The 128,338-nt window shown below is 39.8% G+C and overlaps 1 protein-coding gene across 2 annotated transcripts; it reads left to right on the top strand.

The window, feature by feature from the left end:
• The first annotated feature begins 27,495 nt into the window (after positions 1 to 27,495).
• Positions 27,496 to 97,517, top strand: LOC149286663 (vacuolar protein sorting-associated protein 41 homolog). 2 transcript variants are annotated; one of them, XM_089493823.1, is made up of 28 exons: positions 27,496 to 27,528; positions 30,423 to 30,530; positions 41,939 to 42,016; positions 43,083 to 43,157; positions 49,036 to 49,098; positions 52,377 to 52,442; positions 53,872 to 53,991; positions 55,117 to 55,263; positions 55,622 to 55,688; positions 56,845 to 56,942; positions 57,783 to 57,912; positions 58,360 to 58,475; positions 59,744 to 59,800; positions 60,646 to 60,707; positions 61,978 to 62,059; positions 64,175 to 64,267; positions 65,427 to 65,554; positions 66,149 to 66,293; positions 67,797 to 67,838; positions 72,154 to 72,204; positions 76,231 to 76,368; positions 76,782 to 76,836; positions 78,580 to 78,720; positions 79,982 to 80,118; positions 87,792 to 87,891; positions 94,229 to 94,273; positions 95,789 to 95,868; positions 97,437 to 97,517. In XM_089493823.1, the coding sequence occupies exons 1-28, from the start codon at positions 27,496 to 27,498 to the stop codon at positions 97,515 to 97,517; spliced, it is 2,538 nt and encodes an 845-aa protein (XP_089349949.1). The 2 variants fall into 2 exon arrangements, with proteins under 2 accessions (XP_089349949.1, XP_089349950.1); XM_089493824.1 differs by having other exon boundaries at positions 27,511 to 27,528; positions 30,426 to 30,530.
• The last annotated feature ends 30,821 nt before the right edge of the window (positions 97,518 to 128,338 follow it).

The raw sequence follows: 128,338 nt of genomic DNA, 5'->3' as shown, positions 1-128,338 counted from the left end.
TGATATTCTGGCATCCACGCCTCACATGTCTTCTCTTCAGAACTGATGGAAAGGAATGATGCAGAATGTACAGCGGATTCTCCATGGTTATTGTGATAGTGTAGTATGTTAACCCCTTAACCACCCTTCCAGGACAGCAGAGGTTGACTTTAATGTAACAGTATTGCACCCTGTTATGTGCAATGTACACTAAGTTTAAAATATAAGTAAAATGGTTAAACCTGGGAAAGTTTTCTGGGTCAGAAATTGTTTGCAGGGAAATTAGTTACATATGTAAAAAGAAATTGAAAGAATTAACCCAGTGGGGTTAGTGTGAGTTTGAGTGTGCATAAAGTTATGAGCACATTTATTACAGATGGCTGAATCTGACTCTAACACCCCTATGCAATTTAAGTCACATATGGAATATTTGGTTTGCTCCTTGTCCACTTTGCCAACTACATATACTATACATGGTTAGCTCAGAAACTTCTAAATTAAGAGTACTGAACTGAAAACTGTGTTAAGACAGAGAACTTAAAGTTGTTATAAACAAATTCCATGTGATATTGCTGCAGGTGAAAGTGGGGTGTCAGGGCAAATTGCTTCTTTAAATATGTGTATTAATGATAACATTATTTGTGGATAACACCAAATTTTAAGTGTGCATATTTTACAATTGCATTACATTGGTAGAACGGTCAGAGAAATGCCAAATAAGAGCAGCTAACAAGAAGCCACAGTTCCATCTTAAATGGAGAAGGGCATTTCTACACAGTAAAGGCTGTCAAAAGACCTCCTGGGGAGATGGTTAATGCAAGTGCTATTTTTTAATATTAAACTGAATTGCATTTTTTTCTCCCTGTTGAACAAAAGTGGTATACGCACTAAAGGATTTTTTGCTTTCCTTTGGAACAATGCTATTAGGTTTACCATTGAAAAGGTAACCTATTTATATAGTGTTGAGATATTCACATTTAGAGTTACCAGATGTGACAATTCTGTTGTACTTAAAGAAAAAAAAGACACAGGCAAAACATTCCTCTAAATTTCCTACAATCCCTCTGCGAAAGATGGCCTACCATCAGCCAAATAATAACATAACATAAGCCTCTACATAGAAATTTATAATTTGACAGCAGATAAAAACTATTCAGGCCATCTTGTCTGCCCATTTTAACTGATGTAAAGATCTGTACCTTAATCACTCCTTGGAGTTGTCGTATAGTCATGATAGCTAAGACACACACACAGCTGAAACACCTGTAAATGAGCTCCAAACTACCCAGTATCTGTACTAGGTACAGAGTGTGTGGTCCTGTCCCCTTTGTTCCAGGATATATTTGTTTTGTAAATAGTTGAAATAATTATGTTTGGGTATACATTTACATTTCTGCTGACTTTTGTCAGGTGTCGAGAGCGGGTGCCCCCCAGGCGATTGATGTACCATCTGAAGGAGACATTGTCCATCTGAAGGAGAAGACAGCAATCCAATCTGTCCTTCACTAGGCTATTGATTGTGAAGGATCCCACAATCAGCTCCAAACAATTTATGTGAAGGGAACGCTCCATCAGCCTCCAGTCGCCTCCGTGAGGGATGCCACTCCCCAGCCCAGCATGCTGGCATCGGGCTCCAGAACGAAAACTGGTTGGGAACCGAAGATTGCGTGACCGTTCCAAGCTTCCATCTGACAAAGCCACCACCCAAGCTTTTGATGCACTTCTGGGGTAAGATGGACCGGTTGATTATACCACGGCAACCTGCGGAGATGCTGAGCCTTGAGGCGTTGAAGCACACGGTAGTGTAGATGCCGAATGGGGGGTGACAGATGCTCCCATAGAATAATGGGGCTCGGCATGGTGGAGCTCATCCACCAAACACTCACGAACAAAGCGTGAGTCCATGGTCCTGGATGAAGTCAGGTTAGTAGAGGCCTCTGACTCATCAGCAGAGTCTGCCTGCCACTTATCCGCTATAGACAGTGGGAGTTGAAAAGGACCCTCATCAACAGCCAGGTAGTATCCAGAGGGCAGGGAAGTGGCAGAAGGTTTAAAGCGCTTCACTGGGGCCTTGCCTTTACCAGCGGACGCACTACTACCCTTCCAAGGGCGTTTAGAGTTGGATGCCTCCTGTAACGTTCACCCTTCGCTGTATGGACTTGTTTAAACTTGGTGCTACTCATTTTACGTTTCCAGCCACTAGTGGCCGCCCTTGCCACTCAGAACCACTCAGACTGATTATCAGGTCCAGCTGCAGTTGATTACCTGATCAAGACAGCCTTTATAAACCTGCCCAGACCTGCAGTCTGGGCCTTGACATTGACGTTATAGGACTGCCTGTTTGAGTCCTGATCTGTTCCTGCTTTGGTTCCTGCTTTGGTTCCTGATCTGTTCCTGCTTTGGTTCCTGCTTTGGTTCCTGCTTTGGTTCCTGCTTTGGTTCCTGATCTGTTCCTGCTTTGGTTCCTGATCTGTTCCTGCTTTGGTTCCTGATCTGTTCCTGCTTTGGTTCCTGATCTGTTCCTGAGTTGCGGCCAGCGCCCCACTAAGTGGACTCCCAAGTCGAGTGCCCTGCAAGTGGGCAACCTGCCGTGTGCCCTGCAAGTGGGCAACCTGCCGTGTGCCCTGCAAGTGGGCAACTTGCCGTGTGCCCTGCAAGAGGGCTTCTAGCCGTGCCGTGTGCCCTGGAAGAGGGCTTCTAGTCGTGTGCCCTGGAAGAGGGCTTCTAGTCGTGTGCCCTGGAAGAGGGCTTCTAGTCGTGTGCCCTGCAAGAGGGCTTCTAGCCGTGCCGTGTGCCCCATCCCGAGGGCTTCCTGCCGTGTGTGCCCCATCCCGAGGGCTTCCTGCCGTGTGTGCCCCATCCCGAGGGCTTCCTGCCGTGTGTGCCCCATCCCGAGGGCTTCTAGTCGTGTGCCCCATCCCGAGGGCTTCCTGCCGTGTGTGCCCCATCCCGAGGGCTTCCTGCCGTGTGTGCCCCATCCCGAGGGCTTCCTGCCGTGTGTGCCCCATCCCGAGGGCTTCCTGCCGTGTGAGCCCCATACAGAGGGCTTTCAGCCAAGAGACTTTCCTTGTTGATATATTGTTGTACCATCATCTACAATACAACTCTAAATCCGCATCTTCTGTCTGTGGTTTATTTCCGGCGCCTGTCTGTACCAACCCCAAGCCATCATGCATCGTGGGGTACAGACAGAGCCCTCTTGTATCCCCTGCACCTGGGCTCCTATCAGACCTGCTCCCCCGGTTCGTGACACCTCCTCAGACTTCTCGGAGTCAGAGTCTGAAGGAATAGTGGCCGGAGCCGCAGGTACAGGAGAAAGAGTCTGGTCAGACTCAGGCATAGAGGCAGGCATTTTTGATATAAAAGTCTCCGGACATAACTAGAAAACTTGGACTCCAGCCATGCCATAAAGGCATCCTGGTTGGGAATGCTGTCCTGCGACATAATATGTAAAATAATGGAAGCCAGGAAAAAATTTAACAAATATATAATAGGGGCTCACCCTAAAAGTCACCCAAAGCACACAGGGGCTCACCCTGGAGAGAAGCGAAACAGAAGACTCACCTCCAAATAAACAAACACCCTGGGCACAGGGAATATAGGCGCACCTCAAAGACAGGGGCTCAACCTGTAACACACAACCTCCAAGGTTGTAACAGCGGAACTGACAAGAAATAATCTCCTGCAGCAACTTGCTATATGGTTGAAGACACGGAGCAATAATGAAGAGGGGGGGGGATGTCGCCGAAATCTCAAAACGTGAGATTTCTGTGCCCCAAGCAAGATGGCTGCCGTTAGGAGAGAGTTTTCTAACAAAGGACACCAAGATGGCGGAAAACAAAGAAAAATAGAGAACAAAGATGGCGGCGAGCTCTCGTAATACACAAGCTCACCGTCCAACCAATATGACAAAAAATGGCGGTGAACTCTCAGGAAATGCGAGAGTTCGACTGGAAACAAAATGACCCAGCGCAGAGGAAACACTGGCGGCGGAGGAAAGAAACTAAGCATCCTGTCAGAGAGGAACAAGGATAAGGAACAGACAAATATATTGACTTGAACAAAACCAAGCAGATGAGAATCATAGACAAATGATCTGACCTGCAGCTATGGTGAGCAGCAAAGAAAGATAGGGGATGTCTGAGGGTTGTTTTACCACTGGATCTCGTTTTTTTATTGGTTGCTACCAGTTTGATGTTAACTCTTTCTTTGTTGCTGCCGGTGAGAGTAAAGGAAGATATGAAAAATAGAAAGCCTCCTGTCTTGCCTTTAAATTCCAAAGACAAGGCTTTTTTTCTGTGTTGATCATTATAGAACGAGCATGTGATTTTCCATGTACATGTGCAACATAATTAGGCAGCTGATTCAAAATAGGCATGTAGCGTATGTAGCAGTATTTCCTATACTTGGATGTTTACTTCATACCTGGATTTGAATTGGGTTTTGCTGCACTGCTCAATTGTCATTACTGACCCATGCTGGGAGAAAATATTTTTTGTTGTGCTTGCCAGAACAATCACTCACTAAATGTTTTCTTGTTTCTCCTTTACAAGCTTCCTATACATATTAGTCACCCTCAAATTGGAACATAGAATTTCACTGCACACAATTTAGTCCATCTAGTCTGCCCCTGTACTCCCAAATAGTTTAATAAATGAATAAGCTTGCGAGCTGGCCCTTTTTATCTAAACTATCGGTTTGTATTAGTTTGTCAAATCCCTTGGATATATTGTAAGAAATTCTGTGTAAATTGTTGGTGCTATATAAATAAACGATGGATTAATAAAATAATAAAATAAATCTGCTTTCTCTTAAGGGCTGTATTTTTCATTTGGCAAACCAGGAAAAAGCTCAGTGGGCCAGTGGCAGATTACGTTGCACACATGGAATTTTCGTTTAACCCCTTAAGGACAATGGGCGGTTCCTAAACCCATTGAAAACAATGCATTTTGAGCCCGTACATGTACGAGCTTTGTCATTAAGGGGTTAATTTTTGCTGTGTACTTTTTCATATACCAAATTTTGTTTTTCAAACATTTGGTTCTGACAAAGTTTGGATACCTTTTTTAATCAGGATACAACATTTCGTTGGCGTTCCCAAAGGTGGTGGTCCCTGACACCTTCTGGACTCACCTTTAACCTACAGCATCATCAACACCACCATCGTGAGGATTAGGAAGACATCCAGACCCGACTTTCCACTGTACGACCACCAGCAACAGCAGCACTGGATACATACATGCAGCAGCATGCTATGGGGCTGAATTTCTCCTGAAAATTGGACTATTTTAATTAACTGACCCCTCAGAGTAAGGAGCTGACAGTGGCAACAGTATTTGTAAGGCACTGAGATAAACAGTACAGTACACTGAATTTCCCCCCAAATTAGAAAAATATTTAAAGAATTGATTCCTTACAGTAAGAAAGGATATTGAGTCCCAGCAGAGGTAGCGCAGGTTTCTCCTGGAAACCTCATGAGTGAGCCAGCTTAAACAAAAAATGGCTGCCGCTGAACTGATAAGCAAATATGGCGGCCCGCTAAAAAAACAACAACTTAATAAGCGATCACAGAAGCTTAATAAGCGATCACAGATCTGGAGAGCGACACCATCAGTGATAGATATTCTGCCACTCACAAGATGGCCCATCGCCCACTAAAAAGCAAACAAGCTCCTAGAGGGTCTGTCTAGACCCTCCTGAGAACTCTGACTCTGGCACTGTTTTCAACTATGCAAGTTGAGGGAGCCCAAGGGAAAAAATATAAAAATAGCAAAAATTTAGTATAATGTGAAAATAATTATCTAGTTATGTCACCATCAGGGGAATCATCCAGTTCAAACAAAATGTCAAAAAACTAAAAAAAAATAATAGTACATCCTAAAATTGGTGCTGTATCTTCCCACAAATCAGGACATGGAAAAGAGTTTAAATACCAACATTTGAAGTACCGTGGAGCAGGGCTGGCCTTAGGTGTTCAGGAGCCCTGTGCGGACTACTCCTCTGGCGCAAACAACTTGTAACAAACAACTAGTTTTAATTAAAGATTACTTATGTGCAAGTTCAAACAAGCACAATAATATATAACTGGAAACATTAAATACAAGAAAAAAAACAGCTAATATAAAATATTATTAAATATTAAATATTGAATAAAATTGGACCCCAGAAAGCATTTCCTTGAGCCCCGCTCTACGCTCCCTAGCATGCAATCACTCCCTCTGCTCCCGCACAAAAAAAAAATATATATATATTTGCCACACTGACTGCACATTAGGGGTTGACTGTGAGAGTCAGTGCAGTCTTCCCTCTTTCTGACCCTACCGTTAGTGGTCCTCTCCCCATAATCATTCCTAGAGCCCCTTTGTCCCCTCATTCGCTAAGCCATACCTCTCCCTTCCTTTCTCCCTGTGAACTATAGATCAAATAAACAACACATGTAAACAGCACTTGCATCACCTGAATAAACATACAAACCCTATATTTGCAGGTACACATAAATAATGTAGGGAAACATAGCATAGCAGATACAGATCAATAGAATAACACATAAACCCAGCTTTGCAGGTATAAATCAATTGGAAATCACATATAAACTCGGCATTAAAGGTATAGATAAAAAAAAACCCTAAATTACAGGCATAGATCACAGTTTGTACACCCCAAAGGCCAGCCTTGGCGTCCACATAGAACTTGACCAGCACCCAGATAACACACACAAATTACAGGCCAGCCTGAGCCATCTTTGTCCCCAAACAGCCCAGCATAAAACATCTTTGTCCCCAAACAGCCCAACCCGTCATCTTTGTCCCATAAACACCCTGCATGTGCCAGCTTTGCCTTTCCCCAAATCACTTAAACATCCATGATACACACAAACACTTATACAGTCACTCACTCTTTCATTCACACAATCATTCATTCTCTCACTCATTCACACCAATCATTTACACATATTCATTAATGCATTCACACCAATCATTCAAGCAATTCATCCACATATTAATTCATTCCGTCACTCATTCTCATTCTTTATTTATTTCAATATTCTGACGAACCCCTTTCTCACTTCTCACCCTTCTCAGTCTACCCCCTCTCACTTTGTACCCACTCTCCCCTTCTCACTATCTACCTCCCTCTCACCCTTCTCACTATCTACTCCCTCTCCCCACTTCTTACTATCTACCCCCCCCTTTGTAGTTCACTTACCTTGATGAAGTCTTGTGGTGGGAGCGCAGGGCCTCGGTCTTGCTGCTCTGCCGTTGGCTTCACTTCAATGGCGCCCCTCTCTCGCCTCCGCTCCCTGCTGCCTGGGTGCACACCGTGCATCCAGCTCAGCACGGCCCTGGCCTTGGTGATAGGATTGGGCCTGGTGCCTAGGGTGACCACATTTTATTTCAGGGACACACTATGAAGCACATGAGATCACACACAGGTGTATATAGATATATATATATATATATATATATATATATATATATATATACACGTCAAACATGCATTTTTAACTACATAATATATACTTATCTCTTTGAAGTAAAGACCGTGATTGAAATATGAGTTCAAAATAATAGCTGAACTGGCAGTTTCTTTAAAAGTAGCCCCTGCTGCCAATATATATATAAATATTAGACCCTGCTGCCAATATATATTTATAAATATTAGCCCCTGCTGATGATATATATTAATATTAGCCCCTGCTGCCGATATATATATATATATATATATATATATAAATATTAGCCCCTGCTGCCTATATATATATAAATATTAGACCCTGCTGCCGATATATATTCTCTCAATCATTCACACAATTCATCCACACACTAATTCATTCATCCTTTCACTCATTCTCACTCTATTTATTTCAATATTCTTACTACCCTCCTCACTATCTACCTGCCCCACCCCTTTCTGACTATCTACTCCCTCTCCCCCTTTCTGACCTCTCTCACCCCTATGTAGTCCTGCGGTGGAATTGCCTCTGTCTCTCTGCTCTGCCGAGCTAGATGCCTCACAGAGGAGACGGAGGGGCAATGAGCAGTTCTTAAAAACTACATGAGCGACCGTTAGGCGCCCCTCTCTCTCCTCCACGTCAAAAAAAACAAAACCTAGTGGTGCCCCTGCTGCCATGGCGCCCTGTGCGGCCGCACAGCTCGCAGACCCCAAAGGCCTGGCCCTGCCCTGGGGTGTCTAGTTTTCAGAAACATATGGGTTGATGGGGTAAACTGAATTTGATAGGGCCGGCCCTGGTTGTGCCACTACAACTGCCACTGATGCCATTACTACCGCAAGCACTGCCATGACTGTAATGTTTCTAACTCCCCAGATTAAAAATGGGCAGATACTGTAAGATGATAGCAGATCTACAGTATGTTTGGGCCAAAAGAAGTGAGGAAGAAGAAGGAAGGTCAACCCTTGCACAAGTGGAAAAGTACCGTATTGGCTCGAGAAAGAAAAAATGTAATTTAAAGTGTAATAGATAGACATGCTGCCACTCTGTGTGTCCCAACGAGACATGCTGCCTCTCTGTGTGTGTACCCCTCGAGATATGCTGCCACTCTGTGTCCCCCCCGAGATATGCTGCCACCCTGTGTCCCCCCCGAGATGTGCCCCCCTCCCCTAGACTTACCAGTGCAGACTCCCGGAGTCTTGCGGGACCGGCGGGGGACATCTATTCTACGCAGAACGGTATACAACTTCCGGTGCAAGACACCGGGGACTCCGGGAGTCTGCACTGGTAAGGAGGATTGTTAAAGCTTACCATGCAGACGTTCACCGGCAAGCGTAAACAACCTCCGCTGCCAGCACGTCTGCACAATGTGCTTTAACAATCTCCCTTGCCAGGACTCCCCCCGTGGGAATTCCCGGGAAGGGAGATTGTTAAAACACACCGAGCAGACGTGCCGGCAGCGGAGGTTGTTTACGCGCATCGCCGCCGACGGTGAACGTCTGCGCGATGCGCTTAGACAACCTTCCGTGCCGGCACTCCCCCTGTGGAAAGTGCCAGCAGGGGAGGCTGTCTGAGCGTATCGGAGATTAGAGGATGCAGGTCCCCTGCATGTCCCGGGCGTCGGCCGCTAGACCCCGAATATAGGCCGCACCCCAACTTTAAAGACTTAAAGTGTGGGGGGAAAAGTGCGGCCTATATTCGGGCAAATACGGTATACCTTCATTTACAGAGCTGGAGGAGGAGTCAAGTAACACATCTACCAGTAATCTCTCTGTTAGATGTGTTGATCCCTCAACTTTCAGAATAAATCAGGGGACACCGCTTTAATTTGATGCTGGGCTGAGTGCTTAGCATCTCCCATAGATTATTAGCTGCTCGAAAGCTTCACCGTTTACTTGCAGTGGAAAAAAAACCTTCATTAGAAGAGCAACAAAATTGAGGTTGTGTTTCAAAAGTGACCCTATTACCATAGCAAACATTGGAATGTTCCAATCATCAGGAATATCGCATTGGTACTGTAGTGCTAAGACCACTTTTCAGACATTTGCACTAGAATGTCTCAGTCGGTGTCAGAGGTACAACAGGTCCTGTCTTTTGTGACCTGTTTGGCTCAAGTCTTTACTATCTCTTTAGGCATCTTTTCTGGAACAGTTATATATTGTTTAGAATACATATTAGCAACCAAGGTCAGATTCTAGGATATACATGTGTCTGATTCCTCTGTGCTATCTTATGCATTAAACAGTGATATATAAGAGATGCAACCAGATATAAACTTAAATTGTAGACAGTGGGATCCACTTAAAAGCAATAAATTGCATAGCTCCAGGCTGTGCAGTACCCAGCATGATGCATCCTATCCCATCATTAGCACAGTCCAATGATCTTGTACTGTATGGCCACAGAATAAGATTCTTTGTATAAAGGTCAGATGAAAGTGAGCAGTTATCCTAATGTGTAGAAATAGCCAGTCTGAAAACCGATAGTCACAAAGTCATCTCAGTACTTAACATGTTAATCAATCAAAAAGTAATGGCAACTTCTGCTTTAGTGGATAAACACTTAGCAGGGAAGTGTGAGAGAGAGAGATAGATATGTGCAGGAAGACACATAGGGCTCACTTCCCTAAGCCAATCCGAGATGAGTCAAAATAGCAAAATATGTTTCATAGGAATGGATCTGATCGAGGGTGTTAAAAATGGCTAAGCTAAGAAACAAGCAAAAGGAATTATTAAATGCCCAAATACAGGAAATAAAAGTGACACATGCTATTGAAAGACTTAAAATAGCAAATCCCCAGGCTCAGATGGATACACCAGTGAATTTTATAAGATCTTATGGCCACGCCTGACAGGTACACTAACCAAGATAGTTAATAGTGCTTTACTGTGAGAGACTCCTCTCCATACCCTCACCACAGTTAGAATGATCCTGCTTCTGAAGCCTCACAACCTGGCAGATAGCGTAGACTCCTATCAGCTAATCACGTTAATAAATCAAGATGTTACATTGTTGGCAAAAATACTGGCAGACAGGCTGTAGGAAATCCTTCTTCAGCTGAACCCAGCTATGTAGACCCATAGACTACATTTGACTACAGTCTAGCTGCGCTGACCAGATAAGCCATAGATTGGATATGTTCCACCCATACCTACACTGACACTAACTTAGATCAATTAGCAAATAATGTGGTGACCACTGGCTTAATTACAGGGGTCATCTCTCTAGCGGGCCCGGGGAAACCCCTGCAACCCTTATTACTGTCTCATCATACTGGTTGAAAATTGTTTAGAAAGGGCCCTTCCAACCTGGACCTGACCAGTCCTTTCTAAACTATTTTGAACCAGTAGGGGGACACAGGAACGTACTGGGTTCATGTTACGTCACGTGACCCTGTATTGCAATAGTGTGCGTGCAGCCAGACAGAAAGCTGCAGGAGCAGTGAGAGGTTAGCAGGGGTGGGCAGGAGGAAGTAGGTATGTATGTTTGTTTGTTTGTATATATGTATGAACACTCACTGGCCACTTTTTTAGGTACACCTTGCGGGTACTGGGTTGGACTCCCTTTTGCCTTCCGAACTGCCTTCATTCATCATTGCATACTTTCTACAAGGTGCTGGAAACATTCCTCAGAGATTTTGGTCCATATGGACATGATGGCATCAGGCAGTTGTTGCAGTTTTGTCAGGCACACATCCATGATGCGAATCACCTGTTCCACCACATCCCAAAGGTGCTCTATTGGATTGAGATCTGGTGACTGTGGAGGCCACTGGAGTACAGTGAACTCATTGTCATGTTCAAGAAACCATTTAGAGATGATGTGAGCGTTGTGACATGGTGCATTATCCTGCTGGAAGTAGCCATCAGAAGATGGGCACACTGTGGTCTTAAAGGGAAGGATATGGTCAGCAACAATACTCAGGTAGGCCCTCGCATTTAAACGATGCTCAATTGGTACTAAGGGGCCCAAAGTTTGCCAAGAAAATGTCTCCCACACCATTACACCACCATCACCCTGAACCGTTGGTGCAAGGCAGGATGTTTCATGTTGTTTACGCCAACGCCTGACCTTGCTATCTGAATATCGCAGCTGGAATTGAGGATCATCAGACCAGGGAACGTTCTTCCAGTCTTTCTGTCATCTTGAATCAGTCTGCCCATTCTCCTCTGACATCAACAAAGTATTTTTGTCCACGCAACTGCCGCTCTCTGGATATTTTCTCTTTTTCGGACCATTCTCTGTAAACCCTAGAGATGGTTGTGTGTGAAAATCCCAGTAGATCAACAGTTTCTGAACCAACATGCACCAACAAGCATGCCACGTTCAAAGTCACTTAAATCCCCTTTCTTCCCCATTCTGATACTCGGTTTGAACTTCAGCAAGTTGTTTTGACCACCTTTACATGCCTGAATGCATTGAATTGCTGCCATGTAATTGGCTGATTAGCTATTTGTGTTAACAAGCAATTGAACAGGTGTACCTAATAAAGTGGCCAGTGTATAGTCAGCCATTACTGACTGTACATTATTACATTACACTTATTGATATAGCGCCAGCAGATTCTGCAGCACTGTCACAATGGACTCAGTCAAGTAATTTCAAATCACACAGAATAACAAACTGGTACAAAAGGAGACGAGGGCCCTATTCTTGTGAGCTACATTCTGGTCTGTTGGCTACTACTACCGTGGTCACATCATGTTTCCTATTAATGGGTACCTAACATTTGCCTCCCACAAGGAAACCCCTCTCCTGAGCAGGGCCGGGCTGGCCCACCGGGATACCGGGAAATTTCCCGGTGGGCCGGCAGGTCCGTGGGCTAACCCTGAAGACAGCCGCTGAGCGGCTGCAAATGGCATTGAAGGCCTCCCTCGGCGCCAGGGGCGGGCTGGGCAGGGGGGCAATTGCCCCCCAGGCTGCCCGAAATCTAATCAAAGCGGTCGCTGGGTGCTGATGCGGCGGCCGTCTAGTGATGGGAGCCGCGTGAGGGGTGAAAGCTCCGCCCCCTTGCACTGACCTTTCACCCCTCACGCTGCTCCCATCACTATGCGGCCATCAGACTGCTGGGAATGTAATCTAAACGGCCGATGCCATATAGGGGGTTAAAAGGCATATCAAGGGACAGAGTGGCATATAGGGGCACTCTGCCTCCAGAAAAGCCTTATGCCCCCTATATGCCACTCTGCCTCCCCGATATGCTTTATACCCTCCTATATGCTCATCTGCCCCATGATATGCCTTTTAACCCCGTTTATGCCACTCTGCCTCCAGAAATGCCTTATACCCCCCTATATGCCACTCTGTGCCATGATATGCCTTTTAACCCCCTATATGCCAGAGTTGCATATAGGGGTATAAGGCATTTCTGGATGCAGAGTGACATATAGGGGGTCAAAATGCATATCTGGAGGCAGAGTGGCATAAACGGGGTTAAAAGGCATATCATGGGGCAGATGAGCATATAGGAGGGTATAAAGCATATCGGGGAGGCAGAGTGGCATATAGGGGGCATAAGGCTTTTCTGGAGGCAGAGTGCCCCTATATGCCACTCTGTCCCATGATATGCCTTTTAACCCCCTATATGGCAGAGTGGCATATAGGGGGTTAGAAGGCATATCATGGGACAGAGTGGCATATAGGGGTATAAGGCATTTTTGGAGGCAGAGTGGCATATAGGGGGTTAGAAGGCATATCAGGGGGGCAGAGTGGCAAGCCTGGGGGCAGAGGTGCATAACTCGGGGGTAGGTTGTCAAATGAAAGGAAATAAAAACCAAACATGTCTCAATCATAGCTTTTATTAAATATGGAAAAAAATAGTCTACATGAATTAATAAAGAAATAAAAGTTTCTTACCAGAATATCGTGAAGAATAATGTGATCAGTGTTTTGTTCCACTGAATAAAATGGAACTTTTTCATCTAAAAATGTTCGAAGTAGCAAATGTTTTGATCCCATTATGTGTAATGTATTTCATTTATTAGGGCCTTTTAACACTTTTGCTTTCTGGCATTTTAATACAAATAATGAGATAAAAAGAATGGCGAATAGTGTGACACGGGTATGTATAAGGGGTGCGTGTGGGTATAAGAGCTTGACCGTGAGATAAACTGTATGGGGCTGGTCTCCAAATTTTTCCAGGGCTGCTTTTCAGTCCCAGTCCGGCCCTGCTCCTGAGCAAACAAATGTAGATAATGAGGCAAGGAGGTACTGGGGTGAGAGAGGGGAAAGGTGAGGAGGAAACCTGCGGACACCCATGGAAGTACGATAAGTGCAGTGATATAGTAAGCACAGTAGTGCAGACATTCTGATAAGGGTATACTGGGTATGAATACATATAAGAACCTGGGCCCCTAAGGGGTTAATGAAGGGCATGTGCCACATGAGAGATGTTAAGTGTGTTAGAAAAAAATTATGGACATACTTTGATATGTTTAAGTATACATTATATTTTGCATATGCAGCTTTATAAACAATTATAGTTTTAAGTAAAAAATAATTCCAGGTTTTTGATATTGTATTTAATAGCTATAAATTAATTCATGATGTTATCTAACATAAATGAAAACCTGCCCAGTAAATAGAAGGTGCAGTGTGCTGATGTCAGATAACCACTAGATGTCCTTCTAGTCTTTTCAATAAGACTCTATAGAAGGAGGTTTTCCTGTACAGTTTTTATCATGAATGCAAGACTACAACACTTGGCGTTTTTCCTATTTTGTTGATTTAGAACCTGGAGTAGATATGGATTTGTTGGGTTTATATTATTTGATTTACACAACATGGCTACCGCTTTGAAGATGCAAAAGGTTGCTTATTGTGAAATAATCAGGAAATAAGACAAAAAAAATCCAGAAAACTTGAACCTCCATGACTATTCAAATAGCAATCTATGAAATGATCTTGGGTGAATTTTTGAAAAGACAATGAGGTACTCGTTCTGTCTGGCTTCAATTAACAATAAACATATAAAGCAGCCGTCCCATCACCAAGGACAGGGCCCATCACCCAGGCGGCAGGGAGAGGAGGAGAGAGAGGGGTGCCGAGTGGTCGCACATGAAAAAGTTTTCAGCAATCGCTTGGTGCCCTTTATCTCCTCTGCTCCCTACCATGTTTTTGTTAAAAAGTTTGCACTGTTAGCTGTTTTATTCCCCCATATTTAACCGTTTAAGGACAATGGGTGGTCCCTAAACCCATTGAAAACTGCATTTTGAGCCCATACATGTACGGGCTTTGTCATTAAGGGGTTAATGTATTTAAGGTACATTATTGTTACCAGTGTTTCCAGTTATATTTTATTGTACTTCTTTGAACTTGCACATAAATAATCTCTAATGAAAACTAGTTGTTTGTTACAAGATTTTTTCACTTTCTTTTTTGTCGAGGGGGGTGTGTGTGCCAGAGATTTCATTGAATTATAACATTTATTATAGTGTCCACCAGTTTGTGTCAAGGATTCCATACATCTTATATTGTTTGATGCAGCTTGGTGTAGATATGTTTTTACCCAGGCACTAAAGTGTGTTTCTTTACTTGTTTTGGAGAGGTTTACAAAAACAGGGATGAATCTTCTTAGCAAAGTTTAGCATGGTGCAGAACAAAACCTACATTGCTGTTAGTATAGTAATGACATCTCCCTTCTTCCAAGGTTTTTAAATTACATCTATACATTGGCCGGATACTCATGCCAATCATGTGACAGGTTCCTAAAACAGGTGCTCTTAGATGCAGTTATATACATATGTTTATATATATATATTTTTTTATATATATCATTTTATGATGACACATAGGTTGTACATGACCCATAAAGTCATTTGCAGGTTTTGAAGAAACCAAAAATGAACACTGCTTAAACTAAGCCTCAAGAAATAACGAAGAAACAAAAACTAAAAGATGAATGTGCCACGTAAGCCCCAGGTACCCAAGCTTCAGGGCAACATAACATTAATCATTAAGAGTGAATGAGCAGGCAGACAAAAGGCAAATCAAATTCAATACAGACAAATGTACAGTTATGCATTATTGGAAAAATAATAATGCAACATATATTTTAAATGGTATCTCCTTGGAATAAAATACAAGAGAAGGTTTTAGGAATAATTGTAAACAGACTTAGCAACAGTGTGCAACGCCAGTCAAAAGCTGCAAAAGCCAATAATATATTGGCATGTATAAAACGGGGTACGAGGAGGATATCATTTTGCCTCTTTATAGGTCAATGGTAAGACCTCATCTTACCCAATTATGGGCATTGGTCTCCAAAAAACTGTGGAACTGTGCATTGTGTGCAAAGGAGGGCTACAAAATTAATAAGGGTATTGGGAGATCTTAGTTATAAAAAGAGACTTTAAACCTTGCATCTATATACGCTAGAAAAACGGCCTTTTACAGTGGATATTATAACATTGTATAACTATGTGCAGGGCCAATATAAAGACCTCCCCAGTTATCTGTCCTTTAACAGAAATATACAAAGTACATAAGGCCAGAAGAGCGAAGATTTCATACACAACAAAAGGAAGGGATTCTTTACAGCAAGGACAATAAAGATATGGAATTCAAATACAATGGATGCCTTCAAATGCCATTGATATATGTTTTTTTATAAAAGCAAAACAAACAGGGCTATAAATGATAGAATACACATTTTCACTATTTTCAAGCTTCTTGATTTGCCATTTGGAGTCACAGTGACAAGTGCAAGTGACAAAATCTGAAAAATAGCTGTTAGGGACCAGGAACCAGACGGACACAAAACGTAAAATGCAATCACCTTTATTGTAATGACAATAGTGAACAAAGCCAAATCGTGATCCAAAAGCATATACCAAAAGACAAGCCGGGGTCAGGAACCAAGACGGGTACTCAGACAAGCCGGGGTCAGGAATACAGAGATCAGCGAAGTCAGGAACAAGCCAGGAATCAGGAGCTGGGATGGACGTCAGAGAAAGCCAGGTCATACACAGGAATTCAGGAACACAGGAATTCAGGAACACAGGAATTCAGGAACACAGGAATTCAGGAACACAGGAATTCAGGAACACAGGAATTCAGGAACACAGGAATAGCACTTGCAGCCGGAAACAACACAAGGGCCAGGAGGAAGTGAAGTTTAGCTGCTTAAATAGCCAAAAGGGGCCGGCTGTGGGCTGGACAATGGGCTGAGTCACAGGAGTGACAGGAGTGTAGCCATGGCAACCCAGCCAGGCTGTAAGCCTCCAGCAATGCAGCAGAAAAGCAGCTAGACCATAACAATAGCTTGATTGGATTCTTTTGGAACAAAAGCAGAAAGGATAGGTAGACAGGTTGAACTTCATGGGGTTAGGTCTTTTTTCAACATAAGTTATTATGTTAGATGCTCCTTGGCAATAGCTGCACCCAGTCAGGATGGGAGAGAGACACCTCTACTACAAGGTCTTTTCGGGGGCCTTCCTTTGTCTTAGAGGAGCTTTTTTGTGCTAAATGTTGCAAGAAAATTTTATAAAATTGAAAGGCATGCTAATGGGTGGCAAGCAGAAACTATACAAAGCTTGTCTTCCAAAATGTTTAGTTCAATTGTCTTCTAAAATGTTGCAAATTCCTATTTGAGACATACAACAAGCCAACGGAATAAACGCACACCCATCAAATACTGCTTAAATGCAACCGACACATGAATATTGGGGATTCTGAGTCAAACCCATAGATTTCCCAGGTATGGTTATTGGGTAACAATATATTTAGTGTCAGGTAAGAAAACCTTTTTTTCCCATAACAAGCAAACCAGTCCGAATGGACTATAATTGATAAATTCATCAGCACTCATATGAAGTTATTCAAACATCCTGCACTGCAGTGAAGTGAGCTAGGAATTTTAATTGCCATTTACATGAATAAATGATTAATAGTAAAACTTCAGAGCATTTGACCATTTCACCATTGTGATTAGTGAAAAAAACCTGGCTCTATACTTAGGAGAGATGTGCACTAGAGAGGGATTGTTAAGAGGAAAGGGAGATGAAATCTGTTTGAGGAGTAGAAGGTTTGCAGAGAAGAAAAGTAAATACATGTAGAGGGTCATGCTGAGGATTAAGGTGAGTGTGATAATTGATTAAGTGGGCTACCTGCTGATCGCAATTGTAAATGGTATGCGGTTCCTGCAGTTTCACCTCAGTTTAACTCCAATGTAGTGGTTATTTGTCCACTTATGATGAGCCTGCTTGGAATTAGGCCACTGCATCTACATTTCCAAGCAAGCTTGTTTCAAAGTGAGGCCAAGAAATTTATAGGGCTACCTCAGAAGCGGTCAGATAAGATAATTGCATACAGGAAGCCGATGTTTCACAACTAACGCTTTGAAACCAGCAGACTATATAGAGATAGAAAAGAGACATACTAAGAAAAAACAAGGGGTTAAGTGTGAGATGAGGGGTTCACAGTGGCGACTCTAGAAACAATATATAGGGGGGCACACAAGATACCACAGTCAAACTGGGGGGGCATTAATAATTTCCACCATTAAATCATACCACTGAAAAAAAACACACATATATATATATATATATATATATATATATATATATATATATATATATATATATATATATATATATATATATATATATATATATATATATAGCCAAAAGTAATGTGCTATGGAATGATACTTTTGTTATTGGCCAATACAATACTTGTATATTCAACATGGGAAGCCTGAAGCCACAATTTAGTAAGACTAATCCTTGAAATCCTTTAAACAACACAATACCTTAACTTTTGCACTAAATGATTTCAGGGCCTGATATTAGATCCTGCTGCTGATATATATAAATATTAGATCCTGCTGCTGATATATATATAAATATTAGATCCTGCTGCTGATATATATAGCATTAGAAATATTAGCTCCTGCTGCTGCCCATATATATTAATATTAGCCCCAGTTGCCGATATATATATATTAATATTAGTCCCTGCTACTTATATATATATAAATATATATATAAATATTAGACCCTGCTGCCGATAGCAGGTATAGATCAACACATTAACACACAAACCCAGCTTTGCATGTATAGATCAATTGAAATTCACTTGTGATCTCAGCACTGAAGGTATATATCAAATAAACTGAATCAGACATACAAATCCTGTATTTGCAGGTATACAATAATAATATATGAAATGTAGCACTGCAGGTATAGATCAAATAAATACATGGAAACAGCATTGCAGGTATTAATCAACTGAACAAGACATACAAACCCTGTATTTGCAGGTATACAATAATAATATATGAAATGTAGCATTGCAGGTATAGATAAAAAAAAAACATGGAAACAGCATTGCAGGTATTAATCAACTGAACAAGACATACAAAACCTGTATTTGCAGGTATACATAAATAATGTATGGAAACATAGCATAGCAGATATGGATCTACAGAAGAACACATAAACCCAGCTTTGCAGGTACAGATCAATTGGAATTCACATAAAAACACGGCATTAAAGGTATATTTAAAACCCCTAAGTTACAGGGATAGATCACAGGTTGCACACCCCAACCACGCTGCCCACATAGAACCTGGTCAGCACCCAGATAACACACATAAGATTTGCCATCTTTGTCCCATATACACCCTGCCTGTGCCATCTTGGTCCCCAAGGCTCAAACATCCTGCTAGTGCCATCTTTGCCCTTACACAATTATACCTCTATGATACACACAAACACATTAACTCATGCTCTCCCTCATTCAGACAGTTCATCCACATATTAACTCATGCTCTCCCTCATTCAGACAACTCATCCACATATTAACTCATGCTCTCCCTCATTCAGACAATTCATCCACATATTAACTCATGTTCTCCCTCATTCAGGCAATTCATCCATTTTAAGAAACCACCCCTTGGAACTTCAAATGAGGGGCTACATGTATTTCTAGGACAAAAGTTGAGTGCACAAATAATGATGGAATATGTCGCTTTGGCTAGAAAATATGTTTTTTCTAACCATAGCGACATGTTCATTTTTGTCTTGCGCACTCCAGGTTTGTACTAGAAACACATGCAGCCCCTCATTTGATGCGCCAAGGGATGTAATTTTTGCAAATGTGTACTTTTTGTGCCATAATTTAACTTCCTATGTGAGCAGTAATGCCACGTCAAGGCTTTAAGCCTAATTACTGACCATTCACACGCCTTTCATATCTCCATTCACTCGCAGAAGCACACGCCATTCTTTCCCATTACAATCCCAAAGAAATGATGGTAAAGGGAGAAAAATAAATAAGTTTTGCAGTAAAAATGCAAGGCGCTCCAGGGATGATATGGTTACTCACGTACCGCACGGGCTAAATGGCTGATTTTAATAATATTTGCAGTTCATCAGGATTTCAAAAATTGCCTCCCTCTACCGTTGGCTAAATTTAACCCCATGATCAAAGGCATAATAGGATTTAAAATTAGTATCGGCCATTTTTAAAAAGGGAATGTAACTTTTTATAGCTATATGATCACTGTGGTAACATTGGCTACCACAGTGATCATTTAGCTAGAATACTTAAACTTTTTTTTTTTTTTTTAAAGTTAAACTACTTTATGTTTAAATAATTTAATTTGGGGGTCTCTAGGCAATTTTGATCTTTTTTATCTGCCTTTAGAGACCCCCAAATCCATTTTTTTTTAATTTTTATTTTTTTAACTTAATATTTGATGCGATTACCTTTCCAATGGTATATTTTGGGGTATGTAGCATGCCCCCATACCTCTTTAACTGACAATTGTCAGTTGTTAATAAAGTTGCGCGGTGACGTCATCGCGTCATTGCGCGAGACGGCACCGGGCGGATCGGGTGGCCCCGGTGATGCCCTTCAGTTTGAGGTGCAGATCGCCGGGGTAGGTGGTGATGGAGGTCCACAGACCTCCATCAAGGTAAGGTAGTGCTAGTGACGGCAAGGTGCCGTCGTTAGCACCTGACTGGGACTGTCCTGGGTGGTTACAAATTCGGTGGGGGGGCAACAGGGGGGGCAAGGAATAACCTAGGGGGGGCAATTGCCCCCCCTTGCCCCCCTGTTGCGACGCCACTGGGGGTTCAGGGTAGACCAGATGCAGAGATCAAATAAACATCACAGGTCAAAACAAGGGGCTAAGCAGGAGATGAAATGTTCAGGGTGGACCAGAAACAAATATATAAATAAGCATTCTAGTTGAAAACAAGTGGTTAAGCAGGAGGTGATAGGTTCAGGGTGGACAGATGCAAAAAAAGTATACTGGGTGAAAACGAAGGGTTAAGGAGGAGATGAGGGGTTCAGGGTGGACCAGATGCAGAGATCAAATAAGCATACCTGTAAGAGGAAGACCAGGGATGACTAATAAACTTACCCAGTGTAACTTACCTGTCTACTTATGATGAGTCCACTTGGGATAAGGCCACTGCAGCTACATTTCCAAGCAATGTGTGTATATCAAAGGTTGTGGTAGTAATTTTTGTGGGAGTAAAATATTTTTCAAATAAAAACCAGACAAGGTTTTTTAAATTTTTTACCATATTTTTTTTTTTTTTATAGTAAATGAGATGATATGATCAAAATAATGGTATCTAATGAAAGCCCTTCTTGTCTTCAAGAAAACAAAGTAATTTGTGTGGCTACACACAAACACAGCAGAAGCGTTAAAATAATCTTGGTCCCGTAGTGTCAGAAACCGGGTAAGCAGGTTGGACAGGAGCCCAGTCGCAGGGGATACTCGGGGTTCACGTCAGGAAGCCCTCTTGAGGGGCGCATGGCAGGAAGCCCAATGGCAGGGCACACGGCAGGAAGCCCAATGGCGGGGCACACAGCAGGAAGGCCAATGGCGGGGCACACGGCAGGAAGCCCAATGGCGGGAACAATACAAGGTCAGGTACAGGGCCAGAGCAAAGCGGTCCAAACATGTTACCAGGACAGGTTACACACAAGATCTGACATATTGTCACGAACAGCACTTACCTTTGCAGCGGGTAGCCGTGTACCTGCTGCTCGACGTGTCCTCCAGCCGCATGGTCTGCTGCCGTCCTGTCAAGTGCGGCGCGCATGCATACCGGCACTCTTAAAGGGACCGCGTCCCGGAAATTGAATTGTTAATTGAGGGGCTTCTGGACTACTTAAACAACTGATACCTTTGCTAAGGTGCTCAGTTGTTGTTTGGAGTCTCAGAGAGCAACTCAGCGTCTGTTTCCTTGAGTTTCCCAGTAATTTGCCTGATTTAACCCCTTCCTGCCTGCTCCGTTCCCATACCCGTCCTGTCCCGTCCAACCTTGACCCGTGCCTTTCCGTCCCATCCCAATCCTCCGGATTGCCTTATCGGTTCTGACCTGGATTTGGACTTTGACCCCGACTTCTGTTTGAACCCTTTATCTGCTGTGACATACCAGGTATCTGCTATCCTGCTCAGTGTCTGCGGTTTAACCCTACGTCTGCTGTGGCGCACCTATCATCTGCTGTCCTGCTCAGAGTCTGCGGTTTAACCCTACGTCTGCTGTGGCACACCTATCATCTGCTGTCCTGCTCAGAGTCTGCGGTTTAACCCTACGTCTGCTGTGGCACACCTATCATGTGCTGTCCTGCTCAGAGTCTGCGGTTTAACCCTACGTCTGCTGTGGCACACCTATCATCTGCTGTCCTGCTCAGAGTCTGCGGTTTAACCCTACGTCTGCTGCGGCACACCTATCATCTTCTGTCCTGCTCAGAGTCTGCGGTTTAACTCTACGTCTGCTGTGGCATACCTATCCTCTGCTGTCCTGCTCAGAGTCTGCGGTTTTACCCTACGTCTGCTGTGGCGCTCCAGTCATCTGCCGTCCTCTGCTCAGTCTCCTACTAGCAGCCTCCACCTCTCTGCTAGATAGAGGACAGTCCATGGTGCGGCCATCCTGCAAAGTATTCCACCTCTCCCGGACCAAGTAGGCCTAACACATATATAGGACAGGACAACAGAGTACAGGGCTGACAAGGCTACACAGGACCAAACAGGACTAGCCTAGGACTATAAGATAAGAATTGGAGATTCCGTCACATCATACGGCCATAGTATGCTTAACCCACCAGTACTCCAATATACGGTGGGTGCTACCGCTAAACCCTGCCTACAGAAGTACTAAACAAACTAAACATTGAATCTAAACACATCAGAGAGACATACCTGTAGACTGCAGACTGAGACGAACATAACGGGTGGGGCACAACTTATAAAGAAAACAGAAGAGCATAAGGAAATCTAGGAATGGATTGTAGCAAAACAGGTAAAAAACAGAGATATGTAGCTCCGCAGCCTGGATGGGGCATATACCACATAGGGTACAAAATGTAAAAAACAGCCCGGTCCTTAAAAGGTTACAGTGGAACAATCATGTACAATTATGTTGGTTTGTAATTGTAAATGAGACACTTGAGGGCTTGTTGAAAATGAAAAAAAATAAAATAAACAGAAAACAACGATCATTTATTATAATCCAAACTGGGAAATGTGTTTAATTGCATTTCACATAAGGATCTAGGTGGTTGCACTGCCTATATCGGCTTTTACCAAAGAGCCTCTCAAATTAAGCAAATAGAGGTAAATTTTGAAATACTTAAGATAAATTCTGATCTGTTTGTAGAATATGCCAGGGCAAAATTATTTTGTTAATTTTTAGACGATATGTGAAAATAAATTGATTGCGAGCGTCACACCACTGGGACTCACTACCGGCACGAGGTGCGCACTTACCCAAGGGTAATGTCACGTACTGGGTCTATACAGACAACTGTAATGACCCACAGCACCCAATGATGGATTTTCAGCAGTCACCGTGCAGGAGCAGAGACACAGGACCAGATGCAGGGTAACCGCACTTCCCTGAGTGTTGGGCCATCAGGATTGTGGGGCCACATACCAGGATGCTGAAATAGCAGCGGGAGGTATCCAGTACAGATAACAGGATATAGAGATCTCTGGCAGCTATGGCCATAAAAGACAGGACAGAGCCAAAAGAGTAGAAACAGGACTACAGGTTACAGGGACAGGCTACACATAAATAGGACAGGACACCCCTCTGCCGAGGCTTCAGGACAGGACACCCCTCTGCCAGGGCTTCAGGACAGGACACCCCCTCTGCTGGGGCTTCAGGACAGGACACCCCTCTGCCGAGGCTCAAGACAGGACAACAGACTACAGGGCTGACAAGATTGACCAGGTTACACATGACAAGACTATACATAAATAACAGGACTAAACAGAATAGACTAGACAAGGACATGAATAGAACCCCTTTCTAAGATAACAAGATTGGAGATTCCATCACATATTATGGCCATAGCATGCTTAGCCCACTAAAAGTACTCCAATATATCGGTGGGTCCTAACACTAAACCCTGCCTACTGAATTACTAATCAACAAACTAAACATTGAATCTATGCACATATCAGAGAAAGACATCCCTGCAGACTGAGACAAACATAATGGGTGGGGCACACCTTATAAAGGGAACAGAAGCTGAAGCTAAGGGCAGGACTGGAATCTAAGAATCAGATTGTCCAGAATTCTGGACAGAGCATAAGGAAATCCAGGAATGGATTGTAGCGAGACAAGGGAACTGTAGCTAAACAGGGGAAACCAGAGATATGCAGCTCTGCAGCGTGGATGGGGCGTGCAGGTAAGTCTTGTTGGGAAAATAATTCTGGAGGCACAGCTGTGAGGCAAAGCAGAGGGAACACCCGTGACGCGCAGCAAGGAGAGGGGCATGCTAGGAGTCGGACTGTAACTGCTATGCAGGGGCACCCCAGTGTTGTCCTGTGTATCCTATCTGGTGTACTGATTCCTGAACAAAACACTGTAAGTCCTGGTTGTTTTTGACCAGTCTCTGCATAGTAATTTTGTACCTAACTTTTCTGATCTGTGTACTATACCTGGTTTGTCCGGCTACCGGTTCCTTGTACCGACCTTGGCTTGCCTGACTACCTGCATAGTGGACCAAACCAGGCTTTGGCTGGTTATCCGTTCCTACCTGGCATCCTGTATTTCCTGCTTCAGGGATCTTCCTGAAATATTACCTATACAGGTATCCAGCTATTCCTACAGTGCTTTGTCACCTATACTCAGTGCCTATTTATACCGGCCTATACTTAAGCCTCTACACTGTTGGGATCATCAAAGTCCCTGTTATCTTATCTTGGGGCTCAACCCTTTGTTAGGTGTTTCAGGGTGAAGAACTTCCACTGTGTTTGCTCCTGAGTGATGGCAGACGTGACAAGACATTTTCTCATCTCTATTCTTAGGAGAAAGCAGATCAGATCTTGGGATGGAAGATAACCTTTCCCTTTGTGAATCCAACTACTTACTATCATATCCCTGCTGTGTAGGAGAACTCACTATTGTCTTGGTCTGGAGGAACTGGTTATAGGGCACCCCCCCCCTTGGAATGTTTAGAGTGAAAACCGTTGCATAGGTAAATACTGTTTTTGTCAGTTGGTTTAGTGTAACTGTTTCCAATCTATCCGCTTTGACAGACACAATCTTATCTAAAGAAGAAACTTAATCCAATTTACTGGTAAACGAGGTATGGCTTTTTGGCCGCAAGTCTTCCATGAAGACTTCTCCAGACGGTAGATGGGTGTACCAGGGTCCCACTGTTTTCTGTCAATTCTGAGCAGATGACACTGCTGGACAGCTTCAGATTGTGAAGGTACCTAAATTGTTGTATCACTCAAAAAAATGCTTTGTCCTTGGAGGGTTACACAACTACTCACAGTGTGCCCGAAAACAATAAAACCTCTGATTAATTATTTTAGTAATTATTAATATGTATGAGACAAATAAATACAGATATAATGAAACCTAGAGAACAGATTTATTTTTAGCAACACCCTAAACAGCAACAAAAACAGCCATAATATACAGTCTGTGGATGGTGAATAACTACAATCACATAAAACACTAAATCTATTAATTTAGCATTAGGGCAAAACAAATAATAAATATTTCCAAAAACAATAATTAAAAAGCAAACTCTGCTGATCTGGGTTTCTTTTTATTTATTTGTTTATTTGTTATTCGGGTGCTATCAAACTGTGGCCAAGACCGTTATCACAAATCTATACAAAACAACATCTTCGGTCTCCCGCTCAGTTGATTTGTCAGGAGACAGCATTTAAGTTCAAAGCGACTAGAGCCAGAGTCACGTGACTTCCCCGTGTACGCTGCCTGACAGCAATTTTACTAACGAAAGGTTTTCTCCCGGCTGCATCCGGCGCATGCGTGGAGCTGTGTCGTATTTAACTAAAGCGTCAGCTGCCGGAAGTCGGAAGAACCTCAGTGGATGCAGGACGCTCCTCAGTAATAGGTAAAGCATAGGATAAATGGTATACTATCTTATCTGTGCGTCTTACTTTCCGGGTTATTTATTATTTACACCATTGGCAAGGAGTAAGAAAAAACAAAACGATTGTATTGCCGCCTGCTTCTTTAGCATATTGTGTTATTGGCTTTCTGTTGGCATAATCACTAGACACTTAATGCAACATACTTGGTTTGGTAACAGGCGAAAAGGATGTTGTTTTTGATAAAAACACCTTTATTTGTGATTTTATATATATATATATGTATGTATTTCTTATAAGGTGCTCAGCATTTAAATAAGTAATGCCATTTTCAAGTATTTGATTATTATCCACATTTAAAATGTAGAATAAATAGTAATGTTATTTGATCCTTTAATTCTGAAAAGTAACTCAGTATTGAGTGTCTAATTTGTTTATTCTGTCCAGAAAGATGACTGCAAAGAGGGGCCCAATCTGAAGTGTGAAAGATTCTCCATTGGTGTGAACGCGATGTTACAGGAAGATGCTGCACAAAGTTGCACGGCTGTGCATGAGAAGGTATAGCTTATTTAGGGTTTGTTCCAAATTTGTGGCTTTTGTACTTATGTGTTATATGATGCACAAATTATGTTGTTTGTTGTTCTTTTATGGGTACATCATACAAAATTAAAGACCTTCAGCAATTGATTTGTTAAATAAGTGATGCGCCCTGCTCTTTTAGATGCTTGTTTCTGAGAATGTCATTGTATTATTATGTATACATAGTCTTAGCAAGCAGATCTTCACTTAATTCTTATTAACACGTCTTCAAGGAGAACACATTGTTTACTTAAAATGGGCACCGTACATTGGTCTGTTTATATACCTCAATCCATATAGATTTTGTCTTATTGGTCAAGACTCCAAATCAACGCATCTCTTTCTCCATAGGCTTGCAACAGCAAACGCTGTTATGTATCTTGCTTAGGGTACTTGGTGACTTTAATATACAGAGGCTGTCATCCCTACTTCGCTGCTGATCTGACTTAGTCTGTGAAATAACTACCTATCTCACTTAATGTCTGTTAGAAGACAGAGAGCGCAGTGGGTGGAGTTTGGTTTTGACCTCTGTGGACATGCACAACAAGCACTCTTGATTTTAATGAGTGCTTTCCTGCCATTGATAGTTTTTGTGAGGCCACAGAGGAGGAGGGCAGCTGCATAATCCCTTCCTACATACATAATAGCGTGTGTCGGTCTGTTTTGGAAACCCCTGGCAGTCCCCCTAAACAATTCTGTCTCGTTGTATAAACAGTGTTCTTTAAGGGAAGTGCATAGATGCTACTGCCTTAAAAACTTATCTTCACACCTCTGCGCAATGTAGTTTCTGTCGGGTCACTGTACAGAGAGGGCTGATTAAGTGTTATTTGGGGTCCTGATTGATTACAAGTCATGTAATTGCTGGGCATAGTGAATCATACCTCACATGACCAGACCAAAATACACAAAGACTGGCTTTGTCTGTATCTATCTATTTATTTATTTCTCCCTGCTACACACATAATGAAATGATACAAATTGGTGACATGTTTCCAAAACGCTGAATAAAGATTTAACTTCTTGAGCCGGAAGCAGAAACTTTACTATAAAGATTCGGCTTAGTGTGGTGCTTAAGCAGGGAAAGTCACCCACAATATCACCATAGGGATGTCGTTACGACTTGAATGGTACATTTATCCCTATTTTTTTCTTTTTTCTTCAGGCGGAAATGTCCCCCGAAGACTCGACTGAGGAATCTGAGGTGAGCTTGAGATCACAGAAAGAAGGCAATATTTCTCAATGAGTGTTGGGACATTGGTGTATTAATGGCCAGTAGTCTGTCCCCTCCCTCAGAAAAGAGGAGGGTAGTGCAATGGATGTAATTAAAAGGAAGGGCAGTTTCAAGCGGCGCACATTGATGAGTGAGTTGGGCTACATTGAAAAGCGAAACGTTATGGCCTGGCAGTTCCAGGTCCTATGAGGCAAAATTGTAGAATTTCCTGGTGTATGAAGTATAGTCTAGGTATGGGAATATATAAAACGTCAGATATCGCATAACTGGCAGCCTCCAGGTAGATAAAGGAAGTTTAGCGGAGCAAAATGAAATAACTTGCATTACTGTGTGTGTGTGTACGAAAACATTTCAAACTGGTGTGCACGATCATGCTGAAAAGGGTCAATATACTTAGACCCAATAAAAATAAAATTGTATTTCTGATAAACAAGTGAACTGGTGTTGCAGTTTTTCTTATTGTGATTGGACCACCGCTACACGCTATTGCATAACATTAACCCACCTGGGTAGGAAGACTTATTGCTCATTGTTTGAGAAAAATCCTTAAAGTGCATGTTGGCTGCTAATTGCAAAATTTTTACAGCCGTCAACAATTTACTACCTTATTTGGAGACTAGATGCAGGCAGTGTTTTAAAAGTACATTTCTTTTTTTTCTTCTTCCCCCAGTATTAAGTAGTCTGGTATAACATACCCAAGGTTTTATGGTATGTATAGTGGTACTGGGCCAGGGGACTAGAATTCCTTTTTTCACGTTGCTGCACATTTAAATGTGGGGATCGTCGTTAAAAAGACTCCGTGAGGGGGAATTTCTTTTGGCCGTACGAAATCATTTTCATGTTTGTACAAAACTACACATTGCAGCTTTGTAAGTGTTGCTTTTATGCAAGCTCAAGAAAAGGATTGGCTTTTGTGTTTTTGGTGATTAGAAGTTTAATAGTTAACTAAAAAGAAAAACCAAGGGCATAGTCTGTTCACTGTATAGAAAATATATTTAAATAAGCACCATGGCCAGTTTTCTTTGGCACCAATAAAGTTATTAAAATAAATCCTAATACTGCTTAAATTGAGTTACATATTTTTTTCCTAATTGTTTGTTTTATGTATTATGTACAGGTAAGCATGTCAGATTGCAGTATACTGTATACAGTATATCCAGTGTGGATGCTATAGGGAAAGGGGCGGGGCCAATCAGTGTGATTGCAGGGAGGGACTGGGAGGTAGCAACTGCTATAAGCGATAGGTCGGTTTATAAAACAAGGGGTATTTTTCAGCACATTTGCTCTGGAAAAACCCTCATCTAATCGATTCAACTAATGACATTCATTGGCAACGATTTTCATTATCGGTTTTATCGATTAGATGTTGCAGCCCTAACAGTGATCTCTAGTTAGAATATAACCATGAACCTTTATATATTGCCCTTGAGGCAGCACTCCTGGACATTGACGCAAAGAAGAAAAAAAGTTGCTCATTGCCTTTTAACTGTGAATAACGTGACAGAGTCTGCATAAAGACATCAGCATGAAGAGAGCTTGAGCTCATGTTAACGTGAACCGTTCACTATAGATTCTAATTAGAAAACATCCTTCTTGATTTCCATCAGTGGTAGGTAAATATTACCAAGGTAATAAGGCTCTATACATATTTGCAAACACAGTATGGGATTATCTGAACAGAGTTTTTAATTATTTCTGTCACCTTCTTCTCCATTACAGAATACATGATCATACCGGTTTCCCAACAAATAACAGAGGGCTTTGTAAGACTGAATACGTTTTAGGGAGGCAATGCTGCTATAACAATACATTTGTTTAAATTAATTTCAACTAAATAACTCTGCTATTCTACATCCACAACACTGGGACCTGTGGTTCAACAGTCAATACCACATGGTTATTCTGTGAGGATGCTTAATTCCACCATAATGCAGATCTCATTCAAAACAAGTTTGAGATGCTCACCAAGAACACACAGCTGCTTTATAGTCTGCCCCCTCTTTGGAGCTTCTCAAGCTCTGGCAACATATTAGTCCGACATTTAAGTGCAGTCCATAACTGAAATGTGAGTCAAATTTACCCGGCACGAGGGAACCAACAACCCCAGACGTATATTTCATATGCTTCCATGGACCTTCTCAGTGGGGTCCAGTTGGTATCCCTCTAGGCACAAAAGAGCGAGTAGGTCCACATGTGAACTTGCCTTTCACTTGAAAAGCCTCCTTCTCTTTTGCCTAGAGGGATATAATGATTTACCGTCCTAATGTTGTCTACCGTCTCCTCGCAGAACACTTAAAACCTAAATAATCAAAACAATCCCCAATTTAGCAATAGGGGAGCTATAACTTAATGGGAATAAATAATCTTACCGGTTGTGACAAAAGTTGAGATATTTGCTCCTATGGTATACCTGTGATACCTTTACATAATGTGGTTTAGTGGAGAAGTGTGAAAAGTAACAGTTTCAACATGGATTTACCCAAGACTTTCTCTTTAGAAGAATAGCAATTCACCTATGCACAACATATCTTCACCTTGAAAGCCTTCTTTATTCACTATATAAATACATGCACAGCTCATACACCCAATGGCCACACTCTAAAAGAACACTTTCAATGACGTTAACGTTGATGGAGGCACATTGCCCAGAATTTATCTAATGCTTTGACCATGTATGTCTCGGTTTCCGGCTGTAATTGTCAAGAAACCTTACTTCTTTGACAATACTGCTATATGTTTATATACTTTATTCTACTGGAACTAAAATAATATGGCCTGATTTGTATTACCGTCCATCAACAATTCTATTAGCATATATTTTTATATATATAATATTAAGGGGCTAATCTTTTTATTCTACTCAGGAGGATGACAGTGAAGAGGAACCAAAGCTGAAGTATGAAAGACTCTCCAATGGAGTGAGTGACATCTTGCAGGAAGATGCTGCAAGTTGCATGACTGTGCATGAGAAGGTATGGCTCTTTTTGTAAGGGTTTGTTAAAAAAAATCATGGCTTTTATACAATATTATACAATATTATATATTTTTCTGCTACTAGCTGAATCGATGAGTGTGTCAAACCTTCTTCATCCAGATAGATGGGTAACTTTTCACTAATAAAGCCTAAACCGCCAGTTTTTGGCAGGAATAGATTAGTGATTTATCATTCTAGCAGGTTTTGGTTTTATTTTAACATCATGTGTACTGCATTTTAGAAATAGGCATCGATATATCTCCATGATCTGCCTGCCAGCAGAAAAAGTTACTCACCAAAAGTCACTCATACTAGAATGCATATTAAAGTACTCTATTTTTCAAGTTGAGCAAATTGTTTACGTAAAATGGAGGCACTAAGCATTAATATACTTCACGCATTGCATTTAATAGCATTTATCTATATAAACACAGTCTGGATTGTGTCTTGTTGGTCCAAGGCTATATTTAACAGCTGTTCCTCTAAAGAAGTGCAACCCAGAGATGCAACCCAGTTATCTCCCGCCTGTGAAGAAAAGCCCCAAAATGTTTGTGTAATGCTGGAAAAATGTCTATAGTTAAGTCTGAAATATTGTAATGCATTGTTTCTTACAGTGTTTCACATGATAGGCATTGTTTAACTCCTTGACAATTGCCGGTCCGGGCACGTCACGGAAAATCAAGTTAACGACAATTGACGTGCCAGGACCGGCACGTCTTTAACCCCTTCGTGACAAAGGCTTATTTTACTTTTTGTACCCTTCCGTTTTAACATTTCCGCGCTGCTCGTGTTTAGCTGTAATTTTCTTCTTTCCCGTTTACTGAACCCACACACATTAGATATTGTTTTTTTCAGGACAAGAAGGGCTTTCTAGATGACATTTGTTTTGATTGTATCATATTATTTACTATTAAAAAAAGTATAAAATATGGTGAAAAATTTTGAAAAAAATGACTTTCTAACTTTTAGTTGAAAAATCTTTTACTCATCTATAAAAGGTAATAAAAAAACCTGCTTAATAGATTTTACTATTTGTCCTGAGTTTAGAAATACCCAATGTTTTTATGTTTTTTTGCTTTTTTTCCCGCACGTTATGGAGCAATAAGTACAGGTAGCGTTTTGCTATTTCAAAGCCATTTTTTCCAAATCTGGTAATTCTTCCCCCCATGTGCCATTTCGGGTATCTTTGAACCCGGCCAATGCAATTTACCCCATCAAATCATATATTTTTGAAAACTAGACAGCCCAGGGTATTCCAAATGCTGGTATTTTAACCCTTTCCAAGCACTTATTCTACCATCAGCCTTTGTCAAACTTTATGGTAGTAATTTTTTTGCATTTGTTTTTTCACACACATTTTACTTTAGGTATGAATAAACAGGTTCTGGTATATGTCACTATCATAAAACATGTGTTTAGCAACACAAATATGTGTTTAGCAACATCTCCTGAGTACAGCGATACCTCACATGAATGATTTTGCCTGGCTGTTTGGGGGCAAAAGGGCCACATTTGGGGCATGCACATTTTTCAATGTTGAACTTTGGCATTTGGGGATCCACTGCCCATGCCCTATTTGGTACATCTTTGAGCCGGGCCATTTCAGTGTGCCCAATAAAGCCATATATTTTTGAAAACTAGACACCCCAGGGTATTTCAAATGCTAGTATTTTAACTCTTTCCATGCACCATATCTACCACCAGTCTTTGTCAAACTTTGTGGTAGTCATTTTTTTGCATTTGTTTTGTCACACACATTTTACTTCAGGTATGAATTAAAAATTTCTCGTATATGTCACTATCACAAAACACCCCAATATGTGTTCAGCAACATCTCCTGAGCGCAGTGATACCCCACATGAATGATTTTGCCTGGCTGTTCGGGGGCAAAAGGGCCACATTTGGGGCATGCACATTTTTTCAATGTTGAACTTTGGCATTTGGGGATTCACTGCCCATCCCCTATTTGGTACATCTTTGAGCTGGGCCATTTCAGTGTGCCCAACAAAAACAATACCACAGGGTATTTTAAATGCTGGTATTTTAACTCTTTGCATGCACACATTTTACCACCAGCATTTTTTCAAAGTTTGCAGTAGTATTTTTGTGTGTGTATTTTTCCCACACACACCTACTTTATGTATGAATTTACAGCTCCTGGTATATGCCGCTGTCACACGACACCCCAATATGTGTTCAGCAACATCTCCTGAGTACAGTGATACCCCACATGCATGGGTTTGTCATTTTTGGGGGGAACTAAAAGGCCACATTTGGTACGTGTGCATTTTTCTAATTGGAAATTAGATGTGTGGCCATCCTTCCCCCCCGTGTTAATTGGGACCTTGTTGAACCCGGCCAATTCAATTTACCCCATCAAATCATACATTTTTTAAAAGGAGACACCCCGTGGGCATTTAATATGCCAGTATTTTAACTCTTTCCATGCGAGAATTGTTTTAAGCTAATATGCTAATTTTAGGACTTGCTCACAAAAATATATTTTTTATATATATATATTTTTTTTTGCCTTTTTTTTTAATTTTTTTAACATTTTTTTTCAACTTGAAGGTTCCCCTGATAGTGACATCAGTGGGAAATTATTTTTGCATTTTACTGGTTTTTTACTATTTTTTTTCGAATTATTATTAATTTTATTTTATTTTTAATTTATTTTTTCTAATCACAGTGTGATTAGAAAGCTGAGCTCCGTTGACTTGCATGGTTGAATGCAGTACCTATATTCAACCTGCAAGTGGAGCCAGAGTTCTCTAGAGGGTCTGGAGACTGTCTAGCGAACTTTTTAGTCTTTGTTGTTTTTTTTTTTCCCGGGCTTGCTGATGGCGAAGGTCACCAGCAGCTGCGGCTGTGACCGCTCTCCGGAGCGGTCACAGTCCATCCCCAGGTAAGTGTTTGGTGTCGCTGGATGCCTCCTGATCGAGGCATTCCAGCGACACCATTTAAGCTTTTAAAACGGGCGTCCGCCGCCATGCAAAGTATGGCGGATGTTGACGCCCCGGGAAGGGGCCAGAGATGGCCCCTTTGTGCCAATAATGGCGTTGCTGAATGCCTCGAGGTCGAGGCATTACAGCAACGCCGTTTCGGTGAAGAAAGCGAAAATAGATCGCTTTCTGCACCCGTTTAAAGACGTGCCGGTCCTGGCACGTCATTTGTCGTTATCGACTTGAATTTCCGTGACGTGCCCGGACCGGCAATTGTCATCAAGGGGTTAAACGGGTGCAGAAAGCGATCTACTTTCGCTTTCTGCACCCAAACGGCGTTGCTGTAATGCCTCGACCTCGAGGCATTCAGCAACGCCACGATCGGCACTAGGGGCCATCTCTGGCCCCTCCCCGGGGTGTCAACATCCGCCATACATCAACGATCACCTCCTAAACTTAAATGGTGTTGCTTGTATGCCTCGATCAGGAGGCATCCAGCGACACCAAACACTTACCTCTGGATGGACTGTGACTGCCCGGGAAAAAAAACAATAAAGACGAAAAAGTTCGCTAGATGGTCTCCAGACCCTCTAGAGAACTCTGGCTCCACTTGCAGGTTGAATACAGGTACTGCATTCAACCATGCAAGTCAATGGAGCCCAGTAAAAATAAATTAAAAAATAACATTAATAATAAGTAGAAAAAAATAGTAAAAAAAACAGTAAAATGTAAAAATAATTTCCCACTGATGTCACTATCAGGGGAACCTTCAAGTTGAAAGAAAATGCTAATTTTTTTTAAAAAAAAGGCAAAAAATAAAATAAAATATATATATATATATATAAAAAATATATTTTTGTGAGCAAGTCCTCAAATTAGCATATTAGCTTAAAACAATTCTCGCATGGAAATAGTTAAAATACTGGCATATTAAATGCCCATGGGGTGTCTACTTTAAAAAAAAATTATGATTTGATGGGGTAAAATGAATTGGCCGGGTTCAACAATGTCCCAAATAACACGGGGGGAAGGATGGCCACACATCTAATTTCCAATTAGAAAAATCCACATGTACCAAATGTGACCTTTTTAGTTCCCCCAAAAAATGACAAACCCATGCATGTGGGATATCACTGTACTCAGGAGATGTTGCTGAACACATATTGGGGTGTCGTGTGACAGCGGCATAAACCAGGAGCTGTAAATTCATACATAAAGTAGGTGTGTGGGGGAAAAATACACACAAAAAAATACTACTGCAGACTTTGAAAAAATTCTTGTGGTAAAATGTGTGCATGCAAAGAGTTAAAATACCAGCATTTAAAATACCCTGGGGTGTCTAGTTTTCAAAAATATATGGTTTTGTTGGGCACACTGAAATGGTCCGGCTCAAAGATGTACCAAATAGGGCATGGGCAGTGGATCCCCAAATGCCAAAGTTCAACATTGAAAAATGCGCATGCCCCAAATGTGGCCCTTTTGCCCCCAAACAGCCAGGCAAAATCATTCATGTGAGGAGATGTTGCTAAACACATATTGGGGTGTTTTATGAGTGTGACATACCGTATTGGCTCGCATATAGGCCGCACCCTAAAAATTTGGTGCTTTTTTAAAGAAAAAAACATACTGCCACTCTATCTCCCCCCCCTGAGATATGCTGCCACTGTCCTCTTCCCCCCCCCGAGATATGCTGCCACTGTCCTCCTCCCCCCCGAGATATGCTGCCACTGCCCCCCCCAAGATATGCTGCCACTGTCCTCCCCCCCCCCGAGATATGCTGCCACTGCCCCCCCCCAAGATATGCTGCCACTCTGCCCCCCCCCCCCCCCCGACTTACCAGAGCAGACTCCCGGGTGTCTTGCGGGGCCGGCGGGGGACATCTACGCAATACGTACGTACGTACGTACGTTATACAACTTCTGGTGCCGGCACTCAGCGGATGTGCCGGCACCGGAAGTTGTATACGCGTATTGCGTAGATGTCCCCCGCCGGCCCCGCAAGACACCTGGGAGTCTGCTCTGGTAAGTCTTGGGGGCAGAGGTAAAACGCATCGTGCGGACAGTCACCGGCTGCGGCGATGCGGGTAAACAACCTCCGCAGCCGGTGACCGTCCGCACGATGCGCTTAGACAACCTCCCGTGCCGGAACCCCCCCCCCCCCCCGTGTGGAAAGTGCTGGCAGTGGAGGCTGTCTGAGCGTATCCAAGAGTAGGATACGGACGGGTCCCCTGCACCGCTGCGGGGGATCTGTATCCCAACCCCGCTGCCTTCCCGGCGCCTGGGACTGCATGTCCTCGAATATAGGCCGCACCCCCACTTTAAAGACTTAAAGTGGGGGGGGAAAGTGCGGCCTATATTCGAGCCAATACGGTATACCAGAACCTGTTTATTTATACCTAAAGTAAAATGTGTGTGAAAAAACAAATGCAAAAAAAATTACTACCATAAAGTTTGTCAAAGGCTGATGGTAGAATTAGTGCTTGGAAAGGGTTAAAATACTAGCATTTGGAATACCCTGGGCTGTCTAGTTTTCAAAAATATATGATTTGATGGGGTAAATTGCGTGGGCCGGCTTCAAATATACCCGAAATGGCACATGGGGGGGAAGAATTACCAGATTTGGAAAAAATGGCTTTGAAATAGCAAAACGCTACCTGTACTTATTGCCCCATAATGTGTAGAAAAAAACATAAAAACATTGGGTATTTCTAAACTCAGGACAAATAGAATCTATTTAGCAGGTTTTTTCATTACCTTTTATAGATGAGTAAAAGATTTTTCAACTAAAAGTTAGAAACTCATTTTTTTCTAAATTTTTCACCATATTTTATACTTTTTTTAATAGTAAATAATATGATACAATCAAAACAATGTCATCTAAAGAAAGCCCTTCTTGTCCTGAAAAAAACAATATCTAATGTGTGTGGGTTCAGTAAACGGGAAAGAGGAAAATTACAGCTAAACACGAGCAGCACAGAAATGTTAAAACGGCACAAGGGTACAAAAAGTAAAATCAGCCTTTGTCACGAAGGGGTTAAAGTAGTGTTCATGGCTTGTAAATACAGAGGACACATCCCACTCCATTGCTGGTCTTGCTATGGCTTGGTGATTGATACCTCGGGTAATGCAAAGACTTACTGGCTTTAAATGAACAGATGCTGCCACAGATATCAGCATAATTAAGGTAGTGTATTAAACCTGCCCTTCGCTTGTGAATTTGGTTAATTGGTATGTATAATTATTTTGTAGATCGTTTAAAAAGTTCTCAGGAAAGCTAAAATCTATTTCAGTACAAAGCAGCATTAGCTAGTTTCTTATTGTGAATTGAGCCTCCCTCTCCACACCCCACCATTAACAAGTTGCCTGAACCAATTGACAATTAGCAATTTAGCAGTAGAGGAGAGGCACTTCAATTGAGTTTTGATTTCAACTGCTGTTCTCCAGCCAGCTCCCATTTTAGATAATAAAACCCAATGGGGAATAATTATCATGCAAATTATAAGAAACTTTCTACATTAGATCACAAAATGTATGTGGCCACCCCTCCTAATGTTGAGTTGTATAAAATAAAGCTGGCAGTAGAATGGGTTTAGAAAGGATCTCATCTTTGCCACTAATCAGTTTGAGAAATATTTGCCCTGTTAGATCTGCCCCGGTCCAGTGTTAGTGCTGTTATTGGGAACTGGAAGCATCTAAGATTAACAAAAGCTCAGCCACATGCACTAACAGAGTCGGATGCTGAAGTGTGTAGCACATTAAACTTGCCTGTCCTGTAGCATCGCTCAATACAGAGCTCAAAATTACCTCTGGAACCAGCATCTGCACAAACCCTGTGGCATCCCATGAAATGGGTTTCTGTGGCTGAGTAGCCGCACACAAGCTGAAGAACAAGAGCAACACCAAGTGTCGGATGGAGTAATGTTAAACGAATCACCACTGGACACTGAAGCTGTGGAAACATTGTCCCTTGAGTGATTACTCACACTAAACTCACAAATCTGGGTTTGGTGGATGCCAGGAGAATGCTACCTACCAGAATGCATGCTGCCTAGTGTAAAGTTTGATGCAGAAGGGAGAATGGTCTGGTCAGGGTTTGCGAACAGTCCTTTAGTTCCAGTGAAAGATAATGTTAATGCTACAGCATACAAATACAATTGTATTTTTCCAACTTTATGAGATCAGTTTTAAGGAAGGCCTTTTGCTGATTCAGCATGACTGTGCCTCTGTGCACAAAGGAAGGTCAGGACATCATTAGTCAAGTTTGGTGTTGAGGAACACGTGGTTAGCACAGAGCCCTGATCTTAACCCCTTTGAACAGATTTGGGATAAACTGAAGCGCCAATTGCGAGCCTGGCCTTTTTCTCCAACGTCAATGCCTGACCTTCCAAATTCGTCTGAGCTCTAATTCCAATACACACGCTCCAAAATCTTGTGGAAGGCCCTTTCTTTATAAGGAACCATCACTCCTGTGTTCCAATAGCCCATTGTGTTTGCTAATACAAGTTTGAATTGCTAGTTGATCATTAAAAAACCCTTTTACAATTATGATATTTCATATATATATATATATATATATATATATATATATATTGTGACAGGGAACAGGGCATTGTGGTGGATAACATGTACATTTCCCACAAAATACTGCAGTGCAATGTATTCGATAACCCCAGGGAGAATGTTTTGTTACCAGCAAAGTAATGGTAATGTTGTAGTTATGTTTGGGTCCCTGGGGTGGAGCATTTGGAGAGAAGGGAGGGCCAGTGCTCCACTCCACAGTTTACTTGCAGGAGGTGATGCAGCCAGTCCAGGAGTTCTGGTTCAGAGATTTACTCACCTGTTACCAATGAGCAGCAGGGGGCTGCTACAAAAAGGAGCCCTGTAAGTTAGTCAGATGAGAAGCATACAAGCAGTGAGTGAGACTGCATTTTCTCCTAAACAAATCTGCTGAACGGTTCCTAAACGAAAAAGGTCTGTGCTAAATGTTTTTTGTTGGTAGCGGGTAAGCCGTCCAACGATAGTTAGTTTGTTTGTCAGTAAGTGCTCAGAGAGCAAGGCTTTTCTTTTTGTTTGTTTTATTTATGTTTGTTTACAGACCTTTTAATAAAAAGGACTACAATTCTAAAAATAATTCAGCCTTATGTGGTATTTCAAACCTTAAGACTGTGTGGTTACATGATCCCAGCTCACAATATATATGTGCAGCTCTCGTGGGGTTACTGGTCTGCAGTGGTCAAAAATCGCCCAGCGAAGGAAAAGTGGGGAACCGGCAACAGGGTTATGGGTGGCCATTGGTGCACATGGGGGGCGAAGGCTGGCCTCTGTGGTCAAATCCAACTATAGCTCAAATTGCTGAAAAAATTAATGCCGGTTCTGAACACACAGTGCATTGCAGTTTGTTGCGTATGGGGCTGGATAGCCACAGACCAGTAAGGGTGCCCATACTTACCCCTGTCCGCTGCCAAAAGCACCTACAGTGGGCAGGTGAGTATAAGAACTGGATCATGGAGCAATGGAAGAAGGTGGCCTGGTCTGACGAATCACATTTTCTTTTGTATCATGTGAATAGCGGGTACATGGGCGTTGCTTACCTGTGGAACACATGGCACCAGGATGCATCCATTGAGACCCTACCTTGCAACCCTACCTTGTGTTAGATACCACAGCACACTTTCAGAGCTCTAGTGGAGTCCATGCCTCGACGGGTCAGGGCTGTTTTGGTGCCAAAAAGGGGCGTTTACACAATATTAGGCAAGAGAGAGAGAATGCAGTAATACAACTACACTGGCAAACATCAGAACTTTACCAAGAGTGCCTTGGAAAAGTTTGATGGATATTGTTTAATAGACGAGAAAGAATGTTACAGTACTGGGCCACTTGCTGTTATATTTTATTAGATAAGAGTATAAGGGAGATAAAATGCCTTTCACAGAAGTAGAAGGAAACTCTAAATCTCTACTCACCAAAAAAAAAAATAGTTCAATACGTTCACATTTATCCCATCTACTTTCCTCTTTCTTTGTCATTTTCTTTGTAAAATTAATTTTATTCTTTTCTTGTCTAGCTTTTTTATTATTATTTTTTGTCATGTCGGCTGTATTCCAACACACTTATTCACCTTGAAGTCAACCTCCACAACTTTCATTTGTACTTTTTTGTTGACTGATAGAAAAGCTTTTTATTTTGAAGGAAACTGTTTTTCTCTAAAAAGGGATGTTCCTACCTTAAAAAAAAATCGTGTTTAGGTTTGACAGAGAAGCATCTGGTATATTTAGCACAGTCTATTAATTGCCACTATGGGTGTTTGTGCCAAAAGTATTTTCCTTTTTAACTTTTAAAACCTAGTATGCACAACTAAAGTTAAAAAATCTTAAATTATTTTTTTACCATATACCAATGATTTCTCACTAATAGCACTATGCAAACCCATCAAATATGTGGATTTTTAAAATAACATTTAGACACAGAAATGGCAATGTCATTTAACTTTTATTCTTTCTGCATTTTTAACCTCTTCACGTTCAAGGGTTTATGGCACATTTCATCTCAAATGTTGTCATTTTCTTTTGTTAAACAATAAATCCATGCCTCAGTGCTCAGAGTAAGGTCCATAACGACATACTTGGTGTGGAAGAACTTAACTGGCCTGCCCTGATCTCATCCCTAACTGGAACAGGGCCTGTGAGCCAGGCCTTCATCTCTAACATCAGTGCCTGACCTTACAAATTCTCTACTAGATGATTGGGCAAATAATCCCACAGAAACACTCTTAATACTTGTGGGAAGCCTTTCCAGAAGAGTGAAAGCTGTTATAGCTGCCAAAGTAGGGACCAACTACATATTAATGTTTGTATTTAGAATGTGATGTCATAAAAGATAAAAGACCCAGTTGGTATACTGGTCAGGTGTCCTAATACTGTCCTTTTCAACAATGCAAGTCAGTGGAACCCAGTTTACTAGTTACTGTGTGATTAGTAAAACAGATCTAAAATAAAAAAAATAAACATATGTAGTAAAATGTAAAAATAATTATCCAGCAATGCCACAATCATGAGAACTTAATGGTTCTGACAAAATGTGAGGGAAAAAAAGTCCACAAAATGAAAATGTTTATTTTTATGAGCAAGTCCTAAAGTTGCCTATGTGTCTTCCCAAAAATCCTGGTATGCATAAGAGTTTTCAAAAAATATATGATTTCATAGTGTAAACTAAAGTGGAGGCCTTGAAAGGTTCCTAACTAGGACATGGTTGCAGGCTGGCCAGATGTCAATTTAAAAAAAAAAAAATGTTTTAGACAAAAAAAACTATGTATGAGTGGCATCACTTTACTCAGGAGATGTTGCCGAGCAGATATTGGCATGTTGTTTTCAAGTGACATATGCCAGGAGCTGTAAATTCATACCTCAACAATGTACAATGTATGAAGGAAAAAAGACCCCACAAACAATTAATACCACATACTTTGGCAAAGGCTGGTGGTAGAATTAGTGCATGGAAAGTGTTAAAATACCAGCATTTCACATAGCCTGGGGTGTCTTCTGTCTAGTTTTCAAAATATATGGTTTGTAAATTGAATTGGCCAGCTTCAAACAAGTCACAAATTGGAAGAGGGCACCGATTTTGAAACAAATTGTTTTGAAATAGCAAAATGCTAGTTGTACTTATTGCCCTATAACTTGTAAAAAAAACCAAAAACCCTAAAAGACATTGGGTTTTTCTAAACTCAGGGCAAATACTATTTATTTAGTAGTTTCTTTTTCATTAGCTTTTTTAGTTGAGTAAAAGATTTTTTTTTTATTTTTTTTTAAGTATTTAACCCCTTAAGGACAATGGGTGGTCCCTAAACCCATTGAAAACAATGCATTTTGAGCCCATACATGTACGGGCTTTGTTAAGGGGTTAAAAACATTTTTAGTTAGTTTAGTTTTTATTATTGTTCTTATAGTAAATTTATATGATCAAAATAAAGAGAGCCCTTTTTCCTAATAAAAAAAAAACCATAATTGAGAGAAAAAAATTGCTAAACACAAGCACCGCAGAAATGTTAAAACAGACTTGGTCATGAGGGGTACAAAAAAAACCCCAAAAAAACCCCCCAGTCCTTAAGGACTGTATCTTGGCATGATAGATTATTAACAGAAAACCGAAGGGCACAATTCCAAACGTTTGTCTTCAATCAAAGTCTCTGGTGGATAGAAAACCATGGCTACCATCTGTTCAACTTTTACAGACCTTAATTGCTCCTGAAACTGATTTGTTTCCGGGACACTGCATTCACGCTGCATTTTCAGCTAGTTGCCATTGAGCAGTACTTACTAAATGTGACATGCCATGTATTGTCTGCTGAGCGTTATGTTAATATATATTGGCAGCAGCCTATCTGTTCTGTTTCAGGGCACATTGGTGATAGTTCTAGAACTAAGCACCTTTCCAATAATACCTGTTTGTGTTATTTTTCCTTGCAGTTTCTTGCCATGGGAACTCATAATGGAAAGGTGTATTTACTTGACATCCAAGGGAACATGACACAGAAGTTTGATATTGTAAGTATAGAAAAAAAGATGAAGCCTTCTTGTGTAATAAAGAGCTTTAGATGGCTGAGATGTGTTGGAGTGAAGAGGACTTGGTTCTCTGAAGTCAGTCTCTGGGTAACTGAATTAGCAGCATTTCCAAATGAAACCTCTACTGGGATTCTGTGGGGGGAAAATGGCCATCGCTTCCCCTTTAACTTAAAATACCAACTGTCCTTAAAATGTCACAGTATCCCATGACTCATACATATAAACTATATATAAAAAATATAGCTTTGTACAATGAAATTGTTATCATTTGTCCAGTCTCTACACTGCACCACAGCAAAAAATAAAAGGGCTCTTGTTTCAAATATAGTCACAGGGGCATAGTCCTTGGTCATGGATGACCTTCCTCCGAAAGCCCCTGTCAAGTACAATTACTGTGCTTCACTTATTTGATACTTCTTATTGGTTAAAGTTACCAAAATAACATAATTATTGACCAATATAAAGGGCTGGATTTAATAGATATATGTAAATTTAATGATGGTGGTTCTTTTATTATTTATATATTTATTGCCCATGTATATGCTGTTTAGAATCTATGATCCGGAACTTTGATTTTGGATAATACCGATAACGGTGGTAAGAAAATTGCTCTCCTTATTGCACAACCCTGCAGAATCTTGGTGGTTTGCAGAATATTAAATAATAATAATTGCTTTCAAGCAAATTTCTCAGGTGTTTTGCAATAGAATAAGGCGATATGGTTTCCACCAAAGCAGTAACTAAAAATATAAATAAGCTTTCTAGCAACAAGCAAGAGAAGTTATAAACAAAAGCAATCTACAACACTTAGGGCTATGTTTATAGATGGACAGTGATCATAGTGTTGTCCCTTTAGTAAACTCAGTCTGAATGTCTAAATAAACTTTAAACTTCTCCCTGGAGCAATTCCCCCCAGAATCTGCCTGCCAACTTCTGCAGTTGGTAGGGCGCTGTTTATTTTCTTATAATAGATGTTGTCTTGATTAAAAACAATAATAAAGCCAATGTTTTGTGCATGTTCATTTATGCCAGTTTATTTTATTGTCAGAGCTCTGTGAAAATTAATCAGATAAGCCTAGATGAAAGCGGAGAACATGTTGGAATCTGTTCAGAAGATGGCAAGGTATGACCTGATTATCTCTAGGCATGTGTATGAAAGTGGTACCTCATGTTGTTAACACTATATCTTAGTTAAGAGAGTGTATTAACTTAAATATTTAAGTTTGTACTTTTTTCTTATAATAAAACCTCAGGCTTGATGAATGTTCATTTCCAGCAGTGTTCAGGGAGGTTATACAAGCTATCATATTAATAATCATTCTATTTCCCGCTTGTGCACCACCGTAAGATAATTTGATTCTTTACAGATCCGTACAAGATGTTTATCAGGCACTTATAGGCCTCTGTTAAGCTCACCGTTGAAATAATTGTGTGATTCTAAGCGGTAACAAGTCCCTAAAATATGATTTCAACTATTTCACACTTACAAACATTTTCATATCAACATATAATTTAGGTGGGCATGACTCCAACATTTTAAGGCTAGTGTACTTTTTTCATTTGAGTTAATACGCAGAAAAATGTGTATTAAAGCACTTTAGTGTATGTTCTTCCAAAATGAACCAAAAACCCTAAAAATAAAGCACTTGGAATGTAACTGTACATTGTTTCTATATAGTATATAGACACTTCAAAGTACTTGATAGCAGAGAGAGAGTGTGTGGAACCTGGATATGTAGTGGGCAAATCAAGCACTCCTTGGTGAGAAATTAAATGCTACCCCTGAGAACCAACAATCAACTCTGATTTACATATAAGGCCCGTCACAACACTGCTCCTCAATACATTTCTGCCCTCATAAAAAATACTCCCCTACTCAATCTTTACGACCTTCCCTGATTTTAAAAGAGCTTAGGAGCCTTCTAAGCTTAAATGGTGTTGCTGAAATGTCTCAATAGCGAGGCATTAATCTACACTGAAAACCCACCCCAGGACATGCTGTGACTACTCTGGAGAGCAAAGAAGAGAGCAACAAGCGTGACTAGCTGCCTGTTGACTGATCGTTTGTAATGGCGTCGTGCTTGAACGGCAGTTCACCGTTACATAAGGTGTGATCCGGCAGCAGAAGAAAATAATAAAAAATGTAAAAGCCCTTACATCACATTGCCCCTTAGACAGCAAGTATTAAAAAATGACACTAAAGGGTACTATTTAAAGGCTGGATGTGGCCCTCTAGAATATGAAAATTACGTCTGTAATCAGGGGATTTTGCAGAACATAAATTGGGTCATTGGTCATCAGTGGCACCTAATGTGTAGAAGAAATTCTTAGAACATTGTTTTTTTTAATCGTTTTTTTACATACTATCACTCAGTCATTATATTTGCATGTTTCTATAGTTTCAAATGAAAGCCCTGTTTCTGGGGAAAAAGGAGTTGAATTGGTCTACATCTAACCTGTAAAAGGGGAAATCTTAATTAGGCCCACATATGGTTTAAAAAAAAAAAAGTTCCCCAAATGCTGAAGATGACAGAAGAATAAACAAAGAAACAAAATCCTAACTCATACGAAGATGGAAATATATTTATAATGAAGCTACATACACATTTAAGTAAAAAAAAATGTATTTCATATTGGGTGATTTATTTATTTTTAATTATAAGGATACCCTCTATTATTATCAGGTATTCTTTATTTATTTTCACTAAGTGTTTGAGTAACATGGCTATATTAGCTATATTGCTTTTGTCTTGTGGTATTAGCTTTTGACAAAGCACTTGAGGCGCAAAACTCGTTATGCGGTATCTTTTTCTGTGGCTGGTATGATATTTTTTAGTTTGTTTTGTTACTTTTCTTGCATCATTTTGGACACACTGTATTTTTTATACATATGGGGTCGAGCATCCGAATAAAATACTTTTTTTTCATACTACTATCTTCATGGAGTGCCGGTGTTCCTTTATTTGATTGATTTCAGTGTTGGATGCTCCTTCTCGCTAGCACATTCGTGTGGGATAGTTGCTTCCGCCATGCTTTATATTTGTGGTCTGAGCTGGCGTTTTGTTATAAGTAAAAAAAATAAATAGACTTGTTTGTATTTAAATAAATTGTAACACATTTAGCCACTCCTTGTCTCATATCTTTTCTTTTAGTAGCTGTTTCCGGTACTGTATTCACTTTCCCCAACTTTTCTGTATTCAGAAAGCTCCCAAAGAAGTCTCACGTACGCTTTTTATTTCTGTCTCAATTAAAAGTAGCATGTTGTTACTTTTATAAGACTTTCTGTCCCCTACCACGGTCTTCCTAACTTTTTTATGACTTTAAATACCCAGACAACATGTCAGTCTTATATAGTTAACATAGATTTACTGAAATGCTTAATAGTATGCTAAAAAAAACCCAGAAAACTAATAACACGAAAGCATTAACGCACACCTTATGAGTTTCAATATGCACCTAATAGAGGTCTTTCCTGCTGTTAATAAGACATAAGACCAGTAATGAGTAGCATAGCTTACTAATGGGAACCATGTTTGTGATGTTTGTGTGATTTTTTAAAAAAATATTTTTGAGTCATTTATTTGAATGAAATCTTTTCATGTTATGAGTATTGCGTGATTCACATTCCTTTTATTTGAGGGAATGTAACTTATCCCAACTCAGGGGGAATCCTGAAGCATACAGAATGTATTTCTTTGAATTGGCCTTGTAGTTTTCCTCAGTGTTGTGTGAAAGTTCTATGTTGTATTGCACAACAATGCACTGATGTGTCATAAGAGTCGCTCACATATCTAGAAGAGCAGAGTGTGAAAACACTTGCCAGCAGCATGGAGAGGAAGGCAGGCGCTCGCAGAAAAGTATGCTTCGGCAGCTCACAACCAAGGAAATTGTTCCCAGCTCATTGTGCCCCAGACCGCATGGGTATAACTCTACCCCCCATAAGAGGAAACCCACATCTTGGACCAGGGTGCTATTTTAAGGATGATGATGATGATGATGATATCCCCCATAAATCCACCAGCACAAAAAGATATCCTACGATGGGAGCCAGCACGGCAACCCGCTTCCCACCAATTAAACAGGTGCAGACTCCGGGTCCATCAGAATATCAAACATTTTGGACCCAAACACGCAAATCTGTGCCATCCTACGCACCTTTCAATAGTGGTACGAAGCGGTTTCCTGATCGAAAGCTGGATTATTCCTCTAACCCAGCCCCTGGGACCTATAGCAGCAACATCGAGATCGGCAGGAGGGTGCAGTGGCCGGGAAGATTTGGATCCCCAGATTGGTCAGCTGTGCCAAGTCTAAAGAAGAGGTCACTGAGATCGGAGCTTCCTACAGACAAAGAGTTCCGAAAAAATAGGAACCGGGTGGCGTACCTGAAGCTCTATGAAGCAGACAAGAAATAATCTCACGTGTGTTTAGACGTTATTAGCTGTGTAAGAGTAGCAACTAAAATGACATACAATAAAAAAAATTTAAAAAAAATCTGTTATTTTGTTTGATCATGTGAACATGTTCTCTTGCTTCTGTTATTGTGAAATATAGACACACACTTTAGATAATTTCTTTTAAGGAGAGTGTGGATGAGACAACTGTTTATTGCGTCTTTTCATAATTAAAACCCTGCGTATGTCCTTCAGTATTACTGTGTAATTTTAACAGAATTGCAGTCCCTCCTTCCATGAAGATGTTAATGGGCCTCTGGAATAATTTTTAGAGCTCACAAGCAACATGTATTTATATGTATGTATATATATGTATATGTATATGTGTGTATATATATATATATATATATATATATATATATATATATATATATATGTATATATACAAAGTCAAAAAATCAGAGTATTGAAGAGTATGCGGTGATACCTTTTTTATTGGACTAACATAATATTTAAAAGACAAGCTTTTGAGAGTTATCCTCCCTTCATCAGGTCCGAAGCAATACTAATCAACATGATAGAGGTTACAACTTAAAACAAGTGATGGTATAAGAGAATAGATAAGATAGGTCTGGAGGTGAGAAATGCAGATAGGTAGAGATATAACCCTGGGACAGAACAAATAAACTTAGGGAAACCAATAACCACAGTAATACTCTGCAATACTCTGATTTTTTTACATTGTGTCTACTGGACTAATATGGCTTCACCCTTTTACATATATATATATATAACATATAATATACACACACAATGGTTCAAAAGTTTGCTGTCGCTTAGGTGTGTTCATGGAAAGCAAGGGGAGTTCTAGCCATTTAACATAATTGCAAAAAGGATTTTCTAATAACCAGTTAAGCCTTTTAAACTTAAAGCCTTTAAAACGGTCATTTGTAGAGATTTGATCATTTAGAATAGGACAACATTGTGACATCATTTTCTGTAAAGGATGTAATCATCTAATAACAGCAGCACAGTCTGGTGTCATTTTGACTGTAATCATAGCATGTTCCATGGTAATATTTAACCCCCTTTTAAAGGTGGAATGCTACCATTCAGTGGCAGACTTAAATCGCAATGGAAGTAAGCGAATGACCATTGCATCCTTAACATACAAAGAATTAACAGAAAACACCCCAGCATTACCATTAGAGCATCTGCAAACCTCTGGTATGTGATGGAAGAACATGTTAATAAATAGTGACAAGGTAACAGAATATGTACATAAGTATTTAAACTGCAGTTTAAAAGTCCTCTCTGAATTTATCAAAGCATGTGGAATATCAAAGATAACATCTGGATACATTGTTTTGTTTATACTATAGAGGCACCTAAGGAGTGGTGTCACCTTAGCGTATAGATGCATATAAGGTCTCTGTAAGAGACAGATAATAAAGCATATATAATTAGAGGTTCTAGGGACGCTCCAGCCTTCATATGCAGTTTAATGCATATAATAGCGGAGAGGTCCATTTCAATTTCTGTTGTCGCTTTTCTCATGAGCACATCCGCTCATGGGCAACATCCGTTGGTTTCGGGCTAAGAGTTCTGTTGCACAGAGCACTGGTGAGATCCCAATTGGAGTATTGTGTACAGTACTGGAGACCGGATCTCCAGAAGGAGAAAGTTGGAGAAAGTTCAGAAAAGGGCTACTATAAAAGGGTAATCATGGATTACAGGATAAAACTTACCAGGACAGGTTAAAGGATCTTAACATATATAGCCTGAAGGAAAGACATGACAGGGGGGATATGATAGAAACATTTCAATTCTTAATCAACAAGATAAAAGGAAGAGATTTTATTTAAAAGAAGAAATACTACCACCACAAGAGAGGCAAAGGTTTAAAAGTAATATCAGGAAATATTACTTTACTCAAAGGATAGTAGATGCATGGAATAGCCTTCCAGTAGAAGTGGTATAGATTAATACAGTAAAGATGTTGGTGGATGGAGCCATTTACTTGTAACTTTTCCTTATTGGCTATTATGTAAGCCACTACATTATTATTAGTATTAATATTTGAGTTCTGATATTATAGCTACTATTACTACTGTTTTTTTTTTGTCATTTATAAATGTATGAAATTAATACCGCACACTATGCATTTATGACAGAATCAACACAATAATACAAGAGCTGTACTATTAAGCTTAAAATGCAGATGATCTGCATGTGTTATTAGATAATTAGAATAACCACTATAACAATAAAGACGAACCTATATAAATATAATAAAGCATGTCTTAGAGTTACGCATAGCTTACACATAGAATTACGGAACAATCCACTTATGTGTTATTAATTCTGTGTGACCCCCCCCAAAAAAAATATATATTAATAGCTGTCAGTTAAAATGAATATTAACATGTCTTAAAATATCTAGTAGAAAATATTTAGTCTTGTCATATTTAGAAAAAAGTCTGAATTTGTGATAGTTGAAAATGCAATATTTACTGTAATTATACATGTAATGAATGAACATAAAGCTCAGTGATGATATTAATGTTTTAAGACAAATATTCTAAGTAAAATTCACAAATTTTTTAACAGGTGCAAGTATTTGGGTTATACTCAAGAGAAGGATTGCATGAAATATTTGACTGTCCAATTAAAGTGAGTATTTTCTGTGTATGTTTTTGTTATTTGTTACTAGACTTGTGCACATGCTCCAAAAGCGATTTGAATAATTTTTTTCGTTTTTTTTAACCATTCATTTTTGGTTAGCAAATTTTGTTTCCTGTCCTTTCAGTTCGGATGAAATTTAGAGGGCTTTTTCCATTTGGAAATGTAAATTCGTTGTCACTCACCCCACTCACACTCTCCCACACACCCTCTCTCATACTCATTTGCGTTCTCTCACACTTTCTATGTCTACCTTCTACACAGAGCGCTTCTGTGTCCTCATCTCCTTTTTCGCAGCTCTGCTTCTTCTCTTTTGCGGTTCTTCTTTCTTCGTCTATGCCTCCCCGCTACCTGCTCCGTTATCCAGGCCTCTCGGAGCACTTATGTAAAAGGGTGGTGACTCCCCTGCTTTGTGGAAGTTCTACGAGTGACCGGAATAATGAAGACAAGTTTGCAGAGAAAGAAGTGTTTCTGCACCTTTTTCTCAGTGAATCTGTCTGGGTTATTCTGACGTCTCAAAACAGAGCCACAGGGATAGCTTCTCTTCTGTTCCCCTTTGCGGAAGTGCTGTGGGAGGCCAAGTTAACGGCGTAGATAGCGGGGCTCAGCGGACAAGAGAGAAGACATAACAACATCAAGAGGCAAAAGAGAAAGCTGAAAGGAGACAGGGACGCGAAAGCAGTTGACGGAGAGGTTAGGGAGACATTGAAAGAGAGCGTTTGTGAGATAGAGCATGAATAACAGTGAGTGAGAAAAACAACAAAATGGAAGGGACAGTTTTGAGCTCTCTGCTTCGTTGCGTTGGCCCGTTCTAGAATGATGGTCACTGTAACAGAAAATACATACCATACTTACCCTGGTGGCTGTCCCGGCTGCATGACAGGGAAGTCGGAAGCACCGGTAAGTTTGGGGGGGGGGCAGGGGAGTGTTAAATGGGGGGCATAAGGCATTTCTGTAGGCAGAGTGCTCTGTGAAATGCCTTTTAACCGCCTTAATGCCACTCTGCCTCCAGAAATGCCTTTTTAATGCTCTATACGCCACTCTGCCTCCTTAATGCCTTAAACCTCCCTATATGCCACTCTGCCGCATAATATGCCTTTTAACCCCCTTAATGCCAGAGTGGCATATAGGGGTATAAGGCATTTCTGGAGGCAGAGTGGCACATAGGGGGTCAAAAGGCATATCATGGGGCAGAGTGGCATATAGGGTTAAAAGGCATATCATGGGGCACAGTGGCATATAGGGGGTATAAGGCATTTCTGTGGCAGATGTGCATAACTGGGGAGGGCAGGGTGGAAAATAGAAGGAAATAAAACCAACATATTTTTCTCAATCATAGCTTTTATTAAAAAAAATAATTTACATGAATTTAGGGCTGCAACTAACGATTATTTTCATAATCGATTAGTTGGCCGATTATTTTTTCGATTAATCTAATAAAAAAATTTAAATTTTTCCTTTATTTAAAATAATTTAATAAACAAATGATGTTAAACAGCAGAATAAAAAAACTTTGATAAAATGCATTTCTTGTCTTTATTTCCCAACCAGCCCCCAATTTATGCACATTTGAGCTTGCCACGCTGCCTCCCACATATGCCACGCTGCCTCCCACATATGCCACGCTGCCCCCCACATATGCCACTCCACTCTTCCCCCACATATGCCACTCCACTCTACCCCCACATATGTCACTGTGGCCCCTGATATGCCTTATACCCCCTGATACACCACTCCATCCTCCCCAGACATGCCACGCTGCCTCCCAGACATGCCATGCTGCCCTCCCCACATACGCCACTCCATTCTACCCCCAGATATGCCTTATACACCCTGATACACCACTCTGTCCCACCCCAGTCATGCCACACTACCCTCCCCACATATGCCTTATGCCCCCAGATATGTCACTCCGTCCTCCCCAGATATGCCTTATACCCCCCCAGATATCTCATAGTCCCCGTATACAGTCACAGACCCAAGTACTGGGTTAATCTTCACTGACCCCAGGATTTAGATTCCCCTCAGTTTGCCCCCCTTTACCTCTAACTGCACCTTAAGTTAACCTTATTAAATTAATAAAATTGACCCTAAACACCCCATTAACCATAACTACCCCTAAATTAACCCTAAACACCCCATTAACCATAACTGCCGCTAAATTAACCCTAAACACCCCATTAACCACAGCATCCCCTAAATTAACCCTAAAGATCCCATCAACCACAGCATCCCCCAAATTAACCCTAAACACACCATTAACCACAGCTGCCCCTAAATTAACCCTAAACACACCATTAACCACAGCTGCCCCTAAATTAACCTAAACACCCCATTAACTATAGCTGCCCCTAAATTAACCCTAAACACCCCATTAACCAGTTATGCTTAACGGGGTGTTTAGGGGTAATTTAGGGGCAGTTATGCTTAATGGGGTGTTTAGGGTTAATTTTAGGGGCAGTCATGGTTGATGGGGTGTTATGTGTTAATTTAATGCTGAGGGTTAATTTAATTAATTTAATAAAGGTAACTTAAGGTGCGGTTAGAGGTAAAGGGGAATGTAAATCCTGGGGGCAGTGATTATTAATGTATTTATTTATAAAAGTATGGTGATATTGTCTGAATGATTCGAATCTCTGTAAGATTCGGATCCCTGTAAGATCCGGATCCTTGTAAGATATGAATCGTTTGAATCATTTGAGTCATATGAATCATTGAATCATTCGAATCTTTGAACGACTCTCTGACATCGTTCCTCTGTGAATTAATGAGCTGTAACCTGATCCCAGAGACTGTGTCTGAGTGCACTGCAGATGACTCGCTCTAGGATCAGGTTACAACTGCATGATTCACAGACTGAACTGCTACAAATGAATCGTTCAGTCTACTGAACTGATTCATCCGGATCACTAAAAAGATTCGGATCAAATGAACGATTCGTTTATGATCCGGACATCACTAGTTGTCACAGTGATTACAGGGAGGGACTGGTAAGTAGGAACTGCTGCTGTGAGTCACTGAAACGGATTTTATAATTGGTAAAAATCGATTAAACTAATCGATAATGAAATTCGTTGGCAATGATTTTCATTATCGATTATTATCGATTAGTTGTTGCAGCTCTACATGAATTAACATTTACTGGTAAAACTTTTTTCCTATAGGGTCGTCTTATAATAAGGCTTTTTCTTTTTTTCCTAAATTAATATTCAGATTTGGGGGGTCGTCTTATAATCGAGCAAATACGGTATATTTTTTTCTAATTACAGATCGTTGCGGTGCATCCTCAGTTTGGAAAGTCCAACTGTAAGCAGTTTGTAACTGGAGGAAATAAGGTAGGTCCATCGTGTGTTTTAATGCCTTAGTTGTTATATGGTTGTGTCAGTTATTTCAGTCAATCAATTATGCCATCCCAATCTCCTCTAGTTGCTTGGTTGTTATTATTACTATTATTAAGTGTATTATTATTCATTTAAACATGTTTCATGTTTACTCAGCCATTTCTGAGCTTGGTTATGAACTATATTTGCCTTCTGGCGTTTTTCATGTAGAAACTGAAATCTAATAAATGGACAACCTCTGTAGCACATCCACAAACTATTTACACGGATAAAATGAAGCCTTTTCCTTAAAATAAAAACATTGTTAAAATCAAGAGATTTGTGAGAGGCACTGAAGAAATACAACTTTTGTAGAGGCATGGGCCACATCGCAGCTGCAACCACTGCGAACTCTGTAGTTAGACCAGTGCTAAGGGAATTTGTTTTATATGGCAGTGGCTTCCAACCCAGTCTTCATGGCTCACTAAAGGGGCAGAATATATTCCAATTTTCTAAAACCATGCTACTACTAGATAAATGTTGTGGAGGACAAAGGAGAAAAATACACAATGTTAGCCTGGCACGTTAACTTTGTAACTTTGTAACTTTATTCTTGTATTTTGGCACCATCTTGTGCCAGAAGAACAGAATGCGCTTTTTTAACCCATACATTCTTTAGATAAATATTGTGTGCCCTGTTAGCCAACTTGCCAACTATTGGAGCTATATTTTTTCCGTTTAGGTAGGTGAGACTGATTATGGGTGTGTGCAGGGGTTTTATTTTTATTCTTTTATTTCTACAAGCACTGGATAAAGTACAAACAAAGAAAAAATATTAAAAAAAGCATTGAAGGTGATATCAAAAAGATGGATAAATATCGAATTATTATCCTTTATTTATATAGCACCAACAGTTTACGCAGCGCTTAATACAATACATAAATTGAAGGGGTAATACATAAATTCAAAGAAAACATTTAGCCAGCGTTATGAAATTTCCACTAATACCTTACAGTAACACAAACTCTAACATTCTACACTTATGTACACACATGCAGACACCATGCACTAATACACACACTATATGCTCACGTACACACTCATGCTAATGCCATACTGTAACAAACACAATACCATACACGCTAACACCACACTCTTACACACACGCACGCATTATCCAGCAACACAAACTGGCTAACACAATACACATAATGCTCAGGATTTGTCAAACCCTGTTATATATTTCCTAAATTGTACGTACAGTTTTATAAAAGAACAAAATAATCAATATGTCCATCATTTTTCAGTAAAGCATCATTAATTCAAAAATATTCTTACCGATTGAATTCTGTTTTAAAAGATCATATATCTATACAAATATGTGTGAGGACTATGTGAAATGTGCTTTTCTTTGTATCTAATTTTTTCCACTTCTGTTCTATAGCTGCTATTATATGAGAGGACTTGGTTGAATCGTTGGAAAACCACTGTCTTGCATGAAGGGGAAGGGAACATAACTAACATAAAATGGAGAGGGAATCTGATTGCCTGGGCTAATAATATGGTAAGGGGGCTTTACTTATGGGACATACATTTTTGGCTACATATTTTTTACTGTACAATTTAGTTTTTAGCCTCTTATGCAAGCCCAATAAAGGTAAGCTCCAGCCATCATATGCGCTTTAGTGAAAATGAGAGCTCAGTGGTCTCTTTAAAGCTTTGTGTGGTCCCTTTGCAAATTAATAGAGACGATTCTGCGGAATGCTGTCATGTGTATTTTCTTCTTTTCTGAACACGTCTTCTGCGTTTTCCCATGTGAAATACTCACCACCAGTAAGCTCCAAGGCTAGCTTTCAGAGTAGGGATAGGGGGAGGGAGTCCTATTTGCAGAATTTAGTCCCTTTAATTTTGGTGGCCATGCTTTCCTGATGCGGATTGACTGCTTTAAGCATCTTCTTCTAAGATAACTTTTCCTTTTGTATAAAACATGTCTAATGCATATTAAAGTACTTACAAAGCAACGGAATGTTCCTTAATTAGCATAGGTCAGGAAGACAGAATAGTGATCCGACTGTGGTTGAGAGAGGGGTTCATGACATATGCATGTGTACATACCTAGTCCGTTACTGTATAGAAATTCATAAAAAGTGGTATTCTGCAAAAAAACTGAAAATATAGATCCCCTGGCAGGTACAAGGTGAGACTTCTTTTCTTACATCAAGTCACTGTGGCATAACATAACTGAAGCAAGAATATAAAACACTTTAATGCTCACATACCATTTCTTTAAATGGTTCACAACCTGAAGACAGACACCTTCTTAACATCTTGCTGAGATGGAGAATTTACTTTTATGCTCATATCTAAACTCAGATATATCCTAATCTAACAGCTGAGCAGTTAAAATTACCAGTACTTGGTAGCATCATCCGGTACCAGTTTTAGTGAATGATGCCAAGGAACTTTCCACACATCCCTGGTATCTGCAGAAGAAGCTTTGAGAATTATTATGTTTATGGGCGTTTTCGTTGCAGTAAATAACCAATAAAGCTGATCAAACTTAATATAAGAATGAATTGCTAGAGAGAATATCTTAAATCTGTGGTCAACATGGCAGATCATTTATCATAACAACTATTTTGAAAATATAAGGTGATACGTATTGCTATATAATGTCTTCTGTTTTTAGGGGGTCAAGATATATGACATAATGACGCGTCAAAGGATTACTAATGTGCCTAGAGATGACGCAAGTCTCCGTCCCGACATGTATCCCTGCAGCCTGTTCTGGAAGGATAATTTGACCCTTGTTATAGGATGGGGAAAATCTGTCAAGGTATCCGTGCTGATTTGATTTAACAACTTGCTTACAGTGCTCTACTTTGAGGATATCTTTTGTGATTTTAAAACATGGGCTGATATTGACAGTAACCGTCTCTAAATTTAGTGAATAATATCAAGAGTACCATGGCCATTTGCCTAAAAGAGGTTAAATCCACTTATTTGGCGATTTTTAAATGGTTCCAACCAATAGTTATACACGTTCAGTTGGCTCGTATCCAAGTTTTGTGGCGAACATAATCAAGGGTCTTCTCCTTTAAATGCCATCTACTATTACTTTCTATGTAATCCATAACAATTCTTTTTGTCTGTTCTATGGAATGTAAAAGTAACTTTTTGTTTTTCCTTTTCAGATCTGCTCCGTAAAGGAGAGGCATGCCAGTGAACTGAGAGATTTGCCGAGTCGTTATGTTGAGATAGGTATGATTAGGCATCGTTAGGCAATGACAGATTTAATGTTGTTTTTATTGCACTATTGTTATTACATCCAAATAGTGTTTGGCTGGTGAATAGGGCAGCTTGATAATTTCCTTACAGTAGAATTGTAGTTCTTATTTATCGGAACAATCCTAAGAGCTCACAAAATACAGATATGTTAGTACGGCTGGGCTGACACACACTGTCAAGGTTTAATTCAAGGCCTTCATTTTCCCATTCTTTGTAGATCAACCCTTGTTCCAATCCTGTAAGCAATGTCTGAAAACCCAGACATATTTTCAGTTTGCGGAATAATACGTTAGAAAGCTTTCCTGGTAATATTGCCTTTGGATGAATAAAAATTCTGGCATCCACGCCTCACATGTCTTCTCTTCAAAACTAATGGAAAGGAATGGTGCAGAATGTAGAGTGTGTTCTGCATGGTTATTGTGATAGTGTATTATGTTAACCCTCTAACCACCCTTCCAGGACAGCAGAGGTTGACTTTAATCTGACATTATTGCAACCCGTTTAATGCTGTGAACACTGTGCTCAGAATGGAAGTAAAAGGGTTAAACCTGGGTTATTTCTAGGTCGGAACTTATTTGCAGCGTAGTTTGTATATTGTAGTGTTTAACGTTGAGCAAAATGTAAAAGTGGAAAGAATTAATATAGTGTGATTAGTGTACAGAAAATGTACAGTACAGTGTATTCCAATTATGAGACCATTTATAACAGGTAGCAGAATCTGACTCTTAACAGCCACTCACACCATTTTCAAATCATGGTTTCACATTTTTTTTTATCATGTTGTCTCCTACTACACTACAGCAGTGGAATTTACATAATTTTCACAATTGCGGAGAAGAGACCTTACACATATGTCATGTGTTTTGACAACACCTTGTGTGCCCAGGATTTTCATTTTGGCCATTATTGGGCAAATATTGCAAGGTGCGAATTATGGTTTTCAAACTACATTTTTTTCCCCCAAATTTAGCATGGTAGACCAAAAGCTACAATAGTGGTCACAGATATCAGAAGCTGAAATTTCCATAGACTTTTGTCAGATTGTGTATTTTTTTTGGATGATTTATAATTATATTTATATTTTTACTTTAAGGTGATTTGCAATTTGCACTTTTTGTTTTGTCTGCAGTTACTCAATTTGACACAGAATTCTTCATAAGTGGAATCGCCCCGCTCTGTGATCAGTTTGTTATGCTTTTCTTTGTAAAGGAGACTTCTGATAAAGAGGTAATTAATTAATTGTGTTCTTAAATGTATTTGGCTAGAGGAAACAGAAAATTGTTTGCTCACTGGAGCACATAGTAAGAACTTGTGAATTTAGACGAAGATTGGAAGTAAAGTAAAATATTTTATTGTACCATAACTTACTGCTATATATTTATTATACTTATAACAGATTTACTGCCACAGTAAAGCATCAACGGGTTCAACAGTTAATTCCCAACACACAGCCACATTTTTCTGAGTTGACTCTTCTAGAATGATCATGTCATTTTCCATGTCCATATGCAACGTAATTAGATATAATTAGGCATGTGATGTATGCAGCGGGATTTCCTATTCTTGGATGTTTACTTCCGACTTGAGTTTGAATGTTTTGCTGCACTGCATGCCGGGAGAAAATATTGTTGTACTTACCACACACATGTCCTTGTTTCTTCTTTAAACAACTTCCTACAGATATTACCTTCCATCAAATAGGAACATAGAATTTCATTGCGCGTTAGAACCATTGAGTCACATAAAATGCCACATGATCTGGCGGTATTCTGTCTGTCTAGGCCCATACTTGTCATCTGGCTAACCTGTGAAATGCCATGTTGCACAATTGCCTTTACTGGGCCTCAAGAAAAAAATTTCAGTCCTTCAGTGCATAGTCTTCAGTACCAAAACCAGTCCGTCCCTGTTACTGTCTATGTGCGTGTTTATTATCACACTATCCCTAATGCAATAAAATCAGATCTTCATGTATTTATTATTGACCAAATATGTTCTACCATAAATCAGCACAAATGAACATTTATTATGAAAAGCACAGGTTTTGAGTGGCTAATTCATTTTTTGCAGAAAAAAGAGTTTTGTGCTAGACCACGTCTTGATATTATTCAGCCGCACCCAGACTCCTGTGAAGAAGTCTCATCAGATGCCATAACAGTGAGGGGCTTTCAAGAGAATGAGTGCCGGGATTATCGTCTAGGTAATACATTTCATAAAGTTTATGCCTCTGGCATAAACCTAAGCCATTCATATAAAGATGAATTGTCTCTAGTTAACTCTCCTAGGCATCATTGGTGTCACTTCCTATAGGTTGAACTAAATTCTTTAAAAACCGGAACATGTCTCTGTAAATGATTGCCAGTTATTGCCAATATTACTATTATTCCCAATTACAAATTCCCCCTACTGTCGATCTCTGGAGAGCAGTCACAAGCGACATAGCGAGAGATTTTGCCTCTCAGAAGATGGAGGCAGCCATTTAAAAATAAACAAGTTCCCAAGAGGGTCTCTCCAGAGAACTCAGCTACCCTGCAGGTTGAATACAGTACTGCATTCAACTATGCAAGTCAATGGAGCCCAACTTATCACAACATTAACATATACACAATAATATCATAAATTGCTGAAATACATTTATTTTTTGCAGAGTATGCAGAGGGTGAATCATTGTTCTACATAATCAGTCCGAGAGATGTTGTTTTGGCAAAGGAACGGGACCAAGATGATCACATTGATTGGCTTTTGGGGAGAAAGAAATACGAGGTAACCCTAGACACACATTAGATACTCATAAACAGAAGTACAGTGTTTATTCTGAATTTGTCTGTCAGTGTTTTATCCATATAGCTGTGCATACATCACTTGAATTCATATGCAGGCTGTTACAACCTTAGTGGACTTTTTCTGTCAGGCCTTTTCCCAGCAAACATATGTGGTAGTCTTAAGTTGGGTCGGGACCCGGTAGTTTTCTAAAATATTGTGCTGTGTTTTTTGTTTTTTTTTTAGCCATCTGCACATTAGCCATATTAGTTATGTTTACTTTAGCCCAATCTACAAGATATTCATACCATCTCATTATCACACGGCCTTGTGGTAAACAAAACAATGAAAAGTCTTGACTACCCAGCTGCACACTCTGACTAATGAAAGTCTATCGAGGAACCGACTTTGTACCGTTGCCATAAAGAATCGGCTCATTGTGATGTTTGAGCTGAAGAAATCATCCAAAACATCAAGTTACTGACTTTGAAGTTGAGCTTGATTGCTGTTCTCCAAGTGTGTTTTAAGAATCTAAACGTAATCCATTGGCCCAAAGTTCCCAGCCCTCCTCTCTCATCACACAAGTATGGTCATGGTTTTATGTGATATCACTGGACTGGATCACAGAAAAAAAAGTTTGAACAATGCTAGTAGGCATGGAATTTCATATGCTTGCATCAGAGTTTTTTGTGAGACATATCAAGTGATTATTGAGAAAAGGTCTGCAAACCTTTTGACAAAGCCAAATTTAGGATTGCTTTTAATTGGAATGGGGTCCTAGATTAGTCTCATGGAGCCTGCTGTGTTTGTTTAAATCAATGTTATATTGTTTCAGTAGGGTATATCTTGGGTGGCGAAATATTCTAGATGAGTAGTTATGATTGAATGTTGAGCTTCATGTTCTCTGCTGGTAGACAGAGGACAGTGGGGATGCCTAGGAATATAGACAATGTGTAACACAGCGATCACAGACGTTTTTACAGATGGTTGCTGTCTTAACTCTCAAAGCAAACAACTTAATAACAAATTGCTACCTGACATTTCTATTTTTTTTGTATTCAGGATTTTGGGTAATAGATTTGTGTAGGAATAATTCTAACAAGCATAGCCCTTTAAGAAAATATTCAATGACAATGTGACACTTAGACTTATTGCATTGTAACTTACTTTATGCACATTATTTCTGGTCAGCAAATTTCTAATTACCGCACAATCCAATTTTTCGGCATGAAGTTTCTTTAAAGCTATGTTTTTGTATGCCCTACTTTTAGGAAGCTCTAATGGCTGCAGAGATAAGTCAGAAGAACATAAAGCGACATGATGTTCTGGTAAGTGTTTCCATCCGTTAATAAATAATATCTATTATTATCCATAAATAAACATTGGAGACAAGTAAAATGCTAGAGATTATTTTATTTATAGGACACCAGCAGGTCCTGGAGAGTCATTACAAGGAAGTGAGAATACAATTTATCATATGTGTGTGTGTATATATATATATATATATATATATATATATATATATATATATATTTATATATTTATTTATTTAGATTTTCTATTTCCATGGTCTACTGAATCTACTTAATTCCTGTATTCCAATATATCGATATTATTAAGGCCCATATACCATGTTTTCTTACTGGTATTTTTTTTCAATTAAAATAAACCCCTTTGTCTTATATGAATACACATATTTTAAACTTATACATACAGAACTGTAGGAGCATCCTGCCATAATAAATTGGATAATACCTGGTATCCACCAGTTGCATTGCTTTAGAAAAGGAAGAGTTATGCCAACAAAAAGTAACAATTTGGCATAGATTCAGGTTTAATAAATAAGCTCTTGAGTTCCAACTACTGTTCTCATACTCTCACCCTCAACATTTTGATGTCCAAATCAGTACACTTTTTGGGGAATTGTTAGAGAACGGAGAGGGAAGGGCTGAATACTTACCTTACCCGACGAGCCACCTAGCAGCACTCCTCTCCGCATGAGGGAACAGCTGTCTGGGACAGTTATAAGAGATCTGGGATCATCTCCCCAACTATTTTGAGATATGCTCTATTCACTGGAATTAGCCAGGTATTGCATGCCGTAAACATATTTTCCTCATTTGCCTTTTTCAGTTTCTGTCTAAATGTCATGTATTTTTGTTTACATTTTTAGGATATTGGCTTAGCTTATATAACTCACCTAGTGGAAAAGGGAGACTATGACATGGCAGCCAGGTAAGTATATGACTGTTTTGCAAGTATCATGTTCAGCATTTAAATAAATGGTGATGCTCAACAATATATTGCAGACACTGTACATGCAGGTGAAAGTGAACCTGTACGATTATGCATATTTCTAACAAATGAAAACAGATCAGTGATAGATCTTACCCTGTCTTAGTGTCTAGTAAAAAGAGATGATTTTATGAATGGCATCAAAAACTCTTAATAACTCTTTAATTCACTTAAAGCCATTTAGTGTTCATTCACTAAAATTAAACGAGCAAGCTTTAGAATATATTTGACATTTTTGCTGTCTGCCTTTGTATCATGGCATCTTAGAGAAAAAGGACGGATCTTAATAATACGTCCTCTCTTTACTATCTCTTTAGGGATGTTTTGGAAAGTCCTACGTCCGGATTGGTTGCAAATTGTTTTGAAAACCAAATTGATAAAATATTGTTTAAAATAAATATTAGCATCCAGGTACTGGACATGTTTTGAGGATGTACTTGTGTCTATTGATCTAAAAGATATATAACCGCATACAAACTTAAATTGTAGTCACTTAAAAGCGCTTAATTGTGCAATACCCAGCATGATGCATCCTATCCCCTCATTAGCACGGTCCAATGATATTGTACTGTATGGGAACAGAATAAGATGCTTTGTGTAAAGGTCAGATGGAAGTGAACATTTATCCCAATGTGTAGAAAAAGAGCCATTCTGAAACCCCAGTTTCACAAAGTTTTTCGGTACTTAAATAAAAAAGTGATGCAAACTCGTACTTTAGTGGCAAAAACTTAAACACTCTTGTAGAAGAGAGAGAGGGAGATATGTGGAGGAGGACACAGAGCTTACTTTCATATACAAGACAATCATGTATGAGTTGCTTCTGCCTTAGATAAGAAAGTATGCAGAAAAAGAGCTAAATAAATGGATTAGGAACTACGTTGATGTCTATCATTTACTGAGTATTTCTTTTATTTTTGTCTCTAAGAACACCAGATATGGATGAGATATGTGATTGTCAAAAGTGGTTTATCTGTGTTTTGTGGGCACTTAACTGATAAGCAGAGCCTCCATCTATGCCCCTTGGCTGTCTTATGAAGTTTGACAGTACTTAGGTACTAAAGTTTTGTGTGAGCTGCTGAACACCAAGGAGCCATCACAAAGAGAAGAATGCTGGAGTTGCATGAATCAGTATATAACTAACATTAGTGAGAAATGCTGGTTGTACCATTTTTAATATTCTTACTTTTTATTTGTATGTGTCTTGCTGTAGGAAATGTCAGAAAATACTTGGTAAAAATATGAAACTCTGGGAAGACGAAGTCTACCGGTTTAAGAAAATAGGCCAATTAAAGGTAATGCTTAACAGAAGGATCATTTTAGTGGTTAAAGAAAACAACGTAATAGTTTCACAAAATTGAACTTTAGGTATATCCATCAACAGGTATATGTGATCAACAAGCAGGGCTCCATAACTTTGCATTGCTGATAAATATACCAAATAAGAGAAGTGAAATGTGTTATGTGAATGTGCAGGAGGAAAATAATGTATGGCTTGGCTGAAAGATTAAATACAGTCCACTTTTACTGCTTTCAGGCAACAAGCAGCATCTTCCTCCACTCTATGAAGGACCCTGCTCTTTTCATTCCCCAATCGTCTCAGTTGTCTGATTCAGATTTGGATTATCCTGAGCTAGAATATACTTTTCAGAGAAATCTGAAATCATAGAGGAAAGCTCTTTCCTTTTTCCTGTGGAGGAAATTTAAATTCAGCTGTTAAGTTCTCTATGCATATTTCGGAGTATGTCACTCCTCCTGATCAGATGGGAAAGTAGCTATAAAAAAAAAGTCCTTTGAAGCTTCCACCTCAGCTTTCAAACCAGGAATCGCCTCTGCTACGGCGGCTAGAGCTGTCAGGTCGTGGCTGAGCTTGATCGTTGCTAAAGCTTCTAGAGGAGAGATGCTTAAGGACATCACTGCCGTCAAATTAGCAGTGGACTTTTTGTGAAACGCTCGTATACAATCCAGCCAGGGCTTCTGCTCTTTCTGTTGCTACCAGAAGAGCTCTGTGTTTGAAGGCATGGGCCACAGATCATACCTCTATCAACAGGCTATTTAATATTCCTTTCAGGGGTAGATCCCTGTATGGGAAATATCTTGAATCCCTGTTAGAAAGAACTACAGGTGGTAAGCATTGGGGATGCCCCAGAGAAAGGCAGCAGTGGAAAGATTTCAGCCTTTCCCTCAGTACCTTCCTGGTCAGCCCTGGGGATTGGCCAACAGGCACCCAAGATCTTATAGGGACCAGGGTCACAGAGGCCATTCCTTTTGTGAAAGAGGAAGATCGGACAGACTCTCCTTCCCCAAAACGCCTCAGGATCCTAAGAGTTCTGCATGACACTACCACTGTCCCAGTGGGAGGAAGGCTCAAATTTTTCAAAGAACACTGGTTTTCAATGACTCAAAATCTCTAGGTCTGGCGCGTCATTTCAGAAGGCTACTGACTACAGTTTAACACCAGACCATTTTCTGATTTCTCACCCTCCTCAAGCTCAGACAAGGAGTGCCTCCCTTCTGTCAGGTATCAATCAGTTCCTAGATTCTCATGATATTAAACGAATCCCTGCGCAAGAACAGAAGTTGGGAATCTACTCTCTGGTTTTCCAGGTCCTAAAAGCCAATGGCGGTTTCTGTCTTATATTAGACCTCCGTTTTTTGAACAGACACCATAAAGTCTGTTCTGGGCACTTCATGCATCAACAACTTCCTGGTATCCATAGACCTAAAGGATGCTTATCTTCATGTTCCTGTTCCTACAAAGTTTCTTCGTATAGCGCTTCCTTGCGATGTAGGGACCTTTCTAGATTCAGGATTTTCTGGAGCAGAGCTCCGGTCTAGGCAGGAGAATGGTCTCTGAATCCATATATATCCATATAGTCCAGATGCAGTTTTAGACGCTATTCTCGCTTATGTGTTTCAACCCTTTACGCTAATCTCCACGTTTCTGCTAAAGTTATCCCCATAGCTCCAGACTGGCCAAACATGGTCTGGTTTACGGACTTCATCTCCCTCAGTTCCAGACCCCCTCTCCGTCTTCCGGTCCTAAGAAACTTTCTATAAGCTATATTAATACTCCATCATAAAGTACTCTCAGTTGCAGGAATACAATAATGACTACTGGCATAATGAGGAAGACAAGCAAACCTCTCCCTCACCTCCAAATAAAACCTAGGGCATATGACAGTTCTCTATGGGTTTTTATTAAAGATTAGACGTGTTACAACTTTATTGACGCAGTCTGCCGTTAGGAAACAAATGTACAGATTAATAATCAGATTGCTTAACCTAGTACTAAAATGTATGCCAAGAATTAGTATGTGCATGAACGCAGTGGTTCATACATTTTGGAATGTATGGGAATATCTCAGTATATTTACAACCATTTGTATGAAACATTTTTTCTCTTGCAGGCAATAAGCAAATATCTACCAAGAGGAGATCTACGGCTGAGGCCAGCAATCTATGAAATGATCTTGGATGAATTTTTGAAAACAGACTATGAGGTACTCATTCTTTCTGGCTTCAAAGCACAATATAAATGTAAAGTCTTATATCGATATGGTTAAACAATGAATACAACTCTGCTATTATGTGGCATAGAGTATTGATGACTGTTTTAAAAAGATCACAACACATATTCTCATACCTGGGAACGCTTAAGGTTTTGCCCGGACACTCTAGATGAAGCGCTGCTTCTCCTGGTCATTATGGAGAAACACCAGGTTGCAGTTGTGGCCCCACTCCTTGCCCCTCCAAATATGGGGGTTTCTTAAGTGTGGGGCTAGCCCCACATGGGGGCCTCTAGAATATTAACCTAGAAGGTAAAGGAACCTGCAGCCTTAATTGATATCTCTTTTGACCCAATCCCTATGAAGGCATAATCAAAAGGTTCAATGCTATAATCAGAAAATTCAAACCGAGTCTGAACTTGACTCCTGTCTTGCAAAGCATATAATAAATTGAATTCTTCCTTAACTAAAATCAATAGATTCCCAAAAGAAGAATTGAGACAGGAATTCTTTCTGAAGAGAGAGTAAAATTAAACACCACATCTCTACCGATGATCCTGGAACGATAAGGGGTCTCATTATAAGTCTCCTGCTGGAAGGTTTTCCTTTATGTTCTGTTCAAACAGTGTAACACAGCAGGTGGGGTAATTTTATGTTATAAAACACATTTCCAGCTAGATTACAAAGTCGATCCAGCTATAGGGCCTTTGACAACAGACAGTGGGCTGGATTCAACGCAATGCGATTGTTCACAAATAATTTAACTAAATTACAATCCTGCCATGGAATGCAGTGAAAACATTGAACAAAAACATATTTTTTTACCTTACATAACGAATCTGGGCTAGCGCTTATATACCCTAGGAGCGTTTTGACTCCTGCTAGTGTTCAACTTGGAAGGTTTCCCAGGAAATCTGTATCTCCGGCAGAAGGGGTTTGCATAGAAAGAAATGTTATCTGCACTCTAGGTCACCCAGTATAGCAGGAATTGTGTTCAGCCCATAAAAGAATTAGGGGTTGCGTTATTAATTATTATAATGCACCTGTCCAGTAGTTTTAAGGTTTTTTTTCTGAACTGACTTGTTGCATACATGAATAGTTATGTTCTAAACACCAGTAATATATGCGTCAAAAAAATATTTTTTTTTTCCAGGGTTTTGCAACACTAATTAGAGAGTGGCCTGGAGACCTTTACAATAATAAAACCATAGTGAAAGCATTGAAGGGACATCTGAGTCATGATCCAGAAAACAGGATATTACTGGAGGCTCTAGCAGAATTGTAAGTTAATTAATTGTTGATATAACCAGCTGTCTATCTTATTAATAGAAACAGTTCAAGTGATAACTTGATTAGTTTAGTAAACATAATTAGTTTAGTAAATCAAGATGGTTGCGTGTGTATGCGGTAGGTGTGCATCTTGCAGCCAGAAGATTGCCCTTCGGGTAAGTGTGTTGTTGCTAGTGATCACAATTTTTGTGGTTAACTTGTTCACTTTAAAATTGTACCAAGGATCTTACGGATTTTCGTAATTGTCCTGTCTGGATTTGAAATTTGTCATCATTTTTGGTTTGTGTTATGATGACCATCAAAAGCTGTGGCACCGTTAAACAATAGCACTCTGTTCAGCAACATTAACTGGCCAATTATTAAATTATTCCCATTCCAGCATTGGCTAATGTTTAATTAATGTACTACAGATCAGATGATGCTTTCCTATCCCATTTCCAAAATCCAACAGAAAAGGGCTAATCACAACTTTCCCGCCTCCTTTTTAGCTTTACCCTGCTGTCGGCTCAGTTCTGGCTTCTCCCGCAGTCCCAGGTATATATACGGTTTTCATTCATGTAACCATATAAATGTTCTGTTTTCCAGACACACGTATGACCAACGATACGACCAGGCTCTTGAAATATATCTTACCCTGCGGAACAGAGAGGCGTTTGAACTCATACATAAACACAACCTATTCAGCTCTATCAAAGACAAGATTGTTTTACTCATGGATTTTGATACAGAGGTACGTTTTATTTGTTCTGTGAAATTAACTAATAACCTTTAGGCACTGACCAAGCTAAAATCCCTATGCATTATCACTTAGGTAATGCTTTATATTTATATTTCTATAGGTGTACTCCTTACATACATAGACAAAATACCCAAATCATTCTAGGTGGAGTCTGACCAGCCATAGAATAGGATGTGAATAAGTATTTGCCCCATACCAATTTCTTCTGTTTTTGTATGTTTGCCACACTTAAATGTTTCAGAACATCAAACTAATTATAATATTAAATGAGGATAACCCAAGTGAACACAAAATGCAGTTTTCAGTGGTTCATGTAAAGAAGGGACCAAGCTATTCCTGCCCTACTTGGCCCTATGTGGGAAGGGTTGCACATACTGGAGACCACAAAAGAACCCAGACTTAACATGTAAAGAACTGCAGACCTCATTTGCCTCAGTTAAGGTCAGTTTTTATGATATGGGAGCGCTACACGGTGAAAACCATTGTTGACCCAAAAAAAACCAAAACATAAAGGCCTGTCTCAAATGTGCTAAAAAATATTGACTCCCCAAAGTGGTAGTAGTGTGATGGTCTGGGTCTGCTTTGCTGCTTCAGGCCTGGGGCGACTTGCCATAATTGATGGAACCATGAATTCCGCTCTCTACTAAGAGCAACAAACAGGGCCAGGAACCATAGTGCTCTATCTAGGAAGCTAGGAGCATGGCCGAGTTATAAAGAAAGCTCCAGGGAAATGTATTTTGCCTGGAGCTTTCTTTCTCGAGCAAGCCTCACTTTTACCCCAGAGTCACATAACTTTCTTGGTCGGGGTGCTGGGGCAACTGACCGATCATTGATCCGCCCCTGCCACCTTCCGTGTCCCCACTGGGAGCCTGGGTGCCATGCTGTGTGTGTGGTTCTTTTCTGTACACGAATCTACAGTTCATTGCTGTTAGCCTGTACCTTATATGCAAATTAATATGACAGTTTCCGTAAGCAGAATTTGTTAAGTGAGATTATTTTTTATTTATTATGTTTGATCATTTACCCGCTGTTGTGGTCAAGTGATAAGCTCTTCAGTTTTGCTAACATCCCCAGGCTATTTGAAGAGCTACTAGTTTCCCATTTGTAATTAACAGAATAGTGGAATTCAAGCAGTAATACTCATTTTCACAGTGTCTTTGCTTTCATATGTTAGAAAACGGATAACGGTAACGTGACATTGGTGTTGAAAATAAATTTCCCGCACAGATGCCTTCATTTATTCTGGCTGTTGCAAGACATGCCTGCAAGTTCCTGTCCTGATGTTTTAACTCCCAGGCTAACCGCATTAGATTTATGCATATAGCCTGCAGCAACAATCGGAGAGCTATTTTATTGCTACAGTTTGCTAGTAGCTTAAAAGTTATCTAAAATCACATTTGTCTTTCTATTTTTTTGAAGATCTCCAATTTTCTTATATATATGGTAATATTATCCATCCCAATATAAATCCATTCTTTATTTTTGTATTAATAGAAAGCCGTTGACATGCTTTTGGACAACGAGGACAAAATTTCGGTAGGTATCTGAGATTTTTTTCCAAATCCTATTTGTTGATGGCTACAATTTTTATTTGCAGAAGTCAGGTTTTATCTATTTTCATCTTGTTAATAATTAAAGATATTTATTTCAATCATGCTGGTCCGTGTCGGTCTAAGTGAATTGCTGACAGATAATGTTTACCAACTTTGCATGTACAGTGCTTTGGTTAATGGGTGCATGGCTTCCATCAGAGAGGAACAACCAGAACTTATATATATAGGTTCTAGGCAAGTAGAGGGGCCCAGCCTCCCTGATCTGACATGGGACGCCTCATTGGTCCTGAGGCCCTCTACCTACAACTGGACCCTCAAGCCCACTTCTTTAGGAACTAATGACCCCGTTGCCTAATGACCCCATTGCGAGTGTGGGGAGGGGTGGCACGGTAGGGGGGGAACAGATAATGTGGATGCATCTGTAGCTTTCAGTTTCATAGTGAGATGGGTCTCTGTATAGCAACTCCTAGCAGACAGAGGGACTTGGGTCCTGTATTTGGACCTCTGATCCTTACACATGTAGCTTGGTGATAATTTATCTGTGGTCTATTTGATCGAGTTAATGTTATCCTTATAACTCAGGGCTCGACAAATCCCAGGCGCCAATTTTGTCCTGGGATTGTGGATGTAAGTGGCTGAGTCACCACACGGGGGACAGGAGTCTGGGCAGACAGCACAGCCACTCAGAGCCCGCCCCCGAGCCTGATATCACTCCCACGGAGTGATCCTGTAGGCTGAAAACGCGGTTGCTGCAAAACCAGCAATCGTGTTTTCAGCTGCCACAGGCAGCTTCAGGGAAGGGGGTTGTGTGTTGATTGGGTCCCCTCACAAGTGTGGGGACCTGACCCAACACCCCCCAGCTGCCTGATCGCTCCATGAGAGCGACAGTGCAGCGTTAACCCCTTCAATGCCGCGATTGCGGCATTTAGGGGTTAATTCCCGTTTTGTATGGGGCTCTGCTGCTGGTGGTCTGCCTGGCAGACCAGCAACAGAAAAAACGAGCCCCCACAAGCCCTTTTATTCCTGTAGGCATGGAAGCCTACAGCAGTCATTAGAGACTCCCCCTGCAATGGTTGGTCTATAGACCAGTAATTGCGTCCCAGCTGCCAGAGGCAGCTTCAGGGACAGGGGAGAGGGTTCTTTGGTCTCCACATGAGTGTGGAGAGCAGCCCCAACACCCCCCTGCTGCCTGATTGCTCCATGAGAGCGACAGTGCAGCGTTAACCCCTTCAATACCACAATTGTGTATGACACATTCGTGGCATTGCAGGGGTTAACATTTGTCCCCACAAGCTTGTGGGGACTAAATATCAGTCAATGCTGTGCTCCAATGGAACATCAGCATCGAAAGAGTTGAAAAAAAAATAATAAAATTAATAAAAAAAAAAACCAGCACTGACCTGAAAGTCCAGGGTGCTTCCAGGTCAAACGCTGTGAGTTTAGTAAGTGGGCTGATGATGATCAGATCACTCCTAACCAACTGTTAGTTTAAAAAAATCCTGGCTCCTAACTTTTTTACCTGGCGCCTAGATTCACAACAAATTTGTAAAGCCCTGTTATAACTAATACATTACTGCATCTCATGTAATACCGTATTTGCTCGATTATAAGACGACCCTGATTATAAGACGACCCCCAAAATCTGAATATTAATTTAGGAAAAAAAAGAAAAAGTCTGATTATAAGACGACCCTATAGGAAAAAAGTTTTACTAGTAAATAATAATTCATGTCTATTTTTTTTTGTTTTTAATTTCCTTTTATTTACCAACCTGCCCCCAGTTATGCTCATCTGCAGCCAGTTATGCACATCTGCCCCCAGGCATGCCTTATACCCTCCTATATGCCACTCTGCCCCATGTTATGCCTTTTAACCCCCTATATGCCACCCTGGCATATAGGGGGTTAAAAGGCATATCATGGGACAGAGTGGCATATAGGGGGACACTTACATACCCAGACACTAAAATACCCACCCAGACACTTACACTTACCTACCCACTCTGACACTTACCTACCTACCCAGACACTAATATACTCAGGCACTTCACTCACCGCGATGCCTCAGCAGGCGCTTGCTGCAGCTCCCACGGGATTTCAGCATGATGCTGTGTGACCCCGCTAGGCCCCGCCTCCTCCAGAAAATTGAAGAGGTCTACCGGATCTGCTTTGGGACGGCACAGTGCCGCCGGGTCCCGGTCCTGCAGCAATCTCCCCAACCGGCTCTGCTTCCCCGCAGTGGGCGGGCTATCCCGGGAGCAGGAAGGTACGCGCGTATGCAACCTCGGCTGCTGCCGGCACTTTCGCTGGCGCTCGGTGATAGACGCCGGCAGCAGCTGAGGTTACCATACAGGAGGATCCAGGTCCCCTGCAGCGATGCGGGGGATCTGGATCTTAGTCTAATAGTCAGACCTCATTTGAGGTCTGATTAGAAGACGACCCCGATTACAAGACGAGGGGTATTTTTCAGAGCATTTACTCTGAAAAAAACCTCGTCTTATAATCGAGCAAATACGGTAATGATTTCCATGAAGCAGGGGCGTACCTAGAGTATTTGGCACCTGGGGCGGATCCTGTATGTGGCACCCCCCCCACACACACACACACACTTTAAAACTGCATAGTTTCTACCGTTATATACCGGCGCAGACACTGAAAGTGGTACAGCATAACACTTACTGTTATCATTATATACTGAGGCAGACATTGACGTTGGTACAGCATAACACCTATCACTATATACTGAGGCAGACATTGACGGTTGTACAGCATAACACCTACCACTATATACTGAGGCAGACAATGACGGTGGTACAACATAACACCTATCACTATATACTGAGGCACACATTGACGGTGGTACAACGTAATACCTATCACTATACATTGAGCCAGACATTGACAATAGTCCAGCATAACTCCTATCACTATATACTAAGCCAAACATTGATGTGGTGTAGGCCTACCACTTCATTAGTAGTAGGGATGCACCGAAACGAATTCTGGTTTGAAACCGAAAATGCAGCATTTACCTGGCCGAAACCGAATTTGACCCCCCCACACCATAAAAAGAAAATCTAACACTTTTATTTAAAGTAAGTAACACACCAAAATAGGACAAAACAATTAAATAACAATATTAATATATATATGATTGTTAACAGCAATCACATTCCTATCATGCTCAGGCATACCCAGATTCCAGGATGTACTCGCAGACTTGGCATGATAGGCGTATGATTGCCCTATCTACCCCTTCTCACTCCCTTTTGTCCTACCTACCCCTTCTCACTCCTTTCTCCCTATCTACCCCCTATCCCCCGTCTCACTCACTTCTCCCTATCTACCCCCTCCTAACTATCTACCCTCTCCCCCTTTGAAGTTCACTTACCTTTCAGGAGTCCTGCGGTGGGGGTGCAAGGCCTCTGTCTCCCAGCTCTGCCACTGTATGGAACAGTATAGAGTGATGGGAGTTATGATGTACTAGAGCATAATTATATAATGAAAAATACATTGGAGATGGTACAGCATAACACCCATCACTCTCACACACTTACCAATCCACACACACACCAATCCACACACACACCAATCCACACACACACCAATCCACACACACACCAATCCACACACACACACCAATCCACACACACACCAATCCACACACACACCAATCCACACACACACCAATCCACACACACACCAATCCACACACATACCAATCCACACACATACCAATCCACACGTACTAATCCACACATATACCAATCCACTCTCACTCACTGAATGCTTTCCTACCTTTCCTCTTTTCACCTTACAGCTTCTTTTCCTCCTCTTCGCTCCTCTTCTTCAGTTCTTCTGTTTTCTTCCGGTTCAGTGGGCGCGGCTTCAGTGTTGTGCGCCGGGATCTGACAACAAATCCCGGCGCACAGCAACTGTTGCCGGACGGATCGCAAGGGAGCAATATCTTTAACAGACCTCCGGCTCCCTTGAGTGATTTTAAGCCGGGTTCAAGGGTACCACCCTGATGAGCCGCACCCGGTGCGACCGCGCCCCCCGCTAGGAACGCTACTGCCATGAAGAGAAGCTTTCCTAAGGGATACTAACATAGAGAGTGTAATATAATTCATCAACTAAAATGACTGCGGAACAGTTTTGGCAGTTCGTGTTCTGTTTATAAATTTTCAGTCGTATTGGTCCTGCATAAATTGTCCCTTTAAGGGTTCTAGATGCAAATTCTCAAAAATTTAATTTGATGTCTTCAGATAACTTTGTATTTTAATCTTTTACCATTTCTAGATTGATAAAGTTGTTGAAGAATTAGTAGATAGACCTGAATTACAGCATGTGGTAAGTAATATTGTTGGTGCAAGCCCAATGACCAGCTACTGCTACTTATGTGTGGAATTGGAAATGGCACACTTAATGATATTTCATTGTTTTTTTGTTTGTCAAAAAAATTGTGTCATCCTGGGGTCTACTGAGTTTATGTGAAACGGTTTATTGTGTGCTTACAATGGCAAGAAAAAGTAAGTGAATCGTTTGGAATTACCAACATTTATCTATATTATTACTTGTGTCCATATTAAAAAAGTATGTGTAGCCCACTTCAACAAAAGCTAATTGGAGTCAGGAGTTGGCAAACCTGTAGTCCAATAAATGAACTGGGATTGGAGGTGTGTTTTAGAGCTACTTTGACATAAAAATACCTGGCAAACATTTTGAGTTTGCTATTCTCAGGAAGCATGTGCTGATGTGCACCGTGCCTCACAAAAAAAAATCTCAGAAGACCTACAGTCAAGAATTGTAGGTTTGCATAATTACATAATTTACAAAGTAATCCCAAAGAGTTTACATATTCATCAGTCCACAGTTAGACAAATTGTTTATAAAATAAGGCGATTTAGTACTATCTCTAGAAGTGGCCGCCAGCCAATATGACTCCAAGGGCACAATGCGGAAGGCTCAATGAGGTAAAAAAAACCAAAACCCTAGGGTAATAGCTAAGATATATGATAAGGCCAGGAACTAAGAACAGTATTCAGAGTTTGGGCAGACTGGATGGGCCGTCACAGCAGCCCACCCTAGGCATCAGTCACGTTTTTATAGCAGAAATAATGGAAAGATTAGATGTTTATTTGCTCTTACGTTTATCTGTATTTTGACAGCATATTGTGTTTGTTTATGCCTGTGACTTAGATGTAGATCAGATCACATTTTATAAACAATTAATGCAGAAAACCAAAGAGTTAATTAACTTTTTCTTGCCAGTGTATTTCCCCCAACACATCTAGACATTTAGGATACTTGTGATGGTTTTAAACTGCTTACTACACACCAGCTGACTGGATTTAATCAGTGGAATGTCCGTAGACTGTACTGAAGGCAATATTTTAATATTGATTTTAAAAGAAAGGTGCACATGAACGGTAGCATCAGGAATTTCTTTCTGGGTTTTAAAGAACTGGGTTTTTAAATGCTTATAAAAGATAGATGCACCAGTGTTTTCTCAGGCTCCAGTAATTTATAATGTCAAACTTTCCCATTTATTATCATTCATTTATTTCTAAATACAATAATTTTATTATGTTGGAATCTTTGGCTGTCATTCTCTGCAGAGGTGCAATATAGAATCAAAACTCTAGATGTCACTCATGTTCTACCCATTTCTTAAATCACAGCTCTAGAACTGCTGTGGTAAATAACAGAATGACTCTGTCTTAATCACTCACCATAAGAAAAATTTAGATGGCAGTAAATCCAATTGAAGAATGAAAGTCAATGTGGGAACTGGCTTCATTAGTATTTTGAGGAATCATTAGCTCGGTGTGGTGTTTGAGCAGGAAGAAGCCACCCAATATATGGAATGACTTCCTGCAATGGCAGCCTCCATTTCTTCAGTGGTCAGCTTAATTTCTGTATACAGGACTTTTTTTATATAATTGTATTTTCCATGAAACTTCACCTTTAACCCTTTCAGTCCCAGGGTTTTTTGCTCAAAATACACCGCTTAGTTTATTTTAGTCTTTTAATGATTTTTTTAAATAGATGAAAACTAGACTTACAGTGGGGATTGTAATGTGTGTGATCGGTCATTAGGCATGCAGACCTTATATAGGATATCCTGTCTTCCGTTGACCTTACTGTTGATGTCAGTAGTGACGTCTCCTGGAAGAGAATGCCAAATCTCATGATCGGGCATAATGGCGTATCGCCGCTCGTGACGACATCCATTACAAGTGATCAGTCAGCTTGCTTCAGCTGACAGGGAGGAGCCCAGTCTGTCAAACGATCAAATAAGATTTTAAGTTAAGGCAGTGGATGCATGGAATAGCCTTCCAGCAGAAGTGGTTGATAATACATTTAAGCAAGCATGGGATAGGCATAAGACTAATCTAGATATAAGATAAGGCCAGGAACTAAGAACAGTATTCAGAGTTTGGGCAGACTGGATGGGCCGTCACAGCAGTCACGTTTTTATAGCAGAAATAATGGAAAGACTAGATGTTTATTTGCTCTTACGTTTATCTGTATTTTGTCTGGACATTTCGGGACAAAGGTTCTTGATGAAGTTGTATACAGAGTGGTGTTGGTTTGCTTTTGCATCATTTGGCTAATAGCAAGGTGGAGAAGTAAAGATGCAGACCTAAGCTGCCTGTTATTATGACCATAGTGATAGAAGAACAGTAAGCATATTGTATATGTTTCTGCAACATTAAGTAAAATTCTAGATCATTATACTTAAGATCTGAAAGGTTGCTGTGACATTTGGAGAAAATCCCAAAAAGTAAATACTGGAACCAAGAGTTTTTATTGTTATCAAATATCCAAGAGTGCAGGGCAACCCACAATGATGTCCGGAGTCCTCAGACTTGGGTTCCACAAGCAATTGGAGCTCTACTTTTCTATAAAAAAAAATTACCCTAAATAACTGTTCAGTAAATATTAACATTACATTTTGGTATTTTAAGTTTAAATGGATTTATTAAAAAGAGATAAACAATGCATTGATAGATGGCGTGGCACACTGGAAAACGTAAAGCGCAGGCAGGTAGCATCTATTCGTGTAGTCTTTGGATGGAATATGTTCGGTTGTCTATATGTCTCATTTAAGCCTCTTGTGTTTTTTCTTTTTGTAGAGTACTAATTGATATCCATTTGTATTGGCTTGTTTAACGGGGAGGGAAAAAACTGCAGTGCCAGTTATGGGCTGTGGTATCCTCACTGTAAGAAGTGATTATGGACCCTACCGGCACCAGGTCTGTTAGGATCACCTCTGCACACAAGCACAGGGCAATGATCATCAGAAACGGTTTCTTTTTTATTCAATGTCTTTAAAGGACATGCATTGGTTTCCTTAAGAGTTAACATAAATCCTTATTGTCTTTAATATTTATGAGGAAGCTGAATCAGGGCATAATGATATAAGTGCAGCATGGTAGAACTCCCCTTGGTTTATTAAGTAAAGGCTATTAACATACTACCATGCATCAGGTGCTCTTAATGAAAATGAAAACTGAATTGTTAACTGCCTTGAGAGATGTATTAAAACAATTAATGTACTTTAACTTAATGACTATTTCTATCTGCAAAGACATTAAAAAGTAATGTCAGAATTATTATTTTTGGACACTTCTGTCATGCAGTGAAGCTACGGAATCAAGTAGCTACAATTATTTTTTCGTGATACATTTCACAATTTCCACAATTTGTCAAACTTTCAGTTTCTGGACAGCCATAGATGCCTAGACTTTTGGGTGATATAGTTTAACAATAGCTGATCAGGTATGATCTCATCCAGGGCCGGCCCAAGGCAAAATGCCGCCTGGGGCGAATTTTAAAATGCCGCCCCCCCCCCTTTTTTACCCTTCCTCTCCCTCCGTCCCTGCCGCCCCCCTCCATTATCTATCCCCCCCCCATATTATCTACCCTTCCTCCCCCCCTTGTACTTACCTTTCAGCAGTCCTGCAACGAATCTCCCTGTTCAGTCTCGGTGCCGGCTTTTAATGCTGAGCGCCGGAAATCTTCCGCCACTCAGCATTATAAGCCGGCACCGAGACCGAACAGGAAGACTCGCCGCAGAGGAGAAAGAGAGGGGCGCCGAGTGGGTACTGACAGCTTGGTAAGCGAAAACCACTCGGCGCCCCTTTCTCTCTCTTTCGCTTTACAAAGAAAGAAAAAAAAAAAGGGTTTGGGGCGGCAAAGTGCCGCCCCTTCAAAAGTGCCGCCTGGAGCGGCTGCCCCACTCGGCTCCATTGTCGGGCCGGCCCTGATCTCATCTGACAGAACAAAAACCATAGACCGAGTACCTCAACCTGTAAAAAAAAATAAAAAATTATGTTAACATATGTCGATCTGTTGTTTTTTGATTTACAGTACCTTCACAAACTTTTCAAAAGAGACCACCACAAAGGACAGAAGTATCATGAGAAGCAAATCAGCTTATATGCTGAATATGATCGACCAAATTTTTTGCCTTTTTTACGAGACAGTACTCATTGCCCATTGGAAAAGGTATGTGTATAGCATCAATCAAAACGACCAATGACGTGCCAGGTACCTCACTGAAAAATGGTTAGTTAACATCCTTGGCACGTTATGGCATTAAATAGGCCTAGAAAGCAAACTAAGATCAAGCACTGTAAAAGTGTTAAAACATTCTTGATCACGAAGGGTACAATAAAAACAACCTGGTCCTTAAGGGGTTAAACTCGTCCTTTAGGATTATTATATAATATATGCTTTATTTTGTATCATTCTGGAAATGCTGGCTTCCCCGAGAGGACAGAGCCCTGAGATTTTCTTTAAAAATTCCTTTTCAGATTAATTTTATTTAAAGGTACAATTCATTACACATTACCTATTATTGTAGGTTATCTTGCTGATTTGGAATGTTTTCGGGCTTTTTTGTGTTTCTTTCATTATAGGCGCTTGAGATCTGTTACCAGAGAAATTTTGTGGAAGAAACAGTGTTCCTTTTAAGTAAGTATATTTGATTGCAGGTTGATAAGGACCAAGACCAAAGCTTTTTTTCCCCATTTCTAGCACACCCTTTGTTCAACCACCATTCCCCCTTTTCCATGCTTAAATATATGTATGTGTATATATGTGTGTGTGTATATATATATATATATATATGTGTGTGTATGTGTATATAATGTGTGTGTGTGTATATATATATATATATATATATATATATATATATATGTATATATATATACTGTATTTTCTCTGAAAAATACCCCTCGTCATATAATTGGGGTCGTCTTATAATCAGACCTCAAATAGGTCTGACTATGAGACAAAGATCCAGATCCCCCGCAGCGCTGCAGGGGACCTGGATCCTCCTGTCTCCCTCCCCCCCCCCTTACTTACCAGTGCTTCTGAGTCCCTGGTGTGTAGCCGCGATTGTCAGTGCGGGGACGCAGACAACCCCCACTGCTAACTGCACCTCCTTCCGGCTGCAGTGGAAGTTGTCTACACGCTGCCCGGAGAACACACTGGGAGTCAGAATCACCGTTTTTTTTGGGGGGGGGGGGTGTTAAATGGGGGGCATAAGGCATTTCTGTAGGCAGAGTACTCTATGAAATGCCTTTTTAACCCCCTTAATGCCACTCTGCAGCCAGAAATAACTTTTAACCCTCTATACACCACTCTGCCTCCTGAAATGCCTTATACCTCCCTATATGCCACTCTGTCCCATAATATGCTTTTTAACCCCCTAAATGCCAGTGGCATATAGGGGTTTAAGGCATTTCTGGAGGCAGAGTGGCACATAGGTGGCATATCATGGGTCCCAGTGGCATATAGAGGGTTAACAGGCATATCATGGGGCACAGTGATATTTAGAGGGTTAAAAGGCATATCATGGGGCACAGTGGCATATAGGGGGTATAAGGCATTTCTGGGGTAGAGTGGCAAGCCTGGGGGCAGATGTGCATAACTGGGGGGCAGGTTGGAAAATAAAAGGAAATAAAAACAAAATATTTTTCTCAATCATAGCTTTTATTAAAAAAAAAAAAGTTTACATGAATTAACGTTTACTGGTAACTTTTTTCCTATCATCTTATATCCAGGCTTTTTCTTTTTTTCCTAAATTAATATTCAGATTTTGGGGGGTCGTCTTATAATCAAGCAAATACAGTGTGTGTGTATAAATGTATGTATATATATATATATATATATATATATCTCCTATTTGTGTTGATGAACAAATAATTCAATGACAGGTAGGGACTGAAATCAGGAAAGGTTTTCTAATGTATATTTCTAGTGTGAGTCTGTGTAGATCCTAATGTAGGCACTGCTGAGACATGCCTTTATTAGCAGTTGATCTACCCAGGTGATCAACGTATGATATGCACGGTTTGCTTTAAGCTAGGTGTCTATGAATACCTTAACTTGTCTTTAATTAGGGAAACATTTAATATTTAAGTGTAAGCACTATGAAAATTCCTGAGTCATTTTTTTATCTTAAAAGTATTTTATCTTGTACATGGTGACAGATTTGTATATTTAAAGCATTTTCTGCTCGACATAAACTGCTCCCTAAAATTACTGTCCTTCATCTTGAAATAATTGTAAATTATGAGCTTAGTTTGCAGTTTCTTTATTGTAAGTTAAGATTACAAAATGATCTGGTATTTTTCCATGTCATTACAAAGTCAAAGCACATTTTTTCATACATTGTGTGACTTTTCTAAAAGGTCTGGCCTTATTTTGTAGGCAGAATGGGAAACAGTCGCAAGGCTCTTCAGATGATCATGGAAAAACTATACGACGTGGACAAAGCTATTGAATTTGCTAAAGAGCAAGATGACGCAGAGCTCTGGGAGGACCTCATCTTATATTCTATTGACAAACCACGTAAGAGAAGTGCATCTGTGAGCTAATCTGTAAGAAGCAAAATAATGCTTACTGTTTAACTTCAGCTTCCACCATCTTGAGCTGAAGACTAATCTTGGTAGTGTTAGTTGTAGTCAGAAAGCTATGTAAATGCAGTGGACGTAACCATGTACTGGTCTTAATTCTTTCACTGCATTTTTGGGACATCATGTTCTTACAAACTAAACCAAGTCAAACTGAACATGATGCTACAGCCTTTTATTTTGCAGAACCAAATGGAGAAATAAGCATTGGCATTTGTTGAAAGTGGGACTTTCATCATACTTGGAGTTTGCAGGAGAGTTGTGGTTTCAATTGCCTCAATCCACTGTGGACACTACACTAGTGTGTAGTTCAATCAGTCAGGTGACTTCCAGGAAAATATTCATTTAAGTAATAAATATATTAAACCATAACAAAATATTCTTGGAGCAGAAGCTTACTGGGATTGGTGCTTTATAATGTAAAGTGACGTTAGGAAGCTAAAACTGCAGCTATCCTATCAACGCCTTCTTAAGCAAATAAACCCCTTTTGTTTCCAGTGTAACCTGAAGCATAAATTACTTCAGTTTTTGCAAATGAAATGTACTGATCTCAGTGTCCCATAGAGCACTATCCTGTATGCTGATGTTTTTACGGTGCGCCCAGTACAGGTAAAATGTCCAATTACTAGATGAAATATTTCTATTAAGTAGATACTGGCCCTTAATTTAGCGAACACTGAATTTACTGCAGGTAAATCACACTGGGAAATTGTCCTGTTCTTCTGCTTTGAGTAACAAAAACCTCTGCAGCACAAAATGTATCCTTCTGACAATACAAATATGACACTTATAGAACAAACAGAGTTCCTCTTGAATTTAATGAGTTAAATGATTTAGGGAGTGATCACATCTAGGTAACATTAGTATCTGTAACCTCATTTTGCACCTTTGGGTTCATAAGCATCTGTGATAATGTTAAGTAATGGAAGTGTGTAGAAACCTCCCTAGTGCAGCTATACCCAGGGAGAAGCCACCAGTACAGTTTGTTATTGCCAAGTTTCTTTGAGCAGCTATTTTTTGAACTGCCTGGTGAATAATGAGTTGGTTGATTGTTCATGGCAGAGCCTGAGAATTAATGAATGTTAGTGGTTTTATTAATAGGAGAGAATAAAGTTTGTCATGCATTCTAGAACATTCCAATCTGATCTATATTTTATATATGTACACATGGATGTAAGATGATAATCTTTCTTCAACAGCATTTATAACCGGTTTACTGAACAATATCGGGACCCATGTTGACCCCATTCTCCTGATTCATCGTATTAAAGAAGGAATGGAAATTCCTAATTTGAGAGACTCCCTTGTTAAAATCCTACAAGACTACAACCTCCAGGTAATTACTTAGGTAATTGTTTGAATTTGTGCAGAATCTAAAAATTTTTTAATCAGAAGTGTAATTTATTTTAAATAGTATGGTATCTGTAAATACAGAAATAGGCTTTGGAGTTCTACCTGGAGTTAGATTAATTACCTTTAAACTAAAGACAATGTCATACTGTTCCTGTGTGCAGTTTCTTTTAACTGTTAGACTGATCTGGTGCCATGGTATAATGTGCTGTGAAGAGGTATTTGCCCCATTTTTGTTGTATTTGCCAAATGTAAATTTTTTAAATTGTCCAACTCATTTTAATATAAGACAAATAGTTAAATCAAAACCTGTATCATCCCTGTGTAATAATAACACTTGAGCAACTTCAATCAAACGTTTGCGATAACCGGCTCTGAGTCTTTGGCAGGATTGTTTTAATTCAGCTACATTGTAGGACTTTGAAAACATGACTTACCCCTTTTGTTGATGCCACAGCATCTCAATTGGATTCAAGTTAGGACTTGAATCCAAGGCCACTCTACATTTTGTTTCTTTTGAGCCATTCAGAGGTAATCCACCTGCTGGAATGATTCAAATCATTGTCCTGCTGCATAACCCAATTGCACTTGAGCTTTAGGTCACAAACTGATAGGCTTCTTTAGGATTTTCTGGCATAGTGCTGAATTCATGGTTCTATCGATTATGTAGCCCATGTCCTAAAGCAGCCCAAACTATCACATTGCTGTGTTACCTTTACACTAGGTGTAACGGGACTCATGTCTTCTAAAACGTTCAACTTTTGACTCATCAGTCCACAAAACACTATACCAAATCTTGGGGGGGACTCCATTTGTGCTGTTTTTGGAGACCTTTTAATTTACTTAACTTTGCTAGAATTAATCATGTCTTAGTCTGTCTAGTGACATTGAACCCATCTGTCGATTAAATTCAGTTAATTGGTTCATTTATTAACTAAGGGGCAATTGCTTTTTCACAGAGGGCCGGTAGGGTTGCGTAGCTTTTTTTCCTTCTATGCATGAAATCATCATTTAAAAATTGCATTTTGTGTTTACTCATCATCTAAAACATTTGACAAACATTTGACAGTGTGTAAAAATAGAAGAAATCTGAAAGGGGCAAATACTCTTTCACAGCACTGTATATGGGGCCCATTTTGTTTTCCTTACGAGCTATATTTTGAAGTAACCATCTACAGGCAAACAGGCAAATTTGATGTGCAATTCTGTCGGTAGGTAATTAGCTGACTTATGGAAAATAGTACAGAAGAAAAAACGTACAAAATGTACTTACTTAAACCGACATAACCCTAAATAACGCACTTAAGGTGTCCTGTAAAATAAGCATGTTAAACTCAGCCACATGAGACATTTTGCACAGCCTATGAAGACCTTTATTGGGTATCTTAATTTTCTGTGTGTTTGATATGACTGTAGAGCTGTAGACTTATGTCCACCCCATAAGGCCAATACTGAAAAAACCCATAATTGATATAAAGGGATTACATAAATTCACAAAATATATTGTATAATCATAAATATTAATAATTGATTTGTATTGTATAAGTAAATATATAAATACTTGGTTATCTGCTTTTTTGAATTCCGTGCCTATTTTTTCCATCTCCTATCTACTCTTCCCACATGCGCAGTTTTTCTCCATGTAAATATATTTTCATTAAATGTATGTGGTTGCACATACATGTAGATTGTACCAAAGCCCACGTAGGTGGCAATACCCAACATATCACAGGCTAGACACTTATAAGATGGGGTTAAATATCATAACCATACAAAAACATAATAGTGATAAAAATACATGTTTCTTCAAGGGTAACACCCTTTTTTTTGCACCTGCTTTTATATGGGGAGCATGTGAATATTTTACTTTGAGTATCCAGAGTTTTCTTTGTTTTATGTCATGACAGCTTTGATGAAATACCAGTTCATGTTATAGTGCCAATATCATAGTTTAGTGGTTCTCCTATCAAAGCTGAAACTCAGAAATATGCATTATACACACAAACTATGCTTTTGTGTGGTGTGGCCATTCATTTTACTAGTTAATCTTTTGACACCTATCCAGCTCCATTACCTGTGTAAGCACCCTAAATAAAGCCATTCTCTCCCGTACATGCATATCTTGGAAAAAGCTGTTCTTATTGACTGTCGAGAACCCATTCAGGATGGTTCAACCCAAACGGGCAAAACTAAGTTCTGTTTTACTATGATATTTTAGGGGGAAAGGCAAGGTGTTCTTAACCCCTATGTTACTCTTTTGACATACAAGTACGCCCTGAAAAGATTGCCTGTGTGACGTACCTGTACGTCGTCCCATTTTCTCAGCAGCAGGGAAATCTCCCTGCCACTACACAGATCATCAGGCTGGCTATTGACAAACATGCAATTAGACTGGCACAGAATCGCTGAAGTACTTAAGTAAAACATAACACCATCATAGTGTAGTGTATTAATCAAATAAAAAAATTCTATAATATAATTATCTATAAAGCATTAAAAAACACAATGTGATAAGGAAGTCTTTCAAACAGTAGGTGGGATCAAATCTTCTTAGAAAAAAGTATTTAACCCCTTGATGACAATTGCCGGTCCGGGCACGTCACGGAAATTCAAGTCGATAACGACAAATGACGTGCCAGGACCGGCACGTCATTAAACGGGTGCAGAAAGCGATCTATTTTCGCTTTCTGCACCGAAACGACCTCGAGGCATTCAGCAACGCCATTATCGGCAGAAAGGGGCCATCTCTGGCCCCTCCCCGGGGCGTCAACATCCGCCATACTTTGTATTGGGGTGTCGTGTGACAGCGGCATATACCAGGAGCTGTAAATTCATACATAAAGTAGGTGTGTGTGGGAAAAATACACACACAAAACTACTACTGCAAACTTTGAAAAAATGCTGGTGGTAAAATGTGTGCATGCAGAGAGTTAAAATACCAGCATTTAAAATACCCTGGGGTGTCTAGTTTTCAAAAATATATGGTTTTGTTGGGCACACTGAAATGGCCCGGCTCAAAGATGTACCAAATAGGGCATGGGCAGTGGATCCCCAAATGCCAAAGTTCAACATTGAAAAATGCGCATGTCCCAAATGTGGCCCTTTTGCCCCCAAACAGCCAGGCAAAATCATTCATGTGAGGTATCGCTGTACTCAGGGGATGTTGCTGAACACATATTGGGGTGTTTTGTGATAGTGACATATAGGAGAACTTTTTAATTCATACCTGAAGTAAAATGTGTGTGACAAAACAAATGCAAAAAAATGACTACCACAAAGTTTGACAAAGACTGGTGGTAGATATGGTGCATGGAAAGAGTTAAAATACTAGCATTTGAAATACCCTGGGGTGTCTAGTTTTCAAAAATATATAGCTTTATTGGGCACACTAAAATGGCCCGGCTCAAAGATGTACCAAATAGGGCATGGGCAGTGGATCCCCAAATGCCAAAGTTCAACATTGAAAAATGTGCATGCCCCAAATGTGGCCCTTTTGCCCCCAAACAGCCAGGCAAAATCATTCATGTGAGGTATCGCTGTACTCAGGAGATGTTGCTAAACACATATTGGGGTGTTTTATGATAGTGACATATACCAGAACCTGTTTATTCATACCTAAAGTAAAATGTGTGTGAAAAACCAAATGCAAAAAAATTACTACCATAAAGTTTGACAAAGGCTGATGGTAGAATAAGTGCTTGGAAAGGGTTAAAATACCCTGGGCTGTCTAGTTTTCAAAAATATATGATTTGATGGGGTAAATTGCATTGGCCGGCTTCAAAGATACCCGAAATGGCACATGGAGGGAAGAATTACCAGATTTGGAAAAAATGGCTTTGAAATAGCAAAACACTACCTGTACTTATTGCTCCATAACGTGCAGAAAAAAGCAAAAAAACATAAAAACATTGGGTATTTCTAAACTCAGGACAAATAGTAGAATCTATTTAGCAGGTTTTTTTATTACCTTTTATAGATGAGTAAAAGATTTTTCAACTAAAAGTTAGAAAGTCATTTTTTTCTAAATTTTTCACCATATTTTATACTTTTTTTAATAGTAAATAATATGATACAATCAAAAAAATGTAATCTAAAGAAAGCCCTTCTTGTCCTGAAAAAAACAATATCTAATGTGTGTGGGTTCAGTAAACGGGAAAGAAGAAAATTACAGCTAAACATGAGCAGCGCAGAAATGTTAAAACGGCCATTGTCACGAAGGGTACAAAAAGTAAAATCAGCCTTTGTCACGAAGGGGTTAATAAAATATTTAAATAAAAATTTCACATATAGTGCAGGATCAATTGTAGGTGGAAAGTCTGCCAAATGTTGGAGAATTATATTGTATTGCACCCATAGTTTGATAAGAAGGGCATTGATGGCAATATCCAAAGTAATATAATCTAGCACATGGCAATAGAAAGCAGGAAAACAGCAGATAAAATAATTGGATCCTGTCAGGGTTATGTTCTAGCCCATATTAGTGGTCTGCAGAAGTCTGAAGATGTCTTGCCGGGGTTGTGCCTGGCACAGGACTTGAACCTGTTACTCCAGGCAGGTTCTCTGTTCCGTCTGCCACTTGTCTATGTTGACACATAGTATTGCAGTTAACAAAATAGCAGAGAAGGTAGAAATCTACACTCAAGGTGCTTCCATCTGCGCCTGGTACCTGTTTAATAGACTCTTTAAATTTTCCTCCATCATGGATTCCTTACCCAGTTATATGATATCTGACTACGGATATAGGACCCTGACACAGTTCTCTTTTTCCACAAATCCACCTTCAATATTTTGGCTTTTTGCGGAAGTGCTTTGGGAGGCTGATATGGAGGAGAAGCAGACAAAGACAGAAGAACAAGAAGAGGCAAGAGAAGAAGCAGAGCTGCGGAAAAGGAGATGGGTATACAAAAGCGGGAGACATTGAGAATATCTAAACCCTGATGGAAAGCCCCACCCCTAATTTAAAGTTTTCAGTTATGGGAAAATGCAGCCTATAATCAGGACAATACAGTAAATATCTCATGCAACATTGTCATTTGGTTAAATATTCCCTAGTTTTAGAAATTGGCATTTCAGGCCATTAAGAATCATTTACATTTTTAGGGAAAAAAACTTAAACTCATAACTGCATGCGTGCATTGACAAAAACCTCCTAATCCCCCCCTATCAACATCAAATAAAATATATTCTAGGATTAAAAAAAAAAAAAAAAGATAGTGATTTTTCTTAGCAAATATTGTCAAGCAAAAATGTTATCCATCAAGTTGAATTTCTGGCGATATGTGCAGTTTATTGAGTTAGTCTGTAATAATCCCTTAGTCCAGGGGTGTCCAAGTTTTTTCTGCAGTGGGCCACTTCATCAGAATTGTATACATGCGAGGGCCGCACTCATTTTTCACTGAGAGAAAATATGGCCTTTAATAAAATATGCAGATTAAAATAAAGTAAATGACACAAAACCTTTACTTTTCCTCTCACTGATTTCTGGGATTTCTGGGCCTACAAATTCAGGATTCTGGAAAAGTAAAAATAAAATAGTTCTATTTATTTTAGGGATGCACTAAAATGAAAATTCGGGACGAAAAACGAAAATTCAGGGTTCGCTTAGCCGAAACAGAAAGTGACCCCCCCCCCACTTTTTAATAAAAGTAAGTTACACACCAAAATTGTACAAAAAAAGTATATATTATGATTGTTAACAGCAATCTCAGGCATACCCAGATTCCAGCATGTACTGGTTGGTTGGGCATTGGTTTTTTTTGTCCAATTTTAGTGTGCAACCACACTTTTATTAAAAGTAACACACCACAATTGGACAAAAAAAATCAACAATATGACTTGGCATGATAGGAGTGTGATTGCCAACAGCAAACACACTCTTTTTATACCCAGGCAACCAGTGAATGCTGGAACATAGGCATGATGGGAGTGTGATTGCTGTTAGCAGATTGCTGTTAGCAATCACACTCCTATCATCCCAAGTCAGCCAATACATGCTGGTACAGGGTGGCTGTAAGTGCAGACCCCATACTGCTGGCAGCATCAATACACAAGGGGGGCAGCTAGCCAGGTTTCAGCATGTACTGGCTGACTTGGCATGATAGGCGTGTGATTGCTAACAGCAAACACACTCTTTATACCCAGGCAACCAGTAAATACTGGAACCTAGGCATGATGGGACTGTGATTGCTGTTAGCAATCACATTCCTATCATCCCAAGTCAGCCAATACTTGGCTGCAGACCCCATACTGCTGGCAGCATCAATACACAAGGGGGACAGCTAGCCAGGTTTCAGCATGTACTGGCTAACTTGGCATGATAGGAGTTTGATTGCGAATAGCAATCACAGTCCCATTATGCCTAGGTTCCAGCACTTACACATCCATGCTATCACACACACACACACACACATTCATTCATTCACAGATTCATTCCCTCAGACATACTCATTCACACAACCTACCCCACCCCCTTACCTGCTCTACAGCTCTCGATGCCGCTCAGACTTCAGCAGGGGCCTTCCTTGTTCTCCCCACAGAGGAAGCAGGACTGGAGCAGAGAATAGACCCTCCCACAAGTAAGCAGCAGGGCTCTTGTGATCCTGGCTGCCGATCTCACGCGGGCCGCACCTCGAGGTTTCGCGGGCCGCATGTTGGACGCCCCTGCCTTAGTCTGTGATTTTAAAGTGCATTGCGATGATTACTTAGTGAGATGTAGTTTATAGATTTTTTTACATGCTATATAAATTTGCATGGTCTTTTAATTCATTTTGTGGCTTTTCTTATCAATAAATTACTTTTCAGTTTCTGGCAAGAAAAGCCTTAATGGGTTTTCTTTTGTTTGCGTATTTTTTTTCTTTTTCAAAAAGAAAAGCAATATTTTTGCTGGATTAAATATTTGAACTGAGCTTTGTAATTATTTATTGTTAAAAACAGAAAATAAATTAAGTGAAATATTGGTGCTAACTATATATAACTTGTTAATGTATAAGTTGACTGTTAAATTTTATCCTAGATGCTATAAAAAAGACTAAACCTTTGAATTGTATTTTATATATTGTATTATATGCTTTTTGTAAAAAATTGATTATTTCCATTTAACTAACAAGTAGTAGTTAAATGCAGTTGAAATCTGTTTTACTTTTCATGATTTTTCAGACCATTTTTACTACAATTGCAGCTTAGTTAATAGCACAAGTGGTTGGCACCGCTAGCATCACCAAGAGACAACGATTAGATGACCCAAGCACAGTATACCAGTACTAAAACTGACCTACCGCATACATTGGATTGGAGTACATCGGAGTTGTGTGCCGTGGTCATAACTGCCATTTTCTAACCTTACCTTTCGTCTACACTTTTCACATTATGGACTGTGTGAGAATCAAATGGAATGATTACCTTAACAAGGGACAATCACACAAAGCACTAACACCTATGTTATGTGGAACTGTGATACTGTATATATTATTGTAATACATTTAGATTTGTAATCCTTGTTTTTGAAATGTAATTTGTGTGCATTAAGTCTACAGTATTTGAGACCCAAATTGCAAGGATATTGCTTTAATCTAACAAAGCTACTTGCATACATAAACTAAGCTTTTATTGATCCCAGTCTGTGCCCGGTAAAAATGTTTTTGTTTTTTTGGTGTTTTGCAGATACTGCTGAGAGAGGGTTGCAAGAAAATTTTAGTTTCTGACTCGCTCTCCTTGTTAAAGAAAATGCACAGAACCCAATCGAAAGGCATGCTGGTGGATGGTAAGCAGAAGTCATTGAAAGCTCCTAAATATTCAGTAGCCTTTTGGGGTTGTTTTTTATGATGAAGTTGCTGCATAAACATGTAATCCAAAAGGCTAAATGCGATGTAAAAAATACCTAGAAACACTCCTACCTTTGTGACAGCATCAGCCTGCCCTCCACATTATTTGTGGTACTTAAGTCAATTTGCATACTAGGGGTCTGTTAAAATAAAAGACGGTGCCTGTCTGGAGCGTTTAACCCCTTCAGTACCGGGACGTACCAGGTACGTCTCCTCCAAAAAACGCCCCCACATCACCACAATCGCGGTGATCGTGGGGGCGCTGCTGCTGCTGTCTGCCCAGGACTCCTGGGCAGACAGCACAGCCTGTCTAAGCCCGCCCCCAAGCCCACGATCACTCCCACGGAGTGATTTTGTAGGCAGAAACAGCGATTGCAGAAAAATCTGCAATCGCTGTTTCAGCTGCCACAGGCAGCTTCAGGGAAGGGGGGGGGGTATTGAATGGGTCCCCACACAAGTGTGGGGACCTGATCCAACACCCCCCTGCTGCCTGATCGCTCCATGAGAGCGTCAGTGCAGCGTTAACCCCTTCAATGCGGCATTGAAGGGGTTAATTCCCGTTTTTTAGGGGGTTCTGCTGCTGGTGGTCTGCCTGGAAGCCCAGGCAGACCAGCAACAGCAAAAACGAGCCCCCAGAAGTCCTCTGATCAGTCCTGTAGGACTGATCAGAGAGACTCCTCCCCTACAATCTCCAGTCTATTGGAGATTGTGTCCCAGCTGCCAGAGGCAGCTTCAGGGACAGGGAGACAGGGTTCTTTGGTCTCCACATGAGTGTGGAGACCAGACCCCCCCACCCCCACCCTTCCTCAGTTAACCCCTACCCCCCTCTTCCTCAATTAACCTCTTCAATGCTGCGATTGTGTATGACCCCCATCGCAGCATTGCAGGGGTTAATATTAGTCCCCACAAGCTTGTGGGGACTAAATATCAATCAATGCTGTGCTTCAATGGAGCATCAGCATTGAAAGAGTTAAAAAAATAATGTAAAAAATAATAATAATAAAAAAATAAATAAATAAATAAATAAATAAAAAAAATTAATAAAATAATAATAATAATTAAAAAAAAAATAACAGCACTGACCTGAAAGTCCAGGGTGCTTCCAGGTCAAATGCTGGGCTGATCGGATCGCCCCTGGCCAATAGGAGTGATCGGATCATTATGGCAGCCCACGGATGACCCTGCTCTACAAAGAGAGAGGGGTCATCTAGGGTAATTATGAAAAAACACAAATTAATAAAATGAAAAAATCATAATTATTACCTGATCACTTGTCGGTGACATTTTAAGTCGCTGATTATTGATCGGTCTCCCTGATTGATGTCAGCGGCCTAAACCTGTCACTTACAAGTAATCTGATGAAAAAAAATATTTAAAAAAATGTAAATGCACATGTTCCAGTTTTGCCCTCATAGCTTCCTCAAAAAATACATGAACCATGCATGTGAGGCCTTGTTGGAACCGGGGGGTGTTGGTGAACAAAATGTGGTGCTTTCTTCCACTGTTGCACATATGCTGTGCAAGAAATAAATTTTAACATTGAAATGTATTTGTTAAAAACGCAATAAAATAAATTTTCCGTGAACTTTGGCAGACATCAGTGAAGAAAAGGCTAGCTGAAAACTGTCAAAACTACCCTAGTTGAACACCTTGACTTGTCTACTGTTCATAAATATATACTTTTATGGGGTAATTTACAGCAGGGGGCTTCCAAAATGTCCCAAATGGGATATGGGCCCAGGAAACCAATTTCTGAAAATTCCAAATGTGAAAACGAAAATGCGCATGTTCCAGTTTTGCCCTCATAGCTTCCTCAAAAAATGCATGAACCATGCATGTGAGGCCTTGTTGGAACCGGGGGATGTTGGTGAACACAATTTGGTGTTTTGTTCTGCAGTTGCACATATTCTATACAAAATATAATATAAAATCTAAAGCAACATTGCAACATATGCAAAAAAAAACAAAAAAATATAAAAATACCTCAAAATTTGGCAGCAATTGGCGATAAAATCCCTGTTTGAAAAGTGTCAAAATGACCCTAGTTGTACACCTTGACTTATCTACTGTTCATAAACATATAATTTTGGGGGGGTAATCAGTATCTGTATCAGTTATTAGACTGCCATGCCAAATTTGAAAAAAATTACATTTCAAAAACGTGATGCATGCCTTGCAATATTTGCCCTATACTGGTCAAAATAGATAAAAATCCTGGCCATGTTGGGTGGTTTCCAAATCAGGACAAGTTAATGAATATATTTGGGATAATTTTTTCCCATTGGTTTAATGTGTGTACAATTTGTATGTATACAAAACTGTAAAAAAAATGCGTATTTTCATTTTTTCCCCACTTTTTCCAGTTTTTTTCAAACAAAACAATGTACTACCCAGCTTACTATGGTTTCAAATGAAAGCCCTACTTGTGCTGAAAAAAACAATATATGATTTGTGTGGGTGCACCAATTGATAAGAGAGAAATTACAGTTGAAGAAAGACATGGCAAAAACACAAAAACGGCTCCGGTCCTTTAGCGACACCTTAGTATCAAAATCCCGGTCCTGAAGGGGTTAAAGCTTGAATTTCTGATACATGTTTATACATATATACAAAACACTAATAGATGTTCTCTTACCCCTTTATCCCCTTTCTCGTTTTTTTATTTCATCATAGCATGGACTTTTTGTGTCAACTGATCCAGGTTTTTATTAAACGGCCCTAAAAAGATAAATTGGGCGCTAAAAAGATTTTTAAAAAGTGATATGTTTAACCCCTTCGTGACAAAGGCTGATTTTACTTTTTGTACCCTTCGTGACAATGGCCGTTTTGACATTTCTGCGCTGCTCGTGTTTAGCTGTAATTTTCTTCTTTCCCGTTTACTGAACCCACACACATTAGATATTGTTTTTTTCAGGACAAGAAGGGCTTTCTTTAGATGACATTGTTTTGATTGTATCATATTATTTACTATTAAAAAAGTATAAAATATGGTGAAACATTTAGAAAAAAATGACTTTCTAACTTTTAGTTGAAAAATCTTTTACTCATCTATAAAAGGTAATAAAAAACCTGCTAAATAGATTCTACTATTTGTCCTGAGTTTAGAAATACCCAATGTTTTTATGTTTTTTTGCTTTTTTCTGCACGTTATGGAGCAATAAGTACAGGTAGCGTTTTGCTATTTCAAAGCCATTTTTTCCATATCTGGTAATTCTTCCCCCCATGTGCCATTTCGGGTATCTTTGAAGCCGGCCAATGCAAATTACCCCATCAAGTCATATATTTTTGAAAACTAGACAGCCCAGGGTATTCCAAATGCTGGTATTTTAACCCTTTCCAAGCACTTATTCTACCATCAGCCTTTGTCAAACTTTATGGTAGTAATTTTTTTGCATTTGTTTTTTCACACACATTTTACTTTAGGTATGAATAAACAGGTTCTGGTATATGTCACTATCAAAAAACACCCCAATATGTGTTTAGCAACATCTCCTGGGTACAGCAATACCTCACATGAATGATTTTGCCTGGCTGTTCGGGGGCAAAAGGGCCAAATTTGGGGCATGCACATTTTTCAATGTTGAACTTTGGCATTTGGGGATCCACTGCCCATCCCCTATTTGGTACATCTTTGAGCCGGGCCATTTCAGTGTGCCCAACAAAACCATATATTTTTGAAAACTAGACACCACAGGGTATTTTAAATGCTGGTATTTTAACTCTTTGCATGCACACATTTTACCACCAGCATTTTTTCAAAGTTTGCAGTAGTATTTTTGTGTGTGTATTTTTCCCACACACACCTACTTTATGTATGAATTTACAGCTCCTGGTATATGCCGCTGTCACACGACACCCCAATATGTGTTCAGCAACATCTCCTGAGTACAGTGATACCCCACATGCATGGGTTTGTCATTTTTGGGGGGGAACTAAAAGGCCACATTTGGTACGTGTGCATTTTTCTAATTGGAAATTAGATGTGTGGCCATCCTTCCCTCCGTGTTAATTGGGACCTTGTTGAACCCGGCCAATTCAATTTACCCCATCAAATCATACATTTTTTAAAAGTAGACACCCCATGGGCATTTAATATGCCAGTATTTTAACTCTTTCCATGCGAGAATTGTTTTAAGCTAATATGCTAATTTTAGGACTTGCTCACAAAAATATATTTTTTATATATATATATATTTTTTTGCCTTTTTTTATTTTTTTAACATTTTTTTTCAACTTGAAGGTTCCCCTGATAGTGACATCAGTGGCAAATTATTTTTACATTTTACTGGTTTTTTACTATTTTTTTTCGAATTATTATTAATTTTATTTTATTTTTAATTTATTTTTTCTAATCACACTGTGATTAGAAAGCTGAGCTCCATTGACTTGCATGGTTGAATGCAGTACCTATATTCAACCTGCAAGTGGAGACAGAGTTCTCTAGAGGGTCAGGAGACCGTCTAGCGAACCTTTTCATCTTTATTATTTTTTTTCCCGGGCCGCCGCCATCTTGCTGATAGCGAAGATCACCGGCAGCTGCGGTTGTGACCGCTCTCTGGAGCGGTTACAGTCCATCAAGAGGTAAGTGTTTGGTGTACCTGGATGCCTCCTGATCGAGGCATTCCAGCGACACCATTTAAGTTTAGGAGGCGATCGTTGATCGCCTCCTAAACGCTTTTAAAACGGGCGTCCGCCGCCATACTTTGTATGTTGACGCCCCGGGGAGGGGCCAGAGATGGCCCCTTTGTGCCGATAATGGCGTTGCTGAATGCCTCGAGGTCGAGGCATTACAGCAACGCCGTTTCGGTGCAGAAAGCGAAAATAGATCGCTTTCTGCACCCGTTTAATGACGTGCCGGTCCTGGCACGTCATTTGTCGTTATCGACTTGAATTTCCGTGACGTGCCCGGACCGGCAATTGTCATCAAGGGGTTAAAGGTCTAATTATAGTAATGCAATGGGTAAACTTGGTTAACATACGTTGTATGACCAAAAGTATGCAAATACCTGACCATCACACCTATATGAGCTTGTAGGACATGCCATTCCGAAACCATGGACATTAATACAGAGTTGTCCCTCACCCGTTGGTTATTGGAGTATGTCTGTGAGAATCGGTGCCTATTCAGCCAATAAAGAATCTGTGAGGTCAGGCACTGTTGTTAAATAAAAACACCTAGCTCATGATTGACACGCCAAAAGGTGACCAGTGGGGTTAAGGTCAGGCCTCTGTGCAGTCCGCTAGAGTTCCTCTACAACAAACTCATCAAACCATATCTTTATGGACTTTGTGCACAGAGGCACAGTCATGGCTGGAACAAGAAATGTCCTTCCCCAAACTGGTTCCACAAAGTTGGAAGCATACAATCGCCTAAGATGTGTTTGTTTGCAATGTGTTTGTATATAGCATTACCCTTCACTGGAACTAAGGGCTAACACAAGCCCTGAAAAACAGTCCCCAGACCATTATTATTAAGGACAATGCATTCCGGTAGGTAGCCTCCACTTGGCATCCGCCAAACCCAGATTCATCCATCATCACTTTAGCAAACACATTTCAACTGCTCCATAGTCCCGTGATGGTGTGCTGTACACCACTCCAGTATATGCTTAATAATCTTTGGCTTGTGTACAGTTGCTTGGCCAAGGAAACCCATTTCATGAAGCTCCAAACACATAGTGCTTGTGCTTTTATTGCTTTCAAAAGCAGTTTAGAACTCTGTAGTGAGTGATCCTGCAGAGGACAGATAATTTTTAATGCACTACGTGCTTCAGCACTTAACTGACCTGCTGTGAGTTTGTGTGGTCTAGCTCTTCATGTCTGAGCTGTTCTTCATGTTCAGACTCCCTGGTGTCTAGTGGGGCCAGCTGGTGGAGGTCTGTGTGATGCCCGCAGACAACCTCCGCTGCTGCCGGCACTTCCGCCAGGGCTTCTATAGTGGAGCACCAGAAGTTCATGTGATGCCGGCCCTCCGTCATAGAAGCCCCAGAGGAAGTGCCAGCAGCAGCAGAGTCTGTCGGAGAGGAGGATCCGGGTCCCCTGCAGCGCTGCCGGGGGATCTGGATCTTAGTCTTGTAGTCAGACCTCTTTTTTGATGTCTGATTATAAGACGACGAGGGATATTTTTTCAGAGCATTTGCTCTGGAAAAAAACCTTGTCTTACTATCGAGCAAATACGGTATATATTGCCCATCCATTAAAAAAAGTGTTTAGTTTTTTTATTACTAACAGAGTGTGCTTTGGTATTTTACATTTCAAAATTTCTATTTTTTCTAGATGAGAAAATATGTGAAGCATGCTTGTCTTCTATACTTCCTACAGGTACTCTTCCAGTTATGCATATCAACATGTTACATTGGAAGGAAAGCTTCATAGCATTACATTTAAGAAAGTGATTTATTTAGGAGTTATCTTTATTTAAACCCTTTAGCATTGTTTTAAAATCCCCCTCATATAGCTTTTTACCTTTAAGATAAAAAAAGATGGCTGGCTGCACCATATTTCAACAATGGTTGGATTTAACTGAGCACCTGGCGTTCTTAAGTAGTTGAGGGGGTTATGTTTCTTGTGGTGCTCTGGCCCAGTCTGGACCACTTTGACACACAAAGGATTTATGTTAGGTTCTACTCTTCATTACTGGGAAATGGTTTAACCCATCATAAGCAATATCTCTTGACATACACAAACAATGGCAACGCTGTGTTTGATGCATCCAGCAGAAATCTTAAGAATCATTGAGTTCCAGGGAGATACTGAATTCCACTAACCATTAATGTAACTTTTTCATCGGATAATTTTGTATTGGGCATTTTTTTTTTGCTTCATTTACCTGCTACATTTCTTTGATATTCTATAAACAACAACATCAAATGAATCCCAGTGAAGCCATCAGCCATAATTCATCACCTATACAAAAGTACCCCTTCTTGGCCATTGTAAATATTAAACATACTAACTGTGCAAAGTACTGCAAAACATATTTTATATCTGTCACTGAATTGAAAAGATAAGCAAAGAATCCTTACAAGCACACCAGTGACAAGGATTGTGGAAGTAATTGGTATGTATGGTGCATTTGTCTGCAGTAAAACCAGAAAGTGCTATCCCTGAGACATACAACAAAGCAATGAATCGGCACACTTCCAGCAAATAATAATGTAAATAATATTAGATTGCTTAACCCACCATTGCATCAAAACATCCCAATCTTGGCAAGCCCTATCTAATTGTAACTTGACTGTACCACTTACCATGGAGCTGAATCAGTGTTGTGTCTTACTTCTTGAGCTGATAAGTAGAATTCCAAAGCAGCCTTCTCAGAGGGATCATGGGAAATGGAGACTCATACCTTTTCAATGCCTTTAGTGAAGACATTTGTCAGTGTCGGCACATATAAATATACAAGGCTCAAAAACAAATAACACAAGTGAGATTATTATTATTATTATATTTTATTAATATAGCTCCAACAATTTACGCAGCGCTTAATACAATACATATATTCAAGGGTTATGACAAGAATTGACAGACTAAGACAAACCGATACATTAGATGGAGAGAGCCCTGCTCGCAAGCTTACAATCTTGAGATTTACATTCAAAGCAATGTTTTTAGTATGTGACACGTCTGCTGGAAGCGACAATAACATTGTAGCAACAACAACAAGCTAAATTCTTTAATTGTGTTATTAAAATATGGTGGTGTAAGGCGCTAACCCCAGAAAAGCACATATGAATATAAACACCTAATTAATCATGTATGTTCGGTGGTATTTTAATAATGATCCATGTTTGTTGTACAGTATTATGTTAAAGTCTTTTGTATTTTGTTTTGCAGATTCTTCTAAACCACATGGTGTAGTGGTATTCCACTGCAGGCATATGTTCCACAGAGAATGCCTTCCTGTCACTAGCACTGTAAGCACTCACAGTAGCTATTAAAATTGCACACGTGTATAACCAGGATTAATTTACTCTTCGTGATCCCTCGGACAGACCTACAGACAGCAAATAGTCTTCAGAAGCGAAGAATTAAATGTGTTTATTTAAAAAGGGAACATAGTAGCTGGAAAGAATCCAATTTTTTGCGTAATTATTTTTGCAAAGTCTTAACAAATATCATTACATACATTTATGTCAGATATTCCTTTTAAAATAATGTCCTTATAGGATTTGGATTATCTGATATATAACTATACAGTACGTTGATTTTTCAAATCATGTGCACATGATTTAATTCTCATTGGTTCTATTTATGAAATGTTTCTAGTGAACAAATATCATACAGGCATGGCATGGCCATCTGAACGCTGACAGTGTTTGGGGATGCGCCTAGGTAGCATATAATAAAGCAGTTACCTTTGTATAAAAGTCTAACTTTCCACTTTTAATTCTCATGTTATCAATATTTAAACAGTGCTGTTCTTTTGCTGAGAGAGAACAGAATTGTCTTGGGTTACTCTGTATTTATTATATTGTAAGGCTTATTTTATAGACATTCCTCTGCCTTCACTGCTTTTTGTGAGCATGATTGGAATACATAGCCTCCACTCTGCCTCTATTATTTTTTTCCACATCATTGGGTTGTGTAGAATTGTGTATTTTTTTACACCCAGTAGGAATAGATAAACGCCGCTCTGTCATTTTTCTCACATTTGAAATACATTGTCTTCTCTACCAGCAATATTTCTTTCATATGATTGGGTTACCTAGACTCTCCTCTGCCTGCATTATTTTTATCACATGTTTGGGATACGTAGACCCTCCTCTACCTACACTATGTTCCCCACTTTATGGGATTGGTGTTCTTTTCTTAGCACAGTGATTTAAGTCTGTAACACAAACAGCTTGGCAGATACGTGAAGCACTAGAGAAGTGAAACCTACACACTGTTCAGTAAAACCTAATGGCGAAAAAACATTGTGCATTGGAGATTATTCTAGGAAAATTTATATCTTAAGAACATTGCATTGTTCTAGGTTTTCACCAATGCCTTAACAGCTGATGGAAAATGACATGTTCTTTGTCTATTATCTATAAGCAGTATGTACTATTACAGTATTATTTGTTTTAAAAAGTACACTAAGGTGCCACTTATTACATTATTTAATTTATCTGTACTTTTATCAATATGGATATATTTTAATAAAAATATATATTTGGTAGTAGGTAAAGTCGTAATTATTTTCCTGGACTGCTTTACATTATATTTTCAATGAAAATTTACAATGATATATTTTACTGCAGTGTTTACAATTTTATTAGATACATTTTGGTGGGCGGGAGCTGGGTGGAGATTAGAGGAAGTGGTGAGGGAGAAGGAGGAACATGGGAGGGGAGTGGGTGTAGACATGCCGCTCGGGTTCTGACTCAGAGACTCCAGGTCAAGCCTAGAGATTTTTAATATGTTACTGTCAATATGAACTGCACTGAATCCAGTTTTATTCCTCAGTCAATCACCATAATTTTCTTTATTTTTCTTTTAGGTGTCTCCTGTTTATTTTTGTAATAACTGCAGTGCGAAGCATCGAGGGCCTGGAAGTGCAATCTTAGATATGAAAAAATAGTAAGATGACTTTAGACCTAGAAGCAATTTTCTTTTTTCCTTCTGGGATCTCTTTTGCATCGCATACTGCTGTGTACGTTTGTGGCATGAACAATACTGATTAGAAATGAGCTTCGTGCCCGAGGGCTGAAAAAGCAAATCACTCATGTCAGCTCCAAAATGTGCTGTTGCATAAAATGTTTAACATATATTTATGGTGTCTTAAAAATAAAAACCTGCAATACTTCTAATGAGTATTAATGTTATAAACACAGTTTAAGTTCTCCAATGTTTACGTGCCCTAACAGTTTCTTAACTGATGGGTTACATGACTAAAATAGAGACCTTCAGGGGTTGGAAGGACTGGCCTGGTGTGTAAATAGATCAAAAATGAAACAGCCCTTGGAGAGCCCTGGACAAATCTGTGTTTCCTACAATATACATGAGAATAGTACAGTAATGCTTGCACTATTAAGTGGGGAAATCATTGATGGAACACACCAAATTAAATACATTTCCACAAGAATATATTCATAACTCCTGAATGATTTAACTAAAGAACCAACCATATTATATACTATATTTATATACTATATTTGCATTCTAAATACATAGACATTAACTTAACATAGTTGCCCCCCCCCCCCCCTTTGCAGCAATAACAGCTTCCACTCCTATGGAAATGCTTTTCACAAGATGTTGGAGTGTTTCTGTGGGTATTTTACCCATTCATCCAGTAGAGCATTTGTGAGGTCAGACACTGATGTTGGACAAGAAGGCCTGGCTCGCAATCTCCATTGCAGTTACATCCCAAAGGTGTTCGATGGGGTTTGAGGTCAGGGCTCCATGCAGGCCTGTCAAGTTCTTCCACACCACAATCAAAATTTGCCCAACAAGATTCCCCATGAAGGGTAGTACATAGATCTTCAGCCTCATCACTCTTGCAGGTGCCTCACACTAATGTTGTTGCTCCACTATTATCTTGCTTCAGGAAGGGTGCTTCAGAGCTTGAAGCACAGGAGCGGTTCTGTCTGCTATGATCACTCAGCCAAGTGGTGCGGGACAATGACATTGAGATCAGATTGCTGTTTTAAGGAGTGGCATCTTCAAAAACTATATACTGCATGCTATGTTAAAAATCTTTGCTGTCCGGTCACTTGCACTTTTTTTTTAATCCAGTGTCCCCACTTCTATAGCATTTCTAGATACCATAGGAGCCACAAACTGATGCTAATCTCATCAAAGAAGCCTTTATCGATGAAAGTTCTTGCTGTATTTGCCATGGGCGAGAAACTAGCAGTCTGCACTTTTTGCGGTTGACAAATCCTACTTTTGGGACCAGAAATCAACCCAGGCTTTTTAAAGGAGCACCCCAACTTTATTTCATAGTAAATTCATATTCTAATCAATATTCTAAGCTCAAGTGCATTTTACTGCATACAAATCGGTGCGGGCATTGTTTAGTTATTAGAGATAAACGAGAGACTTTGGTCTCATTTTACACAAGTACACTGACATACCAAGATACACACATGCAATTCACTTACCCTGCGAGGTCTGATCCTGTCTTTAGTGAATCTCGTACACAGTGTGACACTGCTGCACTACTACTTGTCACACGAGACGTGATAACACTCAACCTTGTCTCCTTGAAATTAGGGAGATAAAGAGGTAAGTCCACAACTCAGGACATACCTCTTTATCCCTAACTGTGGAGCATGGTTCTATCGTTTTAGGGAGGCAGCAATTGCCCCGTTGTCCCCTTGGATCCATCCATGCTTGAATGGGAGTGCTACTGAACATGTGCAAGACGTTTACATAAAAGAGGAACTTGTGTAGTCAGAAACAGCCCCATACACACAATATATAGTACAGTTCACATTTACCGAGTGCACCTGAAAACGGTATCTTTTGCCCCCCTAATGACTGAACTTGTAAAATAAAAGAGCTGATGATTTCAAAAATAATGTCAGCGGTGTCCATGAAATAAAACCCAATCTTTCTTAAATATTATAAAAACATTACGGCAGGAGGAAGAGAGAGAGTCTTACACGTTTCACTTTAGCAGGCCTAATCGTAGACAAATGAAGCAAAAAATAAGCCACAATTTATAATACAAAATTCACATTGAACATAGACAGGCATCCTGCTCCAAAGAATCTGTAAACATATATATCACCACCACAGATCCTAACATACCAGATTCTAATCACACAAATTTACAAATGTAAATAGCAATAGCAGCAAAAAAAGGTCAAAGTAAGCTGACATGACCTTGGATATTTCTGATCATGACCCATTAATTGAAGTTCCCAGTGTACGGCAGTCTCCTATGGAGACAAAAAATGTGACCTCTAACAAGGTTAACTCAACTGATGAGGTTCGACACCCTGATTCCATGGGGGGAAGTGATCTACATAATTCTGACCGCAAATCTAGGTGATGTTGCCCCAAAATATTCCTGTAGCAGGGAACACAAATTATATGAATTTGTACTTATGATTAGAATCTGGTATGTTAGGATCTGTGGGGGTAATTTATACATTTACAGATTCTTTGGAGCAGGACACCTGGAAGGGGCTGGATGTCTCCACTCAAGGTGAATTGTGTACTATAAATTGTAGCTTTTTTTTTTGCTTCATTTGTCTACAATTAAGCCTGCTAATTAAATAATTTATAATAAAGATTGGGTTTTATTTTTTGGACACTGCTGACATTATTTTTGAAAACATCATACTACTGCCAGGTGTGTGGACATCAGCTGTTTTATTCAGTCAAGAAGTTCCCTCAATAATGCTTTCTGGTTTCAGTGGCAGCGAGGGGGGGGGGGCTTAAATGAGACGGTTGTTTAATTTCCTATCTCCAATTACTAAAGAATGCATGTTGCAATTTACATGCAGTAAAAACATACATTTCCAGCCGCCTGTAAGGGATGTGGAAAATGTAGTGTGTTAATAACAAGTGGACGTAAGCTACTCTCACTGGAGAGTAAGCTACTTACAGGTATTGACAGTGGGTGGCATCGATTATCATGCATTTGCCAGTCTGCCTGTTATGATAATTGCTATGACGAATACTTTAGAAATTTTACCAGTAATTGCATCAAGTATTTATACAGAAAAATATCTTTGTTTTTTATTAAACAAAATAAATAAAACATTTCAGATGAACTCTTCTAGAATGCTTACATTCAATGTGTTGCCTAAGAGTATTTTCCACATAGCAGCAGCTTCATAATATCACTCACAAATAATGAGGAGGATTTATAGGAGGATGCTGTTCTGCCAGCAACAGCAGAGAGTATTAAAGAAATAAATCAGCCTTTGAGAAAGACGTGCTTGGCTGTGAAAATATTAAATGAACTGGATTTTACCGTTTACATGTTATTCAGTGCTACTTCAGAGTTGTTATATTCCAGTAGCGCTCACCCAACTACTTAAAGGGGAGGACCATTTATCACAGAGAGCGATAGGATGGAATGAACTGATCCTACTAAATCAATGATTTAATATAAAAGAAACACCCTGCCTTGTGATCCTGTTTAAACTGCACCTCTGTCTTGCCTGTACTCCCATCACCCATAAAGAAGTGGCCCATGTCCTCCTATGCTCTGCCCTTACTTCCTGCCCACTTGACTCTATTATCTTGCATGTCCTACTTTCCTCTTCCGTGTCCTCACACCTACCACAGGTTCCTTTCCATCCATCCTCAAAGATACTCTCATGCCACATCTTAAAGAAGCCATCCTTCGATCTTACATGCCTGTCTAATGGTCCAATATCCCCTCCACCCAGGGCCACCAATATACTGGAATAACTAGTCTACAATTCCTAAAGCCATTTTCTCTCACCTCTAATGTTTCACAATTACACTTTACAATGTCACGCTTGCATCGCCACTTAAAACACACTTCGTTTTTGTCAGCAAAAAAAATAACCAACACATTGAATTGAATTCAATTTGAGGCTCAGTCAGACATACTACTTCCATGATGCTGGCTGAGCGTAATGGGAAGTGCAGCAACAGTAAAGCTGCAGATGCTAGCTGTGAACGAAAATTCCCATGATTCTCAGCCAGCCAGGTGTCCACCATAATGCTGGCTGAGCATCATTGGAAGAGTAGTCCACAGCAGCAGAGATTTTTTTAAATGAAAAAAGGCTAATGTTAGCCTCCCTCCCAGGACCCTTACACACACTTGCCCATAAACACGCATATACACATACACTGCCTTTACACACACGTATACACTGCCCTTACACACACCTGCCCATAAACACACATATACACATACACTGCCTTTACACACACACTTACACTGCCCTTACACACACATATATACATGTTCACTGCCCTTACGCACACATATATACACGTACCCTGCCCTTACACACTCACATATACACATATACTGCCCTTACACACACGCATATACACATACACACTTACACTGCCCTTACACACACACATATACACATACACTGCCCTTACACACACACACACACACACACATATATGTACACTGCCCTTACACACACACATACATGTACACTGCCCTTACATACACATAACCATACACTGCTTTTACACACACACTTACACTGCCCTTACACACACATATATACATGTTCACTGCCCTAACACGCACACATATATACATACCCTGACCTTACACACTCACATATACATGTACGCTGCCCTTACACACACATACACATACACTGTCCTTACACACACATATATACACATACACAAGCTTACAAACACATACCTACACTGCCCTTACACCCCTTTCTCCCCATCTCTTACCTCTTCCACCATCCTTCATCCTTCTTCCTCCATCCTGTATCCTGCAGTGGGAGCATGAGGTCTGTCACTTCAGACCTCGCTTTACTACTCCCTCATCACTACGCGCCGGCTATTGCTGCCGAGCGCAGGGATGACGTCATATCCCCGCGCTCGGCATTGTTTGCCGGCGCGTAATGATTAGGGAGCAGGTGGTTTTGCCACTTTTACAGATCTCAGGGCATTATGTGCAATTCTGAAGACTCTATCCTGGCTAATAAAATGCTGTATGGTTCACAGGATACCAATTATCAGGAAAGGCCAATTAAACAGAAGAAAGAATAGGATATGTAGATAAAAAAATATATACATAAAGGGGTTTTAAAAAATAGGAGATTATTAATAACCATTGCATTTTTGGTACCTAATTAGTTTAACCTGTTAATTTAATGAAATGGTTAAATTGTCTTTATTAGGGTGTGTTTAGACCTTTGCGCAAGTGCTGAGTGTTAACCATTCATGTAGTCTGCCATAAGTAAAGAAACAAACTTTAATTAGTCTTAATTTTTTTCTTATATTCAGGGTAGCTTTATGCCGTTCCATGTATGTTTAATGTAATGCATTAGCTTTTACCACTTCTGCTGGGAGGCTGTTCCCTTTACCTACCTCTCTTCCCTTTACCTACCTCTCTCTCCATAAACTAAAATTTCCCTACATTACTTCTAAGCCCCTGACCTAGTTTTAGTTCATGATCTCTTATAGTTTTTTTTTTAAATTGAATTTTTATTGCAAAATAAATGGGATACAGAAAAGAAAAAGGTATATAGCTAGTGGATCTCAGTCTTGTAAAATTGTCTGTTAAGAAAAAGGTATGCACATAATGGCCTCTATTTCAAAAAGGAACTAGAAAAGAGAGAGAGAAAGAAAAAAGCAGAAGATGAAAGGAAGGGCGGGATGAGGAAGGAGATTGGGGCAGCATTACCGAAAAATACTTGTAAATCAACATGGAGAGGCATAACAGGCCAGTTGATCAGGGCATATTCACAAGGTCTGCTATCAGCAGGAAGCCCTGACAATTGTTGGAGTAGCGAGAAATGGTCAGCATCAGAACGTAAATGATAAGCTGTTTATCTGTGTTGAGATAGTCAGAGCAGGGTCCTCAGGTGGTCAGAGAGCAGAAAGGTGGGCCAGTAAAAGCATCTTGTTTCATGTTGGAGCCCAAGCCCCTTTCTATGAGACCCTCCATAGATCTAATCAATTCAACCTTATGTACCCAGTGGATCTTGGAAGGTGTCTTTTTCCAGTAGATCGGGATAACAGCTTTTGCAGCATTTAGGCAGTGGATTGTCAGAAATTTCTTATACTTAGAAGTAGAGCGCAGTGTGTGGTGCAATTAAGTTGTGGGTGAGGCACCCAGTGAAGAATCACGGTCTTGTTATGTGACTTTGTCCCAAAATGGGCAATAAGTGGGTTACCCACCATAGAGTATCAGTTTGTGAAAAAAGAATTATAATCGAAAAGGTGGTGGTTGAACCTGAGACAACTTCTTTAGCCTCACAAATGCTTTGACTGTGGCCTAGTCTTAAGAATGGAAGCTCATGGGTTGTAACAGCTTGTAAGTTCCTTAAGGGGTGAGGCAGGGGTAGAAGGAGGCTTGGTGTGTCGCAGTGTTAAAACAGTGTTAAAAAAGTTATAATCTCTTATCCTAACATCTATGTAAATGTTTCCTTATATCGGTAATTTGAATTCTACTCTTACCTTTTAACTCTTTCACCTTTTGAAAGTATAATAAATGTGTTAAAACATGTCCACAAAATATCTAGTTGTGGTTTTTGTGTTTTAGTTGTGGTTTTTGATCATGCCAGTATCTGACTAAAATATATAAATGTGGCATGTGCTATTTGTCAAACCCCTTTGAATAATTTAAGTGTAGATCAGGGCTAGACTGGCCTACCGGGAAACCGGGAGATTTTCTGGCCGGTCCAGTGGGCCTGATGTCTATGCAGTCCAGCCTCCGCCTAACGCAGCCACGCAGCTTACCACAGTGACACACTGAGAAAACTCCCTTTCCCCTCCAAGGCTTCTACTTCACCTTGGCAGGAAAAAAAATGTTTCCTCACACAGAGTGCGAGTCCCATATCGGTAATCTGAGGGCCCGCATTAGTGTTTCTCAGACGGCACTCGTACCAAAGAAAGGAGGCTGAATGAATAAAGTAAGTGTTTGGGGGCAGAAATAGCATAGGCAAGCGGTTTAGAAAGCAGAGGTGGCACAGGCAGGGTGTTTAGGGGTATGGATAGCACAGACAGGCTGTTTAGGGGCAAAGATGGCACTGTGTGACATGTTGCTTGTGAGGTTTGGGTGCCCAGGGTCTACTAAAGTATCTTCGGAGCATTACAATAGAGGGTTTAAACAGGAGACTGTTTTCAATGCGGTCCTGAATTTTACATGCAAAGAAATAAAAAAATGTTAGGCAGTGACTATGACAACAGAAGAGAGGAACTTGGGAGTAATTATTTGTGATGACTTAAAACTAAGCAGGCAATGCAATAAAGCATCGGAAACAATCAAGAAGAGCGCTGGCTTGTATAGATAGAGGCATTAGTAGCAGAAAGAAGGAGGTGGTTTTGCCAATTTACGGATTTCTGGTCAGGCCTCACCTACAGTATTTCGCCGGTTCTGGAGACCCCATCTCCAGAAGGATATTGACATACTTGAGAGAGTTTACTAAAATGGCGAATGGCTTGCGAGGTTGAAAATATCAAAAAGACTAAGGGATAGCTTGAAGTAGAAAAAAAGTAGATTTAACAGAAAAGATGTTTATTTCAAAGGAGGAGAAATGCTAGAACAAGGGGCCATAATCTAAAACTAGAGTAAAAATGCAATGCAATGCAATTTTACTTTACTGAGAGGGTGGTAGATGAGTGAAAGAGCCTCCCAGTAGAAGAGGCAGATGTTAACACAGTAAGGGAAGTTAAGCATACATGGCATATGGCTATCATGAACATAAAACAAGACTACGCACCGATTAAGGTGTGAGCTTTTAAAGCTAGACAAAAACAGGCAGACTAGATGGGCTGAATGATTCTTATCTGCTATCAAATTCTATGATTCCATTGATCACTGTGCCTAGCTGGCAATACTATAAAAACCTCAGTCTTTATTTAGTCCATGATCCTGGTGTATATATTCAGGATAGCTAGATGCATATGCCACTCATGTTTAAATTTCTGTACTGTATTAACCTCTACCACCTAGCTGGAAGGCTGTTCCAGTTATCTGCTACCCTTTCAGTAAAGTAAAACTTTCTTACATTACATACAAACCTTTTTCTGTTATTTATATATATATATATAGTTTTCTTAACTTTGGTTATATTTAAGTACAAATAAATTTTATACATACATCTTTCATCCATAAGGCTTTTTTTTTTACTGTGTTAGAACCATCAACCGTAATTACATATATATATATATATATATATATATATATATATATATGTATATATATATTTTAATTTTCTTTTTTTATTATTTATTTATTTTTAAAATCAATTTTGCCAGTTTCATTTGATAATGAGACGGGCCCCCAACAAAATAAAACGAATAGCAAAACCTCCACAATTTCGTTAAGATTTCTTCGTTTGCCTGTAGCCGAGTCATCTCTCTTCCTCCCTCTCACACAGTTCCTGGGACCGTTGCCAGTTAATTAGAAGATGTTACTTAAACAAGCTGTGTTTAGCATTTTTCTCCCAGAAAACCTGGTTAAGGTTCAACTGTTAAGCATTCATGAGTCCAATAAGTCTAACAGCTGCTGCTTATTAAGTATTGGCAAATGAAAGCTCCGCAGGAAACAATGAAGGCCAGGATGCAAGAGGTTACACGCAGCAGCAGACAAAAAGAAGGCTATAGTTAACCATTGCAATGCCGGCGATATCTATACTGAACTAATCCTACTTCAGATCACTCTAAAACTAAACTTTTTATAATATCTTTAAATATCTCCACAAAAACACCAAATTATAATAGAGAGGTGCAAAGATGAGGAAAATACAAATTTCAGAGGTCTTCTGGACCTCAACCTACTAGGATGAAATATTAGTCTGCGCTACTGCTGTGTGGGCCTCGCAAGTTTCCCCAAACTTAAAAAAAAACAGGCTTGAATAGAAAACTAGTGTTGCTTCACTCCACTGCCCTAAAATATGATATAATCTTAATCACAGAGTAACGTGAATCTTGTGCTGCTCCTACAGCAGTAGCGCAGACTAAAATTTCGTAATAAGTAGCTCGATGTCCACGGAGCCCCTGAGATTTTTACTATTATTTAATGGTAGGCATTTTCATTTAATGTCAGGGAGATTGAGTTTACTGAGAGAGTGGTGGAGAGAGGGAACAGCCTCCTAACAGAAGTGGTAGAGACTATAATACAGTGAAGGAATTTAAACATTCATGGCATAGGCGTATGGCTCCTAAATCTGAGACAAGACCAAGGACTGATTAATGTTAGAGAATGTTACAGCTGATAAAACAGTCAGCCTAGATGGGCTGAATGGGTCTTATTAGAGAATTTTATTTCTCTACATAAAAAGACAGAAAAGGGAAAATATCAGGGACACTCTGCCACCAGGTATGCACATCTTTCCATAATACTGGTTATTGGCGCTAATTACATGTGTATATATAAATATATATATATATATATATATATATATATATATATATATATATACACACACACACACTCATATACAGTACATTAGAGTGAATAAGAGAGAATGATGGGATGTTGTAAAATTACAAAGGCACTGACATGGTTAACTTCATCTCCCAGATAATTTCAATAGTTTAGAAGCAGATCGTCAATTTCCTATCTTCTGCACATTCTCCCCATACAGTATAAGGGTAATGTGTGCGGCTTTAAGGAATATCATTCTCCTTTTGAAAATCGGGGAGCAAACGATTCCCCACCAAACCGAGGGAGGAATATTTTAGCCTCCAGCCAGCTCAGCACCAGGGACAGCAACAAAGCCATGCTGGTGTATTTTGGACAGAAGTCTTTCAACTTTCCCTTTAACGTGTCACTTCCATAGATCAGTATCCTTAATACATAACATTATCACATTTATACTGTAAGGGAGATTCTACAGTATATACAGTATATGTCAGCTATACTTATTAGCTGAGACTAATTGAATTGTCTTATGTTCCCTGCATATCTTATGTATCTTATGTTACGTCTTCATTTCCTAATGTATCGGTTTGCCTTAGTCTGTCAGTTCTAGTTTTGACATATCCTTTGAATGTATGTAATGTAAGAAGCGCTGCTTAATTGTTGCCGATATGAAATAAAAGATTGTAAATTAAAAAAAAAATTCTCTCCAGCTTTCTCTCTGTTCATTTTTTTCTCTCGAGCACTCTCTTTTTTCCCTTTATCGTCCTCCCACTGCTCCTCCTCTTCCCCTCCCCTCCCTTCTCATTCTTCCCCTGCCTCCTTGCTCCATCTGATTCCTCTGTCACTTGTCTCCCTGGACCAGCAGCCATGGCTGATATGAAAACAGGTGTATTCGCAAAAAATGTCCAGAAAAAGCTCAGCAGAGCTCAAGAAAAGGTAAGACGATGAAGGAAACGCGTATATTTATTTGTCAGGCAGCAGAGAAGGATGCACTGGAAGCAGATGGTACTGTACACAGCTACATACAATAAGATCCTCAGACCGTTTGCTTGTATTGAAGGGCCTCATGCATAATTATTTTGGAACATCACATCTTTATCCAAGTAAAATATCATTCGATAGGCATCTTTTTTGCTGGGTGGAATAAAAATGTAAAATGCATTACATCGGATTTGTTGAGGACATCAGAATATATTTTATTTAAATCCATTGATCCATTGTGATCAAGAATCAATCAGGTCAATGTAGTTTGCTCCTGGGGGCCGGGGGGTCAGAATTATTTTTTGTGGAGGTCTCCAGCAACCAAGAGACTATATGCATGCAATGCAGCAGGGCATCTGGGAGCATAGGGAAGGCTATGGAGTGGAGGAGGGGTATTGGTGCAGATGGGAGATGCAGTTTCACAAGGTCGAAGTGCTGCATTGATGATCTATGCATAGCATGGGCTACAGAGAATACCTTCTGTATCCTCCTCAGATATATGGGGATCTCAGACTGTTTCTCCCATCTGACACGAACTTGTGTGATTATTATTATTTAGGTTTTATATAGGGCCATCATACCCCGCAGCACTGTACAACCCAGTGTATTATAGCCTTAGTGGCTTTCTAATTGTAACTCTCTGGAGTAAAAAAGACCCCCCCCCCTATTTTTTTTTTTTTTTTAATCATATATACATTTCCACTAACATCTTGTCATTGATGACCCAATAGTCAAAATTATGTTCCAAGCTACAACACATATTGTGTATTGGGAAACTTTTAAAGCATTCCTGATAAAATTCCTTATAGAATAGGAAAATACTTTTCAATATTTGGCTGCTTCTTTGTAATCTTCCATTTTTGTCACATTAACATGCAGTAGTTTATATGTCAAGTGCAAATTCCACATTTTTACCCGAAAAATAACTTTTATTAATGCCTGTGTACCGACCTGCAGTGGCGCTATACACGATCCCATTAAAAGTATGGATTTCAGCTGAATCCTTTAAATACACCTTGCAACGGTCTTTAAAATATAAAAGCATGCCTGTAATAAAAGCTACATTTGTTTCATTCATTTGATTCATATTATTAGTAGTAGATTTGTATCATTTTTCATAGATTTGTATCAATGTATCGAAATCAGACTTTGAATGTAAACATGCCTAAGGGCTCTTTTGATAGCAGTGACTACTGAAGGCTTAAGTCACGCAGATATTATCAAAGCGTAGTAAGATCCTATTAAGATCAGCAGACAGCAACGGGAGCAATGCCACGCAGACCTTCGCATAAAATCAATTCAAATGTATCCCATTTCATCTTAACGTCTATAAGCCGAATGTTTCCGTGGATTGTTCTGTGCTTAGAGTTTTCAGAGCAGCGGTTTATACAACCACAATACTGATGAACACCGCAGGCGTGGAAATATTACGCAACAATACAGATAGCTGCCTTTTGTATAGGTCTTTGAAGTGTTCAGAAAGGAGGAAATGTAGGCCAGATGACAGCAGGATGGGCTGAATGCTGTTGTAGAAAGACTACATCTGTCATTGTGATTTGTTGAGCCAGATAAACAGTCTGCTGTCACTAGTCCCTGCCTCCCCCACACATGCACATTTTCAATGCAATAAGAGGATTGGATTTCCTTCAACCTTTTTCCTTGCTCTGCAATGAGCTACGTACAGTAACAACAACGCTGGACTTTAAAAAAAAATATATTATTTATATAGTGCTGACAATTTAATATTAGTAATAATAATATATTTTATTCATATGGTGCCAACAATTTAATAATAATAATATATTTTATTTATATGGTGCCAACAATTTACGCAGGGCTTCTTAAAATATATATATTCAAGGTATATGACAAAACTAGAACTGGCAGACTAGGACAAACCGATACATTAGGTAGAGAGAGCCCTCCTCGCAAACAAAATATAGTCATTTATCCTTTATCACTTTAGGACGGATCCTAAACAAAGCATGGAATTTCAAGTAAGAAGAGTTAAAAGCTGGATTGCTAAGCATTGTATTATTTTCTGGATTTGCTGCTGATTAAAGATGGGGCAATTGATACATAAGATAATACAAATGAACCCTTGTGCAGAATGATTTCAAATTGGAAGTATGTGATATGAATATACTCTCGTATAGGTGCATAAAATGCTGCTTATGCTAAGGTCATGAATGAAAAGCATACCCATCTGTGCTGAAACAGAATTCAGAGGCACTTAATTATTAGTGCAGTGCCTTTTGCATCTCTCCCCTGGGACCTGTGTCAGATCAAATTTCTGTGGCAACCACTGAACATTCAATTTAGCTGTAAATGAGGTGACTTATCTATATGCAAGGGTAGGCATTTCTCAGTTTTTTTCCCATATTGAATAGACTGACCATTAATAATATTATTGAATCATACAGACAAATATTATGTATGATATGCAAGCAGCTCTCATACCTACATCAGGTTAATGGAACGTAAAATGAAATAATATAAACATGTGGTTACGTCTCTGACCTAAGGTCCAGTTCTCCTATAGAATTAACATACTGGATTCCATGGGGCCATTAAACATTGCAGAATTCTATATTTTACAGAGTGTTTATACGAGTAGCAATGTATTCTGGCCTAGTCCAACTATGCCTAGGGTGACAGGTCTAGGGGGTGGCAGTCCCCCTGTCGCAAAACTTGGGGGCAGATTGCCCTCCTGGGCGCACCTGTTTTTATACATATTCCCACTGTGGAGGGTGGACATTGTATGTCTTTTTGATGCTCTCTGAGCATCACACTGTCATGCTAACACTCATTTACACACACTCATCCATGCTCACACACAGTTACACATACACATTCATGCTCACATACACAATTATACATTCATGCTCACACACAGTTACACATGCACATCAATGCTCACAAACACTTACATCCATGCTCACAAATTTACACATTCATGCTGACACACAAAGACATACATACATACATGCTCTCATGCATACAAATACTTACACACTCTCACTACTCCCTCTCTTACCCTCTCCCTGACACGGAAGTTGCAGCTGACCTTCTCCTCCACTGTGGTCTGACAATAGTTGTCACTTGGCTGCACTTGACTGCATACTGAAATTAATGGAGCTTCACCCTAATAAATAGCACACTTAAAAATGAACTGAATCTTATTATATTGTCTCTTTTGAAGAAATCTGTATTTTGATTAATAGATCATAAACATGTAATCATGATTCATGCCCCCTCCTTATGAAGCCAATTCTTCTACAGTTTTGTAAAATGTACCATACGTTTTACTCACAGCGAGCCAGCAGAGACCAACAAACATTTCTATATTGTATTTTTTTTAGTTACAGATTTTATGAAAGACGTAAGTCAACAAAAGCAACTTGATACCTGCCTTAATAGCTCATTGTACATTATGTACAACATACTGTATTATTCTCATCTGGTTTTAAGTACAGTCAAATTGACATTAAAAATAGCATTATGTTAAAGTGCTTTTTACTTACGAGGTCCAAAAATAAGAAAACACATCCCATATATATATGAAACATAAACTTTAGTTATTAAATTAGAATGTGAAGTTGGGCTGTTAGCTGTGGATGTTCTCTATTTTAACACAATGGTGTGACAAAATAACATGTTTTCGATATGTACACTTTATCACTGCTAAGACAATAATTAAATTACATACCACAGACTGGTATGCATCACATTATGTGAAGCACAGCAAATGATAATTTAATAATACAACATTCCACAAAATTGAATTAGGCCAGGGAGGCTGGCATAAAATCACTTAATGAATGTGGTAACTGAAATGTAAAAACTGATAGACATTCCAAAGTAACCATTGTATATGATGATACAAAAGTGATTTATTATACAGTATATTACTATAAATTGTCTTTTTTGTAATTAATATTGTATTAATTGGAATAGAAATAGACAAACAAACATGCAAAGCATGCTACATAAATAAGGTAGAAAAAAAAAAATGTTGCGAAAAATCTGTATTTCTGGTAGGGGTTACAACCTTCCTGGTAGGACAGATTATTTCTCACATACATGAATTAAAAAGAGTGAACATTGAAAAAAAAAACAAGACACAAACAAAATCGATATTATGGTCTCTAAAAAGCACGAAAAAGTTTTCTTTAAAAGTTAGTTATTCAAGATTCACAAAGAATGCATTAATACAGTGGCGGAACTACCGGGGTCGCAGGGGTCGCGACTGCGACCGGGCCCCGGCGGCAGGGGGGCCCAAGCCAAGGGGCCTCCCGAAATCTTTTTTACGTTTTTTTTTTTTTAAATAAGGCAGGGGCGTCCAACATGCGGCCCGCGGGCCAAATGCGGCCCGCGAGACCTCGAGGTGCGGCCCGCGTAAGATCGGCAGCCAGGGAAACCGATCTTACAAGAGCCGCACCTCAAGCCCTGCTACTTACTTGTGGGAGGGTCTTCTGGACAGCACAGAGGAAGCGGAGTTCACGTGACATCCTACTTCCTCTGTGCTTTAGCAGAGAAGGCAGAGGGAGGCAGCGCCCCCTGCTGAAGTCTGTGAGCGGCATCGAGGAGCTGCAGTGCAGGTAAGGGGGTAGGGAGGGTGTTTGAATGAGTGTGTGTGATTGAGGGAATGAATCTGTGAATTAATGATTATATGAATAAACCTAGGCATGATGGGACTGTGACTACTGTTAGCAATCACACTCCTATCATGCCAAGTCAGCCAGTACATGCTGAAACCTAGCTAGCTGCCCCCCTTGTGTAGTGATGCTGCCAGCAGTATGGGGTCTGCACATCACTTACAGCCACCCTGTACCAGCATGTACTGGCTGACTTGGCATGATAGGAGTGTGATTGCTAACAGCAATCACAGCGAACACAGTCCCATCATGCCTAGGTACCAGCATTTACTGGTTGCCTGGGTATGATAGGAGTGTGATTGCTGTTAGCAATCACACTCCTATCATGCCAAGTCATATTGCTAATTTTGTCCAATTGTGTGTTACCTACTTTTATTAAACATGTGAGTTTTTATTATTATTTTTAAAGGTGGGGGTCATTTTCGGTTTTGGCTAAGTGAACCCTGAATGTTTTGGTCCAGAATTTTCATTTTAGTTCATCCCTAGAATAAATCTAGGGAATCCTGAATTTGTAGTCGCAAAACTTTCAAGGCCCAGAAATCAGTGAGAGGAAGAGTAAAGGTTTTGTGTCATTTTACTTTATTTTAATCTGCATATTTTATTAAAGGCCATATTTTTTGTCACAGTGAAAAATGAGTGCGGCCCGCGCACGTATACAATTCTGATGAAGTGGCCCACTGCAGAAAAAACTTGGACACCCCTGGATTATGCCCTTTGTACATGCGCCCCTTTTTCTTTGATTTTTTTACAGATATGATTCAATATGTAAATTGAATTTGTTGAATTAGTTGAAAAAAAATTGTTGGGTAAAAATCATGTTTTTTTTTGGGGGGTGGGGGTGAGGGGGTGGTGGTGGTTAGGGCCCTTAACAGATTCTCGCACCCGGGCCCTGAGGCGTCTAGTTACGCCCCTGCATTAATATCACTAGAGTTACCCTGATATGATCAATTGTAGGGTCCTAGAAGATTATTTACATCTCTGTGTAGGAGGATAGGTCTGCTAAAATTCAATCCAAGGTTTACCTAGGCCAAAACTACTAGTAGACATTTATGTTATTTGATTATGCCCATGATTCAGACCATACCTCCAAGCAGCCTCAGATTTCGTAGGACGGTCCCGGTTTTTAAAGGCACTGTCCCAGGTAGCACTGTCCTGCTTTTGCCGGCAGTAAGGAACATTAGCTTCCCACCCACTTCTGGGATGGACCATGCTGCTTCCTGGGCCAGCCCTGCCCAGGCTACCTCTTGCCATAAACCCCAACACAGGTATCCAGATCTAAAATGTTGAGGGTATGCCATAACATTGTGCTTGCTGGCATAGTATAAGTTAGTCTGAACTGTTTTAGAAAATAACTTTGCATCAGTTCCATACCTGGGAACTTCCCTATACTTTGTATAGGGCTAGCCAAAAATATCCTTACTGGTGGGCAGTGAGGAGCATGAAAAAAGTAGGCAGAGAGTAGGCAAGGAGTAGGCAGAATGAGATGCCAAGAGAAAGAGGAAACTGATCCAGAGACTCTCCTGGTCAAACCTGAGGAGCAGTAGCATACCTAAAAGGGGGGTTCTGCCCCGAGTGCCACTCCTCAGGTTGGTGCCCGGGGCCCAACTGCTGCCTACCGCGGGCCCGCAGTTTACTGTTGTGGAGCTTGCACACTGTGTGATGAAACTCTTTTCCTGCCCAGGTTTCTGCTTCCCCTGGGGTGGGCAGAAGTGGAACAGACAGGTTGCTTAAAGGGCAGAGGTGGCACAGGCAGGCTGTTTCAGGGGCAAAGTTGGCACAGGCAGGCTGCTAAAGGGGCAGCAGTGGCACAGGCAGGCTGTTTTATGGAGGGCGGCATACTATGCCAATGTCTTGCTCAGTGTATAGTAACAGGAGTTATGCTGTACCATATCTGTTAAGTTAATGTTATTTATTTAAACTAATTTAATTTATTTATGAGTTAATTTATTTTTCTCAGGTTTCTAGTTTTTTTTTTCCAGTTGACATACAGTTTACAAATTTGTGAAATAAATATTCTTGCCAACATTAATTTTTTTGTGTGTGGGGGGTGCTACATACACTAGGTATGCCCCTGCCGGGGAGTTCACAGGTTTGTGCATTACACAACATTCAGCTAATTTTATTAGTGCATTAATTAGGGTATCAGTTTTTGTAGAAGCTGATGTTATTATCTAGCTCAGCATATTATGCAAAATGCAAAGACTGTAGACCTTTATTAATATTAATTATATATACAGCTGTGTCTAGTGACAATAGATATGCGAGGTATAGTGCATGCTCTAACAAAACGGTGACTGTTACAGCTTTGATCAGCAACTTCAAAGATTGAGTTAATATCCACAAACCACATTTTAAAAGGCAGAAAACATTTCTAGTGCAAAATGCTGCGTTAAAAATAAGCATGCCTGGGGCAAAGTGCTTAATTTAAAAATAATCAACAGTCAACAATGATTATTCAAAATCTAGCACTCTGGAGCACATCATTTAGAAATATGACATCATTTTTATGGTGAATTATGTGTACCTAAATGTTATTCGAAAGTGAGATTATTATTTTTGTTGCATTTAATTTATATAAACTTTATAATCAATGTACAGAAAAAGACCACCATAAGTGTCCCTCTTTGGGAGAGTCAATCCATTTTTGGCCCTAAATCTCTGTTACTTTGTCCTTTTTTAGGAGCTTTGAATGAGTGTATCACAATGTTCTATACAGGGGTGGACTGTCCCAAAACTGGTTACAAAGGGCCAGTCCAATCTGTGCCGGCCATTTGTATGTATGTATGTATTAAAGTTAGAACGAGGATGTATGTATAGGTGTGTTTGTGTGTTATAATGAATGTGTAAGTGTTTATATGCAACCATGTAAAAGTAAGTGTTTTTGTGTGAACATAAATGTGTAAGTGTAAATGTGTGTAAAAGTGTAAATGTGTGTCAGCATGAATGTCTGTGTATTTGTGTGTGAGCTTGTATGTGTGCATGAGCATTAATGTCCATGTGTGTTTGTGTGTGAGCATGAATGTGTGTGTCTGAGTATGAATGTGTATGTGTAAGTGTGTCTGTGAGGGAGTGTGTGTTAGTATGAGTGTGTAAGTGTTGAGTATGAGTAAGTTTAGTGTTTGTGCCAGTGTATGGGGGTGCAAAAGGCCGATGGGATTGACATGTCTCCCAGGCCGAAAGTGCCAGTCCTCCCCTGGTTCTACACCTCTAAAAAACAATAATCAAACAACCTGTCACTCGCAGTGCATTATACTACAGCTCCAAAAGGCCCGCAGTTTGTACAGAAACAGGAAAATAGGTATGTCAATTAAGATTTGTAAATCTAATACATTGTTCTTCAATCAAAAGTGCCTCTCTTTGGCCCTTTTACATATATTGAGAAGTTTGCCATTGAAATGGATTGAAGGCAACTGAAGTGTTTCATCACAGTAAAAAAGTTCTTAATGGAAAAATGGGCTTTTTAGTTATTAGTGTAAAGAGTTTATAAAAGCTATACATAGAATAGAAACTTAGAATTTGACGGCACATAAGAACCGTTCGCCCAATCTAGTCTGCGCATTTTACCTGATGTAAGAATTAGGTCTTAATCAGTCCTTGATCTTGCCTTAGATTCAGGATAGCTTTATGCCTATCCCATGCATGTTTAAATTCCCTTATGGTATTAGCCTCAACTTCTGATGGTAGGCTGTTCCATTTATCTACCATTGTTAAATTAACAATGTTAATTGGGTCAAGTAAAAAGATATTTTATTGAGTTGTGAACTATCACATTCCATATTTGTATTTTAAAGAGCTGCTATATTGCTACTCTGTCATGATGATACAATTCTCTATAAGAAAACATTGAGATGGTTCAGCTTACTATAATAACTACACTAAACTCATTTCATTGTTTAGTGACAATTCTTGTTCCAACTGTGAACCATCTAACAATAGGAAGAATACAAAAGAAAAAAATAAGACAATTTTATGGAAGACAACTGTCACTGCAATCTATAAAAATGTCACAGAATAAAGACAGGTTTTTGTGAGCACAGAATACAAAAAATCCAAATGTCTTTAAAACACTAGTTTATAAAAAATATAGTCAAAATGTTAGTATTTAGAGCAGTAAAGTACACTGGATACAGACAACTTTACAAAATATAAATACAACAATATAACATGTAAACAAAGACAATAATGGTATATGTCTAAGTATAAAAGAGGTCTTCATTTTTTGGGGGCTGTGTAACTAAAAAAATAGACCAGGGAGGAGCTGTTGATGTAGCCTAGATTTCAATAAGTCATTTGACACTTTCCCCCATAAAATATATAAATACATTACTGTCATTGGGGTGAATGGATAACACAGAAGACAGAAGATTGTAGTTAATGACATATGTTCAGAGAAAGGACTTTTTACATAGTCAGTACCGTGTTCTTAATCCCTGGAGCCAGGTTACAGGCTCTAGGCAAGGTGAGAGGCTAACTGTAGCCACCTGTTTCTGGTCCATTTTGGATGTGTTGCAATACTGCTCTATGTAATTGTATCCATTTGTAGAAATCACCATTCAAATACAGTTGGGTGTGTGATCCCTAATCACACCAGGTGTTGATGATTTGAGTCAGTCTTATGTCTGACTCATCAGAATGTGAGTTTTTTATAAATTTTTATACATTTTTGTTTTTTAAAAATGCTATATTTTATCATACAGAGTGCACTATTATTATTATTTTCTTTTTTTTTTTTTCTTGTCATTTTTTCATGTCATTTATTCTCTATAACCCATTGAGGTGAGGGTGAGTTACGTTTATATTTACTTCTGTCGCTCCGCTCACTGTTGGTGGGTTGCACCACCAATACCTGTCTTTTATCTTGTTGAAGTGTGGGAGAGTGGGATTCCCACAGAGTGTTATAGTGCATGTACACTTTTACCTATTGTTTTTTCAATTTTGTGTATTTCATTTATCTACTACTCTCTCGGTAAAGTAGAAATGCCTTGCAATACTGCTCTATGTGATTTTATCCATTTGTAGATATCTCCATTCAAATGCAGTTGAATGTGTGATCCCTAATCACACCAGGCGTCTGGTGCTCAGATAAATGAAATAGTCTCAAAGTGCTGGAGGCTAATACAGTGAGTGAATTTACACATACGTGGGACATAAAGCTATACTCACTATGGGACCAGACCAAGGACTGATAGGGGTTTGCGTCCCTTACACTAGAAAAAATGGGCAGACTGGATGGGACAAATGGTCCCAATCTGCCGTCAAATTCTATGTTCCTAGGTCTTTATACTAAGATTTACTCTCAATTGTTGATCACATTAGGCTTATGTTTAAATAGCCTGGTATGTGACCTTTTGTGGGCATTTCAAATATTGTAAATTCTAATTTTAATGTTGCTGTAGCATGTGTGGAACAGTCATGGGTCAAAGGCTTGGAGTCCTACTATAATTAACCATTACATAGTTTTGGGAATTAAACACAATTGTGGAGGTGACCAAAATGATTAAATGCCCCATTCTTGGGGGCAGTTGGGATTACGGGCTTGTAAGGAAAATTGTAAAATCTGTTCTCACTAGCCTACTGAGCTGTAAAATAGGTCAAGGTCTGTGCTTTTACAGCATATGCCCCAATTGCAACTACCACATCGCCTCCATACAAAGCATTGAATCAGTACACTGGGACTTGACACCGTAACTTGGCCACACAGTGGGACTCAAGCAACAAAGGTTGGTCCAATGGTTCTGCCTCAGGCCTCCAGATTTGGGTTCTTTTAGAGACAAGCTGGAAAGACTTGATGTCTTGTGACTTGTGGGACATCAATGAGCAAGTGGGAAACCTAAACAACACTGACAAAAAATGGGCTACCTGGTATTTGATATTAGGAAATATATCCCAGGCAGAGCCAGATATAAAGAATACCAGTAGGGGCGTTGGATGCATTGCGCTGCATGAACTTTAAGGAAAACAAATGCCTTTTTAGATGTGGATTTATTGGCAACCCATGAAACTACAAAGCAGGACTGTATCTCAAAAATGTGAAAGATTCCATAGCACGATAGAGCTTCCGCAATCAGCAGCTAAATTAGCAATGTAAAGCTCATTGTAAAGAGGTGACAGCTCTTCTTACTTGCCTTGGGGTACCTGGAATATCAGTCTAGCTCAGTTACTAGAACATTATACGTATCTAATGCTGCTTGTTGTAAAAGCCCTGTATGAAATATAATTGTATTCATGAAAACGTATAGGTGCTGGGAGTGATATTGATATGTGTATGTTAATCGATTTATGACATATGATAAGCAATAAACTAATGCACTGTATACTGTTATCATTCATTTACACGCATAACTTTACATGGAAGTCGTTATAAGTACATTGGCAAACACTGAGAAAAGTAATGTTTTGAAACGCCTCATATGAGGAACTCTGTACCAGTAATATAATTATCATAAATATTGGATTCTATGCAAGTGTCTGACATTATACCAAACCTTTGTGCTTTCATTTTGATCACATAATAAAATATTAAGGGCTTGTATGAAGGTGAACGTCTCAGAGACTGAGCTTATGGTTGTTCTACCATTCCCTTCTGTCCACAGTTCCTGACATATCTATTACTGCTGACAACTCCATAATCCACCCAACAGACCAAGTTCACTGCCTTGGTATCACACTAGACTTTCATCTGAGAAACATAGCCCAAATCCATTCTTTCCTTAGACACAAAACAACCAAAATACTAATACATTCCCTTGTGATACCCCATCTGGATTTTTGCAACCACCTACTAGCTGGTCTTCCTCTCAAGCCTTTCACCAGTCATTTTCCTTTACCAGTTGCTGCCTCAATGTGCCATTCACTCCACTGGCTTCCTTTAGCCTCTGGAATACAACCTTTTTCTTCTAATGGCCTCAAATCGCATCCTATATTAGCCACCTTCCATGCTAACCTGCAAGATCAAGATAGCTCTCTGTACTGCCCTCTTCAAGCAACTCATCTTCACCCAAGCAGTCCTTTTTCTACTATCTAAATTCCCCCTCAACCACCAAATACCTGTACTGGTATTTTTTAACATGACTATGTTTGGGTCTATTGAATCTGCTGGCCCTTTATAAATAAATGCAATGGAAATGGTCTTTTTCTTATTATTTATTATATGGAATTCATGGATCTTTTTAGCACCTTTTAACATACCCCAACATTTCAGATGAATTTGGGCACCTTCATTGGCAGTGGATTCAGGGGTGGGGTGGGGCGAGAGAAGGGACCCCTTCCCTCGTTTACCTGTCTGGCTACCTTGTGGCACTGTGGCTGAAACGCACTGTGAGGTACCCACTTGGGAGCTGTGATTGAGGCCTGCATTACATAGTTCATAAGGTTGAAAAAAGACCAAAGTCCATCAAGTTCAACCTATATACATATTGTGTCCCTACTGTGTTGATCCAGAGGAAGGCAAAAAAACCCTTATGAAGCAGATGACAATTGCCCCATACCAGGGGGAAAATTCCTTCCCGACTCCAAATATGGCAATCAGAATAAATCCCTGGATCAACGTTCTGTCCCTATTAATCTAATATCCATAACTTGTAATATTATTGCTTTCAAGAAACACGTCCAGGCTCCTTTTGAACTCTTTTATTGAGTTTACCATTACCACTTCCTCTGGCAGAGAGTTCCATAATCTCACCGCTCTTACTGTAAAGAACCCCCGTCTGTGCTGGTGTAGAAACCTTCTTTCCTCCAACCGTAGAGGATGTCCCCTTGTTATAGATACAGTCCTGGGTATAAATAGGTCCTGGGAGTGATCTCTGTACTGTCCCCTTATATATTTATACATAGTTATTAAATCCCCCCTAAGCCGTCTTTTTTCCAAACTAAATAACCCTAATTCTGATAATCTTTCTGGGTACTGTAGTCCTCCCATTCCCCTTATTACTCTGGTTGCCCGTCTTTGAACCCTCTCCAGCTCCACTATATCTTTCTTGTACACTGGTGCCCAGTACTGTACACAGTATTCCATGTGTGGTCTGACTAGTGACTTGTACAGTGGTAGAATTATTTCCTTGTCGTGGGCATCTATGCCCCTTTTGATGCACCCCATGATTTTATTTGCCTTAGCAGCAGCTGCCTGACACTGGTCGCTACAGGTAAATTTACTGTTAACTAAAACTCCTAAGTCCTTTTCCATGTCAGTCGTCCCCAGTGTTTTCCCATTTAATACATATTCCCAGCCTGGATTTTTCTTCCCCATGTGCATAACCTTACATTTATCTGTGTTGAACCTCATCTGCCACATCCCAGCCCAAGCCTCCAACCTATGCAGATCCATTTGTAATCGTGCACTGTCCTCTATTGTGTTAACCACGTTACAGAGCTTAGTATCGTCTGCAAAGATTGATACTTTACTATACAATCCCTCTACAAGGTCATTAATAAATATATTAAAAAGAATAGGACCCAAAACTGACCCCTGTGGTACCCCACTAGCAACAGTAACCCACTCAGAGTATGTACCATTAATAACCACCTCTGTTTCCTATCACTGAGCCAGTTACTTACCCACATACACACATTCTCCCCCAGCCCAAGCATTCTCATTTTATGTACCAGCCTTTTATGTGGCAACGTATCAAATGCTTTGGAAAAATCAAGATATACGACATCCAGCGATTCACCCCGATCCAGTCTTGAGCTCACCTCCTCATAAAAGCTGATCAGGTTAGTTTGGCAGGACCGATCCCTTGTAAACCCATGCTGATATGGAGTCATACACTTATTTTCATTGAGATACTCCAAAATAGCATCTCTTAGGAAACCCTCAAACAGTTTACACACAACAGAAGTTAAACTAACAGGCCTATAATTCCCCGGGTCACTTTTTGTCCCCTTTTTGAATATTGGCACAACATTTCCTATGCGCCAGTCCTGGGGAACAGACCCTGTCACTATAGAGTCCTTGAATATTAGAAATAGGGGTCTGTCTATTACATTACTTAACTCCCTTAGAACGCGGGGGTGAATGCCATCTGGACCTGGTGATTTGTCTATTTTGATTTTTTTTAGGCGGCACTGCACTTCTTCCTGGGTTAGACAGGCGACATGTACTGGGGCAGTTATCTCATCCTGCTGTATATTACCTGGCATTTCATTTTCCTCTGTGAATACAGAAGAATATATTTAATAGATTAGCTTTTTCCTGATCCCCGTCTATAACTTCTCCCTCATTACTTTTTAAGGGGCCAACGCTTTCATTTTTAACCTTTTTACTATTTATATAGTTAAAGAACATTTTGGGATTTGTCTTACTCTCTTTGGCAATGAGTCTTTCTGTCTCCACTTTTGCTGCTTTTATCTGATTTTTACATATTTTATTTTTTTCCCGATAGCTTTTTAGTGCTTCCTCACTGCCTTCCTGTTTTAGTAGCTTAAATGCCTTTTTTTTGCCATTTATTACCCCCTTTACATTTTTATTTATCCACATTGGTTTTCTCTTGTTCCTGACTCTTTTATTCCCATACGGTATGTACCTTTCACAGTGAGAATTTAAGATATCCTTAAAAATCTCCCATTGAGTGTCTGTACTCTTGTTTTTGAGGACATTTTCCCAATTTACAGTGTTAAGGGCTTCTCTTAGTTGATCAAACTTTGCCTTCCTAAAGTTCATGGTTCTTGTGGCTCCTCTAAGAGTTCCCTTATTGAAGGACAAGTTATAATGTATCATATTGTGATCACTATTTCCTAGATGCCCCCTGACCTGCACATTAGTTACTCTGTCAGGTCTGTTGGTTAATATTAAGTCCAGTAGGGCGCCCCCTCTGGTCGGGTCCTGTACCATTTGGGACAGATAATTATCCTTACTTATAGTCAGAAACCGGTTTCCTTTATGAGATTCACAGGTCTCTGTTTCCCAGTTTATGTCGGGATAGTTAAAGTCCCCCATAATAACCACCTCATTGTGATTTGCTGCCTTGTTTATTTGCTTTAATAATTGATCTTTTGCTGCTTCCATTATATTTGGTGGCTTATAGCAAACCCCGATCAGTATTTTATTATTTTTCTTTCCATATATTTCTACCCATAATGACTCCACATTATCATTTCCCTCACATATATTCTCCCGAAGTGTGGCCTTTAGGCTGGACTTTACATAAAGGCAAACTCCTCCCCCTTTTCGTTTTTTTCGATCCTTCCTGAATAGGCTATACCCCTGTATGTTAACCGCCCAGTCATAGCTATCATCCAACCATGTCTCTGTTATTCCCACTATGTCATAGTTTTCTTCAGACATTATTAACTCCAGTTCGTCAGTTTTATTGGTCAGACTTCTGGCATTAGTAAGCATACAATTTAGAGGTGTATGGTTTTTTTCCCTATGAAGCCTATCCCTATTGACTATTCTAACCCCTCCCTCCGCTCCACCCCCAGGTACATTTATAAGCCCCAGCTTTCTATCTACACTATCTTCCCCTTCTATATTGTAGTTTCCCTCCCCCCCTTTACCTAGTTTAAACACTCCTCCACCCTTCTGGCCATCTTCTCCCCGAGCACAGCTGCACCCTCCCCATTGAGGTGCAGCCCGTCCCTACCGTAGAGCCTGTATCCGACAGAGAAGTCGGCCCAGTTCTCCATGAACCCAAACTCCTCCTTCCTACACCAGCTTCTGAGCCACTTGTTCAGCTCCCTAATCTCCCGCTGCCTCTCTGGTGTGGCCCTGAAATCATTTTTAAGGACACTCCGCCTACCTCTCACTTTGTCATTGGTGCCAATGTGCACCATGACTGCTGTGTCTTCTCCAGCCCCTCCCAGTAATCTGTCAACCCGATCCGCGATGTGCCGAACTCGAGCGCCAGGCAGACAACACACTGTTCGGCGATCCCGGTCTTTGTGACAGATCGCCCTGTCTGTCCCCCTAATAATTGAGTCCCCCACTACCAGCACCTGTCTGGCCTGCCCTGCGCTCCTCCTTCCCTCCTTACTGGAGCAGACACCCCTCTGGTGGTCAGAGGCAGTGACTTGCTGCAGTACTGCTAACTCTGAACTAACATCCCCCTCATCTGCCAACCGGGCAAACTTGTTGGGGTGTGCTAGATCCGGACTAGCCTCCCTGGCGCTTTTCCCCCTACCCCGCCTTCTAACTGTAACCCAGCTAGCTGCCTGACTGTCCTGTACCTCCATCCCGCTATCCTCCCCCACCTCTACCCCCGAGAGAGCTTGCTCAGTGAGCAGCAGACTCCTCTCCAAGTTGTCAATAGATCTCAGTGTTGCCAGTTGCTCCTCTAGACTCGAAGCGCTGATCAAGGATTGCATACATTGAGCAAGATGTACACCTGACCGCATTGTCAAACATGGAGGACATCTTGGCAATGGGGATAGCTCAAATAACTGGCAAAAACAGACAGTAAGGTACAATATATATATATAAATATATGGAATCACAAGGATTTATACTTTACCCCCATTGTTGAAGCACAAATCAGTGTCACAGCTTGGCAGAACAGTGCTTAAAAATATTGACATGATCATAATATGTTTCAAATCTTATACTGTTAGATCATTGAACTTAAAACATATACTAAAATAAGCAGAAAAAAAAGATAAGTAGAGCACAAATTTGGTATGTCTCCTAAAAGCATTAGCAACGCTTCAGTAAAATACTAGGTCATTTTGTGCTCATTCATTCAGCAAAAAAAACTTAGGCAGATAGCATTACAAAAATAGGAAGTACTGTGCTGTTACCGGTTTCTTCTATGTGTTGCTTATTTGTCACATTTAAATGTTTCAGATAATCCAACTAATTTTAATATAAGACAAAATGCTTTTAAATTATCATTTTCTTTACTGAAGATAAAGAGTAAATGAAAACCTGTATCACCCATGTGAAAAACTAAATTAAACTAATAACTGGTTGTGCCCCTCTAGGTGGCAACAACTGCAATCTTGACATCACTGTGGATACATTTTGGCCCACAATTGTTTTTTGTTTTTTTTAGAACATAATTTTTATTAGATTTTCAATGAAGAAAGAATTGACAGGATTTTATACATGTACATAGGTAATGCGGAAGTAATGTACAAGTTATACATAGTACAGAAGTAGAAATGTTTGTACATAAACAAAACAAACAATTCTGAAAACAGTAACAGGAAAAAAAATTTTTTTTTAATTAAAGTGGAATTTGCACTCCCAAGGATGCCAGACAGGCATGAGTATGTGCATATATGATCATCTTGTGGTATAGCAATGTATGAAGAAAGAGTATGTGATGGCGTCTGATTTTGGTGTTTAAGGGCCAAACTGTCTTTGAAAGGTCATGCCACAGCATCTCAATTCAGATTTAAGTCAGGACTGTGTTTTACGGTTGTTATGATGTTAGCATTACACCAGATAGATGTGCATCTTCTTCATCATCTTTCTTGTATATTCTCCCTTTTCTTCTCTCTGCTCTGTTCTATCTATAATCTCCAATCCTTAATCTGGTATCTTCTTTCTTCATCTGCAACTTCCGCCACAATGATGATCCTCAGGAAAGAGAACGCCACCGAAAGCGCCAACTAAGGGCAATATGGCGGCACTTGTATTTATTCCATAGTGTTTTTACAGAATGTCAGAGTAGCTTGTAGAAGTTTCCAATATGTTATGAATGCTGCCACTTTGTGCAGTGTGAAGTAGAAAATTATCTCTAATTATAGACACATTTTAGCAGCCTTACACAATCTTTAAAATCAGAGTTTTAGACGTGCTAAGCATCACAGGATGTATTTAATGTTATTAACACATCAATTTTAGTTTTGTTTAATCCATATTAATGTAACGTTAACTACTTGGGGTTACCTTTTATTGAGATTTTAAAAATGGGTGCCCTTTTTTTAATAGACATAGAAATTCATGGTGGGTATAACCATCTTAGCCAATTTATGTACTTGTTTAAGATCTCAACATTTCATCATTTTCTTGATTTCCTTTCAACAAAGGACCAAACTGCTGGCAAATGCATTGTTTCTCAACATAAGCTTGTACCAAGTAAATTACAGCTGCCCCCAATTTGTGTTGCTTTCACAGTCTATTGAAGGCTTTTGGATTATGTAGTGAATGTATTAACTGGACATAAACAAGATGTCCGGTAGAGTGAATTTCATACATACTGTGACAGGGTGTGCTGCCCCTGCCAAATGCAGACCAGGAAGGGAGAAACTACCCCTTTAAATCATCCCTCCTGAATTTGTTTAGTCTGGTTCTGACAGTCAGGGAGGTCAGCGCAAGGAAGTTAGTAGTACGGGTAAACTCCACAGACTACCATTAAACTTTTCAAACCGATGATTTAAAAACAGATATCCCAGTGCTCTGCATGTAGAGTCCACAAGCAGGAAGGATAGTGGGACCCCTGCTTGCCCAATTCTAAGAACAAATGATTCCTGTAAGCCATCCTTGCCCAGGGTCCTACAAAGACAGAGGGTGACTCATTATGTGCTTTCTGCAGTTTCCTTATTGTTATAATCACCTACGTCCCAAATGTATTTGCAGATCTCCTAGTTTTACTTCTGGCTGGAAGCAAATATGAATGTCCAAATAATACATTTTGAAATTCTAGCGAGAAGCACGTCGTGAAAAGCATTGCCATTTTGTTTTAATAACCCGATTGTTAATGCATTTTTATTTTTAATATTTTATCCGTTTTGTTGATACATCTGGAGATAGTATATTAAGGGTGGGGATACAGAAGGCAAAGGATGGATGTGTCTGATGCAACAGACTGTCAGTGTAGGTTAAACAGTATATATAATCTGTCTATATACCCCAGTTAGCATTTAGATGAATTAAATACCAAAACAAGATATAACTCATAAACCATAATAGTCATCCAACTGCAGAAGATATGTACGGAGTGAGGGGAAAATTGTAGGTGGGGTATAAGGAAATCATGGACTTATGATCCCAGAGAAGGTATTGTAAAACAAAGCTTTCATAAAGCAGTCAATATAGACTGTGTTTGGGGGTCAGCAATAAACTGAAGCCAGTAGAACCAGGTTCTACCTCGCCATCCAGCCCTCTCTTTTCAGAGCCAGTTCTTCCATTTCTCAAGTGCATTCCACCCTCAACAACCATTCCATAACGGATGGAGGCCGTGTGTCTGCCCAATAAAGGGGGGTCATTACCTTAGCTTTGTTTAAGAGGTGTTTGATATATATATATATATTGTGGTGCTGGCTTCTTGGTATGGTGCAAAACATTGTGGCCAGAAGAAAAGGCGAGGGGTTATTTGTAAACCTATGAATTGTGGAATAGATTTTAGACCAGAAAGGCACAACTAGAGGTCTTTCCACCAAATATGGAGTGTGGAACCAGGAAAGGCACCACATCTCCAACAGTATTTTTATTTTTACAAATGTTTTCTTCTGACAACACAGTCACTGTACCTATGATTAAAATATTCCGATTGATTTTAATGTCCGATTGATTTTATTGTCTTTATTGTCTTGTAAAAATAAAAGAAAATGTTTGATGCCATAAATTGTTTAACATTTTTTTTGAGACATGAATAAGGGAGTATGAACAGTAGTGAACTCAACAGCTGCAAAATACTTGTTTCAAACCAACCTCACCATTAACATGGAAAAATACAGTGCTTTTTATAATTCAGCATCTGCCTATGATGCATGAATAGAATGGATTTCTCTGGGATTCTATTCATTCAATAAACCACCATTTTAACATAATTTGTTCCGTTTCTGAATGATGATGGTAAAGTTTCCCAGAAATACCACTGGTTATTTATAAACCTATTCATTTTTTTTCTTGACAGTCATGCCAGCTCAATTTGCTAATGATACTTGGTTGAAATAGAAGCAGATTTTACATTGACATTTTACACAAGTGTCACTAATAGAAATATTGCATACAGTAAATCATAATATTTTCTAGCACCATGCTGTTTAAAAGAAAGTCAGTCGTATTTTTCTATTGCCGTGATTTGCCAGGATATGTTTGATTTGATATACAACTAAACATACCTGGGAACTCTCTGGGTTTGACCCTAAGTCTCACGGTTTTTGCCCAAATCTCGGGGTTTCCGGGTAAAGGAGCAGATTCTCAGCGTAGCACATAATGGAGCTGACTCCTTTCTATACTACCCTACTGTCATCATATTTAATGTAATGGTTGATATCCCTGCTTGAATTCAGGTGACTTAATTAAGTCTATCTTTTAGATAATGGTATTAGAGCCATTTGGGTAACACATTTGGTGAATCATTACATAGAATCTTCACCATGGGTTAACGTTTTAAGAATGGACAGCTAATTTACAAAGTTCCCAGGCTATGCAGCTTATCTATCTATCTATCTATCTATCTATCTATCTATCTATCTATCTATCTATCTATCTATCTATCTACCTATCTATCTATCTATCAAAACTTCACATGGGGCATAATTTGAAAGTGGACCTGTGTCTATGATCTCTGGCACATCTAGAAGTATGTCCAAAGTCGCAAGCATAGTATATAGGTGAAACTTCAAGTGCCTCCTTCTTAGTCATAATGGCAAGTGTACCCGTGTACAATGGCAGGTGTCGATCTGGATAACCGGAGAAGATGCGCGCTCTCCTTAGCGCCTCCCCTTCTCAGAACATTACCCCACTCTCTCCTCCTTAACACATTCCCCTTTTTGTAACCGTTGTTCTTTTCCTCTTAAACATTTTCTTATTGCTGTACTCCTTACTACCTTTAGCTCTCTGATTCACAGAACTTTAACCATTATCTG

This window comes from Sceloporus occidentalis, unplaced genomic scaffold (assembly GCF_023333645.1).
Source record: "Sceloporus occidentalis isolate IW3139 unplaced genomic scaffold, rSceOcc1.0.p SCAF_67, whole genome shotgun sequence".
NCBI lineage: Eukaryota > Metazoa > Chordata > Lepidosauria > Squamata > Phrynosomatidae > Sceloporus > Sceloporus occidentalis.
This window is presented reverse-complemented; position numbering and strand designations above follow the sequence as displayed.

Bases quoted from the DNA above. Each gene is read 5' to 3' on its own strand.
- LOC149286663 (XM_089493823.1), top strand. From the start codon at position 27,496: ATGTCCCCCGAAGACTCGACTGAGGAATCTGAG. The intron at 56,943-57,782 runs GTAATTAATTAA...CATTTTTTGCAG, and splicing joins AGGAGACTTCTGATAAAGAG to AAAAAAGAGTTTTGTGCTAG. The intron at 64,268-65,426 runs GTACTCATTCTT...TTTTTTTTCCAG, and splicing joins TTTTGAAAACAGACTATGAG to GGTTTTGCAACACTAATTAG.